The sequence below is a fragment of the Amphibalanus amphitrite genome, unplaced genomic scaffold, assembly GCF_019059575.1.
Source record: "Amphibalanus amphitrite isolate SeventyFive unplaced genomic scaffold, NRLGWU_Aamphi_draft 000325F_arrow, whole genome shotgun sequence".
In the NCBI taxonomy this organism is placed as follows: Eukaryota; Metazoa; Arthropoda; class Thecostraca; order Balanomorpha; family Balanidae; genus Amphibalanus; species Amphibalanus amphitrite.
Genome location: NW_024881820.1, coordinates 2,147 through 124,042, shown reverse-complemented (window position 1 = coordinate 124,042; position 121,896 = coordinate 2,147). Strand labels below are relative to the sequence as shown.

Genomic DNA, 121,896 nt, shown 5'->3' with positions numbered 1-121,896 from the left:
GCATCTCATTCTGCTCATTTGTAAGTGTCATGTGCCTACTCTGCAGTCATTCACTTCACATAGTCAGGTGTTTCGTTTCTTGAAGTAAGTGGGTTACCAAAGCCTAAGCTCGGGCTTATGATAATCTCAAGACGGTATGAATCCTTTTATTGCAAGATGGCCATCGGTCCGTGACCTGCCAATGACGTGATAAGATGGACGTGCTACAGCGTTATGGTGCACTCGACAATCGCCTCTTTCAGCTGACTGACTGGCGTGAGTGATGTCAGTTACCTAACTGCTGTAACGTCTGTCGGGTGACTAAATGATGTTAAGTCGCGTGCCAGTATGGCGTATCGTTACACATAAACATGAAGTGGCGTTGCTTGGTGCCATGGGAGTCTCGTTCGCACGGGTGAAGGCAGCGGGGTCGAATAACCGACCAAAGTAGCGCAAATCTTCCAATCATAGCTTCGCTTTCAGTCCAGCTCCCAGTCAGGCCGGCTTCCAACTCCCAGCTCGCTGACTCTCCCAGTCCAGCTACTTCCAGCCCAGTCCAGTTCCCTGAACCCTACCTGACCCCTAAGTTCATCACGCTGATTCTCTGCCAGGTCTCCAAGTGATTGCACTGTTATCCGAAATGTTGCAGTAGCACAAATAACAGCAGGAGGGGGTTCACAGGGGTTTGTATTTTCCTTTATGTGGGACGTCGTCCAATTGATCACGCCTTCACTGAACAGAATGGAATGCAAACAGCGACGGGCTAGTTTCTTTGGTACCTGTTCGAGCCACCAAGGAGGATCAAACTGATTGAGCAGAGTTTTCTATTTGCCAGATGTGTGCTAACGAGGTGGTTCTTGGCTCCGACTCAGTCAGAAAACTGGCGTCGGAAGATGCCATTCTGAAGGCGGATCTGGTGAAAATAAACAGTCTTCCCCGGCCACCCTATGGGCCTAGCAAGAAGTAAAAAGAAATAGTCAAATGAAATAAAAAAAAACTTAAGATAAAATAAAAATGAGAACACACAAACATATCTGTACTTAGGTAGCACCAGCTACACTGGCCATGCAACGGCGCAGCAGCCCACGTCTTTCTAATGTGGTGGCAGCCGACACGTCACGCTATTTCTTTGAAGTAGATAGAACCTGTCGTGGATGAGTGGAGCTGAACTGAACCTAAAATGCTAAATGGCTCTGCCTCACCTCCATTTCAAAACATTTGTGTGCGCTATTTCGCTGTCTAAATGTCTGCAGGTCATACATCCGACTTGGATGTTCCTTATTGATTTTTCGAACAATCGAAAATTGCGAAAAGGATTACAGCTGTGCCCATATGTGCATAATTTACTAATTACTACTCGTTTGCAGGTATGTACAATCATTACAACTTACGGCAGAGCCCCATGGCCTTTGATCAGTACAATAGCACGGACAGTGCACCCGGGATAAAGCTGCACGTGGCGAGGTGAAGGCGACACGAAGTTGCTTCTAAAGTCGTATTTATCAGTGTATCCCTTTAATCCTAGCATATTCAGCACTATCGGCGTCAGCTCAGCACACCGCTTGGATAACGGTGATACAACAATACTCTTAATCGCTGTTTCCTTGTTCAGATTTTCCTTATCGCTGCCGTGTCACCGAGTTGCACTATCAGCACGTCATGAGTTCAAAGCTCGGAAAGCACACCCACTCAGGCGTATTACGATTTGCTTCTGGGCGATAGTGCATGTGCAAAGCCCGTCACGTGCTGTTCGTGCAATCACTTCAAGTTGATATCAGTTCACGGATCGGTAGACCCCGCACATCGTGGGCGTATCACTTCCCAGTGCAGTGGGAAGACAGCAGCACACGCCAAAATAAGTCGCAAGTGTTCCAGCTGTAGTTAACTAACCATGTGCTTCATGATTCCCTGAACATCCTAACGCCTGAATACGTCTGAAGTTGAACAAAGCGGCTTGTAAAGTTGGAACTTTCATCGTAAAGTTGACGGCAAACCTGACAAGCAGTGTCTGTAGGCGGCCATGGCAGACCATAGTGGCGCGACGGCCAAACTTTGCGCGCTTGCCAACAACGCTGAACGCAGCGGTAACAAATAGGTAGTAACAAAGACATGTGTCTGTGTTTCGGTAGCTGATGAACCAAGCCGTTAGGATCACACATGGTCCGAAAGGTGATGTGAGGGGTAGCAATAGTTCTCCAACATTCCTCAATATATTTCATTTAATGGCGGACGGATGTTTCTAACTACGCACTCGCGTCGTTGACTTGCTTATTATATCTCACATTTTTTACTCTTTGCACGTAAGCAATAACGACACGCTGGCAGACGAGCTTTGCCATGCGTCCGCAACGCGTTGGCCCTTGTGTGACTCGCGTTATTTGTGTTGTACTGTCAGAAGCATGATGTGAGGTAAGATGCCGAACACATAATCGCTGGTACGGTGCTCTCGGTAATGTCTGCTTTTGGTGTCTGAGATAGAAGTGTGATGCGGTTCGTCGTTCGACTAGTTATGGCTCTTTGTCTGTCCATTTCGGAGTCCCCTGTGTAATACCCTTTCATGAGACGGAAGAAGCAGCCATTAACACAGTCTTGTATTTTCTATTTGTCACAAAAACAATACACGCGCTTCGCTTTACAATATGAAGACGACAGCCTCGCGTTCCTCAATATGAATATGAATGCTGCACAGCGAAGAGTCCAATGAACATGCCACTTTCGGACCTCATGATTGAAGCGCTGTCAAGACACGGCGAAGTCACAAACGTCGAGGAACACACGTCCCAACATCACACTACAGTACTTGAAACACTAACTGTTCCAACATGACACTATGCAGGTACTTGAGGTCCTAGTGCAAACATGCTCACAAGCAAAAGTCATCGGGCTCATTCGCTCTCTTTAGTGTGAATCACTGATGCGCCAACAGTCGAGCCCGCGACCTGCCCCGGCGCAGTGCCCGCAGGAGCTGCTACCCACACGTGCGCGAGTTCCACCCGCGCCGTCCGTATTGCTACTCCTCTGTACAGGAATAAATAGAACCGTCTCTCAGTCTCACATATCACAAGTACCGCACAGCGTCTGTCTATGTGGAGCCGGCCCGCCGGCGAACCTGCAGCGGCGGGCCGACACACACGTCATAACCTGCAAACTCGCATCGGACGTCATTGCCAAGGGATACGTAAATCCCTTCGTGTAACTCTCTCATGCTCCTGAATCTCTCCCGTGACATCTTTCTCTCCTTTCTTACTCTCGAGGTTCTTCGGGCCAGCGCGTAGGGAGTCGTGCTCCGCGCTCTTCGCACACAGCCGACTAGCAGGGGTGGTGGGTGATGGCGAGGTCACGGCCACTGCGGGTCACGACCCCGCAGTCGGCCTCCTCTGGGCCCTCTCAGGCCACGCGATGGCCTGGTGCCGACTGGCCTGCCGCCGGCGGCGCGGCCGGTCGCTCTGCCAGCTTCGCCAGCACCTCGGGCGAGGCGTTCGTCTTGAGCACTTCGTTCTCCCGCTCCAGGACGCTGATCTTGTCGACCAGCTTGGTGATGTTGGCCTTGAGGACGTCCACCTCCTCTCGGACAGCCAGGAGAAGATGCGATTTGACCAGGTCCTGTCGACAGAGGAGAAGTTTGTCAGATCAAGAGAACACAAGGAGTCTGGCACAAATCGAGACAAGATATGAAGAAACCGCAGCAGACGCCATAGCGCGTGACCTCTGCGTGGCTATCTCCTCAGCGGAAGGAAGTGAGGGAAGTGACGGAAGCTTCTGTCCCCGCGCACATGCTCTGATTTCCGTTCAGAAGGTAGAAGTTCCGCGTCCGGGGTTAAGATAAACGAACATAATTGTGAAGGTGAAATGCGATTTCGGTGTCCATTAACTGATCAGTTTGGCATCATCTGGTGTCGAAATCAGTATCCGATCGTCGGCTCCGTCGAGGGAGTTCGCGACGGCGGCGGGGCATCACCCCGCGGGTCTGAGTCAGCCTGATGTCGCCACTACAGCGCCGTCGACTGCCAGCGGTCGCAGTCACGGTCACTGGCGGTTGGGCCTCTCCAACCTAAACAGGCTTCACCGCGCGCCCGCTCGGTGCAGCCGGCTCCGCAGCTGACCGGGCCGGACCGGGCCGGCCGGTTCCGGCGGACCGGTTCTGAGCCGTGCAGCTCACCCAGCGGTCTGCATCGCGCACCTCCCGACCCGGCGCGGCGCTGGCCCACCAGCACAGACCGGGCGGCGCACAGTGCCAGCTTTCCCTTCCGTGCCGCTGCGGGAGGTACCGGCATGATCGACGGTTTTACCAGGCACATCCTCGCCAGCTTTGTTCTTTTTCCAGCGTTTGGCTGTCTTACATCCCGCGGTTTGGCTCGACTGCCGAGACCTCCCGCCACCCATCTTCCCCGCAACCAACCGGCGCCGTTCGCCGCCAGTGACGCGCACCGGCGTTGGCAGACTCCGGCCGGGTTAATTATACCCTCAGCTTGTCTGACGTTTACATTCGACATTCCCAACCACGTCGGCGGCCAGACAACGTTCCACCACAGCCCAGCGAACCGTCGAGATGACGCTCGGATGGAGCGCGCGGGGGCGGCGAAAACGACTCTCGTGGCAAGCGGAAAAATAAACAGCGAGTGCCGGTGGAATATTCCATCGGTGACCCGGGCCCGTTTCCGTGGAGAGCCCGCTCGTGGACGGGTCGGGTGTCTGTCGAGTGCTCGGACCGCGGACGGTCGATAGCCGGGACTCGAGTCCAGGAATCGGTCGAGTGGAAAGTAACGTGCCTTGGGCGATTATGCGAGTCCACGAATTAGTCGCGAACATCCGTTCCAGTAATGAGCCGCAGAAGCATCGTCAGATAATCGATCATAGCGCAGCTGCTGCCTGCTTTTCCGATTCTATCCATATTTTCGCCAGTTTTTACGCCCAGCAACTGGCTTTCGATAATGAGGGATGAGTATAAAACAAGGATGTCACCGCGAAAAGGCACGGCGCAGCAGGCCTGTCTACTGTGTCGAAGCCAATATTATTAAGGCTTGCGTTACGACAGCCGCTCTAGCTCTGCCACCGCACAAAGAGAGCGTACGCAGCCACGGCTGGGCCACCACCTGAGAAAGCTGCGAATAATGGCCACAGCTGTGTCTGTGGGACGCCGGCAGCGGCGGCAGCAGCGGCGGGACCGCGGCCTTGAAACCGGCCAGCCCGAAATTAGGACCAACGGGTGGGTCCGCCAGGCCGCAGGGGCTGAAGGGAGTTCGGCTCCACACTTCCGCCTGTCTGAGGTCTGAGAGACTGTCGAAGGCCTCGGGAAGGTGGTGGACACGCTACGTCGGCGAACAAAGGAAACCCATAGCAATTGAAAGATTCCGGCACCGTTGTTCGAAGAGCATAGACCTCGGGACATCTGTAAGACGTGTAAAACTGTACCGTCAAAACGCGAATATGATACCATAAGTTTTTCAGCATGACAAATATTCCTTTTGTTGGGAAATTCGGACGGGAATGATTGTCTCAAAGGCCAAACCAAGTATACCGAAAAAACACCCATGCATCAATAAAATGCCGAAAAAACCCTCAAAACTGTAGCTCCCGACAACGCACCTCATCATCGACGACGACGTAGACATGATCCTCCATCATCTTGACATCGAAAACGACCGATGTGCGCCGCTTCAGCTTGTGCTTGAGCCCCTGGCCGGCCAGCGGACTGGGGCTAGCCGGCCCGCAGGTCGGCAGCGGTGAAAAGTTGTATACTGCGTGGTTGGCCAGCATGATTGCTCACAGATACTGTCCGAACCGAAGCCGTTCTCACAATCTCACTTGACGCTACCCGCGTTCTCTTCTCGTGCGTCCGAGGCTCTTCGAGCGCTTAGTTAGCACCTGAGTCACGCTTCAGGAATGCGGAGAATCTTCACAATGCTGTCACTGCGCCGGTGGGCGGAGTATTTCAGCAGTTCACGCTTCGCGGGTCCCCTCTCGATGGCGTTACAACAGCTACTGCCGGCCGGCTCGGCGCCGACGAGGGCCGCCGCTCGAGTAGTTCCCGTCGGGACCGCCAGGTGGCGGACAGGTCTGCGGCGGCGCCTTGCCGTCTGTAAGGCGCAGGGCTGGCGCCACTTCCGCGCCCAGCTGTGCACCGTGACTAGTGCACAGCTGACTGCACCTGCACCCTCCCCCACGCAGGGGGAACGGCCACAAACACCGATATCAGTCCGCTTGGTAGGTTTTGTCCGCTTTTAGCCAGCTCGGCGAAATGGGGCGAAGGCTGAATGACGCACGATTCGCTTGGAGAGCATCGCGAGACATAATAATGGCGTGATAATGGTGTGATAATGTAGATCTGAGTGTTTCCCTCGCAAAAACCGGTCCCGAGCTGCCGCTCTCCAAAAACCGTTTATGCTGAGGCTGTCAGTCACATCATGGCAGCTGCAAACTGTCAGCCCACCCAGGGTGGAACATGACTGACACAACAGCCTCTCAGCCTCTCAGCTGCCCCCGTTACAAACCAGATACAGGGAAATGCCGGAACAGGGATAATAAACACCTGCCATGTCCGCTGCCCAGTTGGAAACAGCCTTGGGCCTGGGCGGTCCGCGGTGGAACGCTCTTGGGGAGATATCGACCTTGGTCCTTTCTCAACCGAACCCGCTATAACACGGTAAATTACAGGCCCGGTCGCTTCCTGCTTCCGTGACATCCTAACAAAACCACGGAGTTTGCCCTCTCATTCTTCCTTTCTCGGTTCGTCTTCTGTACTGTCCCCTCTCGATCTCCTCTCCTCTCTTCACTTCTCCTCTCCTTTCATCTCGTGATAGGGACAAACGACACAAAAGCCACACGACTCCAACAAAGCCGGCTATTGACTCGCAGGGTGAAGGGGAGGGTCAGCCGTGCGTGTGACTCAGTTTACGGCGCCAGCTCGTCTCAAGCACCCGACGCACGTCCCACACCATCGCTCCATTTATGGTCGCGAGCTCACCCCTCCCCAGTTCATCTCTAGCCGGCTAAATCCAGATCAAGCCAAACGCACGGCGCCGCGGAGGCTGGGCAGAAGAGGCCGCCGCTACCACGAGGAAAGTGGCAAGCAGTTGGGGCTGGATGAAGTCAAGGTCCGGCTCAGCTGACCTCCCTGCAACGTGCATTAGCTGTGCATATTTTGGGTTCACGAGGTGCAACGTGCACATAGCAGACGTTCGGACCGGCTGAGAGGGATAAAGAACTTGAAAACACGGCAACAGGCTAATCCAGGCTAACAGCTTCTCAGATTCCCAACGGATACTGTCAGGTACAGAGATAGGAAAGCCAATTACTTCGGGAGTAGCCTGATGCTACAGGTAATCGGATACTCTTAGAAAGAAGCTCCTTTCAAAACAAATTACCTGTCTCTGCTGGCAGAATTAAACACTATTCCCAGGGCAGGGCTTCTTCTGTTCCGTTCAAATGAAATAATCTTTGAATAGCCAGTATTCATCCGGGAATAGCTATCCCCGTAATTCACTAACAGAGAACTCCAAGAACTGTGCTCCTTCTTTTATCGCCGGCTGTTTACCATTCTGACACCGCACTAATTAAAAACGTGCCTTCGTGCGTCATCAGTGACGTCACAAGACCAATTATGTGCGTTTGGGTGGAGGCACGTGCTGCGTCAAGGGAGAGTGGTTCACCCTGAGACGGCAGAGGGGCGGGGTCGCTCCAGCGGTGAACACACCCGTACGCACAGCCACGAGCGAAGGTCAGGCCCGTCACAACACTGGCCCGCTGCCAACGGTGCGGGTCTCAGCGCGCAGCTGCGTACGGCCGGGCCACGCCCTCCTCTCTCCTCTCCTCTGCTGTCGTTGGCCCACGCATCGGCAACGGCGCGCTGGCATGCCAAGGTATTAGAAATATGAGCGTTATGGGGGGGGGGGGGAGTGCAGGGAGAACGGACTGACCAACATAAGCGTGACACGGCTTCCAGGAACAGTAGCATCAATGAAGTCGTGAATCAATTAAATTTCATTTGAGCCTGAGTCGTGTTATTAAAAAAAAAAAAAATTGCCTTCAATTATTTCATTATTTACTTCCCCATACAAAACGTATAATAATTGGTGGAAATTAATATTTGCTGCCCTCATGAAATTTTGATCGCAGCCCGCACAAATTCTAAATTTCCAGGCCCCTGTTCCAACCGATTCTATATTCTCAATAGGCATGACTGGCAGGGTTGTATACCAATCAAGTCGATTGAATTGATTGATTTGTTTCAACGCGTATTTTGAGTTGATTGGATTGAGTCGATTGACTTTTCGAGATGACTGGTTGACTGACTCGTTTGACTTTAGCGACTGGTTGACTGATTTGATTCCCGAAAATAAGAGTGACTCGTATGATTGAGTCGATTGAATGGAAAGTTCAAATAAGTTTTAGTTAACGAAAAATAATGACACCAATTGATGACATCAAAGATCACAAAACTACACTGAAAACTGCTTGTCATCACAACTGCAATATGGGGTAGATGGCCAAATAAAGAACAGGGCCTAAACATGAACAGCCAACTTTGACTTTCAACTGCAATAACTGCTCCAATCCTGGTGATAGAACCTGGTGATGCACCTACCTACCTTTCTGCACTCAGCAGGAAACGTTTTTTTTTTTTTTAATCCAGATGATAAAGTGCAAGGCCCTATATACTAATAAAGTGTGATAAATTAATAATTCACATCTCCACATCTCCTCAGAAACAACCCACTGAACTCTACAAATATCTGAAACCCCTACAAAAATAACTGAAACAAAAGCGCCGTTTTCGTCTCGCTAATTACGTTTACGTACCTAATTAATATTATAATTTGCTGCATTGTTTAATTTGCAGCAGAACGTTTGTTGATCCTTTTCTCCTGAGAGCCTAAGCATAACATATTTAATATACGAGTATTTCATTTTCCTCAAAATATTTTACCGAATATTATTAAGTGGTTTTATTTCAAATGAAATAATAATTAAAACGAAATTGGTGTTGTACAACCGCTTTATTTTATGATGATCTACCATACTACATGATAATCAATGACGTCATCTTACCAAGAAATCAAAAGTCGTAGAATAAGGATTTATAAAAGCTTAGCATACTTATTGGCAAACGTTTTCTTTGCTTCGCAGTTGCACCGTGCCGTTTTCGCGTTTTAATTTCCCCCTAACTCTTTAACAACAACAACAACAGCGTTTTAATTTTCCTTGTTCCTACTTCCTTTGTCCTTAACTTATCCTGTGGTTCCAGAGTCCCTGTCCTCTCCATTTCCTTTTAAATATATTTTTAATCCTCATTCCTATCCCCCAGTCCTAACAGTTTGAGTTTCAAATTGTATTGCAATAAAATGTTTTGAATTCTTCACATAGGTACCTCACAATGACATGCCACGTCCAGAGTCGTGGACCGCTAAATACTTCAAATCTCTTCCTTCCCAATCTGACAACATCCCACGTCTCAAATGCACATTGTGTGGAAAGATTTTTCAGCTGCCCGTCAGTCTCTGCCTAACCGAAACCGTCACATGCAGGTAAGATATTTTATTTCTATTTCCCTATGGTTAATATGTTATTGATGCATATTATCCATTAAAATAGACATGGTGTAGGGTAAATGGCCAAATCACGAACACTGCCAAAATCCGAGCAGCCAACTTTCAACTGCAATATCTGATATTTAGTGTAAATGGAGTTGGAATATGGCCAAAATTAAATTGACAACTTTTAGGTGAAAGGTGGTGATTTGGGTTAAGGGGCGAGTCAACTACTGGGTTATTTTGCACCCATTAAATGAAACTTCTGCTCCAATTCTACCCATTGAACCTCAATATCATGATCCACCTGTCCATCACTTAGGTATCCTTCCTTATTACATAGAAACTTTGAATGGCATGGCAATTTATAATTTTAAATGACAATATTTTTATGTTTCTTCTGTAGGTAGGTAGGTAGGGTAGGTAGGTAGGTAGGTAGGTACACCAGACTGCTATGGTCACTTTTCCAAGTTGGTGGGGCAAAAAACCTAATGTATGTCTTGGTTTGAGTCGTTTGATTGAGTTGATTGATTCCTTTCATTGTCGCGTTTGAGTCGATTGAATCAATTCCCGAAAACTGCTCTGACTTGATTGATATGATTGGTTTCCCAAATTTGTCGTGATTGAATTGATTGCTATTGATTGAGTCGTATACAACCCTGAATTGACTGGGATAAAGTCAGCCTAATTAGCCAGCACGTGCTCATGCACGAGACATGGTATATCTCATGCACGCTTGGTTGACGACTCTTTGACCTTGACGGGCATGTGCGCATCGTTCAACAATCAACACGATGTTATGATAAGATAGGGATCTGGTTTCGACTGTTGGCAAGAGCTCCAGATAAACCTGTCATTAACTGCGCAATGGTTATAACAGTCATTGCGAGATAAAGATATGTATACAGCGCACTTGAGTTGTATATAAAGAAGTGCGCTCTGCGACATCTCAACTGCTGTATTTTGCAAGCCGATAATGAAATTTACCCTTGAATTTGTTTGACAACTCACAAACATTGAAGGCAGTCGGATCTGCCCCCCAGCAAGATCTGCTGTGAGAGGATATACAATTTACATAATCACGACATGATAAATAATTTCATGTGCTTCGCTGCTACTATGTTCATGATCCGGACATTTAATGTGAAGATTGCTCCCCCCCCCATCTTTTTGGGGACGCTTATGCCAATTCGCTAAGGCACCCGAGCCGCTAAACAAAAAGAGCGGTCTTTACTCGAGTCACTTCTAAAACGAACCTCTTTTACAATCGGCAGACACGCTAAATCATGCAAAATTTGATGTTAACAAACGGAAGGGTGTAGCGCCGAGAAGCACCTGTCGAGATGGCGAGCTCAGTGCAACGCTGCTGTTGACAATAAGCTGAGAACATTCAACACCGTATACAAAATAGAAGGAATTCTTTCACTTATCAACAGTTTCTGCCGTGCGGTCGAATGGAAAGACTGGTTCCATCTTATGCCGCTGGCTCAGGTCTGACACTTATCTAACCCTGCAATAGCAGCTGACATCGCCGCGACGTGGCCTTCAAGAGAAGCCACATTCATTTAGTGAAGTCAGGAGGTCACATTCTTTGGTACGTTCCCAACGATGCACGGTTGAATGTTGATGAACACTTTTGGCCAGCTAAGTATTTCTATTGCCAAAGGTCACCGCACATTAAACAGAGACGGACGCGACAGGACCCAATTTGTGGCGAGTCTAGCATCAGATTCCATAGATAGGGTCACCTCGCCACATACCCCAACTTTAACTGCAGGTTCGCGTATGCTAGTGCGTATAATAGTCGCGTATGCAGGTGCGCGTATCTTTTATTCTCATAGTACGTTCGTGATAGACATCGATTAGCGATAAATGAATAGTTGAATCTCTAAACCTGATGAACATTGGTAAGTTCAGCCTTTCCTCCGAAAAATCTCACGGTTTGTCACAGGGCTGCGGAGTCGGAGTCGGAGTCGGAGTCGGAGTCGGAGTCGGTCGGAGTCGACAGTTGTGACCGGAGTCGGAGTCGGAGTCGGAGTCGATTTTAGAAACCCGAGCCGGAGTCGGAGTCGGAGTCACCGAAAATCTGTCGACTCCGCAGCCCTGCTAGGTCTGCGGAGTCGGAGTCGGGAGTTGGAGTCGGTCGGAGTCGACAATTCTGCCCGGAGTCGGAGTCGGAGTCGGAGCTGGTTTTTGAAAGCCGGAGTCGGAGTCGGAGTCGGAGTCGCCGAAAATCCATCGACTCCGCGGCCCTGGTTTGTCAAATGCTTTGCGCGAGATCAGAGTACAGCTCCGAAACTGAAACAGCGGAAGGATGAAGCAGCGACATGCTATTTAGTCGATAAACCCCAATCTTTCAAAACTTAGATTCTATTTTTTTTTCTGACGCAAAGTACCTAACAACACCCCACCATCAGCAAAGTCGTAATCTCTGCACCATCCACCCAGCCCACTGAGGGTCGTCAGCAAAAACCTCGCCGAAAACCGGCGCAACCTCCCGCACCACCAAATAAAGACAGTCCTGGCCAATGCTTAGCCGCGGGCTCCGCTTCACCACGTGGTCGGCGCGTGTGTTTAGCCCAGGGGTCGGCAAATGGTGGGGTATGCCCCCTTTGGGGGTAATGGAGCCCTTTCGGTGGGGGTAATGAGGGATTCTGAGAAAACCTAGCTTTTTAGAGTTAGTGGCTCATTGATGGAACCATCGTTGCATCCCAGGGTTCAAAGATTAGCCTAGGTCAAAGGCATAGCACACATTGATTAGATACCAATTTTCACGTAGCTGCTAGCCCCACCATCTCACTGCGGCTCCGTACAGTCGTACAAAAGCAGCTGCAATTTTTAACCGTCGCCCGTCTGTTGGCGTTTCCACAGCCGCTAACGTAAGGGGGAGGAGTCGATCGGACCCCCGCGGCCTCTCGGACTCTGAGATGGAGCTGTGCATAAAAAACGAGCGTATTACCCGTGACTATAGGAAGCCGCTGCTGCCCATTTTTAAAGTCCTTTGTCATTTCGTCTCATTCAGGAGGTCAAAGACAAGTGTCGAGAAAATCGGGACCCGCTATAACTTCTTGAAGTGAGATTTTATGGCTCAAGATGATCTACAGAAAAAGCTCATCAGCCAATGATCATTATGGGTCCAGAGGCCAGTTTTGCCGACAGAAAAATAGCTGCCTGCCGGAGTTTTGCGCCTAAAGACCGCTTCACATACGGAGCGTAAACGGTAAAACCCTATCCACTTACATGCTCATCGCGCTTACGGTATGTGAAGCGGTTTTTAGGCAAAAACTCCGGCTGGCGGTTATTTTTCTGTTGGTAAAACTGGCCTCAGGTTTTCCCGGGCAGGTAAAGAAAACAAAATGATTGGCTCGAGGGTACAATTTGGTCGTGATCCAACGGCTTTTACGTGAGCTTTTACGAAAAACCACCGGCCGCCCCTTTATGTACGAGGGTTAAATGGGATATATTAAATGTTTTGTGGAGGAAGTGTCATGTTTTAAATTTGATGCATCGGAAATGCAGAAATACCCAAAGAGTTCCAGATGCATGGAATTTCAGTACCTAAACTTGGTTGTGTCAGCAATGGGGTCTGGTAGGTGGGGGTAATGGCCCTGCCTGGCGCCTAAAAAGGGGGCACGACCCCGAATGACCTGCCGACCACTGGTTTAGCCCAACAGCCGCCAAACACCGACATCGATCACGTGCCCCCTTCGTGATTCCTCCCAGTTCGCCGAGTGGCTGGCCAACACACCACGTGACTGAAGCGTGGGTCGCTCAGCTGACTCGGTAATCGACGTCTCGCCCCTCAACCTCCCCAGCTACCTGGGCCCGGGTTCGGAGGGGTGGGCAGGAGGGGGGGGGGGGGGGGCTGGTAGGACGGGCCTGGGCTGCGTGCAGCGAGGTTCGTGCATGACACATCCGGGACCGCAGGAAGGACACCGGTTCGACGCCATTGAAACACGTGGCTGGTACGGCACCGGCCGCACGACACCGGCACATGGGCGTCCCCAGCAGCTGAAAATGAGGGGGCTGATTGTTGAGACTGAGAAGTAGGTCGCTGGATGGAGACCTTTTTCTCATTGATAGACGCAGCATATGCCAGGATAACACGAGGGTTTTCGCTTCGTCACCAATATTTACCAACATCGAAAGAAACGGAAGGCAGTTGACGTTCACCGTTTGACCGATCGACCAAACGACCCCAATGACCCCTTACCGATGCGTCTCTGCCCTCAGGACTGACGTTATGTGCATGGCTTTCAGGACGGACCAGGGCAGGCGATGACATCCGACGCCCTGCGGCCAAATTCCTGAACGGCTGCCAGAGGGTGGGCTCCGCCCCCTGAGGCGTTCAGGGGCCAGTCGGCGCCCCTGCCCTGAGGGAGCAGGACCTCACGCCCGCCATCTGCTGCCCGCACTGCGCAGTTACACCACGCGCGGTCGCCGAAGCGCAGCGCCCCAACGAACGCGACGCAGAACCCCACAAACGGCCGCTCTCTACTCACCATCGCTTGCTCGATCTTGTTGTCGATCGGCTCGATCTTGTTATCCAGCGAACTGCCACCGGGTGAGGCACTGCAACAGAAGAAAAACACGGTCAGAAAACGACAAAAACATCTGTGGACACAGATCATTCACGAGGTTCTGGACAATGCAAATGGGGTGTGGCTTTCGCCACCTTATAAGGACTAATCCACAGGATCAATAGCGCGGCGCCAACGCGACGACTCACGCGGGTTCACAGGGGACTTCCGCCCCAGCAAACGACCCTTTGGCTTCGGGCACACCCTTCCATGATCGACCCAGCCAGGCTCGCCAGCCTGGGCGCCTATACACCTTGGGTGTGCCACCCTGGCCGAACTGCGCACACCACGTGGGTCTGGTGAGGCAACAGCCGCTCGGCAAAACGTGCCGAGAACTAGGCCAATGGACGGCACTCCCATCAACTCGTGGCCCGGGGCGCACGAGACGCGGGCCATTAGCCGAGAGACGTGGCGTTCTCGTGGCAAGCACAGCGTCTCGACGGCGGTTAACCGTCCGTGGCCCCAGTCACAAATCATAGCACGTCGCAAGGCTGAGAAAACACAAATGCCAGGGTGCAGATAGTACGAGTTTGGTTGCATGAGCACCAGAATCGCGAGAATAGCCAGACACTGCCAGGTACTGGGTCTGACGACAAAACAGGGCTGAGGCGAGCTGAAAATCAGCACGCTCCAGCTGGTAGAGCTCTCACCTCGCGTCAGTGCGGACAGGTCGCGCCATGGCGGCCTCTGAGGCGGGGGCGGGGGCGGGGGCGGCCAGCAGACACGAGCTCACGCAGAGGATACGGTCCAGCCGGCGGTGTACGCTCCAGCCCACCATGACACAGGGACGCGGAGAGGGTCACAGCGCGGTCCGTCAGCCGATCGGCGCACTCCACAGCCCCACAGTCTGCACACTGGATGGGTCCTCGTGGAGGAGCGGCAGCAGCAGCAGCGGTCACACGACGGTGCGCAGCCGGCAGCTCCGATCTGTGGCCTGGCGGCGGCGGCGGCCGGCCGTCGGCCAGACGACTCGGCCTTGGCGGCAGGGGCGACGCGCCGCCACCGCCGCCGCCGCCGCGCTGTGTCAGCGCAGACGTAAACAGAAACCGGCCCCTGCGCGCCGCCCCGACACCGGTGCGCGACGAGGCCGCCGCGAGAGGTCGACCTGGCGGCGCCCCTGGCCAAACATCGGCCACGGCGCCGCCGCCCTACCCCGGACCGCCGCCGCCTCTGCCACCCAAAACTAACCCAGAGCCAACATTCCGACTGATGGACGAATTAGCGAGCTCTGGCGACACGACCACGTCCACGTGACTCGTGAGTCTGACACGCCCGTCTAAATAAAAACCTGTCTAGTTCGAAAGAAATCCTGTCAACGATGGTTCTGGGGTTCAAAGTAAAGCAAGTTCAAACATTTTGATTAGCATATCAATCAACGTCATTTTATATTGTTTTTGTCTGAAAGACCTCGGTGAATAGGTACGACATCAACATAATGTAATGTCTTAATTGTATCGATCTAAAACAAAATTTCATGTAGCATATGCACTAGAAAGGATCCATCAGTTCTCGCCTCTCGGTACTGTCTATTCGAGTTTCAAGCTTTTAAACCTACATCATTCCAACATTTCAAACGTCTGTCCTGATACCCGCGATGAGCGCCAGTTAAAACAAAGAGCTAGACGACCTCAATCACAAAAACGCGGACAATATGAAGAGATGGCCAAACAATACTTTTTTAAACCGATGCCAAGTGCTTTTTCTTTAAACCAGCGAGATAAAACGCCCCTAGCAACTTCTCAAGAGCTCATTGTTCGTCTGCTGAGCTATCTTGGGCGGCTGACTGGCCAAACATTCTCGAAGACTTTCGGCGGCGTTCAATTTGAAGCGAAAACCAGAGCAGAGCACGAGGCATGTACGTGGCTGTCACACAGGATATGCTGATCACAGCAGAACAGGTCCGGGTTGGAGGTTGCTGGTCGCTACCGCCGCCGCTATCAGAACTCAGAGACCACCAAAGATGACACGCGGCAGACGAGTTGTTGGAAGGGTCTGGCAAGTTCTTCTGGTTGAGTTTATAGAAGACCGAAGAAAGTTGCCGATCAAGGGGAAAATTGCCTTGATGAGAATCAAATTTCCTTTCAAAAATCGATGGAGTGCAATAGTCAATATAGACAATGTCATTATATTGAATACATAGGTACTTCAATCTAAGACATACGGCTGGCACTGATATCAGCTCACTTGCTCAAGAAAGTATTTTCGTTCAATTGCAAAGCCATTTCCTCCGCGTACGCTATAAATACATGTGGAATCATATTGCAACATCTCCTTCTTTTCAAAGTGTCACTTTTATGGCGTCGCTGCGAGGGGGCGTTACCCAGGCGACGCTGCTGACGAAGCACCAAGAAAGAGGACAACACCCTCCAGACCCGCCTCCGCAGTCTGCTGCCACGAGTGGAAATTTCCACCCGAAAAGCCCCCGATGTCCACGACAGCAGGGCGGCGCGAAGCCCCGCTCAGGTCAATGGTCCTGGATATTTCCAGAACCATTCGTCGGCCCGGGTCATTGAAGAGTACGTCTTTGTAGCGACGGAGTGGGGCAAGTCACCTCAGGGTCAGCATCTCATGTAGGATTTAAACGGATGGACCGTTGATTCAGGGATAAGGCTCAGATAGAGAGAAGACGCATCGGCACTGAACAATAAACAAGGGCTTCATCTTGTCCATAATGACCTGTTAATTCTGGCAATGCCACTTGCCAGTATGAACTTTGCACACTCGAGCAAGTAAACATAGGCTGGAGTGGAGCATAGGTCATGATTATATAAGATAACAGTCCAAGACATCGACGAACAAAATAATAGAACGCCCTTTGTTGATGCGGATGCAACTCTTATCTCCTAACGTACAAGATGACATTGACCCAATGACCAAGTGCAAGCACAACTAGGCATCCCCGGTGTCCCCACATGCAAGGTCACTGCGCAATGGACCACCTCCACTGGACTGCACGAACCGTTCCGCCGCAGTGCGACGAGCGGAACTCCCGACTTCCGCCGAGCGGAACTCCGCTTTCGAATGTCAGGCGGAATTTCGCAAATCACACTCGGATGCTTATGGCAAAGTTGGCGCCAACCCAAACCCCAGCCTTGAGGTCCCCAGTCGCTCCACGCTGCTTCTCTCACCTGAGATTGCCCAGACTGCCGAGACTAGCCAAACTGGTCAGACTGTCGGAGAGACTGGATATCAGACTGGACTCCACGTCTGCCTCCAGGGCGGGCCAGCGGTCGTTCGTCATCGTCTCCCCGTAGACCACGCCGGACGCCGATCCCCAGTGCTCTAGGTCACAGTCGCAGCCGCCACCGGCCGTCTCGGTGCGATCGATTCCCCAAGGTTTGTTATGAGGCGCGCGCAGCCCAGCCCCACCTCCAGCGTCCGCCGCCGACGGCGCCTATTTCGGAGCCGGCGCCGGGCCACGTCACGGTCGCCGCTGCCACGGTCAGAGCCACGGGACCCATCGCCGCCAAACGGCATTCTCTGGCACACGGCCCGTCGCCCCCGCCCCGTCTTCGGCCGCCTGGCAAGCCGCGTGACCGCCGACCGAAGAAAAACGCCACCGTTGACACCGGGATGACAGAGACCGAGAGGCTGACACGCCGGCCTGGGGGAAACGGGGACAGGTTTCACACTTCAAATCGCTTTTTTGAAGCGTGAAGTGTCGCCGTACTGGAAGGTGCCTCTGTGGTAGGCGATTAGCGGGGTCAGAATGCGGTGTGTTGGAAAATGTGGTCGGGTAGGTGGCCTTGTGGCGAGATGGTGCATCTCTGTGCCAGATTGAAGGGTTGCGCCACTATTCAATCCTCGGCGTAGCAATTCCATTCCTTATTGTGGTTTGTTTCACTCAGCAAAAGGCCTTGACGCCATCTATTGTATGCTGAAGCACCATTGAAGGTGCCTTCAGAACCTTCAGGTATCGCACACTGAAATGTAGGCATAGCTAAACAATCTATCTGGAGCATAACATGCGAAGGCCTCAGGCTTGGAGATTACAGCACAACTTATTTGGCTTCAATAATTTGGAGCACGGGTCACACAGAGCTCGTTACGTAATCGCTTTCCGCGAGCATCCCATCCGAACAGCATCGGCAGCAGGTTCACATATTTCATGCGAATCATTCGATCTAGAACACAAAGCTTGGGGTACCGTATCCATAGGCAGGTGGCCCCACAGCCGTTGTATGACCTGCCATTCTCTCCCTTTATGCCAGGTGTGCTGCCAGTCTGAGCCCGTCACAGACCGCCGTGACTCAGTGCCTGGGTCGTCAACACGTTCCCGTGACGGACACCGTTACGCCAGGCGTCTCGCGGACGTTACGGGCAGGCGTGACCGTGACCCCTGTCACCTGTGACCCACCAGTCAGTGACACTGCAGCTGTGTGTCGGATCGATCAGACCGATGACACGCGAGTGTTTCAACATCAGTGGGCATGTTGCAAAGCTTACAGCGACGTCACAATTGTACAGGTATACACACAGCTGTGACCCCAGGTCAACGGGCGGACACACAGCTGAGACCCCAGGTCAACGGGCGGAGACTATATACACACAGCTGTGACGTCAGGTCGACGGACGGAGACGAGGACCACCAACGTCTAACAGTCCGTGTTTCTCCAGACTGTATCGGTCTGGGACCACTGTGCCAGAATCTGTCACCAACGTATAGGTGCTGCCAGACCGCGATCCATGTTAGAACATAAATGCTTGAGGAAGAAGCCTGTTCATTGGACATTTGCATGCCGTTTTTGTTAGCAGCAGCTATCAGATAAAAAGAACAATATTTCGTAGCCATTAGGAAATTTTGCCCCCCTGATGTCCTGTAAAACAATGCTTGAAATTGGTCTTAGAAACCATGTCATGAGCCGACACTTTCACCCATATTGCATGAAGGTTAGGTATGATATGTTTCAGTGCCAATACACCATTATATATTGCCTTCAGTTCTGAATGTCACCCCAATATGCTTGCCATACATCACTTTTAGAGGCACGTCACCATATGACCTTTAGCGTAATCTAATAACATCGAAAGTAGACTGGGCCTGGGCTTCGCGTCGGCATAAGCTCCTCCTGAGCAAGACGAAAAGAGCACGTTGGCTTCAGTATCATTCAGATGTAGATATCTTCTCGCGCAACAACGACCGAAACATTCATGTCGTTGACCGCTAGACTTCACTCGACCACTATTTACACCAAGACATTCTCCGAAAGTGCCACGATGTTGAACGACAGCAACCAATACCACATCCGCCGTCCAAAGTACGGCTTACGCCGCACACTGTGGCGGTCATTCCTCCCAGAGTGACTAGCCGGATAGCGGTGCCAAACGGCAGGCCATCACGCCACTGTAGCCAGGCCGCGCCAGTGAAAGGCATGAGTCGCCCGCCGGCGCTCTTGTGAAACGGACCACACCCTCGGCACGGCACGGAGCGCGGGCTAAATGGGCCAGCTACAAACGCACGTCGGGGTTGGGACTTGCGGTGGGGCGCGACGGCTGGCGAGAGCTTTCTTGTGGCACCACATTTGTTCCTACATATGTCCGGTTACTAGCTATTTTGAGCTACGCAGCGAACTCAACCGGGTGTGCTATATCGAGACCAACGACATACTGCCGGACGCAAAGGCGAAAACACATCCCGAAGTTGTTCACCTTGAATGGAAACGCTCAAGCGGTTTGAGACGCAGTAAATGCCAAGGTCAGACAATAACACGACGCCATTCTCGTAACGGGGTCGGCGAATTAGCAGCCAGTCACATCAATCACCGTCTCGGAACCCGCCGGCGGTCGGCAGATTCGGCTAATGCGCCGATAATTCGACCCAAGTTGACCTTGGATGCAGTTGGCGTGGTTCATGAGGTCTGTGCCTCGCTCACGAAGAGGTGATCGCCGGTCCAGAAAAAGGGCCCGACGGTCGGTTTGCTACGAAAACCAGACGAACTGAGAGGGGTCTTCCTTCAGAATGATGCCCTAGAAGCAGCTTTCAAGACAAACTTACCGCCATTAAAGAGCAGAGCAGGGCGCAACCCAAACAAGAACAACATATCCGTTCATTGAAATCCTTCCAGCAAGCTCTCTCAGTCTCATTTTCCAGCATCAGCCCCTGCCAGTCTCTGGACATGTCACCGCCCCCACATATCCAGCAAGCTGAGCGCGGTGAAGTCACTAGTGTGTGTCGTCAATGAAGTGTGACGTCAGCTGTCCCACCTTCCCGGACAATGGAGAGCCGTCGGGACGACATTCCTCCTCTGCTCCGCGGCGCACCGTCGGCGGTGACCCTGAACCGCTCAGCGTCCAGTCGCCTCCGTCCGTCAGCCCATACCCCAGCTTCATAGCCCGGGCTCCGCCGGCCCGGGGCAGCGAAACAGAAAACTCACGTGCCCGGCCACGTGAGGCGTTCTTTTTAGCCATGCCTCGACACGCACCAGGGAAATGAACAGCCGGAAAGCCGGGAGCAGCTTGAGCCTCTGGCACGGGCAGGAGACAAAAACACAACGCCGGCCAAGACACGCCGCATAGTGATGAGCCTTTGATGTAGGTCCGCGCGGGTCGCGTCAATGAGGTCATGGGGGATGAGGCAGACGGATGAGCGTCTGCCGCATAGGAACACAGGCTGGTAGTGCCCTCAGGCAGGGCCCGGGGGCCATGGAGACAGGCTGATGGTGGGGTGTCGTCTATGATTGCTGAATGTTCCCCGAACGGAAGACAAATGGAGGGATCTGGAGGCAATGGACGGCCACCATCCCATCGACCATTGTCCCCAGACTGTGCCCCCGGCAACTGATGTTAGCACATGTGTGTTGCGATACCCTTCGATAGCGCAGGTGACGACCGGAAACGAAGCCAATCATTTGAGAGGTTCCCTGGAATGCATTTGATAATAGTAGCCGCTAGCAATTCTGACTTCAGCTTAACAACTTCACCGCAAGCTTTGGCCGAAATTAAATTCCAACACACCATCCCGTTTCGCATAGCTTGAGCAAAAGAAGGTACCCTTTTCCAACGCACTGTCAGGCTTTTCATCCGACCTTGAATATGCTATTGCTAATTATTTCTTTTTTATGCTAAAGCCTGTCACCAACCAGATGACACCACCAGACGTCACCACTTCGTATACGGGACACTGGACAGCCTTCCATACCTCGACACCATCTGGTGTTCCACACCAGGCGGCAGCACCTGTCGATTTCTCCACACAGCCGGCACCGGCACCCACTGGAAGGTCCGTCATCCCGATCCGACACATGCCGCAGCCCACCAAGCGGTGCCCGTCACCGATGAAGATCACTAACACAACTAACCTTTCAACTCACTTGTGTATCGGGATCTTAAGTACCAACTAATGAGGCGATAAGGTCGTAAGTGCGCCGAGGTTTCGTAACCTACAAGAGTGCCAGTAAACTAGTTTTGCAACACTGGAGACAAAGAAGTGATACAGCGTAGTTGATGAAGGACAAATCGAACGAGGAAGTAGGAAGGCGCATCGAACCCCAAATCCACAAGTGCACCAAACGCTTGAAGGAAAACGAAGGTCATTCCCATCTTTCTGAAATGACATTTCACCAAACGTTGTAGTTTCACCCATCTCATGACATGTTTATTGTTTACATCTATAACATCACATTGTCATCCCTGCAGGCGAACTTTGCCCATCCTCCGAAAGTCGATGACTCATGCTTGGCACGTTCCTCGGTACTGTTGATAAGCAGGGCCCAATGTGCCCGTGCAGACCCACATACGGCCGTTGGTAACAGCTAGCGAGGCAGCGAATCCTCCACTGCTCAGCGCACCGGTGCCGGTGAACTTCATACGAGGCTTTCACACCTGAGTTGGCCAGCCACCTGAGTCTTCAAACAAATTTTCCTATCCACTGAACACGAAGAGGATGAACAAGAGGATAAATTTAACATAGCAATCACTAACAAAGATTGTCTTTACAATCATTTACAGTTTTGGTTCACGGTGATAGGTGGCAATATTATTCATCTTGCATGGCTCATGTATTACGTGAAGAGGTAGCAAAAGATGTCACAAATGAGGCACCCCGCCGAAAAACATCACACCATCCTCTCCCCTAACGACCCTTATCATGAAGCTCGCATCCACCACGTAACCGCCAGTCACAGGACGTGGTTATGGAGGCATCCCACACTACGTCATCGACAGCCCACACTGCTCCGAGTGGCCGACGGAAAGTCCGCAGTCTTTGCTGCGCTGCGCCCCGCTGGCGGTCCCGTTACGCCACCGCGCCGCAGGGCAGGGAAGGCGGGCTTCGAGGAACTTCGCTGGTTAATAGCGCAGCCTGTAGCTAAGACACTGTGTCTAGCATAGAAATAAGGGCGCTGGGCGGGTGTGTTGTTGGCCATTCATGGGAAATCGGTACCTGTTAGTTTTGAAAGGGCTACACCGGCCGTGGAACTAGTTTTGACACATGATTAGACTGAATCGCTTCAGTTCTTGAGTAAATGACATCCGAGATCATCAGCATACCTCTTTTTACATGGAAACCACTCATTCGTAGTATCACATCGCATATTGTCGATCGCGTGTTTGGTTAACTCCCCTCCAATTTCAGATCGACTTGCGGTCGCCGGTGCACCATATCGATCCAACCACAGCACGTGGTGAATCATGGCGGAACAACGGAGTGGTTTGGCCAAAGCCTCGCCGGCCACCGTCTACCCTAGCCTACCGTCTTATCGAGCGATCGATTCGGCTATCATATCAGACAGCGACCATCGGCAAACACTGCATTAGGCGCGCCCGGCGTCGGCAAACAGTGGCAGCCGCAGATAGAGCTGTGTCCGTCACAGCTGAGAAACGTCCCATCACCCTGACAGGGGACCTTCCGACAAACGGTATCGGGGAAAACCGACACGATGCCACCAAAAACGGACCTCAAAACCGGTCCTCATGAGGCGTCCTGTCCCGCTCTGTAACCAGGAAAACGGGACTCGAGGCGAGCCGAGGACGGTGATGCCCGGAAAACGTTCCTTTCCCTGCTCGTCGACGACTTAGGAAGCCTGCAGTCACGGACACGAAGTGTCTTCAAAGCGATTCGGGCTCAGCTGGGCTGTTGCGAAACAATGTCGGCGATCCTTTGAGCTGGTTAATGGGAAACAAAAAATATGTCATGAGGCTAGCCTGACGTGCCTAGCGCATTAGCGCATCTTGGATGCTGCATAGCGGTGGTCTTGAGACGCTGATGCAAACCCACGCCAGGCACCTCGTTTCCAAGCCACACAACGCCCATCTCCTGCGAGTGTGGGATCGTTTCCCAGGCTCAATGAGCGCCAGGCGCCCTCAGAGACGGCGCGGCCGCGGCTCGGCGGAGGTGACCCGCTATTACCTGTCGTTGGCCCCATTACGGGCGGCCGCCGACCACGGCGAGCTCGTCCCACCGTGCCCCAGCCGCGCGCGGCCCAATTCTTCACAGCAACACCCGGGAGAAATCGGAGCGCTCCGCAGGAGACGGAACCCACCCACCGGCCCTGTGCTAGGGTCGACCGCGACACTATCACGCGTACCGTCAACGCCCCTTTGCAGTCACGTGACCGACCACCGTTCAACCGACCGACTACGGTTAGCGTCACGTGACCGATCAACAGGGCTGGCGCACGCGGCGGCGTGGGAGTCCCACGCAGGTGGTTTGTTGGACCGGTGGGAGGGTTGCTCACAGCCGACAAACTAACGACCCAACTACGGGGTACACATACACACCAATGAAGGTCAACGCTGCAGGCGTATCGTAAACACTGCACAGCACAAGACCGGTAGAAACCAGACCCGGGTGATGCTTCACCTACCTGACGTAGTTTTTGATGAAGAGGAAGATGGCCATCATGTACTGCTGGTCAGAAACATCGAGGGTGGGCCGCGGCAGGGCCGTGCCGGGCCCACGGCCAGCCGGTGCCGAGGCCATCATCCCGCGTGTCACACCCGTCTCTGTCTGTGTTCGAACGACCGCCGGGGCTCCTCAGGCGACCAGGAGGACGCAGATGAGGTAGAGCGTCAGCAGCAGCCACGGACACACCACGCACAGGTAGATCAACATTGGCGACAGCGCGACGGCAGCGGCCGGGGAGGCGAACAGGCTGCGAGCCCGGGAGGCGGGTGCTGGCGGCGGCGCGCGGAGACTGATTTTCGGAGCGGTCGCCCCGCTCGGCCGGCCGACCTGCCGGGCCGAGCCGGACGGATGACGTCACACCACCGACAGCCAATGAGCGGCCGGCGCTTGGCAGCGCGGTCGGCAGGTGGCACCCGTGCCTAAATCACTGCACCGCCGAGCACAACAAAGCCAGCTGAGAGCTCGGGGACGCCCCCGGGCTACAAACGAAGGTGATATCCCCGCCGCGATGCACGCATGTAGCACCAGGCTGATACGCATACCTGGCGACTTGCCCGTCAAAGAAGCTCCAGCTTTGGAGTCGTCCCGGATATAGGGTCATGTCGCGAGAGGCGATGTATGCGATCAAACAGTCATTGAGATTCAACAGGTCCTCTTCATTTATGCATTCCTTTGCGAGAATTACAAGTCAAAGGTCAATCATATGCTTCGTCCGCAAACCGTATCGTCCGCATCCTGCTGATTATGCTGACCCGGCCAAGGGATCCTTCGATTAGGTAGGTATAATATAATTATGTCCTTCACTACTCCAGAAACGCAAGCGAAATTTTCTTATTACTTAAGAAGCAAGCCGCCAGTTTAACAAAACGACGCCTGTAGAAATGCTTTGTCGAAGTATCCAAATTGCGATGCCATGGAAAAGCACCTAACAATCCCTAATTTTGGTCCATATGCTTACGCACACAAACAACTCAGAGCGTCCTATTGTAATTTGTAGGGGACGAGCCGGATTTCCCCAATGGTCTGTAACTTTCCATCGATACCCAGGGGGCAAGACTTCCCCATGTCTCGTCACGGGCGGCCCGCCCCGACACAGGTGGATGGGGATTCCCGCGTCCTTCCGGCCAGGTAAGCGGGGGGGGGGGGGGGGGGGACAAAGGGTTCCATAGCAGGCGGTGAAGTGATGGGGAGACCGGAGCAGAGGGAAGGGAAGGGAGGAATATTTCGGTACTCCGCAGCAAAGTGAGTCACCTTACAGTGGATAAAGGGTAGGCAAGGACTCTAGGGCCGATATCAAAATTCGTGCACATTCAACACTCAGGCTTAGGCATTGGGAACTTAAAGGAAAACACACATGCAGTTGACGGCAGCCTTCTGCTGTTGCTGTTTCCTGTGATGAGAACAATCTTTATTACAATAATGATGATAAGTGGTGCATCCATAAACCTAACACCGTATACGATTCGTGCTTCATTGCAGTTGAGGGCCGTGGGACGTTTCGCCGCACTGCGCTGTGAAGCGGTCCAACCCCAGGTCACGTTCATACCCCATGACGCGACATAGCCCATGGAGAACCGCCACGGCAACAACAGCAACATGACGACATCGGCAGCAGTAGCAACGCGGCATACTGATGGTGAAACGTTCCTCCTGGAGCCAACCCGCGAGCCATCGGCGGAACACGCGGACATGATGGAATTCGGGGCCCGAGGTTCACGTCCGTCGTCCATGCCTTGAAACTCAGGAGAGAAGGAAGTAAGAGAAACGTACAGATGGCAGGAACGCACGCTGGTGTCAGCGGCAATGGTGGCAGTGACATTAGTCTTACATCGATCCGTCCAGCTGCGATCAGAGCCACAGTCTGACCAGTTGCGACAGTGTGATTCACGGCGGTGGAGTTGAGCCGGATAGCTCCAGCACCCAGCTGGGGTTTTAGAGTCGGAGACTGCTGGTCCTCTGGACTGGCTGGTCTATAAATGACGTGGTTCTGGGACGCCGCATTTAGACGGGGCCGCAGCCGCTAACCGGTTGCGTGACGAAAACCACTCCATCGCGTCGTTGCAGAAGAGCCACTGATCAAAGCAGCGGCAGCAGCGCCGACCTTTCACCAGCCGTGTGTTTCACGTTGGGACTGCCACTCACACCGCGGTGCTCAGCGTAGATCCGGTTATCTCCGGATATTTTCAGCTCGGTCTGAGGAGCAGGGCAGGCTAGTTGTCCTGCGTTTAAAGTCAACTTTCATCCTGATTATTTCATTTCAATTGCATATGTTATAGTGATAGATATGGTCGAACTCGAGGCTACCTCGGCTCAAGGACAACGACGGGTAAACAAGTCCAGGAATTCCAAACTAGTTATTCGTATTTTTGGTCGGTTAAGTGTGCGATTTTCCTGCTGGAATTCACTGAGCGCGGCTGGGTGACGGCCGTGAGGAACTCTGGGCCTGCGCGGACAAAGATAGGAACACTCAAAAGCCCTACAAGCCGGTCGCTGACAGCAAATGTCAAATGGAACAACGGCGAGCGCTAGTACGTTTTGACTGTTGGTTGCGATTTCTGCTCACACCGATGAAATACACAATTTTCTCATGATTACGGAGCGAGCGAAGCGAGCGTAGTCTTTCCTTAGATTAACGGAAATTTCTGAGTATGAGCGGCCGGCCGTGGTCACGCTTTTGCGAGGCTTATATCTCAGCAACCACTTGACCGATTTACACGCGGTAATTTTTGTAGGGTAGCTTCATTCCTTCTACCAAGTATTGGACTATTCCTGATGCATGTGGGTGACCCCTTATGCACGTGCCACGTGCAAAACGAAGAGATGTCCGTTTTGTAATTGTTGCAATATCTCGGTAACTACTTGGCCGATTGCGCTGAAAGTTGGCATGTAGGTAGGCACCCACTAGGCACTGCATATCCATGTGCCAGAATTGGGGCGCTGCTGCACGTGCGCACGTGCAGGGGTCGTTTCCAGATCTCGAGAACGGCTCGACCGATTGCGCTCAAATTTGGTACACAGTTAGGGACCGGTTAGTAGGGTGCCGTGCACAAGTCGGTTGGGACCCACTCTGCACGTGCGCACGTGCAGGGTGCCGCTTCCAGATCTCGAGAACGGCTGGGCCGATTGTGCCCAAATTTGGCACATCGCTAGACCGGTTAGTAGGGTGCCGTGCACAAGTCAGTTGGAGGTACCCCTCGCAATTTCGCACGTGCAAGGCCCACCCTGTCGCTCGCTCCGTTAGTCGCCCCAAAAGGCGTTATACTGGTACTGAATTAAGGGAAAATCCTGAGTATGAGCGGCCGGCCGGCCGGCCGGCCGTGGGGACGCTCTTCAAAAGCTAATATCTTAGGAACGGGACATCCGATTGACAAGCGGTCTTCTTTACTGAATGTCACTTGGACGTAAAAGTTCTGTGGTGTGATGGCCACCATGCGTTCTTGCCAACCACCGCACGTGGCGCGTGGTAAAGTTGGACATTTTTTAAGAACCCCCAAAATTGCAACCTCAATAACGGCACAACGGTTGGGCCGATTGAATTGAAACTCGGTACACAGTTAGGTCTCCATCAGATAATTCATCTGCATGTGTTAAGGTTGGGGTGCTACAGCACGTGCGCACGTGCAGGGGGCGCTCCCAGATCTCGAGAACGGCTGGGCCGATTGCGCTCAAATTTGGTACACGGTTGGGGACCAGTTAGTAGGGTGCCGTGCAAAAGTCAGTTTGGACCCCGCTTGCACGTGCGCACGTGCAGTGTGCCGCTTCCAGATCTCGAGACCGGCTAGGCCGATTGCGCTGAAATTTGGCACATCGCTAAAGACCGGTTAGTAGGGTGCAGTGCACAAGTTAGTTGGAGGTACCCCCTCGCAATTTCGCACGTGCAAGGCCCATCCTCTCGCTCGCTCCGTTGGTCGCCCAAAAGGCGTTTTACTGGTTCTAGGTATGAACGTTCAGGCCCCAGGGTGACAATATCCCGCACTCAAAATTTCCAAACCATCTTCGACATTTTCCAACAGCCCCACACAAAATCCAATACCGTGCGTGCAGTAAACCAAACGCGCCTTCAGACCATTCCAACACCTTCAGAAGATCAGCCTCCGCCACTGTTCTCCCAGTCCACGCAACAGCAGGGATTCGCAGAGCGCCACCCTGTTACTAGTCCGGTCAGCCGGTCATTCGATCCAAGGCTGAATGCATCGACACTCGTTGGCCAGCGGCAGCGGTTCGGGCGGCGATGGTTCGGAGAAAAAGCGGTGCTACACGCCGCAGGTGCCAGCCCTCGGGTCTCCCAGGTGTGACCCAGAAACGGCACATGAACGAGCGATCGACGGTGATTGTTATGGGAGCCCATTATGGGGCGTTGGCCAAATTTGTAATGAGGAGAATACATAGGTAGGAGCGGTATGGGTAGTGTGATGCATGCTAAGGAGGCACCATGGGCTGAACGGTAGATACGCCCGTTAAATACATGCATTGGTGTGATGAGGAACGTTATCAAATATTTACTGGTTAGCATTTTAGGTTTTGGGAGGTGGCAAAAAGTGGAATACTTGTCCTCTCTCTCATTTCGGTTACTTTTGCAAATAGGTGCAGGCGCAGCAGAGCGCACAACATGACTATACGGAAGTCCAAGTTGGGCGTTTTAACACTGAGGGCAACCTGGTGAAATTTCGCTGGAAGAGGATTATTCGGTCGTCTTGGATACTCCCAAGACTCGACACCACATCACTGAAATTCAGTGTAAAGCAGCTTATTGTAAATTGCAATATGCCTAGGTCCCTTCGCTAAAATGAAGCTTCTTTTAGAAACATTAAATCTGTTGTGAACTCTGCTAGTGTCCGTGGGCTTAAATGTAGAATGAAAATTTGAAGAGCTGTTAAGTTCACATAATGCCGAAGCATAATTCGCCACCTTTACCGTATGCGCGCAACGCGCATCCTTGGGATGCTGTCGCTATCGTTTCCGGGCGTTCATTTAATGACTGCTTTAGATGAAACTGCGTGGCTTCCGAAGTTGAATAACAACTTTCGCCCAAACTAAAGCGTCGAAGTATGCAGCATCAGCAGATGAATCGTAACACTGCATTCCCAACACGCAAAACGCATTTAGAACATTAATTGACGCCCGCTGAACGACAGACGCCGCATTTATACATGCTTGACGCTTCCGTTTCTATCAACCACGGAAAGAGTCTTTGACAAACACGTTTGCATAACCACTCCTGTGCATTTGTGGGAGCAATGCTGTTTAAGCGTATCTATCGCCACTTGCCCCGTCTCTAACAGATCAAGCGGGCGGCCACTGCGTGCCGGTGACGGGTCAGGGTCACCACTACCCGGGCGGTGTTTCACGGGCTGCTGCTACCACGCTGCTATCAAATTGCGCGAGCTGACGTCACACTTGTGGTAGTGTTGGAGCAATGGGCCTGTTGATGTCTCCATGGAAACCCAATTTGACAAGTCGTAAAATCGGCGTGCTGCTATCACCGGTGAAACAGGGCCCCGGCGGAGTTACAACACAGGGCACAGGGCGGTGTGAGCCGGCGCGCGGCGGTGCGGGGCGGCCGCACGAAGCCCAACGTGTGCCGCCCTGCGTGACGAACACACAGCTGGTCGGACTACGTCACAGCCGCGCCGACCGAGCAGACCGTGCGGCGACGAGAACAGGGCAGAATGTGCCCCAGAGCGGAGAAAATAGTTAGCTACGTGTCAGGCAGCTGGAGCAAGCGGCGATGATGGAACGCAACGTACTGCGTAGCTGGCGAAGTTAGAGTGCAAACAGTCTGGTGATTTGATTTCAAAGTTCACCTCCGAGCAAACTATCGCCGCGATCTCCTTTTTTGCTCCTCGGTCGCCAAGCAGTCTGGCGTCAACATCGACTGTTATACTCTGACTCACGCTCCAGAGTTCAGGTTTTAGCCCCAGGCAGTGATGATCGCCCAATGCCCGGCTATAAACTCTAGGCGCCTGTCTGTCTAGATCAGCCGATCTTCGTTGCAGACGAGGCAGAGTAACTGCACAGTTGAGCAGTCAGTTCCAGAATATCGCGGCCGCCAGGCTGTCTACCGCTGCTGCCCGGCCGACCGAGGCGGCACGTATCGTCTATGCTAATGTGGTTCATGTAAGTGCCTCAGTAGATGGTATCCAGACACGTGAGCACAATTCACGCCCGACAGCACACGTAAGGCAGCCCGAGGCGGGTTCAGCAGAAACGCCGCCGGGACTGACAGCGGCAACAGGTGGGCCGCTTTGTTCCTAGAGTAGCGACATGTGAGCGAACAGGAGCTGAAAGAAAATGCGACTCATCCTTCCCATCAGCAAACGTGAATGAATGCGAGTGATGGCCTGACCGCATTGGAAAGTTGCAGTGAGCCCCGACATACGGAATACGGATGCCAGCACCGCTGCAGACCTAGTTGAACCGCAAAATCAACTTCCGTTGTAATGCAAAGTACTGCTAACTCTCCCCCTCCACTCTACGCACACTGACCTGCATACCACATGCATCCCCTTGAGCCTTTCCTCAGAACCCTCTTACCAATCACGCCACTCTTTCTCTGGAAGGCTCCAATTAGGCTGGCCATTCCTCAGCGGAGACCGTTTCCGCCGGGTGGCCCTCGGGCCTGCGATGATCTCAGCGCACGCACACAGGCACGCACCCCGAGAGTGGCGCGGAGCGGGAGGGAGGAGTCACCTTGACTATCCCACCGCTTCATCCGGAACTGACCCTCGCAACCCGGCGTACCGCGCAGCCGCGTCAGCGGGAAAACAGCACTGAAAGCCGTTCGGTGCCGCTCTGAAATGGAGGTCGCGCCGATCCGAGGGTGTTTCGCTTCACGCCCGCGGGCCCGCGAGGGTGCGGTCGCATAGAACGGCGGACAAACAGACTCACAACTGCGTCAGAATCGCCGCCGGCGCTGCGCAGTTCCTCGCTAGCAGCGGAGAAGATTCCACTCCCAACGAAGACGGGGAGAGCGGAAATGTTGGAAAGTTCCTAACATAATCGCCAGCGGGCGAAGCGCATCGATCCGTGCGTGGGTGGCGGGAGGAGGGAGGGTAACAACGCGGACCGGACGCCCCAGCTGATAGGCCTGGGTGATGTCACCCATCCGTACTGCGGCAATCGCAGCAGCGGGGCAGAGTCACGCGCTGACATCATTCGTTCGAGTCGAGGTGAGTCACGTGCCGAGTCATTGTTAGCGATCCAACTGCGCAGTGCCCACGGAGTCAAACCAAATATGGTAGCAGCGCCAGCATGACTCTGTTGCGAGGCCGTCGTCAAGGCGGGGAGGGCCCAAGTGGACTCAAGACGGGCGTAGTCCACTCGAGTCACCCGAGTCACTGAAGCCGTTGGGCACCAGGCACGAACGAACACCGGTGAGAGTCGCGAGTCATGCAGGCGGGACAACTGACCCATTCGAGTCACGCCCGGTGGAACAGCGCACCTGCAGGTCGGTGGACGGTCGGGAGCCGCTCTCTGCAGAAGGGTGTGGCGCACCTCCACCTCGCGCGAGCCTCTCCGTACCGGTCACCGCCCCATGGTCCGACCCGTTCATGGCACTCGTTCATTACTGTCGGCCCGTGACCGTCCCGCCACGACCGGCCGTGACCGTCCCGCCATGACCGGCCGTTTGGCGAGCCTGATGGGTGCCGGTCGAGATGCTGCCGCGGCGTGTCCGCCTGCGGACGAAGCTGCATCTTGTCTTGCCTCTCATTGCAGGGTGATGGTTAAGACGGTGATGGAAATTAGGGATTGAGCTAATGGAAAAGGTGACCTATGTCGTTAGCACAGGTGTGATCCAACTGCTCAACGGTGATGTGGCCGAAAAATCGGTGGTTTGTTATTTTCCGATTAGAGCGTGCATTTATTTGGATTAGATGAACTGTTTTCAATCACAGACACGAGCCTTTCTAGGAAACACGGTATTATAGCACTTTGATAAATGGCAATCAGAGATGTAGATAGGAAGACCATTTTCTAGTTGACCACCGTGTCCGATGCATGATATAAAAAACACGACCTTTTTGAAACAGGACAACCATTAAACAACTTCATCCTACTGCAGTCCTAACGATAAACCTGCCTACATAACTATCCTGTTACCTCTTCACAACATTTGACCGAAAGTGGACGTGTGTAATTCCTGTTACATCTTCCCATCATTGGATAAAGTGGACATGTGACTCACCAATCAGCGACATTTACGTCAGCATGATAACAAGCTCTTGACCATCGGACCTGTGCCATTCGATCGGATGAGATCATCTCTATCCGATAGCTTTCAGAACAGTGTTCACCTTACAGTTACACCCCGAACAGCGGTACGGCTATGTTTGCTGGTTTGTTGTAAGCTTCGGATGTCAGGTCGGAGTCGCCAGGTGCATACACCGGGATCCAAAACATACCGCAGGTTGCAAGATGTACCACAACAAACGTTGCTGTTGCTGGGAGGAAGAGGTCAAACATGAGTCCATTAGTTCGGCTGGCTGGGACACGGGTGCCACCTTGCCAGGTAGGCTGGCGGAGCTGGCATGAGCGTCCCTTCACAATGCATCAACACCATTTGCTTTCGCCGGCATCTTTATGGACAGAGGCCAGTCGGTGGTGCCAAGCTGCAGGGGCGGCGGGGGTGGGAAGGGGACGGGGTAAACAGGAGGCCTGGGCAGCGCGCCACCACGCGTGGGCGTCGCCAGGGGAAGGGACGGGGGTCGGGGCACCACCACCTGCTGCGCGGCACCCATATTAGGCCGCTAAGAAGCACCCCCGCCAGGCTCTGATACCTCCTGGCGCTGGATGGATTATGGAGGTCCGGTAGGACGGATCCGGTCACCGCTGACCCCATTCGCTGAATAATGCAGCGATGAAGCGGCTCTAAATTCACTCCAACTGACTTGAAAAGCCGTCGTGGCGGATCAGCATGCTAACCCGAGTGCCTGGCCCGAGTTATGTCACTACCAGGTCAACCCTCGATACCGCCCCTACAGTCGGCGACCTAGACGGCGGCGGATGGCTTTATCAGTGGCGACGGCGTCGGTAAACGGTCTCTACCGCCACATCCGGGAGCCGATCCTTCCACAAAGCGTGACCTAGCATAGTTCATGAAGAACGCCATTCGCGCCCTTCCCGCGGCAGTCTCCGTTTCCGTCTCCGACATTCCCCAACGTCGCAACGCAGCGATAGGTAGGTTAAGTGTTATTACCTGTCGAAAAGTTACGACTCGCACGACAGCCACGAGACACCCGCATGGTCGGCGAGTGGCAGACCTCCGGGAGTCCAAGTATCCCAGACGACAGAACACCACAAATGCCGTGCAATGAGCCCGTAACGTCAGCAGTCAGCGCCACCTCCGTGTAACAGCCACCACCATTCCACGTCGGCGGCTGACCACCCGAGCCCGGGCCATTCGCTCACACTTCTGAATGGCGCCGGTCATTCACCGGAGGTAGGTCAACAGCTGCGGCCTTCGTCGGCTAGACAAGCCATGGTCGATACCAAGTCGCCGGTCCGACACATGACCAGCATCGGCCACGAGGTACGATAGTGATCCAAACGAACTGCGGTTCTTCATTCCTAAACAAATCCCGACCGATGTTTACCCACAATGATCCCGGGTTGACTTTGGACGGTGACTTCGCGGCGCTACCTTATTGCGCAGTCGATAAGCCGGGTGGCAACAGGCTCCGCGTGTAGGTGGGCTGACCTCGACAGGGTCGGGCGTTCATGCACTCGGTAGCGGGAGTGCACCGGGTTTGCTGAAGCCTGGCAGCTGTCCAGATTTGGTCGCAATCTGCATGAGGTGGCTGCATGGAACGACTGAGCCGTTGCCCGTTTAAGTTTGCTATTTTTCCCGAAATACAAGACTGATGGGTTCATCTTTTCGTGACATCCTGCTGGCGGAGTGCCTACAGGTAAGAAACTATCTATAGGGCGCATTTCTTAGCGTGATTAAATAGAGCACTGTTTGCACTGTGCACTGTTTTTTTTTTGTGTGTGTTCGCAGAAGCGCAATAGCTAACGGTGAGCAATCGCAGGAGATTCCAACTGCCCAAGGCGAGTGCCAGTGGCAACGGGACTCCGCCCGCAAAGCTCTAGAAAGTATGGAGGAATACTAGGAGAAGACACCGAGTGGTTCGATGTTGGGTCGATAGCCGCAGGTCACTGCTGCATTATGGCTCATCGTATTACCCACGTATCCATGTTATTACTTCAGTTACATAACCAATAATCTGTGCCTATCATCCCACATAAGCTTCCGTCGGAAGTTTATGGGTCAAAGTTTTCTCAATATCAGAAGTTCAGATGTTCCTTTGGTGAACCCCCAGAACACTGCGGCATCCAGGTGAGCATTCCGCGGCCAATTCAGCCAATAAAGGCCCAGCAGGACGAGGACATCAGGAGCCAGTTCAGCCAATCGGGGTCAACTCCGAGCTCTGGCCGCCGCCCGACGACATTGCAGCGATTTGTCTGGTCGGTATCCGGTGCCAGGACGACCTGAGTAATATCGTCTAAAGCAAGCTATTTTTTCAAGGCAAACGAATATTTGAAAAGTGAAAGCAAAAAATGCAAATCCCAGGCAGATAGATTACAAATCGTTCTAGGAAAACCACATTCAAGCTCGGAAGAACATAAATAGTTAAACGGGCCGCGGTAATGACAGCATGACAAAGGAAGTTTATTGTTTGTTTCCAGAACCAGCATCAAGGTGCAGCCCGTCAGCAATGGTCGCCAACTAAAGGAGTTTTTGTGTTCTTGTCAGTGTTTTGCGGTCAGAATCGGTTCTTATTGGTGCAGGGAGCGCACGCACTGCCATCTGCTGACACAATGGCGAACTACTCAGGTGGGGCCGACGAGGTTCCAATTTCCATTGCTCCTCGCCAAGACAAGGCCGATCAAACCTCAGGTACAGGGGTGGTGAACAAATAATGACAGAACGTCACTCTGGCGTCAGGACGTTGACATGAGCAGCGCATTTCGTCTATTTGGATAAAGTAGGTACAACATCACATGGTATCGAAGCGGAAAAGGGGTGATGCAAGTGCCAAGTCTGTGGATGTTCTGTCACGTGACTGATGACGATTGACGAAGGATAGAGGAAATCTCCAAAATGGAGAACGGCTTCGTGGAATTATGGAGAGCGCCACAACAGCTGTCACACAGCCAGGCAAAACGATTCATCACTGAGAGGGCTGGGAACGGGTGTACTCTGGATGATTGGCTGGGGTTTTAAAAATGGACAAATGAAACACAATATTTGTTCAGAAATTCACCGATCGGTTTTACTTCGCATGAAGGGCAACAAGTTATCTTGCAACGATGATCAGAAAATGTCAAGCAATTGGGAGCAAGCACTGAATTGATGACTGAGGAACGTACAGCCCTCAGCAGACTGCGTGGTAGGTATTCTTTTTTCGACAAAACCGATAATAGCTCAAAGGCTATGCTATCAGTCGGTCGGAACTCACTGCAAATAGATGCGCCATGCTCTACTCCTTCGAATGGGTTTATCACTAAACAAGGTATACGCCTTGTTTGACAACAAAATGCAAAAGTTTGTATTGGGGGCAAATATAAACTTTTGGGTTTTGTTGCCAAACTGGATAGAAAATGAACACGATGATTATGCAAATCTAAGGTGCGGAGTCTCGCGCGTCTTGCTGTTACGATTTTTAAGTGACCGATAGCATAGTATTCGCGTTATTCTCGGTTTTGTCGAAAAAAGAATACCTACCACGCAGTTTGCAGAGGGCTGTACAAGTATACTCGACTCAAAATGTGTGCTTCAAAAGGTCATTACGGCAAAGCGAATCCCACCACCTTCCTCCAATAAACTGAGAACCAAAGTACCCAGAGGAAAACCAATCATACCCACATTGTCCCTATGCCGGCTGACCTTCAATGCGGACACGTTCTACACTCATCAAAGATGCTCAACAAAGGCCAGTAAACATACGCTGCCGGTGTAAATACCGACCTCGGCGGCCACGTCAGCGGCACACCCAGCCCGCGCGCTGCCGCACCGGTCACCGAGTGCCGCTGACCTTGTGAGAGCGGGCGCGGCGGTACGCGGGACCGTTCACCGCACTGCCTGACAGCCAAACGGCGTCTTTGGCGTGTCTTTGGATGTCAGTTACGAGTACTGTCGGTAGACACTAGCTAGAAAGACCTTGACTGCAGATACAAATACGCATCATCGCACCGCCCAAGTTGTTGCCCGTCCATGGCTACGTGAGAACTAAAGGGGATAATGAATATTGGGAATGCCCCATCATCTGTTTGCTATTATCAGCACTGACAGCGTCATCACGATTAAAATAGAGGTCATTGACAAGACCAGAAATAGATCGTGTGTGTCCCTCCGAAGCAATAACATTTAAGGTCAGGCCTTTGAACACAGAACACAAAGCCAGGCATAGGTAAGCACCGATATATGCTGGCAACTGCCGATCCCTGCCTCCTGCCGACCGGCCCACCTTGAGCGTTTCTGACCGGTACAAGACGGGGCACACTAATCCATCGTGTTTACAGACAATGCTGAAGGCTCTGACGTCAGTCGCTCGGCAATAACACGGGTTCGGAGCCCAGCTGGCTGGCACCGGGCCCACATCGACATTTACCCCGTCCCCCTCAACCCGCCTACGCCTTCATCGCTTCAGGCCATCAATTCATTCCACCTGAAATTTCCCCACGCGGCTCCACCCCACAATTTATCGTATCAGGCTGAGTCAGCAACCAACAGGTGGGTCCCCCATGTTCTGTGTGTATGACGTCCGAAAGATATTGTGACTCACAAATTGTGATTTCTGTTTGTGATGAAAGAGACATTGTGACGGTTTCTCTTATCTTTCAGATGAATGCATAGTGAAAAATGGTTATCCCAGTTACGCTACACATCGTGTCAGCAATGGAATACCCCATACGGATACGCCTGATCGTGCAATGCACACTGTATTCTTTAGGATTACGTAAGGATCGCTTACCAGTTACCAGTCGTGTAATGGCGGAAGAAAATTGATTGCTTGTTCGTTTTAGCTAAATATGCTGGGCTGGAGAGTGGGCGCTATGCCACTGAGAGAGCTACATGAAAAACAGCTCACAGGATAGCAACCGAACCAGAAGACTTGAACAAACTCAAGCTACGGAGCATAACATCATTCCCCATTCCCAGCAGCTGAGTCCATCGCTCAATGGCAACACGTTTACACAGGCCGGCAAGTTGGCCTCAGTGACTTCAGCAAACCTCACGACCCCACCAACACGTGGCTAGTTCATTAGTCGTTGTTCCAGCTCACATGATCCAGCATGACCACCGGGTCTCGGCGGCCAACAAAAGCCCGAGCTGTGCCAACGGCAAACCGGTGTTTTGATCTCGATGACTGCGACCGGCCTGCAGAGAGCAGGCCTCACAGGGGAGCTTGGCCAGGTGCGGCACCACTTCAGCTTCACATGCTTTTTGTTTCCGAGGTCTGTCTATCCTTTATAGGCGAAGCCACTATCTATTCCTTTTTAACAAAGGATTTATTGAAAAACCTGTGCTAGGCGAGTCAGGAAGCAGGATTCACGTGCACTTCGCCGTCTTTTCACGTGTGATGTATTCGGAACATAGAACGAGTGACGAGCAATGGATGCGATCCAGTCGGGGTCAGCGCGTGTCCCATCACCCCCGCTGCCTTGAACCGCCAGTTATAAATTGCCGTCAGTACCAGTAACAATCAATGGGTCACGATGAGGTCACAGTGCCACGAAACACGGCATCATATTGTCACAGCGTCACAATGTCTTCACAAGCTAACATCGAAGATCGTACGACAATCGGAATGAATGAATTGAGGTGAAGAGTGAATTTCAAGAACCATACAGAAGGGGGAATTTTTCAATAAAATAAGCTGTTAAAGATAACAGATTATCAAACCTTGAAGTGCCCAGCAAGTTTGAAAGTTGAAACTACCTTTGTTCCTTTGTTCGTGATTGTGTGGGCATCTTAAAATATTATCTAAAAATGCGTGACTGTTTCAGGCTCTATGAAGTTATTGTCCAGGAAGAGATCTCAGAACCACTCATGTATATTCTCCTGCATGACACGTAGGCCGTAGCTGACGTTTTTATTTGTGCCTGTGAAAACTGGAACTCTACCACAAATTAACTTGAGTCTTTCGTAGAATCTCGGTTCCTCTTAGATCTATTTTTGGATTGGACTGAAACACCTCGCTCGCAATGCCGGAACCATTCGCAAACACGTCGTCTAACTATGCACCGGAAAACAAACAGCCGCTTTAAACTCAGAAACGGAACAAAGGATTCACAATCAGGGCTTCCGCCGAAGTGGCTCGTAACAGTGAGGAGCTGTCCGTTTATTTACCCCCGATCTGCCAGGTGAAGTTCGTTGGAACCAGGGTTGTATACGACTCAATCAATAGCAATCAATTCAATCACGACAAATTTGGGAAACCAATCAAATCAATCAAGTCAGAGCAGTTTTCGGGAATTGATTCAATCGACTCAAACGCGACAATGAAAGGAATCAATCAACTCAATCAAACGACTCAAACCAAGATATACATTAGGTTTTTTTGCCCCACCAACTTGGAAAAGTGTCCATAGCAGTCTGGTGTACCTACCTACCTACCTACCTACCTACCTACCTACAGAAGAAACATAAAAATATTGTCATTTAAAATTATAAATTGCCATGCCATTCAAAGTTTCTATGTAATAAGGAAGGATACATAGTGATGGACAGGTGGATCATGATATTGAGGTTCAATGGGTAGAATTGGAGCAGAAGTTTCATTTAATGGGTGCAAAATAACCCAGTAGTTGACTTCAACAAACGCCCCTTAACCCAAATCACCACCTTTCACCTAAAAGTTGTCAATTTAATTTTGGCCATATTCCAGCTAAGTCATCAGGCCATCTACCCCATGTAAAGCCCCCGTCTGTCTCTTATCATTATGTGAGTTATGCGGAGCTCTTCTGAATTAAACCCTGGGCCTGAACATAATGAACCTAGCTAGGTTTCATGCCACACTGACACCATATGAAAGTGTTGAAAATGTGCTACAAATTTGACAACTTCATTAGGTATGCTTTATGAAGACAGCAGGAAAGCAGGTAGGTACCTACTTACCTGCCTAGATGTGTCACTGGCTACCAACAGTACCAACGAAGGTAGATAGGTTATGTGTGAAGAATTCAAAACATTTTATTGCAATACAATTTGAAACTGTTAGGACTGGGGGATAGGGATGAGCATTAAAAATATATTTAAAAGGAAATGGAAAGGACAGGGACTCTGGAACCACAGGATAAGTTAAAGACAAAGGAAGTAGGTACAAATTAAAACGCGAAAACGGCACGGTGCGACTGCGAAAAAAAAAAACAAAGAAAACGTTGGACAAAACGTTTTGCCGATAAGTATGCTACGCTTTTATAAATCCTTATTCTACGTCTTTTGATTTTTTGGTAAGATGACGCCATTGATTATCATGTAGTATGGTAGGTCATCATAAAATAAATCGGTTGTACAACACCATCGTTTTAATTATTATTTCATTTGAAATAAAACCACCTAATAATATTCGGTAAAATATTTTAAGGAAAATGAAATATATTAAATATGTTATGCTTAGGCTCTCAGGAAAAAAGGATCAACAAACGTTCTGCTGCAAATTAAACAATGCAGCAAATTAGCTATTAATTTACGTAAACGTAATTAACGAGACGAAAACGACGCTTTTGTTTCAGTTATTTTTGTAGGGGTTTCAGATATTTATAGAGTTCAGTGGGTTGTTTCTGAGGAGATGTGGCAAGGCCAGATGTGGAGGTGTGAATTATTAATTAATCACACTTTATTAGTATATAGGGCCTTGCACTTTATCATCTGGATTAAAAAAAAGTTTCCTGCTGAGTGCAGAAAGGTAGGTAGGTGCATCGCCAGGTATTATCTCATCCATGGCCAGGTTCTATCACAGGATTGGAGCAGTTATTGCAGTTGAAAGTCAAAGTTGGCTGTTCATGTTTAGGCCCTGTTCTTTATTTGGCCATCTACCCCATATTGCAGTTGTGATGACAAGCAGTTTTCAGTGTAGTTTTGTGATCTTTGATGTCATCAATTGGTGTCATTTTTTTTGTCAACTAAAACTTATTTCAACTTTCCATTCAATCGACTCAATCATACGAGTCACTCTAATTTTCGGGAATCAAATCAGTCAACCAGTCGCTAAAGTCAAACGAGTCAGTCAACCAGTCATCTCGAAAAGTCAATCGACTCAATCCAATCAACTCAAAATACGCGTTGAATCAAATCAATCAATTCAATCGACTTGATTGGTATACAACCCTGGTTGGAACTAGCACAGCGGTCCTCTCGAAAGGCGAAACTACGCAAGCAGATCGTCCTAAAGTTTAAGAATGCTAGGCGCCATCATGGGCATGGGCGGCGCCACCGGGGGGGACGGGGGGGACAGGTCCCCCGCTATCGAAAGTTAGGGGGGTACAGTACCCCCCTATCGGCGAGGCCCGTTCGATAGTTGATATTAATGAATTATAGAGCTCTCCGTCGCATTTAATGCATCGTTGGTTAATCAAGGCAGGTTCTGAATAAAGATTGCTGTTGGGATGCATCGCAGGGGGTCCTGGCCATCTGCAAAAGGTGTGGAGCTGTGATGCCTGTAGTTATAAGGTGATCGGCAGGGCCTCGGGGATCGTGCCCCCTTTTTGGGGCGCCAGGCAGGGTTATTACTTATTACCTCCCCACCCCACTGCCAGACCCCATTGCCGATAAAACCAAGTTCACTGAAATTCCATAGATTTCCGTTACTATATGAAAATTTTCCATTCCTAATTAGTCAAATTCAAGCATGGCAGTTCTACCACAGGAACCATTTGTAATCTATGCCATTTAACCCCAGCACTTGTGGGGAGAAGTGTTCGGATAGATCACAGGCAGGACCAAAAAAGCACGCAGTAGCCCAAGACCTTAATAATTGGATATAGCATCGGCTCCCTCTCGTCAAGGGGTTCGATAGCACTCGTTTTTTTTTCTGCAAAACTAAGTTCGGTCGGCGGTCGAACGGCTGGGGGTCTAATCGAGCCCCCCATCCCTCCCCTTCTTACGTCAGCGGCTGTGAAAATGCCATTACCAGCTGTTGAAACATGGCAGTTGCTTTTGCATGAGTGCACGAAAGGGTTTTAGGTCCATGATACGTGAAAGGTTCTACATGAAAATTGAGATACACCAGCTTATCAAATTGTGCTCACTGTGGTGCGCTCGGTTTTACCTTGACTAGTCTTTGAATTCTGGGGTGAAACAGACCAGTCAATAAACCTGTTCCATAAGGAGAGCCACTAATGCTAAAGAGATGTGGGATGACGTTTCCAGAGACCTTCATTACCTCCCAAAGGGGGTGCCCCGCCATTTGCCAATCCCTGCTGTAGTTGTTACGATTGGAGGGTGAATATGAGAACGATGCAGGTCGTGCCAGCTCGATCATGACGAACACAATGGTGCCGACATCACAGCTCTACTGCCATTTTTGACGAAGTTAATCAACAAGCACCGGAATCCTACCCTGGGGCATTTCACCTGCAGAGGTCGCCGGACCTGAGACCCTTTCACTCAATTTTTTCAACGGTGCATGCGCTCGTTTTTCCCGCGAAGCTCTTGGCAAGTAAAATCCATCAGAAAGTGTGATCAAATAACGGCTGGTGACCTTCCATGACCTAGCATGGCCTTTTGAGTGACCACCGATGACATGACCACTGACGGCTAGCCATTAGCTGCACCCTGCCCGTTGCATATGGATCAGGTGGTGATGTCATGATTCTGAAATTATATTGCAGTTTTGGCGCACTTGTCAGAGCAGAAGACATTCCCACTTTTCCTCCATGATTCCCGAGTGAAGCCCTGAAGCTGACCAGACGTAAGATCGAAAATTTGAAAGTACGAAACGTAAGAATAGCTGGCACTGCTACTCATACCTAAGCAATTCGCAGCTTGTAGGAAACCAGCTTTGAGTTGGCAAGACTGCAAATTTTGATTTAGAGTCAAGGATGCTTGAAAAGGTGATCGATCTTAGGTGTCCTAGGATAAGTTTGGAAACGGGATGCACCATTCGATGTGTTTTGGGCCTTGCCAAGTTTCGCGGCGTTACATGCCTCGTTTTTTTTTTTTTGCATACACGATCAGTATCTACTTTTGGGATTTTCGATTTTCGGTCCCCGTCCCCCCCTATCGAAAACCCGTGGCGCCGCCCCTGATCATGGGCCAACAGTCCTCCAGACCTTGCAGGTGGCGAAGACAAAAATGGGAGGCGTCGACACTGTCAAGTTCCTCTTCAAGGCACCACTTTCATAAGAGACTCCTCTGGACCTCAAGACCATGGTGGTAGACAATGAAACAGGAAGAACCCGGTATAGCAAAGGCGAACGACGGCTCAGGTCGCAGCTCTTCAACCAGCATTCAAAGTTGCCCTTGGTGGTCTGACTGCCAAAAAGGAACGAAGTCCAATATAGGTACCGGAGCTGCTGGACACCCTTCGAAAACGTTGTTCGCCAAACATGTACGTTTTAGTTATGTTTGGACATCAAACTCACGCAAGTGTGTTGATCCCTTGACCCTTCAATGAGTCGTGAATCACCAGCAATGCGAGAGAGCCTAGTTTCAATTAGTTCCAGTGCCAAAGCTGTCGTTTTGTATTTTGTAGGGAAATAATGTTAATGTTAGTGTTGGACTAGTCACAATAGGTTACGGTGTGATGCTGTGTAGCAGTTCTGTCACGTGTTGGCAATGAAAGGTAGGTATGTACTTTTATCACAGTATGAGGCGATCGCGTATAATTGATAAAACGCTACGAGAAATGGCAGGTATCGAGGGATTTTTTCAGTGTAGTCTTATAAGACACGGCATGCAACTATTCCATGCACATTTATTATATGTTACAACATTCCAGCAATTATCAGTCATGGAGAGGAGCGAAGCCACGGAGTCAGACGGGAAGGAGCGGGGTCAGTCAGGGTGAGGCATGGCGTGAGCGAATATATCGTGATGTGGGTTGTACCAAAAGATAATGCTCCCCTCGGATTCAGCGGGTTGACAAAAAACTACCCAGCACGCACGAAACCTGCCCAGGCCTCGCCGTGTACCGGAGAGCTCAGACGTCAGGACTTCATCCGAGGCGGTCGGCGATCAGCACAACTGAGACGGTATGCTGAACTCTAGCCCGAGGGATGGCGATGACATTTAACGGTACCAAATGAGCGGAGATGACCATGGTCTTCGGTGAAGGACGGTGTCAATGCGCGTAACTTTGACAAGCGACATCGACCTTCATAAAAGGGGTACAATGAGGAAATAACGGGCTAAATAATTATGACAATGTATAAAAACCTTTGCTCTAAGGCATGCGACACAGTAGTGCTTTCTCCACTTTCCCTACCTCCTAGAAAATATCTTTATCAATACAAAATTTCGATTCCCGAACGATTTCAAATAGAAATGAACAAGCGGCTGCGCCACTTGCTTCGCGGCGTAGCCAGAAAATGCGGCAGCAGCCAATTTGCTTCCGAATGGTGTTTGATTTAAATTGATCTGTCGTCTGGAAGCAGAGCTGTGGACGGAAACGTGCAGAGGAAAATTTTGAACATAATAACTATTCTGAGGGCTTAGGTGGATGAAATTTGGATCATACGGGGTCAATTCAGGTCAAGCTGGTTATCCCTGGTCACACTGGGTTAGGCCAGGTCACCTTCGGTGAGGCCAGGTCGTATAGGTCACCACTCACATTGGATCGGCCTATACCACACTTCTACTACTTCTACTCATACCACTACTCCTACCACTACCCCTACCACTACTCCTACCACTATCCCTACCACTACCCCTACCACTACCCCTACCGCTACCCCTACCCCTACCACTACCCCAACCCCTACCCCTACCCCTACCCCTACCACTACCTCTACCACTACCCCTAATACTACCCTTACCACTACCCCTACCACTACCCTACCACTACCTCTACCACTACCCCTAACACTACCCCTACCACTACCCCTACCACTACCACTACTACTACTACTACCCCTACTACTACCCATACCACTACTACTACCCCTACCACTACTACTACTACCCCTACCAATACCCTACTACTACCCCTACTACTACCCCTACCACTACCCCTACCACTACCCCTACCACTACCCCTACCCTACAACTACCACTACCCCTACTAATACCCATACTACTACCACTACCCCTACCACTACCCCTACCAATACTACTACCACTACCACTACCACAACACCTACACCTACCACTACCACTGGGTCATGTGAGGTCACAAACTATCAGATTAACTGATTAACTAAAAAAGAGTTCCTAACCCTTCTCCTACTCGTGTCATTCCATTATTCTTAATCGTATTTGGTTGAAATGGCGCCTAGTGACAAATGTGGCGCATTGCGACAAAAGTGGTGCATTTATTCCTGTCGTTTTGCCATGCATCCTTCCACCGAATTGCACCTTTATCGGACCATATTTGACAAAGTTGTGACAAAGTGTGGACAAATGTGGCGCACTGCGGCAAACGCGGTGCATTCGGTTAAGCGCATTGAAAACTGTCTTTATTTACCGAAAATCAACACCTTCATTCGCCTCTGTTTATCAAAATAAATAAGCTGTCAATCCGCAAATGAGAGGCACCCGCCGCTGATCGTCATGCATTTCATTGTCAAAGTCCATCGAACCCGGCTGCCAATACCTTGAGATCCGAGAAAAATTAGGAGAAAAAGCACTTTTTCCAGCGCGTGCCACGTGCGAACCATCCACCCCCCGGGACTCGAAACACGACACTGCACGTGCGCGTGACGTCATCAACACTGTGCGAAAATTTCAGCCCCCTCGACCGCACCGTTTGACCTGTGCACGACGTCAAAGCACCCCTCTGCACGGTGCAAACAGACACACAGAGTTTCATTCTACAAATAGTATAGTAGACAAGCGGCTGCGCCACTTGCTTCGCGGCGTAGCCATAAAATTCGGGAGCAGTCAATTTGCTTTCGAATGGTGTTTGATTTAAACTGATCTGTCGTCTGGAAGCAGAGATATGGACGGAAACGTGTAGAGGAAAATTTTGAACATAAGAACTATTCTGAAGGCTAAGTTGAATGAAATTTGGGTCATACGGGGTCAAGTCAGGTCAAGTTGGCCATCCCTGGTCACACTGGGTCAGGCCAGGTCACCTTCGGTCAGGCCAGGTCGTATAGGTCACCACGTCACATTGGATCGGCCTGTACCACACTTCTACTACTTCTACCCATACAACTACTCCTACCACTACCCCTACCACTACCCCTACCACTACCCCTACCACTACCCCTACCACTACCCCTACTACTACCCCTACTACTACCCTTACCACTACCCCTACTACTACCCCTACCACTACCACTACCACTACCCCTACCACTATCCCTACCACTACCCCTACCCCTATTACTACCCCTACCCCTACCACTGCCCCTACCACTACCCCTACCACTACCCTACTACTAACCCTACTACTACCCCTACCACTACCCCTACTACTACCCCTAACACTACCCCTACCACTAACCCTAATACTACGACTACCCCTACCGCTACTCCTACCAATACTACTACCACTACACTATCACCACTACCACTGGGTCATGTGAGGTCACAGATTATCATATAAACTGATGAACTAAAAAAGTGTTCCTAACCCTGCTCCTTATCGTGGCATTCCATTGTTCTTAATCGTATTCGGTCGAAAATGGCGCCTTGTGACAAATGTGGCGCATTGCGGCAAACGCGGTGCATTTGTACCTGTCGTTTAATCATGCATCCTTCCACCGAATTGCACCTTTATCGGACCATATTTGACAACGTTGTGCAATTTGCGGCAAAAATGACGCCCTGAGGCAAATGTGACGCATTGTGGCAAACGCGGTGCATTTGTGTAAGCGCATTGAAAACTGTCGTTATTTACCGAATAGCAACACCTTCATACGCCTCCGTTTATCAAAATAAATAGTTTGCCATTCTGCAAATGAGAGGCACCCGCCGCCGATCGTCATGCATTTTAGTTGCAAAGTCCATCAAACACGGCTGCCGATGCCTTGAGAACCGAACAAAATTCTGAGGAAATACGCACTTTTCCAGGGCGTGCCACGTGCGAACCATCCACTTCCCGGGACTCGAACCTCGACACTGCACGTGCGCGTGACGTCATCAACACCCTGCGAAAATTTCAGCCCAATCGACCGCACCGTTTGACCTGTGCACGGCGTCAAAGCACCCCTCTGCACGGTGCAAACACACACACAGAAAGACAGAGTTTCATTTCACAAATAGTATAGTAGACAAGCGGCTGCGCCACTTGCTTCGCTGCGTAGCCGTACAATGCGCTGCAGCCAATTTGCTTTCGAATGGTGTTTGATTCATACCGATTAGTCGTCTGGAAGCATAGATATAGAGAAAAATGTGCAGAGGAACATAATAACTATTCTGAGGACTTATTTCCCGATGAAATTTGGGTCATATACGGGGTCAAGTCAGGTCAAGTTGGTCATCCCTGGTCACACTGGGTCAGGCCAGGTCACCTTCGGTCAGGCCAGGTCGTATAGGTAACCACGTCACATTGGATCTGCCTGGGCCACACTTCTACGACTTCTACCCATACCACTACTCCTACCACTACCACTACCCCTACCCCTACCCCTACCCCTACCACTACCCCAACCACTACCACTACCCCTACCCCGACCCCTACCCCTACCCCTACCACTACCACTACCCCTACCACTACCCCTACTACTACCCCTAACACTATCCCTACCACTACCCCTAATACTACCACTACCCCTACCGCTACTCATACCAATACTACTACGACTACACTACCACCACTACCACTGGGTCATGTGAGGTCGCAGATTATCATATAAACTGACGAACTAAAAAAAGAGTTCCTAATTGTGCTCCTACTCGTGTAATTCCATTATTCTTAATCATATTTGGTGGAAATAGCGCCTTGTGACGAATGTGGCGCGTTGCGACAAAAGTGGCGCATTTGTGCCTGTCCTTTTGTCATGCATCCTTTCACCGAATTGCACCTTTATCGGACCATATTTGACAAAGTTGTGCAATTTCCGGCAAAAATGGCGCCTTTCGACAAATGTGGCGCATTACGGCAAACGCGGTGCATTTCTGTCAGCGCATTGAAAACTTTCCCCATTCAACGAAAATCAACACCTTCATTCGCCTCTGTTTATCAAAATAAATAACTTGGCCAATCTGCAAATGAGAGGCACTCGCCGCCGATCGTCATGCATTTTATTGTCAAAGGCGATTGAACCCGGCTGCCGATGCCTTGAACCAAGCTTGAGAGCCGAGCAAAATTTGGAGAAAAAGCACCTTTTTCCAGCGCGTGCCACGTGCGAACCATCCACCCCCCGGGACTCGCATCTCGACACTGCACGTGCGCGTGACGTCATCAACACCCTGCGAAATTTTCAGCCCCCTCGACCGCACCGTTTGACCTGTGCACGGCGTCAAAGCACCCCTCTGCACGGTGCAAACAGACAGACAGACAGACAGAGTTTCATTTCACAAATAGTATAGTAGACAAGCGGCTGCGCCACTTGCTTTGCTGCGTGGTAGGAAAAAATTGCGGCACCAGCCTATTTGCTTTCGAATGGTGTTTGTTTCAAATCTATGTGTCGTCTAGAAGCATAGATATGGACGGAAATGTGAAGAGAATTAAAAAAGAACTGTTCAGAGGGCTTTGTTGGATGAAATTTGGCTGATACGGGGTCTAGAAAGGCCAAGGGAGTCAGCCCCGGTCACTTTGGGTCAGGCCAGGTCACATAGGTCACCTCTCGTCCGATGGGATCAGCCCGGGCCACAATTCTACTTTTGCCTCCACCACTACCCCCTACCCCTACCACTACCCCTACCCCTACCACTACCCCTACCACTACCCCTACCCCTACCCCTACCCCTACCCCTACCCCTACCACTACTCCTACCCATACTCCTACCCCTACCACTACCCCTACTACTACCCCTACCACTACCCCTTCCCCTACTACTACTCCTACCACTACCCCTACCACTACCCCTACCCCTACCCCTACCAACACCGCTGGGTCATGTCAGGTCACAGAATAATTGGATCCAATCAGTACTAAAATATTAGACTTAGAGTGTTCCCAGCCCTGCTCCTATTCGTGCCATTCCATTACGCTTAATCGTATTTGTCGGAAATGGCGCTTTGTGGCATATGTGGCGCATTGCGGCAAATGCGGCGCATCTGTACCTGTTGTTTGAGCATGCTCGTATCACAAACTGTTTCCATTGAACGAAAATCAACACATTTTTTCGCCACTTTTTATTCAAATTAAAACTTGCCGATCCGCCAATGCGAGGCACCCGCCACCGATCGGCATGCATTTAGTCCGCAAAGTTTGTCGACCCCGGCTCTCAATGAAGATCTACGAACCGATCAAAATTTCATTGGCGATCTTCCAGCGCGCCCCACGCGCGAACCGTGCACCCCAGCGAGCCGAAACCTAGAAAAGGCGCTGACCCGTTCTGTCACCTAGAAGGTGTGCAAATTTCAACCCCCTACGATATACCGTCTGCCCTGTAGGCCGGCTAAATTGAACCCACTACACGGCGTGGCGGACAAACAGACAGACAGATGGATCCTGTTCAAATAGTAGTATAGATAGAAATAGAAATAGCGGTTGCTATTTTTGCAAACAGCTACCGAGCCGAGGAATGTGCTTGATTTCACTTAATGCTATGCATTGATAAAGTTAAGAAATTTATATTTCTGAATGGTTCTATTTCTGGCATTTCTCACTCCGCCCAACCCAAACTTGATCAATGACTGACGCCAAGAGTCACTTATACAGCCAAGGATGTGGTCGTTCGATACTTCCGATGCAATTTTCGTGTATAATAAAACACGTAGAATGATGGACGATCGGAATCAGGTGGTCGCTGGTCTCATGACGTCAGTGGGAAAATGACGACTTAGAATCGATAGAAACATGGTGCCACAAGCACCTGTATTGCTCCTGGTAACAGCTGGCGCCTCATTATGCTAATTATGGGTAAGGCCGCCTGTGGTGCAAATGAAAGTCAGACACTGTTGCGGGCTTAATAATTAACGTCGCGCAATATTTTAGCTGTCCTGATGCCCACTTTGATCAAACATTTAAATAATGATTGCTCGCTGTACCTAAAGAACGGGATAGGAAGGCTGATGAGGTGAGCCGAAAACAAATGTACAATTATCTCCGAAAACTGTCTTGATAATCGGGACACACGAGGAGAAACAGAAATCTGACATCACATACCAGTAACGCTGAAAAGCCCTGCTTTAGTCCTGCTTTACTCAGATAACGCCCGTCAGGTCCATCACAATTTGGGTGCTTATCTTCAAAACATTGCAATTGTTGACATGCTGTACAAAAAAGGACAAGGAGGAGCGCTTCAAAACCAACATGCGTCCTGAAATTGACCAAAATCAGACAGATTAAATCACTGATCTAATTATATAGGCGATACATGCTAAGTGCATATAAGCAAAATACTGCTAGCAAGAGGTCAGGCTTCAATCGGAGATCGACACGTTTTGCCAAATAACCGGTTGGAGCGCTCAATAACGAAAACACGTTGGGCCAAGGTTAACCACTGGCATCGTCAAATGTGCACTGCGTAGTGCGTACTCACTACTCACTTACTCAGCGTAGTAAGAGAAATACCGTAGTTTCGTGCAACTTTGGCCACCAAGGGCAACTTTGGCCCACACATGGGAAACTAATTTGTTATGCTGTAACTCTTTTCCCTAAGTGTAAAGAGTTACAGCAAAACAAATTAGTTTTCCAGGTGTGGGCCAAAGTTGCTCTTGGTGGCCAAAATTGCACGAAACTAATATACAAAGTTGCACGAAACTACGGTACAGATGGAGAAAATGCTGCCCGATGAGGCACATCCACATTTACCATTTGAACACGTCATGTGCAGAATGCATAAATGCACAAAGGTGCAACTTTAATTTCAATGATAAAATGCCTGTTGCTGATTGCCGAAACGATCTGGCAGGATCCGAAGAAGAAATAGAAAACGAAACGAGCTGAGGAGACACAACCTCTTTAACTAGTCAGTTAATCAGCCTTGAGTTTTAATTGTGTCTAACTGCAGATATTGATAATTACCTCGCTGAGCTAAAGAGAGTTTGCAGATGCAACCATTTCACAAGAAGGTGTTTTTTAGTTAATATTCTACTGATGCAAAAGCATGTTTTAGATGCAAACATATTTGACAGATGAGCGATCAATCAAGTGTGGCCGAGACTTCCACTAGCTAAATCAGCTCAGTTCAGGTCCAAATTCATTCAGCAAACTCTGCTCTGATCCGTTATCAGGAACGAAGCAGCGAGGTCGAAAAAAATCGCCACGAAAAATAAGTTAGATGCGTAGATCTGTGGTGACTATCTGTCAACATGGAGTTTCGCGTTCTGGCCGAACAATCAACAACAAACACCAAGGCCAGGTGGGCCTTCAGGCTTATCGATATCTCAAGCTGCTCTCAACTCATATCCTGAAGGCCACTATGTAATATGTTTTAGAACAGCTGACAAACTGAGCTGACAAGTAGCCACAGCTGATCACCGCGCTCGTCTCTCCGAATATCCTGTTCCGAAGGATCCACCACAGGTCCTCGACTCGACTCGAGGCTATCTTTGACGGCAAGGTCGCCCTGCGGATGCCTAACGCATATAAGAGTACGCCGATATCCTGATACGCTGCATGGCCGGGGCCGCTATTCCGCCTGTGACTCTCGAAATCTTCTACATAGCACGTTTCAGAGACAATTCAGACAAAGCAGACAAAGTCAATTCAGCAAATTATCCTATCGATGGAATCCTCCGCTTCATTTCGGAGAATTCAGCCGAAAAGTGTCATTGGCGGCCCCAAAAGGAGAGCCATCTGCCAGTTATTCCTCAACATTTGCAAGCGTAGGCGCAAAAGACTGCAGCGTTTCGAGCGGGGTTGACATCAGCCACTGTTGTGACGTCAATGACACAGGAAGCCGTCCCGTGCCGACGTCCCGTTGACGTCATACATCAGCCGGTTGTGTGACGTCACCAGGTATGACGTCAGCGGACTAAGTGCAGTGCAGAATGGCCGCAGTGGGCGGGAAATGTCAACGTGGAAGCCCCATGAGAGCAGGTGGCTCCGCTTTGTTTCAGCTAATAGCTTCACCACACTCGGGTCACATGCAAACATTCGCCGAAACACTGGCCCGGGCCTACAGTAAAGAAGACCCCCAACATTTTTGAACACTATCGGGGTACGTTCTGTCTCAATTCCTCATAAAAGCTCAAAGCTACCATAAGAAGACCACCGCTTTAACTGGGCGCTGTGCGATTTGTTTATCACACCTACGAAAACATAATCGGTCCATAAAAATTACTCCACACCTATAATAATAACTGACATCATGAATGACGTCCTCGACGTCAATGCAGCTCGGCTAATTGACAGCAATGCAATGCTATTGCAAAACATTAATTTTGCAACGAGATCACCTCCCTAAATGAGGCGGCAAAAGAGTCAGCCAAAACCTCCCGACTCATGGGTTTCACGAACCGAATGAAGTGGCAATGCGACCTCCGTCAACGCGGAAGACTCACGGAAGACCGTTCGAAGAAGCAACGGAGACCGCCGCGTTCTCCTACAAACACAAAGACCGGTAAAACAGACTAACAGACCTTCAGGGAGATATCAACAGTGGGCAATGGACAGAGTGGCACGACCTACTTCTGGGTGTGATTCGAGTTATGTGCTGGATGGTCCAAAAATTACAGCTATGGGTGTGGCGCGGGCGCATACCCACTCATATGGCGGTATCTTTCGTCATGTTTCCACATCCCATAATATTTCCAATATACGAAATGAATTTGACGAATGACACGCACCATTCTTTTGCAATATACGCCGGTAAGATGAGCCCAGACTGCAAATATTACACTGTTGCGACTATTGCGTCATCGGCTAATTTGGGCTCATCCGCGAACATATCACGCCTCATTTTTTTTTTTTTTTGCTTGGCTTTGTCATGACGGTCGTAGCCTCCGACATTATTAGCTATACCTATCTCAATCTCCGCAGAAATCCAGCCAGTCGGTAACAATATATTGGCGTTCTGTCAGCGGCAGATGGTCCAAGTTCTCTATATATAGCGGCCGATATGCCTACCACGTCACGGTCGACACTGTATGCCCAGTCCTGTGCAGCGACTGGATATAATGCAATCCGGGAACGCATAAATAGGTCAGAAATAAGGCGATGTTTTTGCACGGTGGCACCTGGCAGCGCCCAGCAGCAGGATAACGATGTTCAGACCATCAACTGCGGGTTACTAGGCCGCTAATTGCCACGTCTCCAATCGTCTGGTCACCAGTCAGTAACTGTTATCCTATTTTAACATATATCGATCACCAGGCTGAGAACGTAGTTAGGTGACCACGAAAGCAAGGCAAGAGGCATATCACTCAAAAGTCAAATGGGTTTCCCCTACACACCCATATCCATGTTCTTATCAGATTTTACACATTTAGCGCTGGTAAGTCGCTCAACTAACAACCGCAATCACATGCATTTTAAGCACCGTACACTATCGTGACGTCGTAGAGGCCGGCATCCAATGAGGAAACTCGAGTGGGCGCCGCCGTCGGTTTCCGTGGCTAGGGGTGTGGCAAACCATCGGTGCTCGCGGTTTTTCGCCAAAATCTGACGGTTTTTGCGCGGTGAGTCACATTGTTTTTCTGTGCTATGCTGATGAAATCGGACCGGGCTTTGTGCCGACCGACCTCGGCCGGTCCTGCGGCAGGTAGGCTCGAGGCGCTCGAGGTAACTAAGGGGAAGCCGGGTTGGCACTTTGCTGGTTACCAAGGTGATTGTTAGCTTGGTAGACCATACCGCGGGTGGCCATTGGCTCACTCGGCCGCGGACGACTAAGGATTGGAGGCTTTAGGGGTCCTAGAGTGCAGACGCACGGTTTTGGACAGTCGAGTTGGTTTTAAGATTGGAGTGGAGAGATAATATAATGCTCGGTGATAGGGCCAGATTTTAGTTGAGTTGCAAATGGCCGATTCACAACGTCTGAACAAGAAGTTGTGAAGCTAGTTGCAAAATCTTACGACGGTTAATTAGGCATTCCATTGCACTGGCATTGTCAATGCAGTCTCCCATGATTGATTGTTCAAATATTTTTGCGATACATCTTGCATTGCTGCAAAAGCCTGATATTGGGATAAAAATAACAGCCCGCACAGCTGAATAACCAGTTTCGCGTTCACAGTCCAATAAACTTTGATCAGTTCCAGCTATTTCAACAAAGGTCGCCTTGCAGGAAGTCGGGCTCTGGTACGCACATAAGTCGCCGAAATATCCACAGCTGAATTCATTAGATATTTCTCAGTAGCAGCAGCTGCTGCCCACCCGTCCGCACGTTCCATCTTGGAACAGAATGATCAAAGGCACGCACCTAGCATCGGAAATTAATCGAGAACGATCTCCACTGACGCACACGCATGTGCGCAGCAAGCTAATAATCTATCCATCCATGCGCGGCCTTGCCTGGAAACTCTGCAGGGCCCCCTGTTACCGCCGAAAAACGCGCGGCCCGCAGTTGAACGTGCGTCAGCTGAGGGTGGAAACGCAGGACAGTCCCATCCCACTGCAGTGGGAGGGTTTATATGGTAACGAGTGCGTGAGCGTGCAGCGATTGTCCTACGGTGACAATGACTGATGAGACCCGCTGGAGCCACCGACAGCCGACTGTTCTTGGAGGGACTCGAGGTCAGCCGTTGACCCCAGACCGAAAAGACCGACTGTCGATATATGCTAACCTGATGATGAGCATGGTTGAACAGTGCGGTGTGGTGAATGTAGTTGGAGAGTGCTGGTGAACGCAATCGATGCTTGTTTTTGTTTAATGAAGATGTACGACTATGTAGACTAGCAATCATACAGCATAAACACGCGGAGAAGTGACCACACTCTACCATATTTTCACACGATTTTCGCATGAAAAATATCTAGATTACCAAAATTCCTCCATATGCATCAGTAAACACCATGAAACTGCATATTTCAAGAAGTGCGTATAGATATACGAAATCTTTTCGGTACATTACCGTAAGCAGACTAGCAATGGCTGTTACCAAGTGGCGCCCCGGTGACACCGAGCTGAGTACTCACCTGAAATAAAACAGAAACGACTGTCACTATATTGTAAGTATTTACAGACACGCCTCGATAACTCAGTGTTCTACCACAGCGCGATTGACACTTTGACGCGCACGCAAAGGTAACAAAAAGGTGGGGAAACAACCTATTAAAAAACCGGTCACTCTTATCAGCAGCTATCAGGGAACACCATATTACCATTACCATTACGGCATGACATTCGATAAGAGGAAAAAACTTTTAATTTCAAAATAGATGAAAACATGATACAAGGCATATAACAGTACCTGCCTAATGAATATTGAACAATGGGCATGTGTTGAAGGGAGATGGGAGATACCAGGCATTGGAGCTGTATTAATTTTCTCCGGCGGGACAGCTACCGTTCTACGAGATATCGTAGATTTCCGTGAAAGTCACTGAAAGCCACAGAGTGAACCTAAACATCCCAACCGACCAGCATCCGTCCCACAGACAACCAAACTGTTCTCCGCCCATCTACCGTCTGTCCATTGCAGAACTCTGATCGTTCGGCGTAAAATCATGACTTCGCTCTAAAGTCGAGGGCGGTCTCTGAGGCACTTTACCCGCCGTTAATGACCGTTGGAAGGAAACTCAATGGCAATGAACGGGAAGATGGACCGAAAAACGAGTATTACGGACGGTAACAGCCGAAAATCATCTCCTCGAAAAGTGGAATCACTCCATATGTGGTGATACGTCACAAAATTCATCACCGCATAAGCGAACGCAATGATTTATTAAATGACATAACTCTACATCCTGTTTCTTTGGGTTAAATGCTTTTAACAAGCTCAGCGCTGATTTGCAACATCGTATCTGCATTAGCGAACCCGAGCCATTAGTTGAAACTCGTTGCACCGTGGGTGGAGAGCGCTCATCACAGTCCAAATCCGAACATGTTTGTGACAAGTTCCTCCGGTTGACGGCTCCCAGCTGACTTTTATCGCCTCTATCCGCTGAAAACCTGTGTACCAAGCCGACATCGTGCGCATTAAACAGCCGTATCACATCACTGCGGACGTCATAGCTCTCTGGGGCGGGTTCACGAGCGACCCACGTGACAGCCTGCGGCGGCGTACCCTCCCCCCTCCCCGATGACAGCTGCCACAGGTAGTTCGTTCTGTCAGTGACAGCCTCGCGGACCGGTCACCGGCCATAGCAACAGCGAGCAAGTCGCCCTGTCTGTTTGACCTTGAGTTGACCTCGCTCGCACAGGCAAGTTGGCCGATTTAGCCGCGCGGTGACAGCAGATTCGTTCGGTAAACATTGGGCAACACAGCGCGCAGCTCACCGCCTCTCATCTCACGCCCGAGATGCATTTGGCGACGCGGCGCGAGACGGCGCAGACAGCGCGACGCCGACCCCTCCCCCTCCCCCTATCCTATTGTCGTTGACCCAGATGACCGGGGTCATGACGTCATAGTGGGCGGGGCCAGTCGCGGCCCGGGGCGGTCAGGCCACCGCCAAAAGTAGCAACGACCTGCCGTGCCGTGGCCATGAGACAGAGTGAAACGGCGGCGACTGTAGCCAGCAGGGTTACACGGTTACGAGTAACGGTCAGCCACCACGTGTAGACCGCATAAAACTGAAACAGCTATCAGCGTGTGCTAAAATACAGCGGCTGCGATACGTAAATTGATTTATGCTCTACTGTGATTGCACACCAACCAGTAGGTTATAAACTTATCCCAGCTGCATGACAACAACATGAGCCCTGACGACAGCACGACCGTTCGGACCACCCATAATTGTAAACATTAGAAAACCGGCCCAGACACCGGTGAAGAAGTAGCCCTTTGCCTTGACGTCCGTAAATGGAACATACGACCATAAAAATAAGGTATGAGGAGCTCGTAAGCTCTAAACATAAGTCATGCCAATTTGCAACTTTATCATTTTCAACTTACAATTTAAATTAAGAACCGAAGTATAAAGAGATAATAAATCACAATGCGCTTTATATAACCGGAGTCGGTCTAGTCCCTCTCTTTCACACCAATAACCCCATGCCCACCGCCCCCGAATCTCCCGTCTCCCGCCGTGTTTAGTACACTGTAAAAAAAGATTAGCACCTCAATGGTACTAATTCAGATGTCAAATCTGAGCACCTAAATGCGGCTTAAACCTAGCTCCGTAGCACCTAGTACCATATTTTTGAAGCTGCTAGTTTTAAGCATGGTGCTCAAAGGTACCACGTGCTAGACTTAGCCCCTGCTAGGTTATAGCACCCAGCTTCTAGATTGGGTATTTATTTTAGCATCCGATGGGTGCTAGTACTTTAGCACCCTAGGGGTTCTCATGTCAAATCGGAGCACCCAAAAAAGTGCTAGCAGCTGCTTGGTTTAAGCACCCTAGGAGTGCTAAATCAGGTTATTGTGGTAAATAATACAAAACATCCAGTTCAAGAGGCCCATTAAAAGCAACGATGATTTACAATTCACCGAAGTATCAGAAACAACTTTCTTACATTCAGGCTAGTTACTAGATATACGAGTAAGCACGCATGTCTCATTTTATACAGCTGTAGAACATACAGAACACACTGCCACTCAAAGAACAGCTGCTGCTCAATTTGGGTAAATTGCTGCATTTCACTATATGCGCGCGCGCGTGTCTGTGTGTGTGTGCGCGCGAGCACGTCTTTTCTGTACCACCGCTACCGTTTGATTTAGAACAAACATCAAGTGGGCACGTGCAACGATGTATTAGTCAACATTAACAACGAATGTACCCATGGGCGCTATGCCACCTTACGCCATCTCCCGTCAGCCATTTGCTGATAAAAGACGCCGTCTGAAAAAGCCCCGTCTCGATCTCACCTTTTTCCAACCATCATAGCAGAATGAAAATGAACACCGAACTTCTTTTAACGTGCACATCACGGCCACGCTATAGGCTCCTCCGCTATCACTCTGGCGAGCTTCCAGGTCAGTGCTCATGCTCATGAGATAGGTGGCCGACTGGCCATATCTCCTGCCTCCTGGCCACAGCTGCTGCGCTTAGCGCTCGACCCCGGCGGTTTGCACAAAAAGCTTTGTTTTTCTTCACTTCAATGTTACAGAACACTCACAGTTATAACATATTGACTTCAAACAAACGTTTTAAAAATATGTATGCCATAACCAAACCAACATATACCCAGAGTTCAGCGCAGTGCACCTGCATCCGCGTCCAAACTGACACAATGGCGGTCACAAAATGGCCGAATGCCGAATCCCGGAGAAAATTAGCACCTTAAGGGTCCGCTTTTTCCCGGGCAAACCCCCTCAAGCTCATTTTAATCACCTAAGTACTAAATAACAGCACCACCAGCTGCAAGCGTGCTATAACCAGCGCCATAAAGATAAACAGATGCTAGCGCCAATCACCTTGTAAAACAAGAATCAAATTTAGCAGCACCATTACATGCTGGCGCCATCATGGTACTTCTTCGCGCACCAATCATGTGATTTGCAGCACAGGGTACTTGAAGTAAGCAACAAATGGGGAAGTTACTTAAATCTAGAACCCTTTTAGCACCAAATTAGCAGCATGGATGCTAATCTTTTTTTTACAGTGTACGCCCGTCTCGGCCACCACCCGGCCATCATCGCTGCGTTGTCGTGGTCGTCGGGTGGTGACTGGTGATGAGATTACAGACCGGCTGATTGGGTCCATCACACAGGAGGCACGTCCATACTCATAGGCGAGCTTGGTAGGCCAAGGCCGTCACAACACGGGCACAGAGGACAGCACTGCAGAGGATGCAGCTAAAAACAAGGTCCTCGTACGATGGTTGTTGGTCTCTGATCGATGCGCTGTGCCCCATACCTTCGAGCTCGAGCGACCGGCGTTTCCTTTGTCGCGAAGGTTCACAGTTTTGCTGGATTATCGATTCCGTGGATATCAATATTTCCGGAATAAATTGTCGGAAACAACAGATAATGTTTTCCTTTAGGGTAACTACTAACTAACCATCATATCTCACAGACTCCACAAAACTTGGCATTTCCTATGCATTCTAAGCCTATAGTAAACCTGTCGATCCAGTTTAAACTAGATCAAACCCAGCATTTTCTGATATTGCACGCGGCACGGCAACGGTCTTGAGCCATGGTCAATGACCATATCTATCCGCGGTAACGGTCTGTGGTTGTCCTGACCAGCCTGCGTCGAATGGCCCGGCCCGCGGCGGCGGCGGCGGCGGCGACTGTTGTTGCTAGGCGGGACAGGGCGCGGCCGGCGGGGTGCGCCCAAGAAAAGTGGGTCGCTCGATCGCCCCAGGGCTCCCCGAGTCCCCAGGTCCCGCCGCGCCGCCTCGGGCCGGCGGCCGCACCTTACGTCAACGACAGGTGAAACGGTGATGTTATCTGAGCACTACAGACTGCCCAGAGGAAAAAGTGTTTATTATTCAATATCAGACAGAGTGGCTAATTCCGAACATGGCTATGGCTGTCTGCCCCCCAGTTACCTCCTCTAGACCTTGATCATGATTGGACATTTTCACATAGGCCTTAGTCACGATCGCAAGGCTTGTCCAAGGCTTCTAGCAGGTTTTATATAACAACCCAGAAACTCCGCGAGGACAGGTAGGAAGTGAAACGTGACTCTGGCAGAGTGCAAAAGGTTACGAAGAACGTCTAAAAACAACAACAAAGACAATTGTCATGTAGAAGGAAAATAAATGTTTGTCACCAAACAAAAAATAAGTAATCCGTCCATCTTTTGGTCCGAACTATAGTGCGTTCAGTTCCACTTCAGATATTACAAAAGGCATTTGCATTTTTACTTTTTTTTTAGCGTGGATTAGTTCTCAAATGCCAGAAAATGCGAGCATAAAACGTTGTGAAATATAGCACCTATAGTCAACGGCTACTAGGCTAAATTATCAACCACGCTGGTAATATCCCATAAAGAAGGCAGACATTGCACGATATGTTTCACAATTTTCAAACAAAACGGTGACCGCTAACCACAAACACTTCCACCTCCCCTTCCATTTCCCGGGGTCGACTGAAGGGCTTACGGCTTTTCCACCCTCACACAATCCCCAGTGTATCATCGTGCCACCAGGGTCCGCTAGAACGTCTAGGGTCAAGGGACCCATCGCTCGCCTCGTCCGCACCCCGAGCTGCCCCGGAGAGCGTTCAGCTTCAGCGATCGATACGGGGTCTGCGGCCGCTAACTGCAGTTTGGCCACGGAGCGGCCAAAACTGGCTAAAACCGGGCGCCGACGCCGGGTCAGATGCGACAGAACCGGGCGTAGAGGGGCGGTTGTTGGCACACGCCAGATGCAAGGGGAGGGGGTGGGTACCACAGGGTAACGAACGGGGTTGAGTGCGAAATGGAGGGAAAGTAACATGAAAAATAATTCGGCGATGATAGGAAATCAGCAGCAAGTTTGGAAGCTCAGCAACTCTTCCCAATATCTATTGGAAGGAAGGATGCGCTGTTTTCTCCACTAGCGATGACAGACCCAGAGGCCAGAGCACACGCTGTCAGTTCCAAATAGCCATGCCTTCCCACCCCTGCATTATAAACGGGAACATGGAATAGCCAGGTGAGTCAATGGTTGCTTTGAACTTGTTGAGGTCAGCCTAAGCTTATCTTTATTTTTATTTTTTTGAGCGACATCACTGGCGACGCCAGGCACGACAGGGATCGTGTGCTCGTCGTTTTTTCTGCCATTGCTGCAGGTGTTCTGACTCAAGTTCCTAGGATGTCCTATATTCCCAAAGCAATGAGAAGACTTCAGGGAAAGTGGTTGGAAAAGACAGTTTCATCATAATCAAAATTATCGTATTATGTGTTAGGGAGATGTACAGTGGTGGATCTACAAAATAAGTCCTCTCCGCATGCGGGCAAGTGGCGCCTGAGTAGCGCTCAGGCGCTAACTGCCCACTGGTGACCCGCCTACGCCGGGGACTATTTTATAGGCCTGCTGTACTGGAAATAAGAAATGACATTGCCATAACTTTCTGATTTGTTGCACTTTTTCACCAAGCAACAAGAACAAGCAACAAGAAAGTCACTCGTGACGACGCATCCGAAGAAATACCCAGATATTCATAATTAGTTGAACTTGAAGCATGACAAACTTTAAACCAAGCATAAAATAGTTCAATAGACACAAGACTATACGGGATATGGCTCCACAAATAAAACACCCGTCTAATCTATAAATTGTCTTCTACGCGGTAAGGTAGCGATGTTAGATACTGCTTAATAAAATAAAACTAACTAGAGCAGACTGTTCCACATTTAGAAGCTGATGCAATAACCCGCTTCAACAATGTGATAAAGAACAGTGAATCATTATCACGAAACCTCTCAACCCGTGACCACAATAGCCAGGTGCACGATAAGCTAAACAAGGCACGACATCGCACGAAGGGCGCCCTTGAAAATAATCACGGAACTATAGTCTGTTCCATATCAAGCTTGCAGTCGGAGTTTCTTCGGCAGATCGCTCCTCCGCTCAAGAATTTGTGTCTTAAAATGCAAGAGCTGTATATACAGAAATCACGCACTGCCTTCAGCAGGGCACTTCGGCTGCAAACTTGAAACGGAACAGAGTATAGGGTGATGAAACAGGCCAGTACGGGGGCAACAAAAGTCGAAACTTCCATGAATAAGACGTACTCCAAAGTCACCCCTTTCTCACTGCGATAAAATAACAACATGAAATCACATTTATTATGATCCATCTTGATCTTTCAAAGGTGGACTATGCAACCAATCATCTGGTTCAGTCTAAATGTGGTTTTGACAGCTCTGATACGATTGCTGACTAGATAAACTCATAACCGCACAGTGCACACTGCACATGCTAAATTAATTGGCAGGCCTGGAGCTGCGGTTCACGCATATAGTCTGTCAACAGCGACCAAATGAGCTCCTGCCACATGGCGGTTGAGAAGATGGCTGTCACCTGTAAGCAGAAAGTTATGCCAACTAAAGCAGCGTACGCATCAGCAGAGAGTTGGTTTATGCATTAATAACCTTTTTGTAAGATGTTAACGCCATCTGTTGAAAAAATCGAAATTGGAACGGCAAAAACACCAACTAATTAAACAGTATAGATGGATTGGCGCTTATTATAGAAAACTAAATGAAATTAGCTATCAACAAGAACGGGCGCAGGTCTCTATCCTGTTAGTATCTTTCCATCTTAGCTCTGGTGCAGCAGCAAAAACAAAAAAGAAGCATAAACTTTCGATCGCGGCAGTCACGCACGTGCCTCATGCACAAACATAAACAAACGTCTCTCTCCGGTTCGATACAGAGCTGCTCTGACAGAAAGGCCACAGTCCAGCTAGGCGCCTCGGGATCCGGGACAAAGTTCGACCTCACACCACATCCTCGCCTCTCTATTTGTTCAACTGGCAAAAAGGACCACCTAGCACCCACGTGAACCGTGAACAATCCGCCCATCTTCACAAGCGCCAATCGCCCACTCAGGCATATCGGTCACCCGCGCCCCTCTCGTCACCGTTTCTATGCACGGTTCACAGCCGGCTGATACAGGCGGTAACAATCGCCATGTCAGTCCCACGCACAAGGGGGAAAAGCTCAAAAAATTGAGCGCTCAAAAAATTGAGCGGGCCCCATTATGAAGGAATAGGCGAAACGATGGTATTTTACAATGCCTTTAGCGTCACACTACGGCAAATATCGTATCCAAATAAGGTATCAATGGCAAGAGAGAGCAACAAGGTTTCTTCTCGAACACTCGCCGTGATAATTTATATCGGTGTTTTTGGAAAGAAAATGCCCTAAAGACGCTCAACTTTTTGAGCGCCACTTGTCGTTCGGGACCGCGATACTCAATAAATTGAGCGCCGCGACAGACGACAGTCAGCTGGCGCTCAAAAAATTGAGTGCCGGCCAGCATCTACACTCAATTTTTTGAGCGTTCTCCGTGACAGGTGAAGCCGGTACTGGCTGCCATTTTTGATGTTATGTTCGTTGAAATACGTTAAACTGAGTTGAAACAGAAATGCAGGAAGTTGAATGCTACGTGGTACCTAAACTTTTCACAAACCCAAGGCATCATGTCACATTTTCCGCTAGTAGTTTTATCGGTCCTTCGGATTCGGCACACCTCAAATAATTATACAAGGCTTGAATAATCCGTATGAATACTGTAATTGATATTCTCTGACTGTACTGGGAGAAGGGAATACGTGAATACAGAAAGATATCCACCCACGCTTGAATATTGGAGAATTATAGCAGGAAAAACTGTATTGCCACGGTTACAACTTACAAGGCCATCGGCCGCAAACAAACAAAAATACTATACAATGTGGGTTAAATTCACAAACATCATCAAGTGTGGAACACAGAGACGAGCAAAACAACATCACATTATCGCATGCCAGCCCGACCACATTGGAACCGGGTCCGGGTGACCTGCGACCGGAACCTGCGTCTTGCCAGCATACATCACAAAAGCAGGAGGCAGTGTCGTACTGCTTTGATCCAAAATATGCCATATAACAAATGATATAAACGACCTAAGCTCGGACTAAGCTTATCATTATCAAATCCTTAACATGCAAAGGACGAATGGAAACATCGAGTCTCAGACCAGCAGTAGCAACGATCACAGTAGCAACATCACAAAGAACACGCGGCATTATCAACAGCCGTTTTGTTATCGGGCTACAGGCGGCGACGGCGTGGTTGCAGACCAGCTGCGAGGTAGCGGCGTGCGGGCAAAAGGCGCGGGCACACCTCCATGTGGCCGTGCGGACAGTGCTCGGTCGGCGTCGCATAGTGGGCGGCATCGGGCTGTCCCGAGGGCTGTTCACGGGCCCTGTGTGCGGTCGGACCGCACACAGTCTCCAAGCTCCGCCCACTGCGTCCCTACGTCAGCCTTCCGTCACCGCACACAGCGATCGCTGTGGCCGGTCGGGACCGGCCACAGCGGACCGTCCACCGCACGCAGCCGTGACGTCAGAACCGCCTACCCATCCCCTACCCCCACGCCTGCTGGACGCACCGCACACAGCGCACGCAGCAGTGTGCGGTGCCCGTGAACACCCCTCCGGGCCGTCGAAGCCGCACAGGTTGTCGGCGCATGTGGGCGCGCGCGGTCACCACGGCCAGCTGCTCACCGCCAGCACAGACTGCGCAGCGTCGCCGCTCCGCCGGCCAGAACACGCAGACAACCCTTCTTGCAGTCGCACAACACGTCGCCAAACTCATTCACCTGCTCCACCATGTTGTTGATGTCACCGAGTCGTTCGAGTTGTGGCTCGTGCCGTCGAGCATGACCTGCCCGATCGGACACGGGTCAGCGGCTTCTGCTCCAGCGAAGTCTTCATCTTGGTGACGTCTTGCTGATCTCCACAAAGGCTGAGCAGATGACCTTACCCACAGGGACGGCCGACGTCCTCGCCAGCGACCGCTTGGTTGTGCAGACCTGCCAGAAAAAGAAAAGCTGTTTGGTGATCTCAAACGATTTTTTTTCTTTATGCAGTGGAACAAAACGGAAAATATGTCATACAACAGGAACTAAAAAAAGATGCAGCCTAGGTCGTCTAAGAAATGGGTGCAACATTGATAAAATTCTTCATTGAATGAATTCTGCAAATGCTTTTGATAAAATGTGTGGTGATTATAAGGAGACCACTGGCACTTTACTATAAAATTGCTCAGGATTCCCTATCTGGACCTGTCAAAAAATCCTGACTGCACACCAACAATGAGCATTAAATCCAAAACCTCTACCAGGTACCTAGGGATAATTAAATTCTGATTCAGGAAAATATTTCACATCATACAAATAAAATTTAAAAACCTTTACTATATTGAAACTGAAAATGTGATGCTGATCCAGTGACCTAAGGGTCTCAAAGTATAATAATGAATTAATCTATTATAAATTTGGTGGTGACTGCCGACTGGCGTCTGGCGGCCTAGACCTTGAGGCTTGAAAGTGGCCTTCCTTTTCCGTTGACTCCGATCCTCCAGATGGAAATGATATAAAGGATCATTTTTATCTTATTTCATATGAGCGAGCCAGTCAGCAAAGTGGCTATCCTGTTTCAGCATTCACCCACACAATAGTTGACTGTCAGTCTGTCATGCTGTCAGTGTTGTGAAGTAATGAAGGAGTTGAGTTTTGTTGATTATAAATTGTGATGTTATGTAAAGGACTGGAAAATGAATGTGAAAACTATGGAAACATATTGGCAGAGTATTGTCACTTACTATCAGGACATATGGATAGAGAATACATTCAAATTAATAATGCCAAATACCAAGGTACTCAATCACTGATAGCAGTGGACTATCATATGTTTTAATGTCAATTATATGAAAGTTAAGACTGAAACTACCTTTTACCTTATCATAACTAATGAAAAATTGTGTGAAGAAAACATTCACAGCCTCTTTGAAGCACTTAGACCACTAGAAAACAAAAATTTTCACGTAAATATGTTGTGTCTCCTTCCTTCAAAACATCATATCGGATGGCGCCACTTTCGTCGACAGTTACTTATCTGCACGCAAATCGAAGAAAACGTGAATTGATTGACGTTTACGTGTTTCCAAATTTAAAATCACAGCATATTCAAACTTTTCAGTGTACCTTTTAACATCTAAGTACAACTAAAACGATAAAAACTTACCTTCAACACAAGGACGACGACAACCACGCGACCGGAGACGTCGCGACGAAATAAACAAACGGCGCCGCCAAATGAAAAATATTCTCAGATATGGGTAATGTGAAATTGAATCGCAATCATTTTGGGTACGATAGGCGTTATCACAAGTGTATTCGCGGCCATTGGGGCGACGTAAGAAAAGAAGAAACCAACTGGCCCCAAGAACTGTAAATTATCAGTTAGCATGCACCTTTTCCTTGATGTGTAGATAATTTACCATTATTTGTTACAGAAAATTGCATTTAAAATGTTTCATTTATGCTTTTTTCATCGTTTGCACAATATGTTCTTTTACTAAGCTAGAAACACTAATTAGAAATAAATCCCGCATCATCAAGAACAATAGGGAAGGCTTGAAGTGAATAAAATAATTTAAACGGTTTTGTTATCTATGTGAAGGCACTTCTAAAATTGTCTGTAGAAATATTGGAGGCAAAAGTTCAACTTTTTCACAAGACGGATGTCTATAAACCTATTTAACTTGTGACAACTCAGCCGGTATTTCGTCGCCTACAGCCCAGCTTTCCCTAGTGACCGATAGAGGCGCTGCTATCGATGTCCGCCCGTGCCGCCTAACGAGTATGAAAAATGCTCTTTCCAACGGAACCCTAGTAAAAAGCGTGAATGGACAAAAAATAACTTTTATTTCGACATAAATATTGGCCTGTTTTTAAGTCATCCTGGTATGCCGTAAGATTTCGACCTATAAATTGGTGTTCCCCCAATCATTGAAGCTTGAGCAGTGAAAAATATGAAAGCCTAATCTGTTTTGCATCATTAGTGATTCTCCTAGGGTGTTGCCATTTCTCCCTAGGTGTTGCGAGTTGCTTTTGCAAAACGTGTTCCTGAAACGGCTCAATTTTTTGAGCCCTCAGCATTACGCCTATGGGAGCCTCTGACGTCACACGCTCAATATTTTGAGCGCTCAATAATTTGAGCTTTTCCCCCTTGTGCGTGGGACTGATGTGCCGCAGCTGTGAGCGACATGTAGGCCAGGGACCCGGCCCTGTGGTGACGTCACGCGGCGCCAGGCAGTCTGCGGGCTCGCCGGCCACCCGTGAGGGCCCCTGCACCGCTGCCGGCGGGCCGCCGCGCCGGCACAGCCCGTGATTGCCCCTCATCAGACCGCAGCACACTGGTCGGAAACGCCCTCACGAGAGGCCACGGGCGATTCCGGAGTTTCGGATTATTTTTTATATAGATCGATTTGAAATTGATCAAATTATTATCCGTAGGCCAAAAAAACTAATCCGGGTGACCAAAAATAACTGTAATCAGCCCCCGAAGATGGGGTATCCCAGAACTCGGAAACTGACGCGGAGCAAGAGGTTTATTGAGCCGGATATTCAGAGTCCTATTGCTGATAGACACCAAATTGAAATTCCACATATTATGCATCAAAATGTTCGCTATGAAGTTGCCGACTGGTCAGTGCAAAATTTTTGGCATACTAAATCCCTAACTAAGATGTACTATAGCTTTTTTATGAAGGCTCTCCTACAGTGATTCTGGAATATAACTGCAAAGTTTAGGTAAGGAAACAACAGGTAGTCCCATCTAGTTCCACTCTGATTTTTTGTGAGATGAAGTAGGATTTAAATTTACACCAGGGCAACATAAAAGCTAACTGCGCATATTTGCGCAAAATTTGTAGGAGCCGCTCTTCCTACCCAACTACCGCCCGCCCCGCCCTAGTTTCGGCTCGGCCGCCGCGCCCGGCTTACGCTGACCTGTGTGGCCTGCACGCATCCATGCGTAGTTGACTGGTCATTAAAAACAGATGCGCTTGAGTTTATGAATTTTGTGAAAAGCGCGTTTTATGTATGCATTTATGTATGTATTGACATCAAAAGCCTTCCACATATTGCGTGGCGATTACGGCTTGCATTTAGAGAGCCTTGCTATTGACAACTATCACTCGGCTGAAGAAAGTGGAAATTGAAACCTTCGTGAATATAAGACGCTACAAATATAGGACACCTGTCACTGACGTCGGGTTACCTTGGGCCGTCTTTTTACATTAGAGCACAATTCCGGTATTTAACCCTGGCCGGACCGATTGGTTTTCTATATTGACCGGGGAGGGTTGGTACAACTCCCTCGCCGTTTCGCCTCTAATTGAGCTAGAGCCTCGCGGAAAAAACAAGCTTGTGTGCCGTTATAAGACGCAAAATTAGGTACTACCCGATTTTAAGGTCTTAGGTCAGCCAGTGACCTCTTAGGTCAGGTAAGTGCCACAAGGCACGGGCTCGGTTTTAGGTTAAAAGGACCCTCCCACCTTCAAAAAAGTTTATGAATTGGCATGAAAGTGATGTCGCTCGGTTCAGAAAGAGCGAAAACGAATATCTACCAAATTTCACCGAAAAATATTCACCGGTTTTCAAGATATTAGACTTTTACTTTTGTTTACTTTTTTGGGATCTCCGCTGTTTCTAGCGACTTTATTTTAGAAGTGCGGCGTTTGCGGCAGATGTTGCGCGCAAATAGCATATACCACCGCGTGCTACAAAACGTTTTAGTCAAACATTTAAAAATCGTTAGATATCTGCGCTGACGTCACACATTCAGAGGGGTATACTTAAGCATTAGCCCCTCTGAATCAAAATGCTGCAATTTTGAAATTCAATATTTCCGATTTAAGGCATTTCTCGATGTTGTGAGTGCCGAAACCGGTAATTGTGAGCCAGGGACCCCATTTTGGCTATGTCAACTCAAATCTAATGTTAAGGTGGGAGGGTCCCTTTAATTACTTTGCCAAAAATGGTCGCACTGCCGCGATTTTGGCATCATCGTGTTTGTCTAGCTCAGGCGCGTTGAATGCTATACTTGGTGTTCGGGTGAAGTCAACTTAAGGTGTTAACCTCGGGTCAAGGTCAGGTCGGAGCCCCTCAGGTCACGAAAATGGTTGAAGGAGGTCATATTGCATATCATTCGATTCGGCAGGTCTTCCTGAGTCCAATGGTGGCTTTCCCGACTATCTAGCTCCATCTGATCAGGAGTTATTGACGAAAAACTTATATGGCCTTAGTGACGTCATAAATGACGTCACGCAAAGTCAACAATGCTAAAGTCAAGCACTGGACCTTGCAAGGAGTGCATGAAACCATTCCCGGTGCCCGAATAGCAGCTCCCAATTTCCCTTGTTGACTTAAAGTGGTGCTAGATCCTGTATTATACTCAATTATGACGTCATAACTTAACAGATTCACGTCATATATTTAGTGCTTGACATCCAAATGATAGCTTACATATGACAGAGAAGGTATGCAAAGTTTTATGAAGTTTGCTTCACTAGTTGTGGAATAACAAGCAAAAAACTTTTGCGGAAAGGCCGCTGGCCTCTCGCTGGAGCGTTTCCGACCAGTGTGCGCAGAGTGGCTTTCGACATGAGAAGCCGGCGGCGACACCGGCCATATCTGCCGACATGGCGAGACGCAGAAAAAGCCGACCGGAAGCGCCCGCCGCGGCCACCGGGGGTGTATTTCTGCTTGGTAAGCGTTGACGTCATTCGCTCGGCCTCACGCCAAATTCGGTGCGCCGTTCGCATGCCCAGGGTGGACCAGTGCCATGAACTACATTCTCCGCGCCGGAGCCCGCGGCGGGGGAGGTAGTCGAGCTCTTTCGCTCTCTCGGGCGGGTCGCTCTCTCCCTCCCTCTCCAGAGGTCACAGTTCACCTCGGGCTGGTAGAGGGGAGGGGGAGGGGGTGCTGAACCGAAGCCCGGGATGACGCAGTGCCTGTTGTCGAGTGTCCCAGTCCAGTACCAACGGGGTCACCCGGGCAGTGACCTACCATGAGACACTACCACCACTGCTGCCAAATGTACGACGGGCTGCCAGACGGAGCAGCCCACATGCTCATAAGATTGACATCAAAGGGTTATCGGATATCTTTAATATCCCTAATGGCTTCATATTTATGAAATAAGATTACGTGTGTTTTGCGGCTGTTCGATCACGCTTTCAAAGCTGTACATTGTATTCAAAAATTCACCCTCAAAATATCGCCGCCGACGAGATGTCTCACTGTCCTAGCTAGCTAGGGCTCAGCCGTCTGCCTGGAGGGTTAGGCTTCCCGCAGCGCACGGTTGTTCGGCGGCACAGCATAACTCGCAGGCAAGTCCGCCGGTACTGGCATCGCCAAGGTCATCACGTCGGTAATTGCATGGATCTGCGGTTGCCAAATCAACCGCAATGCATTTCATGACATGTAATCCCAGCGTATCAGTTTTCAGTGATCAGAGGCAAATTGTCCACTTGATTCGAAGTCAGAAGCAGCTTCGACACAGCATAGTGACGTATGAAAAAAAACGAATGCATTCAGTACCAAACAATCAAATAAATATGGACTGAAAAAGCAACAGAAGTTACATATTAACTGAAAAATATAAATAACAACATGATAGCAATTAAAATAAACTGCCACCAGTCTATTCTCGTTACGTCCTAGATGATGAAAAACACGGCAAATAAACAAGAAAAACGTAGGCAAGTGCCCCAAAAGGACAATTTATAAATGTATCTCTGGTCCTAACGTATTAGAATGAGCACAATAATTTCGCAAATGCAACAGGGATGAGGTGGACTGGGAACTGCAATGGGAGCTCAACGGCCTAACGATTTGCTCATTTCCCAGCTCCACTTCCCCTATGCACCGGGGACGGCCCTGAAATCTTCACCCCTTCCCGGCACCAGTCCTGCCCATCAATTTCAACGAAGCTAATGGACCTACCAGTCAAAACAATGCCGTTACGCGCACAATACCCGTGGCGCTGCAACAAAGGGCCGCCGCACTTCCGCGCATGCGCACTTTGTGCAGCCCAGCGAACGTAAACAGGGTGATTTCGGTTGGCGAGCTGCGGCACCAGCTGCAAGGCGAGCCCAATTCGCCCGGTCGGCCAGTCGGCCGGCCGGTCCGCAGTCGGGCCTTTCGCAATAGTTGCGAAACTTTGGCCCGTTTGGCGTAACAAAAACATAACACTGCGACGAAACTGCGCCGTCGAGGAAATACGACGATGCAGAAATAGCTGCTGTGCACGATAGTGTGCGAGTTTGGCGGCAATGGTGTGTGTGCGTAGAGGGAGAGGGGAATGGAGTTCGCTTGTCGGCTGGCACCAGCGAAGAGAGGAGAGCGGAGGCAAGGGACTAGGGAGGGTGGCGGGAGGTAGGAGCAGCCGTCCACGATCGATCAACTCGCGGCGAGCGCAGAGACGGAGCCGACGACCGTGACCCCGGCCCAGAGGGCATCGGCGCGCTCTGGGTCAGAGTCACACACACTGCAGAGGAAGGGAGGCCGCAGATGGAACAAAGAGCGGCGGAGGTTTGAAAAGCGAGCGGGGCTATTGATGCTGCCGGATTGATGCGCTATTGAGGGCCGGCACTGGACGTTATGTTGAATGGAAGGAAATCCGCATAAAACGGGTATCATATGTTATAAAGGTATTAAAAAGGCACTACATGCAAAGTATGATCGGCAACAAACAACAAGTTACCGACAATAACGTAGAAACTTTCTTCTCTGCATATAGATATCCGCACCTTATTACCTATGGTACCAAATAAACACTTCGCATTAAATGATGGCGTTTCACATACAATACCTACTGCTGCATTGTGCTAATGAGAATTAAACGGCACATGAAAGCAGCCACCAGTTTCGGTCCGACCAGCCAAAGAAATGGCCGTGAACAATGTGAAAGGGGATGCCGACTCTGATACGGGTGTAAAAGTCGCCCTGTGTATGCAGGAATGGTCGTTCAGCCCCATAGAACCATAAAAATGCTTTGAGGAAAACGGTGACCCAGAAGGCTTGGCGCCACACCTCACGATCAGAATAGTAATTCTCACATGCAAGGGATGGGTCTCACCCTCGGTGAGCGTGAAGGACATTTTGGTTCTGCAGGTAATCATTGATTGTAAAGAGAGGAGGCAAAGGCCCCCCCCCCCCAAAAGAAACTAATGAAAGGCAGCACTTATGGCTTTTGAAAGTTTCATTCTACACATTTTCACGTAGCACTGATTTCCAAACCACTCCAGTCTCACCATTTCCGATCAGCTCAGCCGGAAGCCCAGCTCTGGCATTCCTCAGAAGCCTAACAGCGCGCCCGCCACCCTCCGTGCCCGCTACACCCAGCCCAGTCGACAGGTCGACAGGAGTTGGTCGCTGTTCGCCGAACGCCATTGTGCCCCCGGGCGGGTCATCGGTGTCCGACCCCGGCTGGGACGGTCGCTGTGCTGACATCAGCAGCCAACCGCTGGGTCATGAAGGACACCCCGGGTTATTGGAGTCACAGCTGCGGCGAATAGGTTCCGAACGCAATTAGGGACTGACAGAAGACTGACAGGATGGATTCGGTAAATTTATTCATATTCTGACAGCACTTTTCGCACTAGTTTTAGGTTGAATATTGCAGAGCTATGGGATGATAGGGTAGAGTGGAGACCTTGAACTAAGCCTACCATCGACGGTGCGTCGCAGAGGCAGAGACCGTTCCGTTGGGACGGAATGTCTCGATGGCACACTCCATCTGTGCTGCTCAAATGGTCACCCCGCAGGGAGGACCCAATGAGGACAAGCAATCACCACTTGTACCGGTTTTCTGGTAGGGGTGAGGGTGACCGGCAGCCCGGAAAGGGAAGCGTGAAGGGTGATGCAGATGGGTTTGTCCTGAGGATAGCCAGGATGAATGATCATTGATAAGCCCGATGTCCCGAACACGAGCCATCAGGCAGCGGCAGCGCCCGGCAACACGGTTCGAGTTCACGTTGGATTACAGTCTACAGATCAGAAAAGATGAGTGAGGCGCCACCTACTGAAGCTTCTCACAGCGCCAGCGCCACCCACCCAAAGCTTGTGCCGTCATTAACCGCACTGGAAGCCCTCATCCCGACACCTAGCGGCAATGCTAGAAACTATTGGTTCAAGCACTCACTGCTGTCCCCCTAGCGGTCGAGTACAGTACTACTAGTTTCGTGGCCACTCGTCTCTGGCGTATCTGTATGCAGTCGCTGGACAATTTCAGGACATGAAGAATAAGATCCACACCTATGAATATTGCATTATGACATTGCAAATATTGATACGGTAGACAAGGTTACATTAGGTCAAATTATGCACTCAATGATGGACAATCAGCACGCATAATGTGACACGACCCTACCACTTTGAAAGTTAAAGGAAATAGTTCACTTTCATGAAATTATTTTTTTTGCAACGATTTATTATTTTTTATGTTCAAAATAATCAGCAAAGAAAATAAAACCTTTTTATAACAAAAGATTTTTTTTCTATATTTTGATATAGGAAGAACTTTTCAGTTTCTGTAAGGCACACGCGATCCAGTATGAAAAGAGCATGGGTCCCGAAAATTCTTCAGAAACAGAGAAATTATCGCAGCCACCGGCATTTGGGCGATCTGCTCGATCTGATAATGTTCCCCTGAATGTCCTAATTGATCAGTACGAGAATTTATCTAGAGTTCTCGTAGATAATTTCTTTAGTTTCTGAAGAATTTTCGGGACCCATGCTCTTTTCATACTGGATGGAAATTTATGCAAGGCACACATCCTCAACGCAATCGGGACGAGAAATAGAATATCTTTGCCTAGGGTGATCGTTGGGCTGTAAAAGCTCCTGATTTATGCTCGTCTCAGCCCAAGCTACGGAACTGCTATTCCAGTTCAAAACCCATGTTAAAAAGTGAACTATTTCCTTTAACCGTGCAGGGCAGACCACCGATGTTGTTATCAATGCAGTCGAAAAAATGAGCACCCCAACATCGATGATGTGGTGGCCAAATATGGGCTTCACTCCCGTCTTTGAGTATATGCCATGTCATCTTCATCAGGCGACCATGTCCATTTAGGTTCATAGGCCCGCATATTGCATAGTTTTATGACCCATTCATAATTTAAGCCTTCAATTTCGGTAACTTCAATTTTTTTAACTGCACTGAAGCGTTAAACTGGTCTGCAACCGATTGGACACACGGACGAAATTAGAATCACCCCACGACCCACACCCATGTCCGATGAATCAGGCGTCCGATCATCATGTGGCGATGGACAGAAGCTTTAGTTCCTCACCCGCCACCAGGTGTCACAACAGTCTGCCTCAGGGCACACCCCTGCTCGGGAGCCTTCCACTGGGTTGATTTCCAAACAAACATCAAATACACAAACGCAGCTCAATCACTCAATCGAGGTTGCAGTGAGTATTGGACCAGCAAAAGCTTGCATACTTCTGCACGAAGTGACTGCGGCTAAACTGAGTGACGGTATGGGGGACGGCCAGGAAATTTCAGTTGCTCTGGGACTCTTCTCAGCATTGAAACTAGTCGCCATTTCGCCAACAGCGTGAAATCGAATCTTTTCTGTACCTCTATCCCAAGGACTAGTCAACCCACATTCTGCTTGATCACACTGCCCTGCCCGCCTGTCAAACAACTCGCGGTTGAGGGCAGATACAACAGGAACACGCTTCTCCAGGGTGACTGACTGACTGACTGGACTGACTGAGAGGCTGGGTGGTCTGTCCCGCGGCGCGAGGGCACTCCCGTCCCAACAGCCGATGAGCTCAGCCAATGCAGCGCACCAAAATGGTGTCAGGTGGTCGTGCAGGTAACGCAACGTTCGCACAATTCAGACAGCTTTGGCGCTGATGTTCTGGACATTGTCGGCCTAAAAAAATATACATATATAAAAAACTCACCTACGGCCAGACAAAGTGAGAGATGGTTAACAATGGTCAGTGTCATGGGATAAAGGCATTATCTCATACCTATCTATGACTCGAGGAGTGGCGGGTCGAGGGTCTATGATGCAATCAACTCTGACGAAGACGAGCCTATTTTTCCGTACATCTATGTTAAGTGTTTACTAAATGATTTTAAACTGGAGGTCATAATTTCCCTAGGCCCCTCCATCGTAACTTTCAATTACTGATAGATAAAATAAAATCGCATTATTTTTATCATCAGCCCTTTTGGAATGGAAATATGCATGAATATTTCCTATTTCCGTCCTGGAAAAGCGCAGTCCTCAGACACTGAAGTTTGAAAATAAGTTCGTTTTTTATGTAAACAGCTTCGAATCAAATGTTGCATCACCGACTCCATTCCAGCCAGCTCTGGCATCTCGACAGCACCCAAACAGCGTCACGGTCCAATCTTGACACCCCGCGGCTCGCCAGGAGACCGGCCGAACCACTCGCCGCGGGCCGCCAACAGCGTGACACCGGCCCGTGGGCGGAGCGCCAGACACCGGCCGACCGGCCGACCCTCCAGAGCCGGACGGCACGCGCCCCGCCACAGAGGAGGCGTCCTTCCAGAGACGGACACATTTCCAGCGGCCGTCCAGTCTGTCATTCCAGTGACACAGACACTTCCAGTGACACAGACACACTTCCAGCGGCCGTCGTCCTTCTGTCAAGTCAGGGTGTCCTTCCCGGGTCCCGCGGACGCGTCCCACCGTTGCCAAGGACAGGCCCGGGCCATACAGACACGACAGAGCGCTGGTCCAGCGATGCCGAGGAAAAAAACGCTGGCCAATGCCCAGATGCGGTTCGATTGACACAGATTCTGCACACCGACGGGGTCAGAAAGGTCAGCTCAGTGGCTGTGGTTGCGGGGATCGCAGACAGGGGCGTAACACGGACGTCGGGCGTCGTGTTGTATTTGTGCTTGGCAGCCACATACCAACCATGTGACCGTCCATCACAAACATGCCAACTGAACAAGTGCCACGTCAAGTGACATGAAAACATGACAGTTGCCCCGAGATCGTAGTGTTTCATTGAATGTGGAGATGTTTTTTCGAATCGGTACACGGCATTTTTCACGACATAGTCATTTTCGAATTGAAGTTGTTTATCACTTATTTATTTTTCTTTACATGTCGTTTTCTTTCTAATGCTTAGACATCTGACATTTCGTACCAACTTGTTGCCACTCATCCACAGTTCCACACCTACCAGCCCGGTAGCTGAAAAATGTCTGGGGCAAGCCGTGTATTATCAATGATGAAACAGGAATGATGTGGAACGACCCAGTTTGGCAAGAGCAGGCTCTACATTCGACGAGCGCTCAACCACACAGCGTGGCTCCTATCAGCTCGTGCAGCCTCGCGACGGTCCCAGCTAGAAGCTATCGCAATGATCACGGCCCAAATGTGCAATGGCGTGACGTCGATCCACACTTTGTTCAACATGAACACCAAGGCGCACAGAGCTGCGGTTTATGGCACATGGGGGAGCAGGCATATCGGCACGTGCAGTGCAAGCTCTGCAGCTCTGTCGGCTCTGCAGGAGACGTCCATAGCTCAGCCCTCGGCGGACTTTTTAGGGCCCGCCTGCCGGTGTGCAGGACTTGGTGGAGGTGAATATTCCAGGACGTAATGAGATGCCATGTGACTGCGGTGATTCAGTCGTGCTCGCCTTCTGTGGAATTATTCAACAGCCTGCTATTGGTAGAGCCGGACCGAAATACAGCCACAGCTAAGTTGGCCAAAAATAGCAAGATGACGAGCCAATCACAGCCCTATTTAATAATAACGAGAGTAGGACCTCCTTACATGCCTGACTGGACGGTTGCCCAGTGCAGTGGTCAGACAGCAAGGAAAAAATATCGACAGACTAGAAAAGCATGCGACGGCATCTCTCGTGCACAGACTGATGACATCGCGTGTTTTTACACATCTAGTTTTTCATGAAGGGTCCAGGCATGGCACCAGTGTTTCGCGTGGTCACAGCCATTTTAACTGTAAGGGAGAGCTGGCTCTTCAAAGCCCAACAGTTTGTTATTGTCTGACAGGATTTATCAAATCCCCGCAATAATAATCAGCTACATTCTTCTGCCGTTGAGCCATCGCGCTGCACCGTAGGCGTTCGGCCGGCCACATTGCTCAATATCAATACACCAGCCACAGGCTTCGCCGTATGAACTTACCATACCAAACGTTACATAACGCCTGCCCCCGGGGCGTAGGTATAGTGGAATTTATCCTGCCCAGAGGATATAGTGAATAATGGCTATGGTCTTTGCTGGATGCCAGTACCATCGTTTAAGTCCTAGAAACCATTATCATATGAGTATCACCGTCTGCCGGTCGAGTATCATCGTATCCCACGTGGCACGTGTACTCTTCCACGCAAGGACGATGAGAATGACCTCCCGCACAGATAAAATGCACCGCTCTTATAGTTTGTTCAGTTCATTGACCCGTATCTATAAACGAAAGTCTGCGTGTGGGATAGCCCGTTGGGTCCGCAGCTGCCGTGTTGCCTAGGCAGACAAGGACGCTGCAGTTCCCAACCAGACGACTGATTACCTCCCGTCCGTACCCGGCCCACATGCATTGCTGAGCGACATGTCCCCCGCCCCCTCCACCCCCGCCGGCAGACGCAGAAACGCAGCACTGCAAACCGGATCTATGCACGGCTGCAGCGGCGGTGACAACTGCGCAACAGTGCAGCGATGCAGGACCGACCAGCCAGTCCAGCTGCTGGGGATTCGGCGGGCGACTGGACGCCGATTCACACCGCGGCACCGCCGGCACTCGCAGCCATTGTATAGGCTGATAGATAGCCATTGCAGGTTGTAGGGGGTAGCGTGTAGCCATTGTCGCGGGTGGGCCGTGGCAATGCACGACAGCACGATTGGACACGACAAACAACAAACTCGGGCTAAATGGGGAAACAATGTCTGATGAAAATCGCTTCTAATGACCACGAAGCCTGAACATGCAGGCGAATTTTTCCACATAAATTGTAATTATCATGAATTTAGGTGCAACTATCCCATTGCGGGTGCCAAAAAGCCCAGCTAGTTGATTCTTGCTGCGAATAACCTTACAGCAAATGTAGGTAGGCAGATGCAGGTAATCATAGTCAGGAAACATTAAGACGTAGGCAAACTAAGGAGGTAGGCAGGGCATGGTCCGGCCTGGCCCTGTATTCGCCTTTTCTAGCACCTATGCCGTTGTCCAATTTGGTTATGGACACAAAATCCCATCGATTACAATCCCACCAGCCACTATCACTGGATCAGATGGGTTTTGATCGACCTTTAAAGAAGCTTAACTCCAGCCCGCAGCGACCCAGTTCATCCAAATCCCACCATGGCCATTTGGCCAACGGCAACTGCGTCTCCCAGCCCGGGACAAATGCCCTCGGACGGACATTTGGCCGGGCAGCAGAACCCAATAACCGAGCCCGGTGTCCAATCCTAGCCACATGCTGCTGTAATTACCGACAGAGCATCGAGCGACCTTCGCCGAGTCGCCGGCCAGAATCCATGTTCGACAGCACAATCGATCGCGGGAGGGAGAGGGAGAGGGAGAGGGAGAGGGAGAGGGAGAGGGAGAGGGAGAGGGAGAGGGAGAGGGAGAGGGAGAGGGAGAGGGAGAGGGAGAGGGAGAGGGAGAGGGAGAGGGGGAGGGAGAGGGAGAGAGAGAGAGAGAGGGTGGAGCAAGATGGAGAGAGGAATTCAGAATCTGCGGTTACTGTTAGTATCAGCTGTGTTTCTACCTTCCTAAAAATATACTGCGGTCAAGCGCAGCGTCCGTATTCTCCCTAAATGTCGTATTACTTTGATCTCTTCTCAAATCATACTCGAAGTCGAGGACTTCCACCTAAGGCTGAAGTGTAAGTGGAAGTGTAAGGTGGACCACCTTACACATTAGATAAGCTGGATGATTTTTTTTCCATACGCTTCTTCGCTTTTGTCGGGCTTGACTCAAGGACCATTTGTCAGATGCGCATCCAATTGACTATTGGGGCAATCATCGTATATGGTAGGGATCTTCGAGCACCACTTACTGATAAACTATCGATGGGAACGGAGCAAGAAGTCGACAAAGTCCTTGAAATCGGAGGGCGCCTATGACGGAGTGGTTTATTTGAAGTTGCCACCCGACGACAGACACGGGACAGAGGCCATGGGTGGGACCAAGAGAGGTGACAGAAGCGTTCCATTGAAAGTGTCCGGTTGTGTTGTCTTACTTACTCGTATAACACCAAAACTGGACGGCAGATCAGACATTTGTCTCAACCCAAGCATCCAACAGTTCCATTGCGAAGCCATCTACACTCCGCAGACGCAGCACCTACCTACTGGATGCCAACAGATGAGAGCCCAGCCGGTAAAGCATGCTACTTTTTCTTCAGTCTAACAGATGCAACTGCAAGCAGTCATACACAATTCAGCGTTCAGTTTCGTTTTACAACACCAGTCAGTCGCATACTTACCACTTCCTAATTCAATTCAAAACCTGCGCTGGTGACTGCCTAGTCATGTCTGTGACCACTCACCATCCACCGAACGAAGCCGTACGAATGGGACACACTATCCAAACATCCACAGCAAACATTTCCTGGAGACGAAAAACGGCAGCAGTCGTGCCCAGTATGGCGTGCTGCGATGGCCGACATCGTTGGGCATAAAAAGGTGAAGGACGACCCAGCCAGGACCAGCCACCAACAGAGAGCATAATTCAAATACGGAACGACCAGTGCCTCATTTCACCCGGCTGCGAACGACAGTCCTCCGCACCGCTTCGGCCCCTTCAGACCGTTTGTCCTTCCTGTTCTACCCGGCCCCGGGCCCGTTCAGGCATGGTGCCGGGGCAGCCATTGGCCACCGATCTGGTAACCGGGCTGAGGTCGTATGGTCCAGTGACGAATGCCACGGACGCCCGTGCAGGAATTCCAATGAATCGCGCTGTTGCAGAGCAAGTATGCAGTATGTGCAAGACTAGCCACTGCCAATAGCAGCGGCTACTGCTTTTTGCTATGCTAAGACTCGGGAAGCCACAGCAGAAAACATGCACAACACTCTCGCTACGACAGTTTGGCGTGCCAGTTCGATGACAACCTACGCGCTAACTACGCAATGGTAAATCATCATTAAATTACATTAATTTCAACTACACACAAACTGGATCAGTGCTGTTTGCTGAGAACGGCAGTTGTGCTGAAAATTGATATCGAATGCCGCTCCAAATTATACCCGTTCCCGACGAAATCGATCACGCACCAACCTCCATTCCATTTCGATTCACTCCCATAATCAGAGAGCTCACAGCTCACGGTCTCTGTTCAGGTGACCTTTCAGCCAACTGTTACGAGCCGTCAACCCGTCCGACGTGACCGTGACCCTTGTGACGGCCGTGACGGCCGAGTAACGTCACGTCACGTCACAGGCAGTGACGGCGCGAGGTACAGAGCCTCTGCGATCGACCGTGTGCGCGCCGCACGAGCCACCGTCGGACAGATTCTCAGGGCAGGTCTGGTGGGTTTGGGACAGGGATCGACTTCCTATGGGATCGGACATGTGCGGGCCAATGATCGCATTCCGGGAGTTTTGAGTAGATTCTCATGGAAATAGCAGCTCAAGCTCGTTCGTAATGGCTCGAAGGCAATCAAAATCACCACCATCGGGAGGCAATAGCAGTAATCATAAACCAAAGACTGGTGTAGCAAATTCATTTCAAATATCATCTAAGCAGTGACGTGGCTGTTGTCAATAAATAAGTATGGTCCTCGGTAATGGCATATCTTGTTGATCGGTCTAATGCATATCGTGGTACACAGTTGGAGGTCGGTGTCGATTCACATATTTCCGGGATTCACAGAGACTTCAATGAACGTAACGATAAACGTAAACCTCATGCAACGTAAGGAATGTATCGATTTACCCGGACGCTAGTGATACAGGTTCGAGCCAGTTACAAGAGCTGCCACAATACGAGCCAGACCACCAGACAGCATCGGATAGCCTGTCTTATCCCCGGGCACCCACCGCGTCGTGCTGCCCCACCTGGCCCCATTTCCCGCCCAGTGGTCACCGGAACGGGACTCACCTTTCGTCGGGAGTGTAGTCGCCGGTCGCTCCTCGCACCAGGTTCAGCAGACTGCAGCTGGGCAGCAGGTCCGGCATGGTCCTCCCCTGCTGGGCGGCCACCGGTGCCTCCGGGGGGAGGTCGGCAGGAGGTGGGGGCGGTGGTGGGTCACTGGCGCGGCGCCGCAGCTCCAGCGGCGGGTCAGCCGGCGGGGAGGCGGCGGCGGTGGCAGCGTGCCACTCGGCAGCCCTGAGCGCCTCCTCTGCGGGTATCAGTTCGGGCACACTGTCTTTTTCACCGTCCGCCTTTGGTTGGTCGTGATAGTCCATACACTGCCAACGGCCGCACTTGAACGGAACGTTTGTCTCGATGCGCACCACTTTGAAGCGACTCTGCCAGTCGCTGGCACTACCCGGGCTGCCTGGGTTACCAGCAGCAGCAGCGGCAGCGGCAGCGGCGGAGCTCGGGGGCGACCCCGTGATGAGGTCCATCTCGCTCGCCGACGGCAGCTGCACAAGAGCACTAGCCTCGCCCCCGGACACCACCGGCACCGCGCCGGGAACCAGTGTGATCCCAAACCCGTCGGCAGTGGGGATCGCCGGCAGCACGCCGGTGGCCGACTCGGCCGGCGTGGTCAGCAGCGCGAGCGTCGCGCCGCCGCCGCCTCCCGACGACGTGGACGCGGCCTCTGTCACCACCGACGCGTCCTCGTCAACAGACTCGTCGCCGCCGTCGGCCCACTCGTCCGCGTCCGCGTCGGCGTCGGCGGCCGCTGCGTCGGCGCGACTGGCAGTGATCGACGTGATCTGAAATCCCATACTGTTGCGGGCGTCGCCGTCCGATTCTTCGATGTGCGCTTCAGGCGCGCTCGCGGCCGCAGTTTCGGCCATTGCGATTGAAATGCTGGCTTCGGACATTTGTTTGGCGGTGGCTTCGGAGGTTGGTGAAATGATGGCTTCTTTTGCGGTTGTAGTGTTAGTTTTCGTTTCATTACCAAATGCAGCTACGGTTTCGCACGCACTCTGGTTTGAACCTGCCGCAGCAGTTGAAGTGCTGGTTGCGGTGGCCGTATTGGTTCCCTTGATAGCAGTGACGGCAGTGGAAGGCGTGGCTGTGGTGACGCCGGCGGTACCAGAATCTACACCTCCACACGATTCCGTCTGACTGCTGCACACCTCACCGGCCCCAATAACCACGATGCCGCTATCTCTGCTCGTCGGCTTACTCTGCGACAGCTGCCCGTCTCGGCTACCCTGGCGACCTTCCACGCGTTCTGTGGTGAGACTAGCCGGTTTATTCCGCTTCAGAGGCGACTGTGGCTGCTGTGGAGACCGGTGACCCCTGGTGACTCCCGGTGACAGGGGCGAGCGCGGCTGTCCAGCGGCGGCAGCCGTCTGACGCACAGACTGGTGACAGATTCGGATCGAGCTGGGACGCTTGTGGGCGCCAGAAGAGTGGGGCTCCGAGGTATGTTTTGATGCAGTTGAGCTGCTCGATGCACTGGCAGTGGTAGCCCTGTGACCAGATCCAGAGCTAGTTCCCGGGTTCGTCCCTGAGACAGTGTGCTCCGACTTCTGCACTGCACCAGAGGCAGCCTTCTCATGGCCGCCAGCCACTACTCCTGCCATCACCGCCACCGCTGACGCCACCGCCGCTGCCGGAGACTTGCGCGTCCCAGTCGGAGACGGCTCGGCCACCGCGCGACGACCGCAGCTCTGCGAGCGACCGGCGATGTTGGGGGCACTCTTCTGACGCTCCACTGTAGGGGACGAGTGGGACGCCGCTGAACCTCCAGTCTGCCCGCGGTGACAGGAGACAGCGTGCGTCGAATGCTGAGCGTTAGTGGCAGAGCCTCTCTGATGCACCGCCCCATACCCCGTGTAACTAGAGTGAGACGTTGTGTGACTGCAAGACACACTCCTCCGCACCGCACGGTGTTCCTCCGTGGAACGGTGCTCGGTCACGTGATGGTCAGACGAGCCCCGCTGACCGGTCACGTGGTCAGAGAAGGTCACGTGCAGAGGACGCTGGCCGGCTGAGGCAGAGTTTGAAACATGGTTTCCGCTGGCAGTGCGGTGGGTGTCGCGATGGTTGACAACCATCCGACGCATCTCCGGAGAACTGGCAGCGTGACGGCTGGCCCGCCAGGGCGGCTGGCGCGGCTCCTGAGGCGACATGGGGCTCCCGTGGCTCCCGTGGCTACCGTGGTTACCAGTACTCCCATGGCTGCTATGACTCCCGATACTGATATGGTTGCCGTGTCTATCGAGATTGCTGAAGATGGTAGGGTGGTGTTCCATGGTACGAGAGCTCGCTGCAGTTGGCGAATGACCTGAGACGACCAGTGACACCGGGCGGGGCTGGCGACCGGACACCGTCGAGTGACCCGAGATCGTCGAGTGACCTGAGGTCATCGAATGGTGGCTGTTTAGAGCGGCCGGGCGGGCGGGCCGCTGCTGCAGACTAGAAGCGGAGCCGGTCGGATGGAGGGCCGGTCCGCCGGACGGGGCTGCCGGACGGTCCGGGACAGCCGGACGGTCCGGGGCTGCGTGGCCGACACGGACTGGTGCAGGGTGACCGGAGTGAACCACCGCACCACGGTCGAGAGGCGCCGCCTCGGAGGAGCTGTCTGGAGCCTTGTGGTGCTTCACAGCACCTGACATACTGGTGCAGAGTTCTTCGAAACAAAGTGCCTGCGTGGGGAGATGATGAAATATAGCATCAAAAGATATACAGACATCCATCAGAAATCAGGAGACAATGATATTGCAAGTCTTACTGACCAGATAAACCTATCACCTAACCTACTGACCTTGAAACATTTACATGACACACGCTATATAGGAACCCTGTCATGACTTTTAACATCAACCGCCAACCATAGCATAACACCATGTTTTGCGGCTCACAGTGTTGTGCATTGCAAGAACAATGCCGCACATTTACGCATCGGCATTGCGAATATCTCTGAATCTCTAATACGTCCGCAGCACGCACTCAGAAGTCAGACAAACGGAAGCTCAATGGCATGCAAAAACAACCCGTCACACTAGCGAACCAAGGGGAGGCATTTTGATTTACGACAAATCCCTCCGCCCGGCTCCCCCCCCCCCCCCCCCCCACACACACACACTACCACCATCGATGAAAATGTACTGTTTTTCGAGAATAAAACGAAAATTTAACCACCTCTGTGAGGAAAACTTTGTTTTAAACTAAACGACAGTGCATAAAGAATCGAAATCCGAGCAGTTTTTTCAATTTGTAGACGCTTTTAGGTAGGTAGGTAGGGTAAGTGGCTCCTATAACGCACACCTAGTAGGAAAACTGCTTTTGAGACTTACTGAACCCTGTTTTGCTGATAAAATGGTCACAAGCAGTTTTCATAAGTGTTAAAGCCGAGTATCTTTTTATGTTGGCTGCAAAATGGATCTTAATCTGTCGAGTTTTTCTTCTGTTGGCAGGTATCTTATGTTAACGGCACATGTCTTATATATATATTTTTAGCGTTTGTCTCGTGAAGTCAGATTTAATTTGCTGATTCAATTGTTGTTTCGTTGGCCAGAGATTATGTTATTTTTCTATAGGTTTTGGTATCGCTTTTTTGTCATTTTTATGTTTTATGCTTTTGCGTCCGTTTACAAAATCACCAAAGGACAGTGAGCGGGTGAGCGGCGCGAAGCGGAACGAACGAACCTGAACGAACGAACGAACCTGTACGAACGAACGAACCTGTACGAACGAACGAACTTATACGAACGAACGAACTTATACGAACGCCAACGAACGAACGTTAAATCGGCGGTGTCAAGTTCTTGCCGGTGGCTGCAGACCTGAAACAATCCGTGAGTTTTCTTTGCGTTTATGTGTTTGTGTGCTATGTGTTTCGTTTTATTTGGTTACTACTTCTATCGTACTTATATTTGGTTACGTCTTATATCGCTACTGACTGTCTTTTTTAATTGTCATACTTATGGACCTGTTGGTGTTTTGTTTCTTGCAGAAAACCGTTTTTAAATACAATGAGTATTGGATCCTGAGGCTCCACCGGTAAAAGTTTTGGATTGGTTTGGTATCGTCTTACTCCGGAAATTAAGAAATCAAGTTGAATCCAATGTTCGTCAGTACGAAAACTGCAAGAAGAATCAACAAGGTGGATTAATTCGATTCTGATCTGTGTGAGAGGCACAGTAAGTTCTGCAAGACCTTCAAATCTATCATCCCAAAATCTAAGGTACAGTGACTTCATATTATATTCTTCGGCGTTCTTCAGCAACCTCACGGCTGTCTTCTGGAACCTGCTGGGTAGGGGTTCGGGCTTCTGTTGTTGGGTCAGCTTAGGCCTCTGTCTGTTGTTGAGCTGGTTTGATTTTCTGTTGTTAACGAATACGATTACGAATTGCGCATTGCGACATAGGGCGAGTAGTGCTACTAAGTACTAACTGATCGGTAGTAAACGAACTTATATGTATGTACACAAGATCGAACAAGATCACGTATTGCTTGATGTTGAGGTCTTGTAATTTCGTTTAACTGAACTTTTAGTAGGTAATTTGCGTGACATGTAATCACGTTCTCACTGTCCTTTTATCCCTTTAGCCCAACCTTTTGTTATTGTTCTTAATTCCTTTATTCTCTTTGTCTTGTTATTTTTAACATATTATTAGCACTTATCGGCTAGCCATCTATCGTTTACTATTTCACCATATTTGGCTTAGCATCCATTTTGCAAGTCAGCATACACTGCTACCCGGTGCTATACACCCAACTTTTAAACATGTCGGGAAATTTCAACAATATAACTCGGGGGCAGTTGCGAATACTGCTTGATAAGATGGGACAGGATACACAAGGGACAAAATCTGTTTTGATTGAGAGACTTCAAACTTGCCTAAAGGAAGATAATTCTGCATGCCGCTCAAATAGCCCAGTCGTGCCTTTACAACCGGACGCTGATGACGTGCCAAGGCTTAGCACAAGATCACCATTAAAACCTCCCGATATTTCTGGCCTCGAGGCAGCACGTATTCATTGGGAAGTAAGTTCACAAGCTTCGGCCTCGTCTTCGATAGTCTCCGAAAGAGTACGCCGTGCAGGACTACAGGCTAGGGCATCATATTTAGAGCAGAAACATTTGCTAGATCGCCAAGCGCAGGAACTTAAGGCTAGGCAGGAGATGTTGGAGTTGAAAATGCAAATTGGGGAAGTCAGTGCGAGGGAAGCAGCGTTAGAAAGGGAGGAGGAAGGAATTGCAATGGGTTTTCAGGAAACTGAACGTGATGACGCCGCGTTTCGGGATAACGCGCCAAACATGCAATATGTTTCTCATTCTCCCTCAGCTCATTCGCCCTCAGCAACTAGGGACCACTTAGAGGACGTTCATGCCTCACAGTCAGCCCAATCGAACGTGCGTAGCGACATAAATCCTTCTTATGACCTGGCTAGACGACTCCATCTTCCTCCTTTGGAGATTTCAACGTTTGATGGAGATTTAAGTAAATATAAATGTTTCATGCGGGCTTTTAAGTCAAATATTGCTACAAAGGTAGATGATGAAGATGAAAAATTGCATTATTTATACCAATACACTTCCGGACGACCAAGGGAGATTGTCTCCACATGCTTACACCTGCCACCAACGAGAGGGTTCGTGGAAGCGGTAAGTTTGCTGGATAAACGTTACGGGTGTCCGTTTCAGGTGGCGTCGGGTCTGGTCGATACCCTGATACAATGCCCCGCGGTGAGGCTCGATGACGTCCAGGGATTAGAAACGTTTGCTATTCAGTTGAGGGGAACCATGAATGCCTTGTTAAGCCTCCCATGCGGAACGGATTCAGTCGACATCAAAACCGTCCGTTTGCTCTTAGACAAACTGCCTTCGTTTTTTAAGGATAAATGGCGGATCAAAGTCGATGATATTGAACAAACAGAGCAGCGAAAATCAGACTTTAGAGACTTTGTTTACTTCATTGAAAGGGAGGCGCGCATTGCATCCAACCCGTCATATGGGAGACATTTAACAAATGTAACGAAAAATTACCAAGATAGAAAACATGAAAGCAAATATCACGCGAGAGGGACACTTTTAGCCGGTAACGTCAGCTCTCATCACTCCTCGTGTCTTTATTGTCAGCAGGATCATGAAGTCGCCGAGTGTCCCGAGTTGAGAATGCAGAGCAGAGATGTCAAAATGACGTTTATACGGTCAAATAAGCTTTGCTTTGGTTGTTTGTTACCGAATCATTTAAGCAAATATTGTGAAAATAAAAAGATTTGTACAGAATGTGGGAGTCGGCACCCAACTATCCTTCATTTTGACCGAAAACAAACTCCACTCTCAACAGTCACTTTGGGCCATCTTGCATCAAGTGGAGGAGCAAAATTGCAAGTCGTACCAGTGTGTGTTACGTTATTTGGGGTGACGAAGTTCACGTCTGCCTTTTTGGACTCCGGCAGCACACATTCGTTCATTTCAAGAAATTTACTCGCTAGTTTAGGGGTTGAACCAGCCGAAAGTACTTCAATTACTCTTTCTACTATCAACACAGATCACAAATTTGAAACATGCGTTGTTTCGAAGGTTACCATGGAGGATTTACAACACAACAATAAATTAGAACTTCCTCCGTTATTTGTTCTAAATAAGATCCCAGTGTCCATCGAGGATGCCCCGAACGTTAGAGATTTAAACAAATGGCCGTACTTGAGACAAAACGGGGTATACTTAGAAGAAAACTTTAAGCACGACGTAGGCCTTCTACTTGGGAATAATGTGGCGGCGGTGATGGAGCCGTTTGAGGTGGTTCCCAGTCAGAACGGCGGGCCATTCGCCGTGAGAACCAGGTTCGGATGGGTCCTAGGTGGGGTTGATAAGGATTCTCCAGTTCGTCTGAAAGTTAACCAATTGCAAGTGGCTCTTGACGACGTTTATGGTAATAGGGCTGAATATCGGTTGGGTCTGTCCGCAGAAGACATTAGGTGGCACGAAATGGTAAAGGCATCGTGCCAGCTGATAGATGGTCGGTACGAAATAGCCCTGCCGTTTCGTGATCCAAGTCTTAAACTTCCAAACAATAAGTCTGTGGCTTATAGGCGCCTTGTGCAACTGAAGCGCAGATTCGAGAATCAGCCCCATTTCTTGAGAGAATATGCCAAGCAAATTGATAAACTGTTAGACAACGGCTACGCTGAAAGAGCTCCCGATCTCTCGAGCAATGCAGAAGGTAGGATATGGTTTGTGCCCCATCACGGAGTCGAACACCCTGTTAAGAAAGGCAAATTACGCGTTGTTTTTGACTGCGCTAGCTCCTTTCAAGGAAAAAGTCTAAATGAGGAGCTTTTACAAGGACCTGACCTTACCAACACCCTGACAGATGTTCTACTTCGTTTCCGACAAGAACCCGTTGCCTTCATGGCGGACGTCGAGGGTATGTTCTTACAGGTGAGGATTCCCGAGAAACAACGTGATTTTTTGCGTTTCCTATGGTGGCCCAATGGAAACATCGCCTCGAATCCTAAGGAATATAGGATGACAGTTCATCTTTTTGGCGCTGTTTCCTCTCCTAGCTGTGCAAATTTTGCGCTTCGTCGCACCGCTCTAGACAATGAACGGTTGTACGACCCATTGGTGTCTAGGACAGTTCTTAATAACTTTTATGTGGATGATTGTCTTGCATCGACTGGAAAAGAAGATGTTGCTGTGAAGCTGGCATCTGATCTTAAGCAATTGTGTCTGAGAGGTGGATTTAATCTCACCAAGTTTGTTAGCAATAGCGTTACAGTTTTGAAATCCATTCCAGAAGTTGACTACTCGCCCGGTATCCAAACACTAGATTTGAAATCAGATACTTTGCCTTCTGAGCGAGCCTTAGGCGTTGGCTGGAACGTTCGTTCTGATCGCTTAGAATATCAAGTTGACTTGCAAAAATTTCGGGGCAAGCCTGTCACAAGACGAGGGCTTCTGTCCGCCACAGCAGGTCTTTATGATCCACTGGGGCATGTTGGTCCGTATGTAATGCGGGCCCGAATGCTCTTACAAGAGCTGACTCGCCTTCGTTTAGGTTGGGACGATGAGGTGCCATCCCACTACCACAGACAGTGGAAGCAATGGTTAGCAGATCTAGAATGTCTATCCCAGTATAGTCTTCCCAGGTGCATATGTTTCGGTGGCCTTTCCTCTGCCGTCCTCCTCGAGCTGCATCACTTTTCGGATGCCAGCGAAAGGGGGTACGGGGTGGCCTCGTACGTGCGAGCCGTCAATGGAGACGGTCAACTGTCTTGCAATCTTTTGGTCAGCAAATCCCATTTAGCACCAATTAAGCCTCTCAGTATCCCAAGGCTGGAGCTTTCTGCTGCAACACTAGCTGTCAAAGTCAATTTAGAAATACAAAGAGCGTTTCCATTCGATTTTAAGCCAGACATCTTCTTCTGGACTGATAGCACTACAGTGTTGAAATATATACAGAATGAGGCAGCGCGATTTCATGTGTTCGTGGCAAATCGTTTGGCAGTTATACGAGACGGCTCTTCAATAGACCAATGGCGATGGGTTCCTTCGGAGTTAAACCCAGCCGACATTTTGTCACGCGGGTGCGATGGAACTACCCTTCTCAAAGAGTGTATGTGGCGTCAAGGTCCATCGTTTCTACTTGAATCACGGGAGAAATGGCCCCGATTCCCTGTCTTAGAAGATAATGCAGAGGACCCTGAACTAAGAGTGACCACTGTTGCATTAAACAGCCGAACAGAAAATGAAACAAAGATTCAAAAGAATTCGAGCATTCAAAAATTGATTGATCATTATTCCTCGTGGCAGCGTTTGAAGAGAGCAGTTGCGTGGGTACGACGCGTTATAGACACATTGGCTGGTAAACAGAAATCAGCACGAGCATCAGAGCTGACTGTAACAGAGCTAAAGTCAGCCGAGAATATTATCATCAGGGAACTTCAGGGTCAGTACTATGCGGAGGAGGTAGAGAATCTGAAAGCAGGACGGGAAGTGCGGCGGTCCAGCAGCCTTGTGTCTTTGGACCCCACGTTGGAGGATGGTCTTCTGAGAGTAGGAGGTCGTTTAGGGCACGCGATGGGCGTGGCCTATGAAAGTAAACATCCTTTGATCATTCCAAATAAAGGGCGAATTCCGGAATTAATCATACGGGATATTCACGAGAGGATTGGCCATGCAGGTCGTCAATGTGTCCTGGCGGAATTGCGTAAGAGCTTTTGGCTAATCAAAGCCAATACGGCGGTTAGGAGATGTCTCCACCAATGCCTCCGCTGCCGCAGGCTTTTTCGTACTACGGAGACGCAAAAAATGGCTGATTTGCCTGCAGATCGAATACAGCAAAGTGAGCAGCCATGGGTGAGTACCGGGGTAGATTATTTTGGACCATTCTATACCAAGAGAGGGCGTGGGCAGGTCAAACGTTACGGTGTCATTTTTACATGCTTGGCCATTCGCGCCGTCCACCTGGAAGTAGTCGAAATTTTGTCGTCTGACTCTTTTATATGCGCCCTCAAGCGCTTCGCGGCCAGGCGGGGCTCACAAATAAGAATCATGCGTTCTGACAACGGGACAAATTTTGTGGGAGCGGATCGTGAGCTGAAAAAAGAGCTCGAGTTTCTTGTTCAGCATGAGGCCCAAATTCGGAGAGACTTGATAAATCGAGGTATTGAATGGCGTTGGAACCCCCCTGGTGCCTCTCACTTCGGAGGCGCATGGGAGCGATTGATTAGGAGTGTTCGTAAGATACTGAGCGGTTTACTCAGGGAGCAAACATTTACTGACGAAACACTAACCACATTCCTTTGTGAAGTGGAAAGCATTATGAATAATCGACCCTTGGTACCAGTGACAAGTGACCCTCGAGACGACCTGCCGCTAACGCCCAATCACTTGCTGCATTTACGTTCTGTTTTGCTACCAGCCTCAATGGTGACAGATATAGATGCGTTTAGCAAAAAGAACTGGAAACGAGCATCGTTCCTTGCAGAGCAGTTTTGGCGACGTTGGCGTGCGGAATATCTCCCATTACTTCAGCCAAGGGCCAAGTGGTCAAGGCTCCAGACAAATTTGCAGGTAGGCGATGTGGTGCTTATTGTTGACAGTTCAGTCCCGCGGGGTGTGTGGCCTCTTGGCTTGATAGAAGAGGTCAGAACAAGCACTGACTCGAGGGTACGATCCGTCAAAATCCGGTGTAAAGGTACCACGATTTGGCGGCCTGTTCAAAAGCTAGTTAAAATCACGGAAAGTTAAAAATCTCTCAATCTGAATAAATTTGATCCCATAGTATCAAATGGGCCGGGTGTTAAAGCCGAGTATCTTTTTATGTTGGCTGCAAAATGGATCTTAATCTGTCGAGTTTTTCTTCTGTTGGCAGGTATCTTATGTTAACGGCACATGTCTTATATATATATTTTTAGCGTTTGTCTCGTGAAGTCAGATTTAATTTGCTGATTCAATTGTTGTTTCGTTGGCCAGAGATTATGTTATTTTTCTATAGGTTTTGGTATCGCTTTTTTGTCATTTTTATGTTTTATGCTTTTGCGTCCGTTTACAAAATCACCAAAGGACAGTGAGCGGGTGAGCGGCGCGAAGCGGAACGAACGAACCTGAACGAACGAACGAACCTGTACGAACGAACGAACCTGTACGAACGAACGAACTTATACGAACGAACGAACTTATACGAACGCCAACGAACGAACGTTAAATCGGCGGTGTCAAGTTCTTGCCGGTGGCTGCAGACCTGAAACAATCCGTGAGTTTTCTTTGCGTTTATGTGTTTGTGTGCTATGTGTTTCGTTTTATTTGGTTACTACTTCTATCGTACTTATATTTGGTTACGTCTTATATCGCTACTGACTGTCTTTTTTAATTGTCATACTTATGGACCTGTTGGTGTTTTGTTTCTTGCAGAAAACCGTTTTTAAATACAATGAGTATTGGATCCTGAGGCTCCACCGGTAAAAATAAGCATTTGCTTTCTTGATTTGACTTTTACCTTCCAGCGTTCCTTCATCATTTATGACATATAAGGCAAAACATCCACCAACGTCCGACGTGCGCTAATAGAGCACCGGTGCTCTTATGACGCACATTCAGCTGCCTCAAATGCGCACAAGAACAATTCCAACAGGTTTAATAAACATGTCGAGGTATTGATCAAATAAATCACTTTATTTCAAAGTTGAACACCATGAGCACATCATGAACTTTGAACTCGACACATCATGAAACAAACCATGAACATGAACGCATCATGAACACATCATGAACTCGAAACCTTTTCACTGACCCAGTATCTACTGTCGGCAGAGGTCACAAGTGAAACTTGTCTGTTTTGTTTCAGCGTCAGTGCATGGCACGCATGCCCAGCCAGTGCACACTTGACATTGTATCCACTCTTCACACGATCGTGAAAACTTCATGCAGCAGTATATGCATAGGCGTCGCCAGAGATTTTCGGTTGGGGGGCACTGGCGGATCCAGGCTTGCGTTTTGGGGGGGGCCAACTCATGCAGGAGCCAAACCTAGGGTACCCCCAAATCCTGTTTTCTCATCGGATTTAGGCCACTTATTTTTCGTCACAGCCCTGACACTATGAATATTTTTTTTTAACTAAAAAGAAAAATATATAAATGGTAGCCCACCCGACCCATGCCTTTATATTACTTTGTAAACACTTACCATTGCTTTTGTCGACCAGTTAACCCGCTTCGAGTCAGTGCTTGGCTCCATTTGCGGGCCGGAAGGTGATAAAACACCCCCTGTCTAACTCGGCTCCTGGGCCACGCACTGATTCAACTATGTTTCATTATCGTTTGGTGGAGGGGGCAAACGGGACACTTAAGGCCTCTGGGAAGGGGGCATGGCCCTAAATGCCCCCTCCCTGGATCCGCCAGTGTAAGAGACCATTGGAGCTGCAGTTGGGTACCTCAGACGTCAGGGTACGCCCTCAGATGTATAGGACTCGCATGGAGACCTCTTATGCTATAGTGGACTGAAAGGACCCAAAGGAGCCTGTCTAGGGCTCCCGGAGATAGACGTGGGCCCTCGGGAGTCCGCCAGAGCCCCCATGAGGGATAAAAGAGGGATGCCAAGTGCCTGCAATTGCATATTGCATAAGCCATAACGCCTTTACAAATCAATATACATTATGTATCAGTGGCAGATCCAAGGGGGGCCACATGGGTCATGACCCCCCTTGGTACGCCCGGGGGAACCACAGGCCTGTCAGGGGCATCACCAGCCCGCCAGGGGCACCACAGGCCTAGCAAGGGCACCACGGGCCTGTGAGGGGCCCCACAGGCTTGTCAGGGGCACCCCAGGTCTGTCAGAGACACAGAGACCTGCCAGGGGCGCCGCCGGCCTCGCAGGGGAACCATGGGCAAGTCAGGGGCACCAGAGGCCTAGCAGGGGTACCACAGGCCTTACAGGGGCACCACCGGCCTTGCAGGGGCACCTTGGGCCTGTCAGGGGCACCACAGTCCTGTCAGAGCCCAGGGGCACCAGCGGCCTAGCAGGGGCACCACAGGCCTGCCAGGGGCACCACCGGCCTCGCAGGGGCACCATGGGCCTGTCAGGGGCCCCACCGGCCTCGCAGGGGCACCACCGGCCTGGCCTCGCAGGCATCACGGCATCACGCAGAGGCACCTTGGGCCTATTGGGGGCAGCACGGGCCTGTTGGGGGCACTTTAGGCTTGTCAGGGGCACCACAGTCCTGTCAGGTCCCAGGGGCATCAGCAGCCTAGCAGGGGCACCCTAGGCCCGCCAGAGGCACCACAGGCCTGCCAGGGTCCAGGGGCACCACAGGCCTAGCAAGGGCACCACGGGCCTGTTAGGGGCACCTCAGGCTCCCGTGTCCCCCCCCCCCCCCCCCCGGATCCGCCAGTGATGCCACACCACGCGAAACATCGCCAACTACCAGCTGCCGCGCCATAATCACGTGCCAACAACAGTCTTTTTTTGAAGGTCGACTCCGCTCGCGCAACTTTTGACTGACCCTCACTGCTACCATATTGCTTCCATATTATGCTGTGGAAAGCTTTACTTCACCAAGTGGCTAAAAACCTCTATCAAGGTATATTTTCTTAGCAATTTTTCTGACGTTTTGGGGGGGGCCAAACAGGCCACTTTAGGCCTTTGGGGGGGGGCCATGGCCCCCGTGGCCCCCCCCTGGATCCGCCAGTGTTGGGGGGGGCAAAATCAACTTTTGTGTTAAAACTTGCCTTTCCCCAGTCTTTACTCACTCGTTTTACATATCATTCGACGCGCAATGGTGCGAGGAATCCGATGGTGACAAAGGTTTCCTTCTAGCTATGACATGTAATTTTTACAGAAAAATTCGAAATTTTGAAATTCCATGACAAAAACGACTGGTAGAATTATAACTAGTATATAGTGGCTGCGATTGCCGACGCACTGCAGAGGGCCCCTGTGCAGACGCTCGACTCTAATGATCATTACCCAGAAAAAGGTGAAAAACGCTGCATTTAATCGGATCACCCTGCTAAAACCTCCATTCACGCATGCATGCAGAGGTTTTACGTGAAATGCATAGGACTTATCCCAGCCGCCGATCGTAGCTAAGTTGGGCATTCGGCGGAGAGTGAATGTCGGAAGTGTGAATCGGAAGTATGAAGGAAGTATTCATCTTTGCTCTAGTGAGAGGAAGTGTTTTGTTCACTCGAGTGTGAACAAAAGTTTCTCGTTTTTCGTGTGAAGGGAAGCGCTGCAAACGTGCACAAAAACTGTTAAGGGAACCAAAAGTTACGCACGGCATAGCGGCAAGGGATCCATCAGAGATAGGTTTGGGACTTCCAGGCCATTTCAGGCCACTAAGGGTCAGTGCTGACTCTCAGAAGCATGCTTAGGGTCCCGGAGATCGGCGTGGGTCACCTCAAATATTTACGTGTACGTGGTGCCTTAGGGCTTTCCGAGCCCAATGTGGGGCCCTCAGAAGCCAGTGTGGGCGGCGGGCGCTAAGAGACTAGGCCCAGGGTGAGCCTGGAGCCCTCGGATAACAGTGTGAACCCTCGGGGTCTGTGTCGAATCCCTAAGGACCCTACGTAGGGACATAATAAACATGGTGTTGCGGACCTCAGAGGGACACGTGAGCTGTGACCCCTCAGATGCCGGCTTGGGGTTAGCAAGGTCTGTCGCCTCCAAAGTTTGACTGAACTATCAGAGGCCAGTTAAGGTTCTCAGAAATGTTCGAACTTCGAAGGCTCGAAGATCCCTGTATGGGCCCTGAGAGAACATGGACACCAGTGGAACTTTCAGAGGCCGGTTTGGGCCCTCTGAAAGCTTCTTTAGGGCTCAGTGGAGCTCCTTAGGAGCCTTTGTTTAAAGCAAGCTCATGAGCCCTGCGACACTTGTACGGTACTTGAGCCTGTCGCAGACATTTGACGAGAGTTGAGAAATGCCCCTAAGATTTCGTTTCACGCTTTGAACGAAAATTGTGTCAGCACTCCAAAACTTATGAAAATCAGCTGTAAAATGTAATTAAGAACGAACTAGGAACATGGAATGGATCGCAGCATTGACATTTCTGAGTCTGGACTCGGAGTCTTGAAGATTTTGGCGACTGCGAGTCAGACTCTGGTTTGAACTGCACGCTCCAACCGAGTCTGACCTCACAGGCATTCTCAGAAAGGTACCCCCATTTTTTCCCGACTCCAAAATCTCATCGGATCTGTATCGATCTCAGGGGGTGCCCGGTCCGAGGTTGGGGGGGCAAGCTGCCCCGCTTGCCCCCCCGTGGCGACGCTAATGAGTATATGCATGTCGTCTCACTTTCTGATGACTGCTCTTCATTGGGCTTTACCTGTTTTATTTTCACGTGTCCATGTTTGGCTGTTTTCTTTGTTTTTTCCTTGTTACCGTCGGACTCAAGCAATGCCCTCTTTACCAGCACAGCATCTCTATTAACTGCCCTTCGCTTACCTTTCCTGCGCACGCGAGGGGTTGGCATCACGTCATGCAGACTTCTATCTAGTTCTTCGTCGTCCCGCATGGATACGGAGTCAGCACGAGATGTTCCATCGGCCGAGCGCCCGGGCCTGGCGTCACCTGCCGAGCTCCAGGGCCCGGCGTCACCAGTCGAGCGCCCGGGCCCGGCGTCACCAGCCGAGCGCCCGGGTCCGGCGTCACCAGTCGAGTGCCCGGGTCCGGCGTCACCAGCCGAGCTCCCGGGCCCGGCGTCACCAGTCGAGCGCCCGGGCCCGGCTTCACATGCCGAGCGCCCGGGCCCGGCGTCACCTGCCGAGCTCCCGGGCCCGGCGTCACCAGCCGAGCGCCCGGGCCCGGCGTCACTAGCCGAGCGCCCGGGCCCGGCGTCACCAGCCGAGCGCCCGGGTCCGGCTTCACATGCCGAGCTCCCGGGCCCGGCGTCCAGCTCCACCGCCGTTTTGCCAGCTCCACCGCCGGGGGTGGAGCTCAATGCCGCATTCTACACTGTGCCAATGCCTAGCATGTCAATTCATCGTGATATAAGCTGTTCCTTGTAAGAAAGAAGGCTAGAAATCATCAGATGTACTGTGCGCATTTGCAGCACTGAAAGTGTGCGTCATTGCAGAACCAGTTGCCCTAAACACACACACCTGACATTCAGCCCCCTCCCGTCAGCACTGACGCATTCTGGGTAAAGCATGCACGCCTAAACTGAGTCCCGTTTCATTCCCATCCGGTCAGTGCCCATCGATCTTTCCGGCCTATTCAGGTTTACGCGAGAAGTGCATGCGTCTTAGAACATGCATTATTGCTTCAGGCACTTTTTTGCTGAAGAAACATTGCACCTCAATCACAATATCCGCCATAACTACTCACCTTTTGAGCCGACAACACCCCACCGCCGTCCACACGCAGCACAAATGTCGCTGGAAGTGATTGACAGCTGATTTTTTCGTTCCTGGCTTCTGCTGAAGGAACTACATTAAAAAAAGTTCTTGGTGTGCGCTTTTAGGAAGTGTGCGTCATAGGAGCCACTTACCCTAGGTATGCCCCCGCCCCCGCCCTGCCCCGCAGCCTCCAAAACCGCCTATCTGGATCCGCCAGGCGCCCGGGCAGGGCTCTGTCATATCTAGGAATGACATATATCGACGAATGGTCATAGTATACCAAAACAGACCCCTCCTTTCCATCAAACCAAACCAAAACAAACACAGCATTGAGATGACCTTGAACTGGGGCCGACGAAAAGCGTTTGAAACAGCAGGAATGGTGAAAGACAAAGGCTGTAAGCAACAGAAATGCACCAATGATGACTCTAGTCTACCTGCAATAAACCCAATGTACAGCTGCAAAATCAAGCCAACAACGGGAAGAGCGATACTCACGGGCGAAGCATACGACGGCCAGCCAGCGAATGGCGCCGCGGGATCATTCATTCGTGTAGTGAGAGATCAGCTGATCGCGGGTAGAGGTGCAGGTTTTGTTACCGCGGTACTACCAGACCGCACGGAGGCGTCACATTGAGGTTATCACAGAGAGAGGACAAAGCAAAACGGAACTGACATCATATTTTAATAAAGATATTTAAAATATTTATGATGAAATGCTTCCAGAGACGGTAATGAGAATGCGCATACCGTACAATGTGTTTCAAGCTTCCAAGCCACATATTTCACTCTAGGACGGTCTTGACTGTCTTGAGACTCGTTTTCATGCTGGATACCAACGGCCAGACTTTTTTTTAGAATATTTAACTGCACAGACTCAAAAATGTACCATTGAAAATTCTTGCTCCTGCAAAAATAGACAACAGAAAGACGTCTGAACGGTCTGAAGTAAGGAGACATTGCATCTCTAGTATAAGGCCTAGCTAAAAAGCGCCAAGATTGTGCCTATGTCGAGACAGAAGTAGCTTGAGTTATTCACTTAACTTGAATATATTCCTTTTATTTAGTCAAAACAAATAATATTTTGCTTGGAAAATACCTGTAACGATAATTGATAAAAACGAAAATTATATGCGAGCGTCATTACGAAGCAAACATGTCAAGGACTTTGGCTTTAAAGTAGACAAGATTGGGCTAGGCGTTCGTAGCGATGGCTTTGACTCCGATCTTTAGGTACGATTCATTCATTCATTCATTCACACATGAATGGACTATGATTACCAATTCTAAGAAAATGCCTACAAATTTCTGCTGAGCCTTGCACTTTCCACATACCTACCGATCAAGCAGGGCAATGGCCAATGGGTGGATCCATTTTTATTACCATTGCATCAGCTGGGACCATTCTGCGCCTTAGGAGAAACTTCGCACCTCACCCAGAAAAATTGCAAGGACATCAAAGGACTGGTCACCCGCATGACGCAGATTGGAGCAGCCTGGCAGGCTGGCACACGTCTTCGCCGCACCAGTACCCTCTGCAGGCCACTATGCCTTCAAAGGGTGACGGGATGTGTGGGCTAGGTGGCGCTAGCGATGAAGCAGCTATCGTTGGATGGACGTAGATGACGCTGTTACGAGCACCCTGTACTGAAAAAGTAAACGGCCGAGAGTCGACAGTAAAGTTGCGCAGCAGGCTTCTAAGCTGCAGTAGCAACAGTCAACACTTCAACGCCTGAAAACAGCCGTAAGTAAGTAGTTCGTTAGTACGACTATCACTAATATTTTAGTGTAAGTCGTAGGAAATACCTATGCTTCAATCTGTAGTAAACCTCAAGATATTTAAAGTAAATATGTACCTACAAGGACAGACGCTTTTAACTCCTTTATATAAAATCCTAAAAGGTGCACTTAGGCTTAGTCGTTTAATTTCTACGTTGCGAATCATCAGCTTATGTGATCACGGGTTAATCGTGACCTTAAACCACAGCGAAAACCGAGATAGGCATTGGTCATGCGTTTATTTTCTCACGAAATATAGAGGTTTTCAGAGGAAAGTTGCACTTGCGGCCTGCTGTGCGCACTGCGCTGCGACTCAGTGCTTCGTCTTGTATCAGGTGTCAGGGGTGTGATCCCGAGCCCCTCTTCCGCCGGGGAGGTTAAAAACAATCATTTTTAAACGTCTCTGCAGTGCTAACAACCCAACCCATTGACGCATTTATAAAAAATACCTACTCGGGCTCAAAAAGAGGGTTGGCCGTTGGTGACTTGCGATTTGCTGCCTTTCAGCATAATGTATTAACTACTGATAGACGGACATCGATATGAGGCATTGTTAACAGCAAACAATTAAATCAAGTGATACTAAAAACGTCCGACTCCGTCGAGAAGGAAGGAAGGCGCCCACTCCCGGACCCCGGCCGTTTCTGCTCAGTTACTGTGTTCCGCTGCTGAACAGTCGCTGTCCAGCCTGTACGGCGACCTCGCCCTGAGGCGCGCCATCGGGGCTGACGTCTTCCCCTTGACGTTTTTAGGGCGCTCCTCGAACCCCGACCTCCTGTGCCGGATTCCATAGCGGAAAGAGGATCAACTGGTGCAACCACCCTTCCCGAGGACCATCTGCAGAGGATCGAGCGCGTCAGTGTCTTGAGATCATCAAAGATGGAGAGGATGGAGTAGCCGAGGAGGAGCCCCAGGTAGCCTCCCATGTCCGCCAAGAGGTCCGGGAAGGTGTACGTGACGAACGTTTCGATAGTGCGCCTCACAGGGCGGAAATGTATCGGCACATCGAACGCACCTCTCGGGCTAGCTAATGTCCCTGGCCGAACAAACAAACTGTAGCGCTCTCTAATACAAGGGCGTGGACAAGAACATGCCCGGTCATCGGGTTCCAATAAAACAAATGTTTCATACGGACTGTAACACTTGAACCACAGTACTTCAGCGGCAAGGCATTTTGATTTGTCCTTGCCGTCTTCGTCGTGGTTCAGACTACAGTAGAGCCAGTCAAAGAAGCAGCGTCTCCAGCAGCTACTCCTGCTGTAGGAGGGGTCTTCCTCGCATGGTTGGCGACGCAGGTTGGGCATCACCTCTCGGTCCACGTGGATGACCAGCTCCTGATGGGAGAATGTGGTCATCAGGTCGAACGTTGTCATTTCTGCATCTGATGGCAGGGTAAGGTCTCTGTCGTCTGCTCCCCAGAAGTCATCAAGTCCATGGAGGTAGAAACGGTAGGCGACTCTCGGGGTGTTGGACGTTTTAGCTTCTGAGCTGGGATTATTGGTCATTTTAAGATCAGCCTGCGTCTGCTCACCGTTCCGACTGATATGTTCATCGGTATACACGTCCAGCCGCCCAGCGCTCTCAGTTGTGCTATGGCCATGGATGTCCTTCAGGTCATTAGTGAAACGCAACGGGAGTTGTTTGGTATCTTGGGTTCGATCAAAAATCTTCAAAGTTGGCAAGCTCGATCTTTGCACTGTATCGTATTTTGCTTCAAATGGTAGATGTGCATCAACGTCTTTCTGGTCAACTTTTTGTTTTGCTTTTCTAAAGGAGCTATCAAAGTTCCTTGGATCTTTTGCGTTCTGATGTTCATCGTTTGAGAGCCTGGTTTCTTGCTCCAGAACGTTTTCATATTCTGATGAATACGTCCCACGTGAATAACTATCAAAATCCATCGTATCAATGCAAGTACGGCAATAGCCGTTCTCTGTCTTATTTTCTTCGTATTCTGGTCGACGCATTAGTATTAGTATAAGGGGATCAGCGGTTTTGTTGAAAGTGCCGCAAAGTCCACCTCTGGCGTAATTCACTTTTCTCGTCCAAATACCAAAGGAGTCGTCATAGCTAAGCATTTCGTTGTTTCCGAAGGGAAACGGAACAGAAGCCATCTTATCAAGGGGAAGTCCGTTTCTGGTGTAAAAGTCGACAAGTGAGAGATTGCCGTATAAGTTATCCTTCTCTTCACTCGATCCACATTTGAGGATCTGACGTGTGCTCTTGTCGATGTCGTGGTGCGGACAGACGGTGATGAGTGGCTGCTCGAAGTTGTTGTCCCAGCGGGTGACCGATCCGGTGGGCTCAGATAGCAGCACGGTCACCTGGAAGTTGGAACAAGGTATTTAATTAGTGCCATTACTCATTAGTAATCCCAACCAGGCAATTAGATTCACAATCTTTCGATCGCTCAATGCGTATTGTTGTGAAACTTCTATATGCCCAAGATGACGTAAAACACTGGTGGAAATTGTTTGCAACACAAAGCTGCAACGAAGACCTTACTGCGCTAAGATACTGCAACAGAAAACCGTTACCTATCACTTACACTGTAAACCAAATCTACAAGTTGGCTCCTTGTTACAAGTTTGGTTCCAATTCGCATAGGCGTCACCTTGTCGATTCACCAGCCCCAGGCTTGTTGGCTAACAAACTAACAGTTTGTCTACAAGTTTGGTTCCAATTCGCATAGGCGTCACCTTGTCGATTCACCAGCCCCAGGCTTGTTGGCCAACAAACTAACAGTTTGTCTACAAGTTTGGTTCCAATTCGCATAGGCGTCACCTTGTCGATTCACCAACCCCAGGCGTGTTGGCCAACAAACTAACAGTTTGTCTACAAGTTTGGTTCCAATTCGCATAGGCGTCACCTTGTTGAGTACTAGTCTGGGCCTTGTGAACCTACCAACTTCTGGATAGGCATAGCCGTTTCCTTGTCGGTTCAACAACCCCTGGTTTGTTGATGAACTAGCCTTTGACTGGGCATTGCTAGTTTACAAATTGTCAACAAGTAAGTGTACTAACGCTCAGTTCGAACTTGTTCTTTCTTACAATCGCTTTGTTTGCGTTGATAACCTTAAGAACTTACGATTTGCGTTCGTTTTCAATTGCCACGATACTGATTCAGGAAATATTTTCTATACGGACAGGTCATTTTTTGGCTGGAAGTGGTGCACAAAATCATGACTGGCATCAGTTATTGCTCAAAGGCTTGCGCTGACAAGAAACGGTATACTGATGGGTTATATAATCGATGAATGCATACACCACATCCATTCGGAAGTTTCTGGAATCATTAGTATTTATTACGGTCACGTACCTACATCACGTAGTATGTAATTAATACTATTGACTGGAGACAATTCCAAGTGCATATTTTCGAATGGATGTGGTAAATGCATGAGGTATAAGGTATACCTATCGTGCACCGTCAGCATATAAGTCTTTGAAGCAAGAACTGCTGCGTATGTGGAAGAACATGGTTTTGTGCATCGCATCAACATCAAGCCAGAAGTATAACATGCCCGTATGACGAATATTTCCACATTGACCATAACAATCATGGCAGTTGCACGATCACGCAGATAATTCGAATAAAGCATGATCGCCAACCAGATTAGCTTTTACAGCCCATATATGTCCATCAGTTAAGTTAAAAATACAAAGAGTTGAATTAAAGGCAAATAAATGTATTTATATATAAAAAAACACCGACCGCAAAACATCTGCTCACATGTGCATGCAAAGGTCTGGCCCACTTACATTGCGCGCGCAGGGGAAGGGAGGCGTCTCGACAGCGGGTATAGGCACGATTAGTGCGTCCCGCAGGCCAGAGCGGGCCTCACTCACAGCACGAACACCACAGTTCACAGATTTCACTTTTTACTGCACAAATGCTGGAACAGCCCTCGTCGCTGATCCATGCTGCACGGCGGCCGCGCGACAACTGCTGGTTTGAACGGTTTGAAACCGCCGCGCCGGGGCCGGACGGCGACCGCTGATTGGTCCGCCAAGTCTGACGTCACGGGCGCAGCTGACCATGTGTATGCTGACCAGCTGACCAGTACAAGTTAGGCGCCGGTTAAATAACCATGCGGCAACAAGTTTCCAAAACTGGTTAAGAAACAAACGTTGAAACAAATGTAGAGTTGGTCTGGATACTGAGAAGTTGGTGTGCATAGTAACTATTGACTCGTAGTTGTCACCTGACAAGCAATGCACCAGACAACGGCTTGTTTGAAAAGTATCAGTTGGTAAACATACCAAGAGATGATTGGTTATATTACACAAGACTTGTCAATTTGGTTTACAGTGTATGTTCTGGTCCCTTTTGACTGTTTTATGCTCTTGGAATTAATTAACGTAACGAGGCTAAGGCCGACCCCCACCGGACACGATTTGGTAGCCGAGGTCTGTGACGTCAGCTGGGCGTGAAGTTTTCCCTTCACCATAGGCTTTACACACAAATTGGCCAAAGTTCATGCCAGGATATCTCAGTCTGGAAGTGCAAAAAAGATTAAATCTTGGCGTCATTAGATTCAGTGTTTCATTTTATATCTGTAAACGTCCATTATTAGGCCTCAAAGAAGGTACAAGTACTCGAAATCGAAGTTCAAGAAGATGCTGTCGTGTGCATGATCTGGTAGCATCACGTGACCTCTTTACAGCAGTTTATTGATAATTTCAAAATCTAGTTACACGATTGCTGCTTCAAACAACATAAATAATACATCTTCAACATTTATTACTTCCGTTTAGGTCACAACATTGCAAAAAGCGAAGATCACCATCGTAGTCACGTGACCAAAGGTGTAGCGGGGGTTGGGACAAACGCTTGAAGGGTTCTAATTTTTTAAAATAAATTATATAGTTTTCGTGATGAAATTGAAAGATTGTAATTTTTCATTACATAATACGAATTTTCGTATGTGGGATATTTTATTTGTAGGCGGAATTCTCCACATAAAAATGATAATGACGTCACGGGGGCTTTACTCAAAACCAACTCGAAACATCGGACCTACCTGTTTCTTATAGGTATCTTGGCTAAGGCTTCGTCTACACATAAGCAACATATATTTTAATGCAAAATTCTCTCAAGCCACCGCAACTCACCTTCCAGACGACAAATGCGATCCAGGAGCAGAGGAGAGCCATTCGAACTGTTCGCTCCAGCAGCTGGGCGTTCCTGCACGGCCACCACGGCATGGTTCTGCCGTAGGACGTCCCACCGGACGTCCGGCAGTTTCATCCACCGTCCGCTCGCGGCGGGACCCAACTGGCAACTGGTCAGTTGGGGCTGGCAAGTCATTCCCACGTGTCCCCCTAACTAGACTGTGTTTGCGATACAATGTCGTCACATGTAGACACCGCTGTTGGTCGGCATATGAGCAAACAGACATATCCTCGAGTTACGTGAATAATAGTTGTTGTGGCGTGATGTCATGTGTGCTAGAGTTTGTCATGGAGCTGAACCATGTTGTAACGATTTTTGTTCATGTAAATACCTACAGCTAAATGGGCCTCAATTTATTGCGTTTGCGATTTACGGTATTCGAATTGTATTGGAAGCTGACCAAGAATGAGTAGCATAGAATCTGTCAGTTTTTGACAAATTATATTCATTGAAATGTTAAAGTTGAAATGTAAAACCAGCTTGTTGGGCATTTAATTCAGAACACCGATTGCTACACATCAAATGCTGCCCGGCACTCTCTGAGTCTCACCGATCAGCAATTATGAGTCATCATTGCTGAAACACCAATGGTAAGATCTACACATTACATCTGACCGTAGAAATGCTACTCAAAATGATCGGTTTCTGTACAGGTTCACTTCACGTGTCAACAGATTAAGTTCCAATAACATATTACAAGGCGTTAATCATATCAAGGGGCGCAAAACTCGTACTTTCTAAGAGGGAGATGCACCGTTCTTGGGGTCAAACGACCCATCGTTCCAATCACTGTTTCTCAAGCTGTTTATCGGCACAGGTAAAATAAGTCCCCAAGGATGTCGATTCCGTCTTTGGATGCGTAAGCAATGCCTAACTCTGTCTCTTGGTGCTCTTCTCAAAGTCCAATTCCTGTCGAGAATTACTGAGCGTGCCGGGAGGCGTATTCGCCAATTGTATTACACGAATCGGCCAACCAATAGCTTGCCTCCTGAGTGACGTCAGCGTGGCGTCATACTTTCGGTCCTCGCCCTGGTGGCGTCTATTGAAGCTAGGTTTTAACTTATTGATATTTAAGCTACGTGGGGTACATTATCGCCGTGGCGAGGTGGTTAGAGTATCGGACTGGTGATTCAGAGGTAGGTGGTTCGAATCCACTCGGCGACTTCGATTTTCGTGTCATGTCATTGTGCGTTTTTTATGCATTTGTAACGGCGTGCACCTAAGAAATCAGACGTAGGCATTCTTCTAATGAATATGTTGCATAAGATAGATATTTGCAGTCCAACCGATTGGTTCGGTTTCGGTATTTTCCAATGGTCTTTGTTTGTATTTGGTTTGGTAGCGGTGTTCTGATTTTCTGTGATTGACATCACTAATGCATAGTGCATACTATGCGAACGTAGCCAATGGAAAGACAAATGGTGCTGGGCGATGGCCACTCATTGATCAATATTTATCACTGCCAATGGGTGATAGCACGCAGCATTGACAGGGGCGGCGCTGACCTTTTGAAAGTAGGTGGGCACTTGGCAAGGTAAAGTACCTAAAAGTAGCGAAACCTGAGATGAAAAGTAAAAATCGCACGCTGGTAAGCAGGCTATTAGATAGTTTTTCGTGTAAGAATCACCATGCACAAAAAAGTTCGGCATAGCTGTTAGCGTAATCACGGGACGAGATAATCAGTTTCCAGCCGTCAGAGCGTCATCTATAGGAGCTATGCCCTAACTATAACTTTTACATTTCAGCCGCCAGGGGGATACCTAAGTCCTCTTACTTGGAATCTAGTTAGTCAAAAGATTTATATTAGACATTTATGAAAAAAACTTGGGACTGGTTGTTAAGTTGCATGCTCACGGCGGGCTGTCATCAATTTATATCTATACATGTCTTATCTGATCGATGAAATAATACAGGAATCCGTTGTCATTCGAGTGTGTTTCATAATAGCTCTTCCGACTTTGACGAATATCGACAGTGCCGTAACAAAATTGGTAGTTCAGGTATAGACTGCAACTGCAGTTCTTTTGCAACTTATTCCTTAATCAGATGAACACTAGTCAGAGATTTATTGGGCGTACGATATTGGCGTGCGAACGTAGGGGCCAAAAATGCGCATCTACGACCGACTTCTTTTTAAGAGAAAAGAACCGCTGAAGCAAGAATCGATCCACCGACCTGTCGTCCATCACACCGAGACTCTAACCACTCGGCTACGGCGACACATGCATGCCTGATAGCCATATACAATGCAAAAATAGTCTCAACTCAAATCTAGCCTCAATGCATGCATTGTCGCGGCGGATGGCTATGACGTCGCACTAGAGATGTCGCTAGTTGATGGGCCGGTTCGTGTAATACAATTGGCGAATACGCTGCCGGGAGCACAACGCAAGGAGTAGGCACTTGAGAACAAAGGTCGCGGCGTTCGAAGACAGTCCCGGTTCGCACGATTCTTTCTTTCTCTGCTCCGTCTCCCTTGCTCGAGTTGTAAAGCTGAGACACGCCGCTTTTGGAGGGGGGATTCAGGGCGCCAGATTCCATCACTGATAAGGCATCACTAGCAACAACAACCTTCTTAATCTTTGGACTAAACCACCTACAGAAGACTGTTCGTGTCAGTGTCTTGAGATCATCAAAGATGGAGAGGATGGAGTAGCCGAGGAGGAGTCCCAGGTAGCCTCCCATGTCCGCCAAGAGGTCTGGGAAGGTGTACGTGACGAACGTTTCGACGGTGCGCCGCACGGGTCGAAAGCTCACGGGTGCGAGGTACCACTCATCGGAGCTACCGAATTCTCCAGGTCGGAGGGACACAGTGTATCGCTGCTTGTGACATGGCCGCGGACAAGAGCATGGGGGAATATTCGTACCGAAGAATTCAACCGGAAAAGAGGCAAAACCTTCCATATACTCATTTTGAAACCACATCATGTCCGAAGCGGAACAGACGGGCTTTTCATCACCGCCATCCAGGCTACAAGAGAGAAAGTCCATGAAGCAGCGCTTCCAGCAGCTTCTCCGGCTGTAGGCGGGATCCTCCTCGCACGGTTGGCGACGAAGATTTGGCATCACCTCACGGTCCACGTTGATCACCAGCTCCTGGTTGGTGAAGGTGGTCATGAGGTTGAACGTTGTCATCTCTGCGTCGGAGCGCAAGGTTAGATGTGCGTCTTCAGATCCCCCAAAGTCGTCCATGCTGTGGATATGGATGCGGTAGGCAATGCTGGCTTTTTTAACTTCCTTCCTTTGTCGTTCGGGGTCTTCGGTGGCAGGGATATCATCACTGGCGTGTACGGTATCGGATGAGTCGTAAAATGCTGTCGAAGTTTCTACATCTTGAGAGCTGCTCGCTGGAGGTGTATCATTGGTACTGTCTGATTCAGTGTTCGTATCTCGAGATCTTGAGGATGCTTGAGGAGAAGTGGTGCCATCACTTCTAAAATCAAGCTCCATGGTGCCCTGGCCTACGTTATATTGATCAGTCTGACCAGTTTCAATCTCCTCCACCGTATCTGGAGTATCACTGCCGGCCTGATACTCAGACACTGTGGAATTATCATCCCAGGTGAAGTTGAAGTTCTCCTCAGTAAATGTGTCATAGTTATAATAATAATTTTCAGTATCATTAAATCTACAATATGAATAATGTATTACGTCTTTTTCGTTTTGTTCATAATCTTGCCGGCGCGCCACCCTGATCAGAGCAGTATCCGAGGTCATATTGAAAGTACCACATAATCCACCTCTGGCATAGTCGACGACAGATTTCCAAACACCATCATACTCTTCAACAAATTGAAGGGACGCGTTGAACAAATATTCATCAGGATAAGTGTGTAACAGTTTTTCCAGCGTTAGTCCTTCTCTTTTGAAGAGGGCGAGGAGAGTATCATTGCCGAACAGCAGCTCCTTTTCCTCCTCGGATCCGCAGTGTAGGACGTTGCGGGCCTCTCGGTTGAAGACGTAGTAGGGGCAGACGGTGATGACAGGATGTTCGAAGTCGTCATCCCAGCGAGTCACGGAACCAGTTGGCTCAGACAGCAGCACTGTCACCTGAAACGCGACAGAACACGCCATTGGCATTCACATTTCCATTGTTGGCTATATACAATCGATTACACACATATGTAAGATACAATCGATATATGTAGCATACAATCGGTAGGTAAAAGTAAGACACCTGGAAGACGTTCCGAAAGTTCTTAGCGTTAACTGATAACAGACTCGTTACATGCAACTCGGCAGGAATCTGTTTTGAGTGTCAGGGAAGGAAAGTTATCATGTGCCAAAAATCGTCACAAACCGCGTCCACAAACGCTAACGTCATACCTTCCAGACGACGAATCCGATCCAGGAGCAGAGCAGCGCCATTCGGACTGTTCGTTCCAGCACCTGGGCGTTCCTGCACGACCACCACGGCATGGTTCTGTCGTGGACAGTGTTCGTGCGTCGCTCCTTTGCCAAATGTCTCACAGACGGATTGCACCAGCACACTAAGGGGTCTCGCGGTGTACTGAGAGCCAAGGGGTAACTAGCGGCATAACTGGCTGCCGACTGCCACCTAGGCAGCCTTCCTCCCGTGTTTGCACTGTGATAAACCTCAAAGAAACACACGTTAGCCAGGATATGAATAGACAACTGGCGTCGCATGAGTCACTCTGGAATGTGGTGCAGTGTTGTTTAATTAGTGCAGAGTAACGAGCACATGAATGAAGCATACGTGTAGGTCAGTAGCGGCGGAACACCTTCAGTTAAAACCCGCGCCCTGATGGGGGGCCATTTTGGCCCCCCTGCGGTTTTTCTTAAAGAGCGAGAAAACGGCGGCGCGCAGCGCCGCCAAATTTTGGTTACCCTACCGGGCATCAATTTGACACCTTAACACAAAATTTCAAGTCACAGGTCACCTTAGGTCAGGAGTTATTGAGGTCAAACTGAGGTCATGTTCGAGTAAAAATGAGCAAAAAACATGGCATCTTGAAACGCTCACCAATTCTACAGTTAACAAGCAATTTTAAAGTTCTTTATGTGGTTGTGTAGAGAAAAGACGGCGCTACAAAACTGCTATCTTGGATTTTCGAAGTTTTGGGATTTTGACCCCAAAAAATCAAAAAATTGAAGTTTTTAGAAAAACTAAAAAAATTTCCAAAATTTTTTGGAATTTAAAAAAAACCGGAACATATGTGATAGTCCGTGCGCTCTTCGATATACATACCAAATTTTAGATCAATACCTCTTTTTTGGCCAAGTTATAGCGAAAAAACTGTTAAAATTGATGACGTCAAATTTTTTAGCTCAATTTTTAGCAATTCTAGACCTCGTAGCGCAAAACGGAGACCACCGTTGAACTCCCCGTGACGAGCTGCATCGAATCGATACTCATTTTATGCAAAAATATCATTTCTGAAATTTGACCTTATTTGACCTGACCTTGACCTGACCTTGACCTGACCTTGACCAAAACGTGACCTAAGCTGGCCCAAAAGTCTGCCTGACCCACATCATCGCATTTGTCATGTAAAATGGACCATAAAACATGCATCACACGACACTTTCATATTGTGACCCCCCCAGTGACCTGACCTCTGTGACCTGACCTGGTATCAGTGACCTCAAATAGCAAAATATGTGTTTGAAGAACATTTCCCCATCGATGATTTTCAATGAAATGCATTTTACTCGATTTTACAACGCATTTCTTGAAATGCCTGTAAACGGTGAAAATTCGACCTTTGACCTGACCTGTGACGTCATCGGTTTGACCGAGGTCAATGAAATTGGGTCACAAGGTAGTTCACCGTTGGGGCTATCCAACGCCGTTTACCGCTTGTCGCTATGTTGCGTGGTTCTCGAGATCTTAAGGGGGGCCAAAATGCCCCCCCCCATCAGACCGCGTTGCTCGGCAGACCCCATCTGGGCGCGGGTTAAGGGGAGGGGGAGGGCACTGCCGACTTTTGGCCCCATTCTTTCCATGCAACGCCCATAGGGCTAATGTAAAAATGCCAAAATCAAAGAGGGGCACTGTGCCCCGGTGCCCTCCCCGTTCCGCCGCCTATGATGTAGGTATCTTAGAGCACTTGCTTGAAGACTGAATAGGTTAGGTACTATGGTGAATGGTGTAATAGACAGCCGTTCAACGTGTAATGATGGCTGTTCATTCAGGCGTATGGGCCATTAAAAATGATGACGACATAAGCCCACCCATTTCCACCTTTACCACCCAATCTGCTGATCACATTATATATGAGACAATGAGATGCATGCGACGAACTTACTGTGCTATCTCGTGAAAAACCATGACGAAACGAAATTGTTGAGAACCTCCTCTGAATGCTAAAATCAGGCAATACATTAGGCTCTGCGCACTTCATACTGTAATGCTGAAAACATCCGATTCTTCCCTTAACGATGGAAGGCGACCATCGTGCCGCTCTAAAACATCTTTTATCTATGTTGGACTTATACGACCTCGCACAGATACAGCGAGTCCCCTACCGGAGTTGTGATTGATGGAGAAGGAAAAGATGGAGTAGCCGAGGAGGAGTGACATATCTGTCTGATCCTTAACAGTGGCGGATCCAGGGGGGGGGGGGGCAAAATGGGCATTTGCCCCCCCCCAAACGGCATAATTTTAACATTACGCCTATGGACGATGTATGGAAAGAATCGATAAATAGTTATGGTTTGCCCCCCCCCCCCCCAACCTCTGAGCTGGATCCGCCTCTGATCCTTAATGGCTTCTTGGTATGTTGAGCTTGCATTATTTTGTTAGCTTTAAAATTATTTTTGCCGAAAATCCGCATCTTCTAGCAAAACAACATGCACGCAATAACACCTCACATTACGCCGATGACTGATGAGCGACATACCTACCTTCCACGCTAACAATTCCGATCCAGGGGCAGCAGAAACATGTCAATCGAATGGCACGCTCCAGTACCTTGAAGTTGTTGAACAGTCACCAGCGCATGGTGCCGCCGTCCTCCTGCGATGGTCGGCCACTAAGTGACCTGTGACCTCCGCCTATATCCACCCACGGGGAGGCCAGGCCGTTGACTGGCCGCAGTGTGCGTTCAACCATTGCGCTAGCTCTGCGGTCGTTCTTTGCACACACATGACCAAAAAGGTAGCGACAGCTTTATCAGCTAACAGCAAGTCCACGGCGACAGTGGAGGGTTGACGGCCGTATGTGTTCTTTGGAAGCAATTAATGGCTCTTCTTGCGTTTTATAAAGCGTGTTTAAATTATTTTCTTTGAATGTGTTCATGCTGTTAGTGTTAAACCAGCCAAAGTGTGTAGTTTTCAACTTATCAACTAGTTCTGGGCATGTTTGCAGCTTGAATATGGCACGAAATCGTCTCCACAAAATGCCACCGCAACAGGTCTTTCAAATGCAACGGCAAAGCCTTATGTAGTTTCAACAAAACAACTAATGTCACCCTCACTAATTAAGGCACTGTACACAGACCACCAACTTTGCCCCACGGTTTCATGAGAATGCTGATACTTGGATACAGATTGAATAAGTAATTCGTCTTCACGCGCCGTTATAATGAATGTTAGATCGAAACAGGTGCAGGACACACAGGCCCCAGTCTGTCGGGCTGTTGACAAACTGACTGCGGTCGTTAGCAGTCACGACAACCGAGTCAGACATGTTCTGAGTGTGGTGTCCTCAAGGTGACCTTCACTGGCACCTAAAACAGACGGGCTCTGATTGGTGAACTTGAACTTCACCAGCGATGCCCTGGTCGCTTGGAGGTATAACCTCTGGCCTTTTAATTGGAACTATTTGGTAACAATGATTGTAAAATAAAACATTTATCCTCGACTTATCAGTGATAAAAATCGGCACCCTCGCCAGGATTGGTCGGATTTGGTAAATAATCAGGATGGCTCCAGACTCCAGGGGTAAAATATTGTCAGTGCTCCATTTTGCCAGTCCTCATCGATAACGTCACGCCTAATTGAGGCTGCGCTGTGCAGAAGTCCTGCCGCGCGGACATGAAAAACTGTGCCATTTTTTAAAATAAATTTCGAATTACGAATAAATAGGTAGGCGTCTCCATAAGCACAAGCTTTTTGCATTTCCAAATCGCGTCCGTCTGGACATTGCCTGCTATTGCCTGCACACTGTCTATGAAAACTATCGCCTTACGTCTAGCACATCGAGAAGCATTGCGTGTCTCCGTTGAGGCGGGGGCTTACAGAGCCTTTAGTCCCATCTCAGCGGAATCAGGCTTCACATCTCTGCCTTTCAAGAGCTTGGCTTGTCATTCAAAACGATGGTTCGGTATCGAAGTAGCAGCATCTCACTCCGCGCTTGCTCCGCATCCGTGGTGTGCATGGGAAAGATGCTATACCTATTACTTCAGCTGGTTCTCGTAGAATGTGGTATCGTGATGTGCCGACTGCCGTGCTGCTTGGGTTGTTAGTGTAAAATAATTGGTTTTTACTCGGGTAAGGTCGCATACCAATTCAAAACATGTTATAGACCGCCAAATTCGACCGCCTTCCAATCCAATGCTCAGGAGTCACAACAAGGCGCAAAAAGAGCGTTTTTACTGGTTTTCGAGTCGAACTGTGTCACTAAGCTTTAATTAAGAGAAATCCACTGATTAAAAAAAAATTATGGTCATAGCAGCTAAAAAGAATCGATAGGGGCTTGTTCGTTTACCGTAAGAGTTATGCGTAAGCTAACCATTTATTATCCCTCACACAAATCGAAACACATGTAACAGTGAAACACCCTGAACCGTTCCATAGCCGGTTGAACATGAAAAGACCTCAACCTTATATAGTAAATGATTGAAGACGCACTACTAGCAGGAGCTCGTTGATTCCATGACAGTATTAGAATGTAACATTCAGGCATCTATGCGATGCCCACAAAATACGTCACTGGGACAAGGCATGTCGGTGGTTTCCTACCACGGTTAATGGTTTCCCCTGCGTCGCCGCTCATTTGCGGCTTGTGCTGATTTGCATCAGAACAACAGTCGCTTTACCAGAAGGATTCCTGTCAGAACCCTTGTCAATCGCTGTCAGAATCGCTGTCAGATTCATCAGAATCGCTGTCGGATTCACCGGAGTCGCTGCCGGACTCGCTGGACTCGCTGGAGTCGCTGCCGGAATCTCCGGAGCCGTCGCGGTTGCCGAGGCCGAGGCCAGGGTTGTTGGGGCCTACCCCTGGATAGCCGGGTCCGTACGAGCCGGACGTCCACGGATTGCCGGAGCCTTCCGATTCAGAGCTGCTCGATCCGTACCCTCCGCTGGAGCTGGAGTTATCGGAGACCTCAGTCTCGGAGCTGTCCGAGCTGCCCGAGTCACCAGACGAGTCCGAGCTGGACTGACGTGCTGCCGGGCTGTCCAGAACGTCGTTTGGTCTTCCAACGGCGACCGCCGCCACCAGCGCCAAGAGCAGCAGCACAGACAGCACCTTCATGGCTGTACGGATAGTAGATGGCTGCCCTCGAACGAAGACAAGACACCGTTCCTATCGACCAGAGCACTTTTATACCGGGACGTCGGGGCCGTATCAAACGCCTAAAGTCAGCAGAAGTGGTGCAGCAGTCGGGTGACGCAGAGACCCAGGTGGATGCGCAATCCGCTGACACGGCTCAGGCAATAGAACAGGTGTGCGCGTGCGGGCCTTACACGTAGCGCGGGGTGCTGATCGTCCCGAAAAGCTGCGAACGGCAGCTCCAGGTCCATTGTTTGAGTGCTGAACTGATTCCTGAAGTGATTCGCGGGACGTGTGACAGATATCGACTGCATGTTCTTGCTGTGTTCGGGGCGACCTGCCCCACGCGGTCGACAGTTGCGCTTAGAGAGAAAAAAGCGGCGACACCGGGCGGAAATTCCGTGTATTTGACACCTGCCCATCTGAAATGTCAAATGGAACTGTCAGGGCTTTCGTGATTTACTTTTGGCGTCGTATTGGAAGTATAATGAATGGGCCTCTCATGCATCCAGAATAATGTTCTTGTCTTGGCGAGGTTCACAAAACGATGGACCCAGGTTTTATTCACAATAGTGGGAAGGGGAATAGTGTAAAGAACATCACTGTCATTGCTCAAAGTACGCTACACAACTAAATCACAAAATTAATTTAAATTTTGACTACATAATTTAACATTGTAATGCTAGAAAATTGTTATATTCTCACGCCAAAGCACGGATATACTCGGCAAAAATAAGTCATCCCACAGAAGGGTGCTATCCTATCCCTTTACGTACTAAGGGGCATTCAGCTTCCTATGAGACGCAAAATGTTTAATTTTAGGACTATCTTGCACGACTCCGCGTGATATGTGCATGGTATGCAGTTGAGTTGAGCTGGTATGATAACATTTGAATTTCTAACTCAACATCTCTGACTATTCCTGTTTTGCCTATACATATAGCGCATTTTACTGAACACTTGGATTTCTCAAACACAACTGTTATTCTTGTATTGTCACCATTCGATTAGCTTTTGAAAAGTTAAAACAGTCCCTCCCTCCTTCTAATTTTGGCCGAAATACGTCATTTCTCATTTCTGACTGATCACCTCGAAGTGCGATAATTATCTGTCTCAGTAACAAAGAAGACAAATCTGGTCAGCTGGTGGCGATCTTGGCACACTTGTTGAGATCCCGTCAGTCCTCCAAATGATGCATGGTGCTAGGACATGCGCTATCAGACGGGAAGCATGCATCTTCCGTGTCTGCAGAAATTTGTTCTGAATTGCGTGATCGAGACTTCGGGGGCTGTCATCGCGAGATTGCGTCAACAAGTGCCACGAGGAGGTACTTATACCCCTGGGCCGGTGGCTCATGCCGACTCTGTCAAATAGCGAGGGTGCCTTAATAAGTGCTCTGTAAGTCTTAGAAGTTCAGGGATTGAGCTGTCGCCAAAACAGGCGTCGTAAGCACTCCTTTTTCAGCGTCATTCGCCTGGCCTCAAGAGCATTCTGGGCAAGGAACTTGAAGGTAAACAGCTTTCTCGCTTGCTTGATTAGAGCGAACTATGCACATGAGCGTAAATACTTTGTTTTTAGACTTTGTTTTTAGAGGTAAGCACAATTTTTAAGCGTAAAATGTCCGTAACACCTTACCTAGGACATGACATATCAACACATGCTTCAATTTACATGCTTAAGAAAAGCTCCGCAAAATGTGGGAATGCTTCTTTGAACGGTCAGCAATGAACCGCGTAGCCATTTCATTTCCTTTTTTATATCGCTCTTACTCACCAATGCATTCGTTTGCTTTGCCATTTCAGACGATGTCTTCATACTCTGCACTGCTGTTGCTGAGCCTTCAAATGGCATCAGCTATGAGGCTGCATGCTTCTAAATCGGGCGACGCGCCTCGCAGCCGGTCGTTCCGCCTCGAGCCCAGCACTGCTCGTAGGTCCGAGAATGGTGATACGAGCCGCCTACCTGTGTGGGACTGCAGTGACCTACCCTTCGGCACCCCGAGCGGCGTCTACTCCATCCTGGAGGGCGCCGGCGGCCCTCCCGTGTGGGCCTACTGCGACTTCAGCGATCCCGCCGGCTGGACGGTGCTTCAGCGGCGACAGGACAACCCCACGCAGCTCAGCTTCGCGCGCCAGTACGACGACTACCGCTACGGCTTCGGCCAGCTGAACTCGGAGTTCTGGTGGGGCCTGGAATACATGTGGCTCATCACCTCTCGGCACGACCGCGTCTACGAGCTGAAGATCGAGCTCGGCGACTGGGTCGGCGCCACGCGATACGCTCTGTACGGCCAGTTCAGCGTCTCTTCACACGACGGCCGGTTCCGGCTGTATGCCACCAACTACTCTGGTGATGCCGGCGATTCGCTCACTTATCACAACGGTATGCAGTTCAGCACAGAAGATGAGGACAACGACCAGAATAGTGCCAACAACTGTGGCGGAATCTACACGTCCGGTTGGTGGTACCGAAGCTGCCATGAGAGCAACTTGAACGGCATCTACTACGGCAATAACAACCCGACAGCCGACCAGAAAGGGGTCGTCTGGTCGGCCTGGCACGGGTTCTACTACTCGCTGAAGGATGTGGTGATGAAGATACGTCCCAGGGTGAAACTGACGTAGGAAATGCACGACAGATGTTCAGACAGCGAGTGCTGATGCATTCTGCACGGGATACATAAGGTTAACAGTTTTGAGCGAACGATTCCCCAGCTTATCGGGTTCTTTCACATGCTATGACTCATGACTAGCTTACGTCTGAAATTAGGTGGATATTTGTGGAAATGTCGGTTTTTGCTTTGATTGTCCTCTAAATGTTGTCTTCCTGTTTTGCAATATATTTTTTATGGGATATATGCCTTGTATTTATCCAAAATTGATGTATTTTTGTTCAAAGTTTGCGTTTGTATTTCGTTCATAAGATTACACCTCTATCAGCGCACTAATGGTGTTTGAAGTCGAGTATTCTAACCGGTCGTGAGTTGCAACAAGCGGCGCCGTGCAAGGTTGTCACAAGGCAGACACTCCAAAACCGTCCTTGACTACATAAGTGGTACGGGCCATCCATAGTGATCGCAGCTCCTGACGGTGTACAAATTTAAGCGCAATCCACCGAACCGTTCTGGAGATGTAGAAGGGGTCATGCACGTTCGGTGTCCGATGAGCGATGTCATTTACCAAAGGCAAAGTTTTTTCCCGGAGTATAATAAATACGTCGCCCAAAAACTTACCCTCCCTAACCGAGGAGGGAGCCATCCCGCCTTAGCTGAGAGTTTTTCCTAAGTTAGCATTCATAGCATGACACTACATTGACTAGTGCAGTACCCAGCCTTCATCCATTCATAGTTCCTGATCATAGTTCAGACCGTTCAGGCCGGATCTGTATGACACCAACTCTATTTTCAGGTTAGGCTAAGCCAACGAACTTTAACCCGCGCCCCGTTGGGCTATTCCCGAACCCTGCCGCCCGTCGGGGGGGGGGGGGTGCGTTTCGGCCCCCTTAGAATTTCGGAGACGCTTACAAATTCAAACGGTGTTCAATAGCCTCCACCGAAGACCTACTGTTACAACATCGAGAAAAGGCATGTCATCGAAAATCATCGATAGAGTGTTATTTAATTAAAGTGACCATCCCACCTTAACATTAGTTTTGAGTTGAGATAGCCAAAATGGGGTCCCTGGCTTACACTTACCGGTTTGAGCACTCAAAACATCCAGAAATGCCTCAAATGTAATATATCTAATTTCAAAGCTGCAGCACTTTGGATTCAGAGGGGCTAATGCATTTGAATGCCCCCTCTGAATTTGTTTATACGTCAATGCAGATCTAACGATTTTAAATATTTTACTAAAACGTTTGGTAGCACGCGGTGGTATATGCTGCTTTGAGCGCAAGGAATGCCGCACTATCAGCTGCCAAACTATTGCTTCCAAAAAAGTCGCTAGGAACAGCGAGAACCCAAAATGTAAACAAAAGTAAAAGTCAAATATCCCGGTGAATATATTTCGGTGGAATTTGGTAGACATTTATTTTCGTTCTTTCTGAACCCAGCGACATCACTTTAATGCCAATTCATTAACATTTTTTGAAGGTGGGAGAGTCCCTTTAATACTTGTGTTGCTAAAAGAGGTAAATGATACTAGGCTAAGTCACAGGTCATGTCACTATGGGTCACAATATGAACCCAACTATACTAGGGTAGTGTGATACATGTTTTATGGTCAATTTGACATTTCAAATTGAATTATGTCGGTTAAGCGACCATTGGGACCGGTTTAGGATACACTCTGGTCAAGGTCAGGTCAAGATCAGGTATAGTTGGTCAAATTTCAAAATAAGTATTTTTGTATAAAATGTATTGATTCGATGCTGGATGCAGCTCGCTACGGGGAATCCAATGGTGGTGTTAGTTTTACGCTACGTGGTCTAGAATGGCTAAAAATTGAGTGACAAGTTGATGTCACCAATCTTGAATATTTTTTCGATATAAGTTTGCCAAAACTGGAGCTATCGATCTGAAAATAGGTATGTCGAGGTACCTAATGTTGTATAAGATATTTTCTGCATTTTTGTCTTCATTTTGTCTTTATAGGGAACTATAAAACATTCTTATTTTTGTGGACCAAATGCAAAATGCTAAAAAAATCCCAGATAGCAGTTCTGTAGCACCTGTAGCAGTTCTGTAGCAGTTCTGTAGCACCCCCCGCGCACCGACGGGGGGGGGGAGGGCGGTTAACCGCCCCCCTGAGTTTTTTTTCGTAAATAGCGGGAAATCCACGGCGCGTACACGAAATTTAGCATGACTTTTCCTTCATCAATTGTACACATGATGTGCAAATTTGAACCTCCTACCTGCCTTTGAAGGTCAGGTCACCAGGTCACTTCGAATGACCAAGCCTCTCATCACTTTTTGCAACTTTGTCACCGTGTCAGCTACAGTAGATGACGGAGTTCTTTGAAAGTCGCAGGATGTATGTACATAATAAGGCCGTTGGTAGCTACAATTTTGATCTCTCGGAATTTTGATATCGATGACCTAACTAAGGTCAGGGCAATTTCTTGACCTCCCCATTATAGTCAATGGGGAGAAATCGATCCCCCGTTTTTCCACTAAAACGCGTCATAATGGCCCAAAATATACCATGGATGACTTCATATACGATCAAACTTGACTACCTTGAGGCTTTTTTTGCTCTTGGGCAACTCTAAGGTCATGTGACGTCATCAAGAGCCACCATTTTTTGCTAATAACTTCTTACAGAACAGGATACAGCCGCGCGGGTGGTCTCATTGTGCTCAGCTCGTCAAGGCGCATCGAATGATATACATGATGACCTTGAGGTCACGTGACCTGAGGTCAACCTTTGACCTTGACTTTTCGAGGTCAACACATATATGGTTCGATGCAGATTGACGAGAGGATCACGATGGTGCCATTAGTTTGTTTCTAGCTTAGCTGCTTCGAAAGTTATTCGATAAAAATCTTGCTTCATTTCTAGCCTCACAATTTTGACTTGAACCCCTGGGTCGTCATCTTTTACTTGACCACTGTGACGTCATCTATGGCCTGACCTGAAAATGACCTTCATAGAAATTTTAGATCTTGTCCGTGCGTACCCCATGCCGTTTACCGCTTGCCGCTATCTTGCCTCATTCTCGAGATCTCAGGGGAGGCGGATACCCCGTCGGTTCTAAGTTGGCGCGGACCAGCGCGGACCCTCGTCGGTGCGCGGTACTACACCCTATTTGCCTTCAGACATTGTTTTTTCTATCTCCAAAACTGTAGGCATGACAGCTCTTCCCGCATATTTTTTTTTCTCGAAAATGGCAGATGACGTACTCTGACGTCATTTGCAGCCAACCTATCATCGTCTAGTTTAGAGACATGTTTAGCCGCAGCAAGGTGTAAAATTGATGCTCAGAGAAGGTCCTGAAAGTTTAATGACGATATCTACCATTCTTGAGGAGCTGATATCGACAAAAAATGTGAGGGAGGCGCTTTCCTCCCCCCCCCCCTCCCCCACGGGGCACGGATTAATAAGCTAGGGCACATTTAAACCCTACAATGCTTATTCCCTCTCAGACAGCAACGACAACAATACAAGTACAGAAAGTATTTATTAGACCGAGCCGACAGTAAGAGTAGGACAATTGGAACAACAGCACATTTACTTAAGCCAAAACTACATATACCCAACATTCATAGATGCGCCGGTCTTCAGCCGTTGGATGTGGACGGGACCAGAAAGATACCTACAGTATATTTATCGTCCTCCAATGCCTAGAACCTCATATATCCCGTGCGGTGTGCAATGTGCATCAATATGTAAGTGTTTACCGGACCAATCCCACTCATTTCCTACGTCAGCTTCACCCTGGGACGTATCTTCATTACAGCGTCCTTCAGCGAGTAGTAGAACCCGTGCCAGGCGTACCAGACGACCCCATCTTTGCCGCTAGTCGGATTATTGTTGCCGTAGTAGATGCCGTTCAAGTTGCTCTCATGGCAGTTGTTGAACCACCAGCCGGCTGCATACACCTCACCACAGTTTGCAGACCAAAGGTCGTTGTCCTCGTCATCTGTGCTGAACTGCATGCCGCTGTGGTAGCTGAGCGAATCGCCGCCATCACCAGAGTAGTTGGCGGCATACAGCCGGAACCGGCCCTCGTGTGAAGAGACGCTGAACTGGCCGTACAGAGCGTATCGCGTGGCGCCGACCCAGTCGCCGAGCTCGATCTTCAGCTCGTAGACGCGGTCGTGCCGAGAGGTGATGAGCCACATGTACTCCAGGCCCCACCAGAACTCCGAGTTCAGCTGGCCGAAGCCGTAGCGGTAGTCGTCGTACTGGCGCGCGAAGCTGAGCTGCGTGGGGTTGTCCTGTCGCCGCTGAAGCACCGTCCAGCCGGCGGGATCGCTGAAGTCGCAGTAGGCCCACACGGGAGGGCCGCCGGCGCCCTCCAGGATGGAGTAGACGCCGCTCGCGGTGCCGTAGGGTAGGTCACTGCAGTCCCATATGGGCATCCGGTTTCGGTCAGTTCCGTCCAGCTGGCGAGCGGGCCTTAGGTCGAGGCGAAGCGCCCGGTTTGCAGGCGGGCCGACCGGTAAATGATCATCCAGCCTCACTCCTGATGCTATTTGAAGGCAGGACAACAGAAGGGCAGAGTATGACATCCACAACATGATCTGAAAATGAAACAAAGTTGTGAACTATGGAATGTTGATACCAATCAGAGATCTCTTCGTGAAATGCATGTAGCGTATCATCGGTGTATTAAAAAGCTTATGAATTTGCCACTTGGAACCAGAAATCATGAACTGTGTCATCGAGTCAAATTACTTACTTGTCCTATGCTTCTGGCTAAAAGACAGCTCATGTTTCACCGTCGCATCAATCAAAGCAGTAATGGTATTGTCCAGTGTATTAGAAATAGTGTAATAGGCCGTAATGGATTATCTGCGAAAGCTAGCCTCGCAATACGGAGACGCTACGACCTACTAGGCTTGGATTTCAGTGTCATAACTCCATTTGACTTACAAAACATATTTATGTCGAACATTGAGCGTATAGTCAATGAACGCATGATGAGGCGGGACCAAGGCGGGACCACCTAGATGTAATGACCTAGATGCCTGACTGGGCAAAACGTAGCTGTGCTATGTCTGCATGTTCGTGTGTTGTGGTGGTGTATTGTTATGTGTTTTAATGTTTAACATTCCGTTTTGATTATTATCAAAGGAAGGTGTTTCGTTGCTATAGAGTATTTTATGGTTATTTAGGTAGATGCTATTATCCGTGAAATAAAAACATCAAGGGGCTGCATTATATGAAATAAATGCAATGAATTTAGCAAGGAGTTTATTAACCCTAAAGTATAAAACAGGAGCATTAGGTATCACATCTCGTAGAAACGGAGAAGTGTGTAACTCGAAGTGTTGTCCATCATTACATGATATGCGTACTTTTGGTTAGTTTGTAGTTGAACAACGAAAAACAAGCACTTGACTCACCAGAAATCCTTTAGACATCATGTTCACAACCTCACTCGCCTTGAAACTTGCAACTCAGTCAAACAGCACTGGATACCTACATCAATTACTTATCAATCAATAGATCAACGTAGCTCCTGAAATATGATTGGATTTAGGTGTTGCACGTATACGTGCTGTTTGACAGAGTCGGCACGAGCCACCGGCCCAGGGGTATAAGTACCCCTCGTGGCACCTGTTGACGTGCTTTACGCAATCTCGCGATGACAGCCCCCGAAGTCTCGCACACGCGATTCAAAACAAATTTCTGCAGACACGGAAGATGCATGCTCCCCGTCTGATAGCGCATGTCCTGGCACCATGCATCATTTGGAGGACTGACGGGATCTCAACAAGTGTGCCAAGCTCGCCACCACCTGACCAGATGTGTCGCTCCACTGTTGATAAGACATCAAATTGCAACACTTTCGATATAATTTATCAGGGGTGACATCTCATTAGTCTGCAGCATATTTTGTGTTACCGAGGCCGGAGCGTCTGGACTTGAAAAGGTATTGATGAACATCGATGCACAGACCTTGCATTTTTTTTAGGGATTTCTATTCCTTACGCACTGTTGTGCAGTTTAAAGGAAACTATTGTAAATCTAATTTGCTAAGTTTTCTTCCAATTATAGAAAAACAGCAAATTTGATCAAAAGTTGCATTCATTTATCATTGTATCGGGCCTACGAATGGGCCAATTTGCCCCAAATGCCCACCTTGAATCCGCCAGTGTGCACACTGCACTGCACCTATACCTACTTGACCGTCACTCCTTCAAGCCCTTCAAGTTTTTTTTTTTTTGCTTGGTTAGGCCCTTTCGGTCTGACAAGACCATTTCTGAGCCGGAAGGATGATAGGAATTAGGGGGAGACATTGGTCTGGGCAGACACCTTCGTGAGTCAACAGGGCTGAGCCCGTCCCGAAGAACAGGCCGACCAGCCCCCCCCCCCCAAATATACTCACTGCACCCGGCTGTGCCTTGGGAGCAACGGTGCCGCTCCAAGGGAGCAGCCCGCATGATATATAGTTGCCTGTCCAGCCCGAAGAGAGGGTTTGGCGTGAAGGAGAAGAATTTGAGCATCCTGCGGATGAAAACGACGGACGGGCTGCTCCTTCAAGTCAGGCAGTGGACCCCTCATGGACAGCCTGCGCTTACGGCGCCGTGGCGACCTCTGTGTCCGGGATCGGGCGTCACCAGGCGGCGCTGGCTGTCTCGGTACAATGGCGAGCAACTGACGACGGAATGGAAACATTGTCTCCACACCCAGACGCATTGTTCGACGGTACCGATTTGCTCACAGATATTGGAAAATATGTGGAGTTCGCGCTACACATATTGGCCTCCAGATGTCATGCAGCATTTGTGCTCACGGGCGTCACTTTCTGAAATTTCATTGCTATAGGACGCCTCCAAATATAGTCAGCTTTAGCCAAAGCCATTTTTACCTTACCATGCATCGCCATCATTCGATAATTTCAAATAGCTGAAGACCCAGTTTAAATCGGAGTAAGTAGCAGCCATAGTGGCTGGAATCGCAGTTGTACCCAAGGCAAGGGCAAAGGCAATTCATTTATCTGCTTTATGATGCACAGTTTTGCGGAACTGTTGCGTGAAATTAATTTCAGCATCATGCATATTCAAAAGGACCAGCGGTCCGGTGTTGAAAGTGTTTCGGCGCAACTTCCACTGTTAATAAGCGAAACGGTTTCAAAATAAGCTTTGGCCAATGCTACTGAAGAAAAGTGAATTGGCAATTTTACACCTCTGTTGCCTACATTTCGATGACAATATTTAGAATGCCTAGATGATATCAAATTATGCTAATAACAAATATAGGTACAGTCCACAGCATAAGCAATGTGACTTGTGAGGTTTCA

At 49.6% G+C, this 121,896-nt stretch overlaps 5 protein-coding genes and 1 long non-coding RNA gene across 9 annotated transcripts; 3 read left to right on the top strand and 3 right to left on the bottom strand.

Annotated features, from left to right (window-relative positions):
- Positions 1-2,557: 2,557 nt before the first annotated feature.
- Positions 2,558-96,113, bottom strand: LOC122388494 (TSC22 domain family protein 3-like). Of its 4 annotated transcripts, XM_043379642.1 has the most exons (4): positions 96,075-96,113; positions 79,758-82,429; positions 14,009-14,078; positions 2,558-3,582 (listed from the first exon to the last, which is right to left on the bottom strand). In XM_043379642.1, the coding sequence occupies exons 2-4, from the start codon at positions 82,397-82,399 to the stop codon at positions 3,367-3,369; spliced, it is 2,928 nt and encodes a 975-aa protein (XP_043235577.1). In that variant the 5' UTR covers positions 82,400-82,429; positions 96,075-96,113; the 3' UTR covers positions 2,558-3,366. The 4 variants fall into 4 exon arrangements, with proteins under 4 accessions (XP_043235577.1, XP_043235579.1, XP_043235580.1 ...); XM_043379644.1 differs by lacking the exons at positions 79,758-82,429; positions 96,075-96,113 and adding an exon at positions 23,890-24,297; XM_043379645.1 differs by lacking the exons at positions 79,758-82,429; positions 96,075-96,113 and adding an exon at positions 17,215-17,530.
- LOC122388495 lies at positions 83,132-90,708 on the top strand. Its single transcript, XR_006257800.1, has 3 exons — positions 83,132-83,581; positions 83,740-83,970; positions 90,307-90,708. It is a non-coding gene; the product is annotated as an uncharacterized LOC122388495 (long non-coding RNA).
- On the top strand, positions 83,977-90,708 carry LOC122388493. The gene is made up of 2 exons (XM_043379641.1): positions 83,977-90,496; positions 90,655-90,708. Exon 1 carries the CDS (start codon positions 84,514-84,516, stop codon positions 89,989-89,991), a length of 5,478 nt encoding a protein of 1,825 aa, XP_043235576.1. The 5' UTR covers positions 83,977-84,513; the 3' UTR covers positions 89,992-90,496; positions 90,655-90,708.
- Positions 96,114-111,555: 15,442 nt separating the features above from the next.
- On the bottom strand, positions 111,556-111,966 carry LOC122388502 (clumping factor B-like). Its single transcript, XM_043379653.1, has one exon. It carries the CDS (start codon positions 111,964-111,966, stop codon positions 111,556-111,558), a length of 411 nt encoding a protein of 136 aa, XP_043235588.1.
- A 1,374-nt stretch (positions 111,967-113,340) lies between these two features.
- On the top strand, positions 113,341-114,837 carry LOC122388492 (microfibril-associated glycoprotein 4-like). Its single transcript, XM_043379640.1, has 2 exons — positions 113,341-113,494; positions 113,787-114,837. Exon 2 carries the CDS (start codon positions 113,790-113,792, stop codon positions 114,606-114,608), a length of 819 nt encoding a protein of 272 aa, XP_043235575.1. The 5' UTR covers positions 113,341-113,494; positions 113,787-113,789; the 3' UTR covers positions 114,609-114,837.
- A 3,248-nt stretch (positions 114,838-118,085) lies between these two features.
- On the bottom strand, positions 118,086-120,162 carry LOC122388501 (microfibril-associated glycoprotein 4-like). The gene is made up of 2 exons (XM_043379652.1): positions 119,996-120,162; positions 118,086-119,170 (listed from the first exon to the last, which is right to left on the bottom strand). The coding sequence occupies exons 1-2, from the start codon at positions 120,014-120,016 to the stop codon at positions 118,346-118,348; spliced, it is 846 nt and encodes a 281-aa protein (XP_043235587.1). The 5' UTR covers positions 120,017-120,162; the 3' UTR covers positions 118,086-118,345.
- Positions 120,163-121,896: the final 1,734 nt, after the last annotated feature.

Coding starts and splice junctions, on each gene's coding strand:
- LOC122388493 (XM_043379641.1), top strand. CDS start 84,514: ATGTCGGGAAATTTCAACAATATAACTCGGGGGCAGTTGCGAATACTG.
- LOC122388492 (XM_043379640.1), top strand. CDS start 113,790: ATGTCTTCATACTCTGCACTGCTGTTGCTGAGCCTTCAAATGGCATCA.
- LOC122388494 (XM_043379642.1), bottom strand. CDS start 82,399: ATGTCAGGTGCTGTGAAGCACCACAAGGCTCCAGACAGCTCCTCCGAG. Junction 14,079..79,757: donor GACTACACTCCCGACGAAAG/GTGAGTCCCGTT, acceptor CTTCTGTTGCAG/TGCCTCACCCGGTGGCAGTT. Junction 3,583..14,008: donor ACAAGATCGAGCAAGCGATG/GTGAGTAGAGAG, acceptor CTCTGTCGACAG/GACCTGGTCAAATCGCATCT.
- LOC122388502 (XM_043379653.1), bottom strand. CDS start 111,966: ATGAAGGTGCTGTCTGTGCTGCTGCTCTTGGCGCTGGTGGCGGCGGTC.
- LOC122388501 (XM_043379652.1), bottom strand. CDS start 120,016: ATGATGTCTAAAGGATTTCTG. Junction 119,171..119,995: donor TGATGTCTAAAGGATTTCTG/GTGAGTCAAGTG, acceptor TTTCATTTTCAG/ATCATGTTGTGGATGTCATA.